Genomic DNA, 144,179 nt, shown 5'->3' with positions numbered 1-144,179 from the left:
TTGCCATCACGCAAACTCCTTCTTCTAACTGCAATAAACTAATGAAGCTTTCTGGATGTCTTTTACAATGTTGTTATTTTCAATGCGACTTAATTGACAGGGTTGTCGTCACTGATTTTGTAACGTCTTCTTGAGTAAACATTAGCCGTTACATTGGACCCTTTCTCAAGATAAACACTGGAAAGTAGGGCGAAGTTGTACCGTAGAAAACTTGGCGTATCCGCTCCTAACAGCCAAATGCTTCGATTCCAGTTTACGTCATCTATGAATAGTCACGCTTCGTTGTTGGCGCTCAGACGGAACGCAACGATACAGGTAATGCCGCTGAAAAGATGAAAACCACGTGTTTTCTTCAGAACTTGAAATGCAGCTTCTTGTGTGGAATGAGAGGAAGGCCGGGTTAATTCTTCGGTCAAAACCCGGTGAAATTCTTGACGTCGTCCGTCGACAATGCGCATGGTCAGGCAGCCGTGAGCACCGTAATGATGTCAATATGACGTGATCACATTGTCACCGACGCTCCGCGCCCTTGTAACCTTGTTTGTAGAGGAAGTGAATTCTAGCAATCAGTCACAGAAAAAGTATAACTACATTACACGAAATGTTAGTATTTGAAAACATAATCCATAAAATTACTAAATTAGACAGAAATATAACTAATTAGGAAAAATATATTACAAATGACAAATTCCCTACAACTCTGGTCAAGCTGAACATCAAGGTGTCCTCGGGTCAACAAGTCCAGTTTCTTGTAGTAACGCTTGAACGGCACAGTCATACAGAGAGGGACTCCCTCACAGACGGTTGTTTTCGAGAAGCAGTGTTCAAGCACAATGAAGTATTATTTGTTTTTTTACTTCGAAAGCAATACTATGCTAGGTAGAACCGTTCTTCGCGGTAGCCCGTGGCCCGTCGCGCCGCGCCACACGCCGCGCTTAACAGATGGCGCGCCGTCGCCATGGCAACACTGTTGTCGTAGGAACGCGATGATGTTCTCTCGCGCTCTCTTCTATGTTGTCTCCTCTGCGGGCATAGGAGAGGAGGTGACGCTTCGCGGATATAAGCGCGCTTCGCCTGGGTGGAGAGAGAGAGACCCTTTAATGAACAACCGAGATTTTAGCCGGCGTTTAAATTTCGCTGACATGCTACTCTGTGTAGGAAGGGGAATTCGGGAGGAAAAGATGGAAAAAGAATCGTGAGGAGATTAAAAGAAATGAAGGGGAGATAAAATGCGGCCATTAAGCGTGTTCTAAGGTGCATCGTGGAGTAATGGTATAAAATGAAATGATGAAGTGCATAGTCCGATAAATGTGCTTATAGAATTCACAGCGTGAAAAATGCCGAAGGGCAAGATTCAAGGTGAACTTAAAGTTTGTCTAAAAGTCTAATACCTGCCATGACATTTGAACTGTGCCACGGGCAGGAGCTGTCAATTTGGGTTGCTCTTTTCATATGGGAGGATATCAGAATCAACCAGCCAGAATCGTTTGCATTCTTGTTACCCCTACGACACGTAGGCACGTCCATACGGCTTGGTTGAAGCGTGACTTTATATGTGGGCTGGCAGCTTACGCTCTCGCGTCATGCCTTTAAAGGACGATCTTAAGTTTCATCATAAGAAAGCACCTTACACTGATAGCGCGTGATAGGGCAATAATCTATCAGGCAAAAGAAGCTCTCGCCGTTGCTTTTGCAATTTAACTAGGTTAGCCAGAGCTAAACCAAACTAATTTTTGTATTGAGTTGTGATCCTATAAAAAGAAGGGATGTGCGCATGTTTAGTAAGAATCCCGATTAATTTCTTCAGTATTATTACAGATTCAAGAAAAAAGAAATATTACGAAATGGAACATGCTCGTTAATATCACGTACTGTGATAATCCAAAGGTCACTTCTGCTAACTCTCAGAAAGGCGTTATAATAAGACATCTTTTTTGGTTGCTATAGGCGACCAATGAAATTAAGATACCACCGATTCCAATAACAAACAATCGACTTGTGGTGGCAGAGAAGCAGATCTCATTTTGACACTTTCCAGCAAACCATCAGTTTTAAAGCCACAGCTTTAGGGCTCCGCGAAAAACACGACGTTCTGCCGTCGGCGTCCAGCGTTCTGTCGCGGAAATGCTGATTAGTTGAGGGGCTTACGCGGCATGAGCTCCCATGTCATTTGAAAAAAACACCATTATGCTTCCATGAAAGTTGAGCGAGATTGCAATGAAAACTATAATAAAGATCCCGTACATGTGCGGCTGTATATTTCGGGAATTTTTAAGCAAAAAAAAAAAAAAATGTGACGCATTACTTTCTCAACACCCCTTATTTCATCGATTCAGTGCAATACATTTGCAGCTGAATGATTGTGTGTTCTGCGATCTATGTACATGAACTGAAACTCGTGCCATTTTCTTTTTCAATTCACTGTTTATTCTTAAAACAGCATTATTATTTCAATTCGCAACGCTGAAATCCCACATTTATCTATAGCATTTGTTCATACGCATTTATGTGAAAAAATGCGACAATTCTTTTTCTTTTATTTGGACCTCGTTCTTTACTTCCGTAGCTTTCTGACGTACAGTTGTTTGAAATAGTTGGTTGGATTTGGCTTCTGTTTTATGACAGACAAGTAAGTATGCAAAAAAAATCAAAAATTAAAATGCTATACCGCCACTTATCTTGCGCCGCGGAGAGATGAATGCCTCGTATCTTGGTTTAGAAATCTCAGAAATGAACAACAAGAAGTATTCAAAATCGTTGCCCATGATAATTACGAAATTCATTCATAACGCCAAGAACAGAAGCATAAAAATAGACGTGAACATCTGCCGTGTGTAGCCTGATACTCAACGTGAGAAAAACTTCTCCGCCATGCAGCCGAAGCTCAATGTGGGGAAGACTACACCCAGCCGCAGCTCCGTCCTCCGAAACGGAGCCTCCGCTGCAGCACGCCAGAGAAACTTCCGCGTGGATCTATCGAGGTGAAAACTGAGGGCTGCCACCACCCAAATGGTTGTAGGGGCAACATATATGGGTGTGCGACGTTGCTCAGTCTATTTGTTCAGGCCGCTTGTATGGAGATGGGCAAAATACGTCAGATCCATGCTTTCCTTTTTGTACATGTGAGCTCTCTATACTTAAACTTTGCAAGTGAAAGCAGAAGGCATACCAACTGTTTCTTGATTTCCAGCTCAGGTATTTATGCCCTCCTGGACGTGCCATAACAGTTAGCTTAGAAATGAACTACTCTGCTGCTTCCCATATATCATTATTTCTCGCAGACTGTTAAAATTTACTAACTTGGTTTTGTCATACTTCTTTGCGTCCATCGTTTTTTAGTCATTGCATGTGCTAGCGGTTTCGCGCCTTCATATGGTGGTTGCTAAATTAGTCACTTATTTTTGCAGTGTGCCCAGATTAAGACTCTTAACATGTTTTAGAGACAGCCGTCCGCCAGCCTTTGTACATTTGAAACATTATTTTGCCAAATAGGTTCACTTTTACGTATCAACAGCACCTGCAGGCAATTCGCGGTATAAGATTTGACGTAACATCGCTTGAGCGAAGCATAAAAGGGGCGTAAATGATATAACAGCAGCAGTTACTCTCATTCTAACAGCTATCCAAAGTGGTCAGCGGAAAACAATATTTTACAAATAATTATTCAGATACTATAAAGATACACATCTTGTGCCCAGAAACACCAGTAACGTTGTTTAAAAAAAGCAAATATTGTTGATTGTGATAGCTGTTAACAAAATACAACATCTTGGCCAAAGTGTCAAATATTTATTGCGTAGAGACTGCTACCCTCTCACTGATGTTGTGGACAAGGCCTAGTCTTAAAGCATTACATGAGTCGGGTTGAGTAACTAGCCATGAAATGTTTGGTGCGGGTAGAGGCGTAGGGCACGTGTCTGCCGTCGGAAGAGCGGAGAGTGAAGGTGGTGTGTGCAGTGGGGGTGGGGGGGGTGGGGGGGGGGGGGCGTTGGCAGTGCTAGAAGACTTAAGTGCACAGCCACACTGTAACAAAACGTGCTTCAGAAAGCGAGGCATATTGCAGAAAAACAGCAGGTAGCATGCGATATTAAGTTCTTTTTTTCTTCGGCGGTGGTGGCGGCATCCATGCAAACCGCGCACCAAAGGCCAGAGACCGTACGTCTTTGATGTGAGATGTGCGGAGCCACCCCCCCCCCCCTCTCTCCCCCACAATGCTTCAATGAACGGCACTTCACGTTCAGCTAGTTTTCTCAGAGGAAAAGTAAACAGAAAATGCGAACCAGCCGTGAATAAAAGATAAAATAGAAGAAGTTATACGCTTAAAGAAACTGACGCACAATTTAAGAAAGTTGGTAAAATAAAACGATCATTCTTTAATTTACTGAAAAATAAATGCAGAGTTAGGAAGAAAAAATCGGTAGAGACGCTTAGGACCGCCAACAAGTGCGAATGCGAAAACATTTCTCTTTGCGGCCGCAATATATCTGTAGACGTTTTCTAAATGATAATTTTCCCGCCCATATTCGTCGTCCTCAGCTCGCTTTTGACGTTTGGCCTCCGGTTCTCTTTAATGGTATTGCTCGTCCTCGGCTCGCTTTTGCCACATGCCTCGACTGCCTGATGAGCACGTCGAGTTCGCCTTTCGATAGGAGATGAGATCGCTTTGTAAGCAGTAAGCGCTGCTGTCTTCGAACGTTTGGCTGCGTTCTTCCGGTATTATGGTGGAAGCCTTTACCTATAGGTTCGGTGCCCGTCCGTGAGGGTGTGCGTTAGCGAGAAATGTTGCACTATTTCGCGAGATTTTGTGGGATACCGTGATATTGTCACTTATTCACCAAGTGACGTCATCGACCATCACCGTACGTGACGTCATGATGGGGTGGGACGTCATCATGACGTCACGTGGGGTCATGATCGGTGACTTCTGGGTAATCAGGCATATACGAAGCTGACCTCGCCGGGCGCCCGATCCAGGCGTCCGTGCTGCGCAATTCATTTGCCGCTTCTTTGAACGCCGAACCACACAGCCTACAGAATCAGACACAGCAATGAGGAATCAGCAGTGGTTCAAACAAAGGCTTTCGCTTCATCGCACTCTAGTGGTCTAAATAGCCACTGGAAGTTTTTCCCTTGTGCCTCTTCGGATTCGAAGTATTGCGAGGTCTGCCTCGTGGAGTCTTACTTGTACGCGGTTCTCCGCCATCCTGCTTCGGGGTGCCGACCTGTCATCGTCCATCGCTCCTCTGCCACGCTCCATCACGTACATACATCCCCTCCCCCCCCTTGATGTGCCGTCTATCGGGAACTAGAACAGAATACTAGAACTAGAGTACTGGAATAAATGTGAAGCCCTTCAGTGCCGGCTGTCTGTGTGAAGACGCCATCCTTTTCGAGTACCATCTATTGTTCACAACCAAAGATGGATTTTCACGTAATGGAGCAACTAAAACTTTCAATTTAAAATACTGCAGCTCCGAGCGCCGAAGAGCGTTGTCAAACATTAAAACATGGCATCAAAATTCTTGCCTTTCGGTAAGTAAAAAGGACACATGAGAGATTTTCATTTGCATGATTATTTTCTGTTGACGTAAATTTTAGTTAAACAGAGGTTTAATTATATGAGCACTTTCTGGCCCTTTAAACAGTTTTAGCAGCTCATTCCCCCGATAAGGGCGCCGTCGCAGCAGATTGCTCTCGGTTTCAGCTTGGGGTTGTTTTTTGCCGTTTTGCCTCTGTTGACAAGGTGACAAGCATTCCTTGGCGTTATCGTGTGTCATCTTGGCGATAAAGGCTGGCTAGGATGACGAAGGCAAGTTTCTGCAGAAACCAATACACGATGGAAAACACACGAGAGTAATCATGCAGCGCACCTAATGCGATCATTGTCATGGTATAGCTAGAACGGAAGCATCTGTAAAAGGAATTATGTGGCACTTTTGACAAAAGTGGCCACATTACTACTGTGATAAAAGAATTCTATCCAGTTATTTAAGCTTCATTGCCACCTATGCTTCTGAACGTGTCTTTATTCAAGGATATAGCATCAGTACGTGAGTTAACCCACATTTTGGACGTGCTAGTCCAAAACATTATTCGCGAGGGACTTTGCCAAGATTGCTACTTGTGATGCCACTGATTAATAGCCAAAAGAATATCTAAACGCTGTTTTAAAATTACCCTTGCACTACTTTTTGTGTATCCTACGAAACATCTCCCAGACATGTTGCTGAGCTGCGTGTTGAGAGGCACAAATGCAGCACGTCATCCGAAAGCAAAGAATGGCGCCAAAACATTAAAATGGTGAGAAACGCTGTGAGAACAGCACCAAGTACCAATTATAGAACGACATATATAGAAAGTTAGATTTCTCAAAAGGACAGTTTTTGAATATCCGTGACTTTCATGCACACCCTGTGTTTAAAGGTTAGAGACCATGACCTTTGCATGTAGCCCATGTAGTGGTCTCCTGCAGCATCCGTGGAAGCCCCAAGACCACAAATCTTACGTTCAACAGATTTACATGCGTTGCAAACCATGAGGTAGGGCTCAGGAAAGCAAACTCCTGGGTCCCAAACTTTGGCAAAGATGTACATTTCGCCCATCCTATTCACACAGTTAGGCTCAAATATTCCCAGTCCTTGTTTCACTGTGTTGAAAGTAGTCTGAACCTATTTTCTTTTTATGCATAAAACCTTTTATTACTTCACATGTGTCTGATACGGTTAGGGATGAGCTGATAATATTTTTTGTATGATTCCAGCAGAAACGATTCTTAGGTTCAATTGAAATCTTTATTACGTGGTATATGCGTACGAAGTTCATTGTGGGCTATATTTGATAGCGCAGGTAATGCACATTTATTTTTGTAATGTAGCCTTAATTTTCTCCTTTGATTACTAAATATTTAAAAAGCTGCACTGAATTTATTACACAATATTAATACCACGCGTACTACTAATCAACATCAAAGTCTGCGTAATAATATATGCTGTAGTTGTACAGGTCATGCCCAGAAATTTTGGACATTTTCTTGAAAAAAGTCCTGTAATCTTTTAACACACACATACAGGCACATTATTTGCATGCCACGGGAGTTCTCTCTTAGCAGCCAGGTGCCTCTGCGTATGAAACGCGATACGTCCCGTGTTTGCTTTTTCCAAGTCCACTGCGAAGGAAGGGGTGATGGCATTACGTTTCTGACTGCTCAGTTACTGCCCGCTTCTCCATCAGGTCAAAAAAAAAAAGAAACTCAAACGAGCGTAATTCGACCTTAGAGTACACCTTTAAATATTACAGGTGCAGACCAAACTGTCTAATGAAGCGGACTCCTTGCTGATGGTTGAGAATCTGCATGCGTCAGTGCACACATAAATAGAACATACATATTTGCCGGCTTCTCAAATTATGTGTAAAAGTAACACCCCTCCTATCATGGTCACAGCAGACACAACTATGGCTGACGCATAAATGTGAGCGCAGTCACACTGATACAAGGTGTTGCACAATTAGACGCGCGCTGTAGAATGCTTCTCCCAGCTAAACCGCGGAATCCTTGCAGTTCAGATTTTGCACAGAAATCGCATTTTGTCGCTAGTATTTTTTAAAACTAAATTTATTTGGGGTACTTGCCTGATTCGATCAGAAGAAGTCAGATGTTCCCATCGCCTGCGGCGGCGGCGACGCCAGACGAACCGCTGCCCCAGCGATGGGACTGGTGGCGCCATCTCATGCTGCTTACAACAACTCAAACCTTCTGCCAGAAACGTTCGCCCCCTCTTTTCCTGCTACAAAGTTGTTGTAAGCAGCATGAGGTGGCGCCACCAGTCCCATCGCTGGGGCAGCGGTTTGTCTGGCGTCGCCGCCGCCGCAGCCGTTGGGAACATCTGACTTCTTCTGATCGAATCAGGCAAGTACCCTAAACAAATTTAGTATTCTGAACTGCAAATCTGAACTGCAAGGATTCCGCGGTTTAGCTGGGAGAAGCATTCTACAGCGCGCGTCTAATTGTGCAACACCCTGTAGAAACACATGTGTTTATATGTGTTTCTTCTTCCTACTCGCACTCTCGTGTGTTTCGCGTGTTTTAACGATGCTGCGCCTCTGAAATGGCATTTCATGTTCTCATAATCTGTTCTAGGACGCTCATGGTTGCTCTGTACCAAAAACATAAACAAGAAAAATAACAGCATGATAGGTGCCCTGTAAAATCAGAAAGCTGCTCTGAAATCTTTCGCTTTCGTGTATTCCTACAGGCGCTAAGCCTACTTTTCACCTCCAATCTGCTGCGGCGGCACGAGCACCCCTTTTCTTTGCAAACACTGTGCGACCAACCACGATCTCTGACGTAAGCAAGATACGGTGATGCTGCGGTCAACAGGTGGGCTTAGCGCCCGCAGGAAACCTTGGAGGCGAAGATTTCAAAACAGTTATCAAATTTCACAGCTCGCCTATGATGTTGTCATTCGGAGCACAGTAACCATGAATATTAGGAACAGTATGTGAAAGTATGAAATCGCATTACTGAGGCGGAAGTTTTTTATGAAACTTTGAAACATAGGGTATAAGTCGGGAGTACAACCTATAGAAACACATGCAAGAAAAGCTTCGCAAAATAAATCTCCGGTTTCGGAGAACTTCAAAGTGAGGACGGTGGTTAAAAGGTAGCGAGTGGTTTGAAGAAAAATGTGACAAAGTATGCTACGTCGTTTTTGAGTAAATCTACTTTTAAAATCCCTCGACGAATGTGAATTTTAAAGATCGACATTCCCCTGAACACCTCACTATCCGTTGGGTGCTTGTTGCAATCGCGACAGCTTCTTGTGTTGTCTGACAAGCTCCAGCGCCAGCTACAACCTTTTCATCGGGCGAGAAGGTTGTCGAAACGCCTCCTTCTCTGGACTGTTGCAAACCGGTTCCGCTGCCGCCTCCACCGTGTTAACGTTCGGCGAACCAAGCAGCCCAGCAAGCAATATGGTGACGCCCAGGAGGCCCTCGTTGCAAAGGTCTATACTGCCGTCTAAATGAAAGAAGGAACACGTGTGCGGTAACCCTCCCCAGCGGTATTACCCGCGCAGAAGAGGTTGCGCTAGGAAGGATCCGTGTCGGGGTTGCTCTTACACTTGCTGTAACACGAACATGGCCGGCCTCAATACCGATATCTTAATCGACGTCCAGGATGTCCTGCCAGCAAATAAAAAATATTGAAGCAGGTATTCACCACTTGTGGGTTTGCCCAGCACTGAAGGCGACGAGAATTCGGCACCTGATGGCAGTGGGCCTTTCCCCGAACAATGCAACTTCGTACATTCCTTAGGCGCAAGGGCTTTATCATCGATCTCTCTTGAACTTCATTAGAACAGCCAACCTTTTTTCTTTCATATACAACCCCTTTTAAATTTCTTTTTACATGTTCCTCTGTGCCCTGATGCAATAAACAACGTTACTAAAAGTATGATCGAAAGTTTTAAGCCGAAGGCAGTCCTCACTCAGACCCATAAACGAATTGCGCACATCAGCAGATGACCAAAACCCTCGTCTTGTCACACAAGTTCCGTTCACTGAAGCCGGCGCCGCCTGCCATTCAATAGAGCGTCATCTGCAGCGCCTTCTGCTTCAATGGTTCGTCCTCTTTCGTGCCCTTGTCACGAGGTTTGAGGAGTGGTTTTTGAGTATGGCTTTGTCGAGGCTACATACCTTGAACGATTCGCAATACTAAGCAGATTAAGCGCATGTTGCAGCGCATCAGGGTACACGAGAAGCTCGTGTGATTTGGAGAGACAACTAGCGGAGAGCCAGCCCGTAGGCAGTATGTATGGCTTCACAATCCTTTTCTTGCGTAAGCAATACTGCGCGAGGGTTCGAGCCGTCGCGTTTTCCCGGTGAACTCCAAGCTTGACCTTGAGCCGCAGCTGCGTCGACACCTGAACCGCGCCGTAAGGGAAGGGAGGAAGGGGGGAGCGTTAGCATTCGAACAAAAAAAAAAAAAGAGATGTGAAAGAAAAGACTGGACACAAAAATAAAATACGAAAAAGTACAATAGGTATATTAACAATTAACAACTGAATTACAATTACACTTCCTTGTTTCGCACACGCACATTCACCCAGTTTTCAAGCGTCCGCTTTCCGTGCTAACGCACCGCTCACTCCCGTCCTCACGCACTTCTCACTCCTGGCGTTCCCGGATCGCACTCTCTCGCCGTATGTGATGGGAGCAAGGTCCGACGTTACATGCGCGCGTCGAAATCTAGGCACGTGCGCCAAAGCGGTGGTCGGGACGCACCACTCAGGGTTCAAGGGGCGGACGGCCGCGGCGCAGGGTAAGGAATTGCGCAGTAGTGAAAAGACGATCGCTAACAGGAGTGAAAGTGGAAAGAGAGAAATAGGGGTTTGCGTCGGGGTAAATCAGTTGCTATGCATTCTTACAAGAAGCATTGCCGAAGCTAGAAAACGCAACGGGCTCAAGAGACTGCTGAAGAACGTGAACAATGGCACAAACTGTCTCCTACAGTTGAGCCACTTACAACCAAAGAATACAACGCAGTGACCGCCAATATGTTTTCATCGGTGTAAATAAAGCGAATGAAGAACACTAGTCCTTCAATGTGCATCGTGTCTTTAATCGTGCCTAAGCACGTCAAGCCACACGCAGCTACATCACATGCCGAACCTAAGCGCAACCATTGCAGTATTGGTTGCGCTACTTACCAGGTTTAACCAGAGCTAAACTACTGCCAATTGTTTTAGCGGTTTTTTAAAAATAGATTGCCTTCGGAAAGACGTAGCATACTTTGCATACCTTCTTCGAAGCGCTCGCCAAAGTGTAAAGACCGGCCGCCCATGTGGGTGGTCTGCGAAACGAGAAAAATGTTGCCGTAAGTTGCGTTTATATAGAGCGCGTTGCACAATTAGCGGCGCGCTGTAGAATGCTTCCCGCAGGTAAACCGCGGAATCCTCGTAGCTCGCATTTCGCACAGAAATGGCATTTTGTAGCTAGCATTTTTTAATATCAAGTTTGCTTGGGGTACTTGCCTGATTCAATCAGAAGTTGGATATGTTCTCATGTATGCGGCGGCGGCAAAGGAAACCAAACCACTGCCCCAGGATGGATGGATGGATGGATGGATGGATGGATGGATGGATGGATGGATGGATGGATGGATGGATGGATGGACGGATGGACGGATGGATGGATGGATGGATGGATGGATGGATGGATGGATGGATGGACGGATGGACGGATGGACGGATGGACGGATGGATGGATGGATGGATGGATGGATGGATGGATGGATGGATGGATGGATGGATGGATGAATGGATGGATGGATGGATTAATGGATGGATGGATGGATGGATGGATGGATGGATGGATGGATGGATGGATGGAATATAGGAGCGTCCCCTTTGAAACGGGGTGGTAGCAGTTGCTATCCTGCTCTCCTAGCTCTAACACTAGAGGCGTCATCTTGTGCTATTTTCCCCAACTCTATCAGAAAAGTGATGAAAGGTTGCTGCAAAAGATGGCGCCACTGGTGTTAGCGTTGGGGCAGTGGTTGTTTTGTTTGGCCGCCTCCACATAAAATAAGAACATCTGGATTTTTCTGACTGAAACAAGCAAGTGCCCCGAAAAAATTTGGTATGAAATATTCACGAGCACATGCCATTTCCGTGCGAAATTTGAGCTGCGTGGATTCCGCTCTTCACTTGGGACAAGTACCCTACAGCGCGCCGGTAATTGTGTAACGCACTGGGCCGCCCTCCCATCTCGCACCCCTATCTGTTTCGTGATGTTTTAAAAAATACTGCGCCTTTGAAATGGCATTTCACACTCTATTCTTAGGTGTTCATGGTTGCCCTGAAGCGAAAAATGAAATAATTGGTGACACGTGAAATCAGACAAAGGAATTGAAAATATTCGCTTCCATGTATTCTCATGGGCGCTAAGCCTACTTTTCACCCAAGGCCGCTGCAGCGTCGCGAGCGCTCCCTTTGTTCATAAACTCGGTATGCACGTCCCCGTTATTTTATTTGTATGCTCCTCTCATATGACGAATATTTAGCTTAAGTTTTATAATGCAGATGCACTCTCGACGATCATCTGCATAATAAGCTAGTCACATTTCTTTTCGAGAAGAGGCACCGACAGCTGACTTCATCATTGCTTGCGAGACATGGTCACTTTGGCGCTTGCCACTTAATGTGCACGCGTCACGCGAAGTAATCAGTTATCGATTTGTGGTGACGATCTCGAGAACTGCACTTTGGCCCCACACGACCGCTAAAACTTGATTGCTGTCTCCGCTATCGTCGAAATGTCCAGGCTCGAACATTGCAGACATCCTTAGGCTAATATGTCGCGGAAGGGGTCGGCGTCGACTGATATTTCTGGGAAAGCGTGTTGCTGATATAAAATGTATACATCTGAAGTGTAATTGCTTGTTTCGCTTTTTCCTATACCGTTGAGGTACTGGCAAACACTGCTATTCAGGTTGTTGGCTCAATGGGTTTCATGTTATCGCTCGACTTCAGTCGGTCAATGACGAATCGGGTGACCGTCCCGTTATAGGTTTTGTTTACGTCGCGGGAAAGAAAAGCTCAAACTGACGAATCACGATCGTTGCTGACGCTGGCGTCGTCGATGCGACAGATCAGCAGAGACCACTGCAATTGAACCCACGGAGTGTGACCGTGTCTTAACTATGGCAACAAAACCTGACAATATTTTATCGGTCTTGAGCATTTCTAGCCCTCCCGCCTTGGAGACGACTGCTACTTATCGACCGCGGAAGAAAAGGGGTTATTTCATTTCACACTGCAGTCTGCCTTGCAGACGACGTCCCGTCGTGTATGCGTCTATGACGGAGCATGAGCATTTCCTTATGAAGATATCACGCTTTGGTAGTTTTGTAATACGAATTGTTATCACGTTTTTGTTTTCAATAAGAGCGCTTCCTAGGAGCAAAAATTTTGGAATAGCATCACAAATATTCATATTATTCTCAGAAGCGCAAAAGTGCCATACGTCGAACGACACTGTCATGAGCTCTTTAAAAGTTTGCACATGCTGAATGGTGAAGCATCGCCAGATACGACCGACTGCTTTGTTTTGTTCGTCTTGGACTACGACAGTATGCCTGAGAAGCTGAGCGTTTCCCCCTTCGAAGCAGATGCTAATCTGTAGTAACTATGTCTATGGCAGTAAAAGTTATCCGATCAATATTTATTCCTACACCAAGTATCTTGACTGGAGAGAGATTCATGCCGTTTCGGGGATAGTATGGGAAATATAGCTAGAACGTCCACTACGTTGAAGGAAAAAAAAGCCTTTTTGAGCCGGGAGATATGACACTAGAAAAAAAAAGAATGGAATACATATAAAATGGGAATTGCTTGGCTGGTGACTGCAACAGCGAAGAGGGCAAGTGAGTAGGGTATATACCTACATTCTAGTTGCTTCCAGGATTTCGCTTTTAATGTGCTCTAGCCACTGATAGTTGCGCACAGTCGACGGCACTGAAGAGGATGTAATTGGGAATTGCGAAAATTATTTGCTGAGTTAACATGTTCGCCGCTAGCGGAGCACAGAGCTCGTTAGAGTGAAATGGAAAATGCCTTTCCTTTTTCGTTGAGATCACTAGAATGAGAACCACATTGAAGAATGTGACTTTTGTCTCTAGTAGGGGGACTTTTTGCAGTCGAGAAGCGGGTGGTTGTAATAAGTGGTGCTTCTAACTAAACACATTAAATTTTTAGCAGTGCAACAATTCCTATCATATAAATAAGCATGATCGATAAATTCTGCATTGATACTGCTTCCACTTCTCTCAGGTGTCTGACTGCATCGCCGTATTCACCTGGAGCTACATCCTAGGCTACTTCTTCGTCGCCTATGGGGCTGTTTGGGCAGTCTGGACAAGCTGTATTTTGCGCGGTTGACCCGAAGGCGAGCTGCTTAGCGAAGTAAACGAAGAACGGATAGTGGTACAGCAACACCGGCACTAAAGCCACCAAAGGATGACCCTCAGGAATCATAGAAGGCTACGTTATCAAGGACTGTCTCAAAAAATGCTGACTTCCGCTTGGAAAAGGCGCTCACAATTGCAAACGTTGTGGCCCCAGGTGGTGGCGTTAGTGTGCTCAGGCGTTGTCGTTTTCTCCGACTTCTCCTTTAAAGATGGTCAGTTTAATCGAGCCTCGCTGAGGTGGTTCTAGCGCAGTAAGCGGGTAAAAAGCAAAAAAGAAAAATGTAGCCGAATCATACAGGTAGTATTCAAAGCTTCACAGTACTCTGCGTTTTAGGTGTTTCGTTGGCGCTCATTGCTGTCACTGTCCAACTATTTGCCTTTCATTCAAAGCAATTTATAATTGCATAATAAATGTTTTATTTAATTTTCTCATATGCTGACCTATAATTGTGTCTACAACTTGGACAGATACTGCAGCGGAACTTTGGCGAAAGCCTATGAAGGTTTCTTCAGTGTGCCTGTTTATGCTTCGGACTGATACAGTTACACACGGCTTCATATGGTATTTAAGCGGATTATGACATACCGGATGCGCAGCACCGGCGTTTTAAAGGCTGTCTAGTGCAAACTGCTCACTTGTCTCAGTGGCAGGTGTTGTATGAAAGGAAAGTATATTATTTTATTTTTTTTATTTACAACATATAGCAGGCTGAGAGCCCCAGCAGGAGTGGCGTACAGATCCCAGACAGCATTGGACGACTGCCGACCTATGGCCCATCATCGGCAGCCGACTTAGCCGGAATTCGATGCTCGACCGAAATACGGCCCATGGTTGGTCTTTTACCAGGTTGGACGGAAGGCGGCCATCAACCAAGGTCCAAGCTCGAGCACCCGATTGAACGCCGACCAATCCGGACATGGTAGCTCGGTTATTGGGCGGCCCATAGTCGGCCACGTACTAGGTTGGGCAGAAGTCAACCAGCATCCATCACCCGAGCTTGTAACCCCAACTAAACGCCGACCTATTTCGCAACGGTTGCTTGGGGATTTGGCGGCCCTTGGTTGGCCGCGTGCCATGTTGGCCGGGAAGCCTGCTAGCACTCATGGCCCAATTTGCCTGTATTGGATGCCGTTTACATCCATAACGATAACCATTTAAAGCCCCTGGATTCACTTAACCTCTAGTACAAATCCAGTTGTCAGTAAGAACGCGCATACAATACGAAACCATGTGGTCATAGCACAATGATGTGAAAAGTGATTTTACAAGGCATCATTTCCAGCCTGTTCATTGCCAAGAAGGAAGACGCCTCAAGGGATGTTGATCGAACAAAAGACCATGTTCCTAATCACTTTTTTGTTCAAGTGCTATTGCTATATCCATAAGGCCCTTCGCGCTGCGCCGTCTGTTTACCTGGGGAAAGGACTAAATACGCTGTGTGTACTTTCTGGACATAAGCCCTGGAAATTGAAACGCAGGAAGACTCCTGAGGTTACCATTTCAGTTCTTGGGATTCACACGGTGGTAAAAAAAAGAAAGAAAACGGCAGTTTCTTGCGCAGACTGCGAGCGTGACATCTCGGTACATTTATATGACGCAAAACACATATAATGGCAAAAAAAAAACAAATTAGTTTGTTCCGCTTATAGAGTTCGAACTTTCCATCCATGCTGCGCGGTGGAATAAGAATAGAGTTTTTCCACATAAGATCGAAAAAAGGAAGGTCGGCCTAACTTTTATATTCATTTCAAAATTTTATATAATATTGTCTGATGACTAGAAAGGAGAGATCTGCAATTGGGTTTGCTGCTAAAATTTTTTTCGAGCCACACTCCTTGACTGTCTCTCTATGAATATATCTTTAATCTTCTTTTGTAAATATATTTCTCCCTGTTACAACAATATGCCAAAATTTAAAAACCTTGAACGAGCCACAAATTCCGTAGAATCTTCAGATCTGCGTGGTGCACTATGAATTGGACATGGACCCTATTGAAGTGGCCATAATTTCAAGTGAAACAAAATTATGAATATGTTTTAATGATTTTGAAAACCGAAGTAGAGGAGAATAGGGGGCAAAGTTTAAAAATATAAAAAAGGTTTTTTTTTTCTTAATGGTCCACAAAAATTTTCATTCCTCCCTGTTTACTTGAAATTAGCGCTATCGCAACTCTGTATTGAAATGTCATAAAAATATAACCTTTAGCTGTTTGCGGATAACTATGCTGAGAACATTGTGTGGACTTATTGCTGCTCTACCAAGAACTTTTACTGAAATAAAGGCCTCCAAATTAGGAAAATTTTGTTTCCTGGGTTGATTTTGAGAATTCTTATAAAAACATCTACACATACTCAAAAACCGAAAATTAACTGAATGCAAATAAAAACATGTATATATTTAGTCAGATAATTTTCAGCTAGCTAACTTGAACATATTTTTTTGTAATCTATAACCAAAGTTGTCCAGAACAACAGAGAAGCACGGAACTTCGCCTCTTCGTCAGTATTAATCAGTCATCAGGCAACAATATATAAAATTTTGAAGTAAATATGAAAGGTCGACCGACCATTGTCTTTTCGATTTTAGGTGGAAATGCCTAGTAGGAGCGTTTCTTATAAGTGGGAAGCGAAAGGGAGGGGACAGACGACGCACGCGTTTGTCGATGCACCAATGGATTTACGCAAGGTTGTTGCGTTGACAGAAACTATAACATGATTGATGACAGGGTGAAACCTTTTGGCCATGACAAGATCGAAAAATTGTCCTTTCAAGCTACTGCAGGAGTTATATTACTCGCAGATGTGCGGATGCCTTTTGTGTGAAGCGCTGCCGGCCACACCAGTTCGTTGAAAATGGGGGAGAGAGTCAGGATTGGCGTGTAGAGTGCGCGCTGTGCGCCGAAGAGAGATAGGCATCTCTGTGCAGCCTAGGCTCGGCTCGCTCGCGCCCCCTCTCTCCCGTCCATTGTTGCAGTCTGCCTCTGTGCCGTCGTCACCTTGGTTTTCTCGGAAGACAACACTTAACGCGGGGGACCGGGGTAGAAGCACAAAGAGTAAACGTTCGGTTTGCGATGCTCAAGCTGGAGGACCGGAAGCCAAAAAAAGAAAACAAAATTAGGTCTCTTAAATGTCTCTTGAGAGGAGAACGGCGAAAGCCTAGCCTTGCTCTCCTATCGTTTGCCTCATTGTTTGCCTTTCATCGGCATTCGTTGCAGTGGTACATATAATTATAATTTGTTTACAGGAAAGGAAAGCCACAGTATCTGTCACACTATCCGACTAGTGTGCGTTTAGACGGTAAACGTCATAGCTCCTGTCGCGTGGCGTTCCTTGGCGCGCGTTCAAGTATGGCATCGCAAATGGCAGGGACGCATCTCGCCTCGGCCAATCAGAACGCCGCAAAAGCGGGACACACTTTGTCCACGACAACATAAGCCATTTAGGACTTTCGCCTTAAAAAAAAAAAATACCTTGGACAGTGGATGGGGAGGCTTTCTATTTTTTTAGAAAGCATCCCCTGCTGTGCGGCTGCGCGGCCGCCTCCGGAAGCGTTCCCTTCAGATTGCTGACGACGCTACAAGACCTGTGACAGCTTCTTATGTCTTTCTTTAATTCCTTCCTTTGTTTATTTTATTTTACATTGTGCTGTATATAATTTCTCGTGCGCTTAATATATGTTCCATGTGCTCCGGTTCGTGCTTGCTACATATTTGGGAATAGCAGAGCTCTGAAACTTCGCCAGAGTACGGAGTACAGAAACGGCGGGAAACCATCGCCATTTTCAAACTCAGTGAACGTCGTTCCTTAGACCGTGAGTGTATATCTCTGCAGCATGCCATTACTCTATAAGGGGTCCTATAATCTCATACCAGTCCCAAATGTGCTATTTTTGTATTCTGCTCGAAACAACTGCGCGAAGCATCACTTCAAGAACTAAGAGATTTTTCGTCAGGATTACATGCAAACGAGCGCGTGGACATATTTGCTGGCTGCGATATGGACAGCAGCATTTGCGTCGAAAATTGAGCAGCCGTACATAACAGGTGTGTGAGTGAGCCACCACCGCGCGACCGAACACTGCAGGCAGCCATTTGCGCAAAGTGTCTTGACTGCACGGCGCGCCGCAACCAATTAGTAACAAGATACTACACGTCTGGCTTTGTACATATATTTCGGATAGCGTCTGTTCTGCGCGCAGGAACTCATGCTCACTCATTTTTTGTGTTTTGTGAAGAGTTAATGGAGGTTTTTTTGTTTTCACATGTACAAACAATGTTTTGAAAACTGTCCGTGCGGTCTGTGCAAGCGAATTTTGCAGTGGGGCGGACATAATGTGCGTAATGCCGCTTGATGATTAGGCTATATTTAATCATAATGGACCCCCACTTTTGTAATGAGTAATATCATATTGAGGAATTGAACACCGCGAAAAGTGCAAATGAGCCCCTGTTTGAAATTTTCTTAATCAACGCCCCCTTGCTCCCCCTCCCCCTCCCCCCCCCCCCCTCACACGCACACACCCTCCTTCTGAGGTAGCTCTGCGTCTGAGCACGCACCTTCAGGGGAAGGCGTTGTCAGGGAGCGGCTACAGTAGGAGAGTGGGAGAGCGCGGCGGAAGGGCACGGGCTGTACCGGATCGGTTTCGTCACCTGGAGCAGCCGCGCTTCGAAGGCGGAAGAAAATAACAAAAGAAGCAAAAAGGCGCACAAGCTATGTGTGCACTTCGTCTCTGTCGCTGCAAATTAAACAACGTGCACGCGGGGCACATTGCACAAAATATTGACGGCCGGTGTGAGGTGACCATTTCGTGCGAGATATATCACTCGCGAAGCGCTTGATTACAGCGCGCACCTTCTGGCGGAATGGGACAGGACGTCAGGTCCGCCTGTTTGGCAGTTATAGCTCTTTGTGCCTCATGTACCGTATGCATGAAGTGCACGTCATAGCCATCGTACAGAAGTGTTGAATCCGAAGCAGAGATCCACGTATTCTAAATGTGTAGGAAATCATTTGGGAGTAGAAAAGAGCAACTTAATCAGGTGTGCTTGGTTCTTTAATAAGTAATATGTATAAATAGACGGTTGAATAGTTACTGTAATGTAGTGTTGTGCTAGAAATATTTATTGTCGTGACCGCAATAAATATTACTCATATTGCTCAGAGCTTTAGCCTCTGGCATTGACAATCCTATCCGAAGAACCGACTGGCAGTGACAAGTTGTTTACAGCTGTTGATGAAAAGATAGGCCATCATGCTATTATTGCAGGCATATTTGCTCCTTTTTGTACCTGTTTCTTGCAAGCAAAACTTAATTTTGTTCCCTATTCCTAGGGAGGCTGCAGATCTTACAACACCTACTTTTCAGTCTTCAGTCAAGGTACAAAAAGGAGGCAATGCGCATGCACTTAAAGGAGAAATATTATGGTGAGGCTACCCAAAAGTAATAGAAAATAAGGACAGCCTGTCTTTCCTATAACAGCTGCAAATAACACGTCACTGCCGCTTGGTACCTTGCATGGGGTTTTCAATGGGGGTATCTGAGTTGCCGAGCAACTGCCGTAATATTTAGAGCAACTGCTGCAGTGAAAAAAAAAAAAAAAAAAAACATGTAACACTGCATCACTGTAACTGCTGCATGCACCTTTATATGTGCCTTAATTTTATTGTCTATTCTTATAGACGCTGGGCCTCTTGCTATTGGCTTTGTTCGGTAAGCAACGGCTTCAATCTTCAATTATTATCTCTCCATCACTTTATTGTTGCTTTGAGTGTGACCATTGAATTTTATTGTCCACAACATATTTTTTGGTCGCGTGTGAGTGATTTCGCCTAAACATACAAAATGCCCTCATTTTTTTTTTTTAGATGCGCATCGGGAGTGTTTTCAACGTATAAATGTATCGATTGAGTTTTATCCCTGGTGCGAAAACCGACAGTTCGGCACCCCCAGAAGATCTGTTTCCAGTAGTTGGAAGGGGAATATAGGAGATTATAATCAGTGGAAAAGCCTACCTAAAAACTTGCAAAGATGGCGCAAAAGCGAAATGCTATTCAGGGTAAGAGTTTAATTTCTTCTGGTTGGTTTGTGGGGTTTAACGTCCCAAAGCGACTCAGGCTATGAGAGACGCCGTAGTGGAGGACTCCGGAAATTTAGATCACCTATGGTTCTTTAACGTGCACTGACATCGCACAGCACACGGACACCACTCCGTTTCGCCTCCATCGAAACGCAGCCGCCGAGGCCGGGATTCGATCCAGCTTCCTTGGGCAGAGTAGTCGAGCGCCGTAACCACTGTGCCACCCCGGCGGGGCAGTTTAATTTCGTCTGTCATCCCGCTTCACTTGCTAGGTGATGCGGCTATATATAAAGCACCTTAGTGTAATTTTGGGGCATACTCGCGGAAAATTGTGTAGATACTAATTTTTTTCTGGTTCATTTATTTTGAGTGACGCACGAATTGGAATAAAACAATGTCATCCACATATCTAATGCCCATAGACATATAGATGCTGGATGACCGCATTAATTGTGTTCATATGTGAACATGCAATAGTTTGTCGAATATGTTACCATGTTAAACATTGACTTTTTTTACTGTTAAGCGGAGTAATATACACGCTCTATATCATAGCATTAATTTGCCTATAGTTAAAAACTGCTCTTTTTTTAAATTGTATACATTCAACTATAGTATACGTGTGTCATCTCGTACGTCTACTTGTGAACAATTTGCAATCGATTTCCTTTACTGATCTTGTTTCAGCTACAAAATAGGTGGCTTTAGGCATAAATTAAAGCGCGAAAAAACCTTTAATACATGCGACGATATTTTTATTTACCGCATTGCCTAAACTAGCATGTTTGAAGAGACGAAATGAAAACAAATAGGGATGTCTTCAGACAGGAAGAGTAATCGTGGTGCCGAGACCATTGTCTTTTTTTTTTTCAATTAAATTTTCCTATATCGTGGGCTAATGTCTCGACACAAAGGAATGACCCCTAGGTTTGCAAGCTAGACCAGGCGTAGTTTTCTCGAAAAAAAAAAAAAAAAAACGTATATCACTAAACGTGAAAGACGCCGTTTTTGTCATTTCAAAAAGTGTCAAGTTCAGAGACCTGCCGCTTGCGCTCTAATATTTTCTCATCCATTGTTTTTTACTCGCATCGTCTACGTAACTTTTACTTGAATATGAAGTTTAAAAGCTTGTTTCATTGATGCAGTTTATTTAGTAAAAAATCGAAAACTTGGCTTCAGGAGCAACGCGCTGCAAAAATGTTCATTTTCAACCTTATATACTGGCATGATGCGTTACGTTGTTCACATTAAAACATTTCGTATTTATTGCGCAGGTTATCTTGTTAATTTAAGGCAGAATCTGGAGTTCTAAGCTGATAGTTGTGTTCTCCGCAACGCAACTAAAATTACCATCCTGCGGAACAATTTGCTTATGATAGTACTTAAAAACATTTCATGGAATAAAAAAATTATCTTAATACCAATTTAAGCTATATTAAGCCCTTGCCAACAAGCAGAAGACATTATAAGCACTGAAAAGGCTTTAAATATCACATATGCTAAAATGAAACTAAACTCAGCAAATACTAATTCGAAGTTTTGATGGCTACTTCATAAGGGGACGCCATATCAGCACATCTATAGAATAAAAACACGCATTTTGATATTTTTGTTATTATTTTGCAAAATTCAATATATTTACTGAGTCATATTAGCTATGTACTTAGCATTGTTTACAGAGATTTTGATAAAAATTGAAGCTGTGGTAGTTTTTAAATTTTAATCTATTTTTCTTCTTTTGCCTTTTTCTTAATTTTGACCGATTTCAAAATAATATGCAGAAAAAAACGTACATATCTAGAACATCAAGTTTTTTAAAAATAAACAACAGAACTTGGATAGTGTAGAGAAACAGTTTCAGTCCCAACATATTATTGAATCATGACAGAAAAAACGCTGAATTTGGCCCTTATCAGGACAAGCACTCAGTTTTATATTTAATGTTATATTTTTAAACAGTATAACGCAGCACGTTTTAGTCCGTAATATTTTTGAGGTACTCAGGATTCTTGAGAGGGATTTGAATGAAAATCTAAGGTGATCTATTTTTTTTGCAGCAAACTTGCCATTTACTGCGTTTTCGAATGTAGGTTATTTTGATGCATTGTAGAGAACACACCTAGCGGTCTGGAGATCTAAATATTGCCTGGAATTAAGAACATGCGTAAGGAAACGAAAAACAATTTTGTGCAACCAACATAACGCATCATATGCCAGTATGTAAGATTAAAAATGGATATTTTTGCAGCGCGTCGCTTCTGACGCAAAGTTTACGATTTTTACTAACTCAACTGTAAAAAAAAAACGGTTTTCTACTAGTGTTCGTAAATGTAAAACCTGCATATATGTCGTGAGTAAAAAATAATAGATGACAAAATCAGGGTCTCCAAAGTTGCAAATTTTTGAAATTGCTAGAATAGCGTTTTTTACCTTAAAGATATACAATATTGTTTCGAGGAAACTATGCCATATCTTGCAAAACCAAAATTCATTCGTTTGTGTCTAGATATTTTCCCACCACATATAATATTTCATTGGAAACGAAAAATGGACATGAGATCTCGATTACGTTTCTTCTCTGAAGACACCCATATATGATCAAGCGCGTATTTTGAAATTCCATATTTCGAATGGCTGTGCCATCTGAGAAAATTTGAATGATAGGCACACCTTCGGTCCCGCTAGCCCTGACTTCCTCTTTCTCCGACGTCAAACCCCCGTCGTAACAAATTGGGGGTCAGGTGCTGGGTACGACTACCCTCGCGACGCATCCTCAACCCCTAGAGCTTCGTCGGAGCCGTCGCCTCGCTGGTCTCCCGCCCATTTTAGTAAAAATGCAGCAGACTACCAAGCAGTCCCAAACATCAACACGGGACGTTCTGCCCTTGTCTGGCGATGTGCCGCCGACCACCACAAATGCGACGCTTCAGTTTCGTGAGTCTCGTTCCTTTTTCGGTCAAGCAGGGGAAGATGTTGATGACTGGTTCACTTATTATGAGCGTGTGAGCCGCTATAACCGCTGGAATTTGGTGTTTGAACTAGCGAATGTTGCTTTCTTCTTGACGCAAACCGCCCTGATGTGGTATGAAACCCACGAGAACTTCCTGGCCACTTGGGAGAGTTTGGTCGAAGCAGTCAAGGAAAGTTTCAGTGGCCTAGCTGCAAAGAAGAAACAAGCTGAGTAGGCATTTGCTCAGAGGGCCCAGGCAGGATAGAAAACTTGCAACACCTACATCGAGATCATTCTCAAGTTGTGCAGGATCGTCAACAGCAGGATGACTGAGGAAGATAAAGTAGGCCATCTGCTCAAGGGCATTGCGGAAGACGTCTACCACTTCCTTATTACCAAGGACAACTTGCGTTCGGTCTCTGACGTTATCCAATACTGCCGAATATTCGAGACCCTCAAGACTCGCCGCATTACACCGGATTTTGGACGGGTCGCAAATGTCACTACAGTGGCTAGTATCGAAGAATCGCCATCTAAAATCCTGCTGTGCCCCATCCGTGAAAATGTTCGCGATGAGATGTCACGACGTGAGCTACTTGCCCGGCCCAATGGCTTCGCAGGTGACGTATATGGTGTTCCAACCTATGGGGATGCGTGCCCGCCGATGTCAGTGAACGTCACCGACTTTGCCTGCCAAGACGACCTGTACACTCCGCGACCATAACACGACGAGAGTTGCCAACAATTATCTTACCATCGGCGAAGAGATCCTCGCTCTTACTACAATCGTACGTCGCGCCGACTGCCGGACAGCTACATTGTCCCGGAGTCCCCATTGGATATTCGTCGCGTCCTACCACGCAGGAACTAGCTGACACGACCCTTTTTGATCGGCCTATTTCGGTGTGCTACCGATGTGATGTCGCGGGTCACATTTTCCACTACTGCAATCGGCGCGTACCGCTCAGGCATCGTCCGAAGGCTTCGAACCGACGCACCGTGCAGTCCTACACCTACATCGGCCAGATCATCCTACCCGGAGGAGTCATTTGCAAAGCGAAGGATTGCGAAGCCATTCTCCCGCGTCCGACCGTAGCGTGACACCACCTCTTTCGTTTCGTGTGCGCCGTTCCCCGTCACCACGGCGCTCATCTCCGCTACCCTTGCAGGAAAACTAGCCAGCGCTGACAATAGAGGTGAGGTCGCTGGACAATGTGCTCTGCTACCTAGTATTCCTCCGTCTGTGTACATTCTAAAGAACAAGGTTAATGTGGTTGTTGACGGTTTGTCTACAATGGCGTTGGTAGACACAAGTGCTATTGTTTCGGTTATGAGCTTAGATTTTAAGAATCTTTTGAAGAAGAAAGTTGTGTTTATTTGGGACAAAACTGCTTATTTTTATAGAGTCGAGAGCTATTGTATGCGGTTGGGGGTGCAGCGTTAAAGTTAAAGTGCAGTACTGCCTCGATCTACACATGACGCAATCTTGGGAATTGATTTCCTACGTACGTGCGGTGCTACAGTTGACTGCCGGACTGGAGCGCTAAGTGTTAGTGGCTCTCTTCGTGAACTTTTGGAAAAGTCGTCAAATTATGAAGACGCTTTGTGCGTAAGTGGTTAATTCGTCTTACCGCCACACTCTGCAGTGCGCGTCCAGATGTCCTGCTCCCATGCCATTAACGATTCATTTGAGGCTACTGCGGCGCCTCTTCATTCGCAGTGCGTAAAGAAAAAAGTGTTAGGGCCGCATTGTGGGGTTTGTGTGAAAGAGGACCGTACTATACTGTGGACTATAAATGGCTCACCAGAACTGGCTGTTTTTCCAGCGGGCTTGAAACTAGCTTCATGTAGCGCAGCTATCCCGAATTGTGTAGCTCTCGTTACTCCTCCTCCGAAGATCCCGCTTCTCACTCGCCCCCTGACCACAAGCTTGTTCTGATGATCAGCGCATCTTTGAACACCTCGCAACGCCAGATCTTGCCGAACCTATTGTCTCAGCGCATCTCCGTCTTTGATTTCGTGCAGTCCGACGGCGCGCAATGGTTTCCTCTGTCCCGTGCACGCCATAGGATTGACATGGGTCCTGCCCATCCGATCCGGCAAAAACCGTGCCGTATGTGGCCATCAGAGCGTAAGATCACCACCGCGCAAATCCAAGAAATGTTGAAAGGGGCGTAATACAGTAGTCCACCAGTACTGGACTGCTACAATAGGATTGCCACCGACTGCCACTATCTCCAAGATTTCAATGTAAGCATGCATAGTACCAGCAATGAATAAAAAGTTAAGTATTGATCTAATATTTAGGCGAATCCTCCCACCCAGGTTGAGATTTGTAATAAGGGAAACCCCTGTGCTTAGGATCCAAACATCACTCCGGTTCTGTGTAGTGTTGGTGCATACCAACATTCCTTCTGAATCACCAACGCACCGACACACGTGAACCCTACAAGGGCAGACCGGCCTAATAAACTCTGTTGTCAAGCGCTGACCCTGAGGTCAGGTGCTGGCGTAAAGCAGCCCCTGTGCCTCCACGGCTTGCGCCTGGCATCCGTTGGCCAGAGCAGTGACACTGAAATAAGTGTTTTCCTGTCATTATCAGCTCTCTACCACTCTTCGCTTCTTCTTCACTGTGTACTCTTGCTGATGCTTCTTACTTCATGCTGCTTGTGAGCCAACTTATTCGCTGTATTATATAATGGAAAGTGGCGCTTTTAAACTGAGTCAGCTTCTTGAAATGTTATGTCCAACCTAAAAGCAATCTCATTTCGCACATCCTGCCAACTCATCTATGTCATTTGGTCTAGTGACGCCACATAATTCACCGACCAGTCAGTGCCTCGCCACGTCACCTGCGATTCCCACCTGCAGTAGACATCCTCGTGAGTTTTTACTCAACGCCGACACTAGATATTTTTGGAGAATTGTACCTCTAACTCGATCGGGTTATACAAAACATTCCCGGAAGTCAGAACGTATTTTCTCTCTTGTGCTAAGAGACCGGCCTGAAGGTCAATCTGTGCGTACCACAAAAAATTGTTTGGTGAGGAGAAATTTAGGTTAAACAATCAGCGTGAGCAGGTGCCTGGGCACCGAAAGCTGCTTCCGATGACGCTTTCCTCATCCGCTTTACCGCAGCCTTGCTAGCATGCGCTTTATCCGGGATGGCAGTTTCGAAGAATGAAGGACCTATCCTGTAGACGCCTTCACCGGCGTCGTTCTGGGCCACGGAGGAAGGAAAGAACTTAGGAGAGGCCCTGACGTCATTTTTTTGAAGCCGCCGCGGTCTCCTCCTTTACCCTCCGCATTTTGTTTCTCCGCGACGCTCACGTACCTAGGGCCCTTAGCAACGCTGTTGCTAGTGGCCCGAGTTTTCATAGCAACAGCGTCGCCGTTGCTATTGGTCCGTCTTGGCTAACCCTAAATTTTGACATCACTTCAGCCACACATTTTCCAATGCATTGGGAATGGTAAGGGCCTCTCCTAAGTTGTTTCCTTCCTCCATGTTCTAGGCGCTGCGCGTTTTTACCACTCGTGGCACCTCCGTGTTGTTATGCTGCAGATCGCTTTTCTCCGGCGTGGGGGCAAATTCTGTTACGACGTTGACGCTGACGGGCGGCAAGTGCAGCTTCCGTATCACCCGTCGTTCGGCAGCACAGCAGAAGCATCGGTGTCCACAGGGCTGATTTTATTTTTGCTTTATTTTTTGGGCCGCTCATAGAGTAAATATTCGCTTAGCGCCCCCTCCCTATTTGACTGCTCGATGAAGGGGCGGAATCGGAGCAACACTATATCTGCTGCACTTTATAGCTGTCTCGTCGCTTTGTCCGTGTGTACAGGCGCATTCATACTGGCGAGTCGCGGCGCTCACGCGAATAGTGGCATAATTATTTATTGGCTCCTAGCTACAGCTACTGTATTATCCAAGGGAATTTAAAATCTTGTTCCATTAAGCTGTCATCGAGTGGGAGCCCACAGAACCCAAAAAGCAGCTAGCGGAAGCACTGGGTTCCTCAGAACCACATTTGAGAGCCTCTGGGACAAACCATCATCTATTTTATTAAAGAGTAGCTCGCAGATATCGGTACCAGATTGGGGGTGAAAACAACGTTGAGCCCCAATTGGAACATATAGACACGGTTTTGAAGAGCTTTTCTGATTTACTGGTTGTTTTGCGACGTCGCCCTAAGGTGAAAAGGAACCATGGTTTTCCTGAAAACGATTGTGAAAGCACGGAACTTCATTTCCAACGTGTAGTATTTTTATAGCTAACACAGCAAAATCTAAGGCTGTACAACTCGGGAGGGTGACTATGGACACGCATGTGAACAAAAATTGTCGAAGTCGTTTTTTCCGTTTTACACTGCAACTAACGATGGCGCTGCTGATCACAAAACTCCCAGTGTATAGAAAAAGTATATACCTTCCAAAATAATCTATAGTAACCCCCCCCCCCCCCTCTCGCGCGCTCCTCCTTAACGCCTTCGCGAGAAGGTACGCCCAAAATTCACACCGAACAATAGCTAGATGCTTTTACGACTAGCGTGAGCAACACCCTTAGTCAGATGTGTTGTCGGATGCGGTAACATAATTATTAAAACTAATGTCATTTAAACAGAACAACCTAATCAGCCTTTCACTCAAAAGCCAGTTCTTTGCAGTGATTGCGAAGAAACAAAAATAAACGCGCACAAGCAGACGAGGGGTGTAGACGATATATCGTCTACACCGTCGTCTGCTTGTGCGCGGAGCCTCCGGCTCTCTCGTTCACGAGACTCGTCTGTTTTAACGTGAGGTTTGCCATCTGCTAAGCCGGCGATTCGTTAACGCTTAACATGCTGTTTTAAGTATTTTCATTGGCTCTGCAACTATTTGTATCGTCGGAACGGAAGTGTTAGTGAGGAAATGCAATGTGCACTGCAGAATGTCGGCTTGCATTAGAATTGAATTGCATTGAATTGAAGTTTATTTGAATCATATCACATCATATCACATACAATGTGTATATGACACTGGAAGCGCGAGGCAAACGGTATCTCAAGGACACCTTGACAAAGCCCCACGCTCAAATAGTGGCAGAGCAGCTCTGTGACAAAAAAAAACACAATAAAAATACAACAATAAAACAGCAATAACCGTATTAATGCATTACTGCGCAACAGGGTCAAACGAAAACGATGAGGCGAAACTGGCCAAATAACTGAAAACATAGACAAGCAATTTACAGAAAGTGCGCACAACACGGCTAATAAAAAAAGCAGTAAGGCAGACAAAGTAACACATTGTCTTTAATTATCATTGTTGAAGGAGTTACTGATAATGGTACGTATTGATTTGAAGCTAACTGTATTAAGGCGAATGTTTTGGCTGTGAAGCCAATTAAGTAGCCTTGGTAATCTGTTTTCGATCATTTGTTGTCCATATGTCGTTCTATATGTTTTTACTCGCCATGGTTCGCTATGTCGAGTTGTGTGGATATATTCACTTAATTTCATATTGGCCAGAGTTGCCAAAAAACCAGACTCAATATTCAAATCTTGTTTCAGTCTGCTACAAATGTGATAGTCACATAGCTTTGCGACTGGCATTACTGCGTATTTGATGAACAGTTCCTGGGTATGAAAGGAGGCTGGAACGTTCTCAACAATTCTTAAAAACCTTTTTTGTAACAAAAATCTTTTTTTGGAGATTTCCTTGAGTTGCGGACCCCCGGAATAAATGGCAGTAGTTGATTCTAAGAAAAATAAGGTATTGTAAATTTACATCATAATATTTTGAGGCAATATGTAGCGATGATGGTAAACGGGTCCTATTATCTGAGATAGAGAGGACAGATTCCCTTCAAAGATGACACCTAGCGCCTTGAACTTAGGCACGAGTTCGATCGGCATTGAGCTTGATAGAATTGGTTGATCGACTACAACAGTTTTATTTTTGCTTCTGAATAAAATTGCTTTTGTTTTGACAGTGTTTATTTTTAAACCGTTTACACGAGCCCATTGAATTATTTATCTGGCATATGGTTTGCTTTGTGAACAAACTCATTGCCTGTACTACCGATTGCAAATATGCTTATATCCACTGCATAGATAATATAGTCTGTGTCAGAGCTTATAGTTAAAATGTTATTTACATATATATATATATATATATATATATATATATATATATATATATATATATATATATATATATATATAGCCTGTGCCATTCAGAGATGCATCGAGCTCACAGTGAGACGTGTATATGGTACATCCAGCTTTGCAAACTTTATTATGGCACTTTAAGAAAAGATTGCCCCCGAACTTTGTTACGCTGTTCCTCAATCGCTCAAAGCAAACGCCTATGACACACACACACACACACACACACACACACACACACACACACACACACACACACACACACACACACACACACACACACACACACACACACACACACACACACACACACACACACACACACACACACACACACACACACACACACACACACACACACACACACACACACACACACACACACACACACACACACACACACACACACACACACACACACACACACACACACACACACACACACACACACACACACACACACACACACACACACACACACACACACACACACACACACACACACACACACACACACACACACACACACACACACACACACACACACACACACACACACACACACACACACACACACACACACACACACACACACACACACACACACACACACACACACACACACACACACACACACACACACACACACACACACACACACACACACACACACACACACACACACACACACACACACACACACACACACACACACACACACACACACACACACACACACACACACACACACACACACACACACACACACACACACACACACACACACACACACACACACACACACACACACACACACACACACACACACACACACACACACACACACACACACACACACACACACACACACACACACACACACACACACACACACACACACACACACACACACACACACACACACACACACACACATATATATATACATATATATATATATATATATATATATCGTCCCTTCCTCACTTTTGTCTTTGCCCTCCATGGTGGCCTTTATTCCTTTTTGTGTGTGTGTGTGTGTGCGTGTAAGGGGCAATGTAACCACAGTCTTAAAGGTTTGAAAATAGTACGGATGCAAGAAAGAAGGAACAACCCCGCCCCTTACACACACACACACACACACACACAAAAAGGAATAAAGACCACCATGGAGGGCAAAGACAAAAATGAGGAAGGGCGCGCGGACGAACCAAGAAAATCCGGGGAGCTATGAAAAAAAAATGAAAAAAAAGAAAGGGGCGGGCGATGGCCAAAGGTTTCACCTTCGTCCGGGAAAAATGGGGCAAGCAGATTAGCAGACGAAGCAAAAAAGGGGGGAAGAAAAAGAAGAAAAGCGGGGAGGGGGATAACGGGAGAGAAGGATTGGAGAGACAAGTGGACAAAACACTTTGGGTATGACCTGACGGCGCCGACGATGTCTCTTTGTGAGTTTAGTTAAGTGAACACAGGTGCACAGGTCTAAGGCCATCTTGGCATTAGGGCCATCAACCATACAGGAAATTCCAGTATCAGAGCACCGCGCGGTTTCATTTTGGACTTTCCTGTGCAGTACTGGAAATTCTTGAAATAGCCCACAATCCTGCATACCATATCCTGTACAATAAACCTTTATACGATTTGCAGTAGGGATATTATACAGTATTTTTTAGTAGGGGAAGACACGAAACGGGTTGAATAAGAAAATTAGGAAAGCCGTAGATTAAAAAAAAAGCAATAGAGCGACAGAAGAAGGCACAGCTCTCTCGAGAGTAAATGGGCCAGAAAGAATAATCGCATCGACAAAAGAAACTGGTTGCGCAGGCTTTTGTCCAGAGTAAAAAAAAAGCAGTCCACCGATCGCTGGACGGCTGAAATCCGCGATGCAACTAAAGCGGACCAATAAAAGTCTGGACCCTATAAGCTGGTCAGGTAAAAAGAATTCGAGAAATCAGGAACGAATGCCAGATACAGAGGGAAAATGTTTAGAGGGAGATCACGCGGTCAACCACATTCCATCCGCTCTAGTTGGGTCATTTAGCCATGATGATACAATAATCTCCCCATGGAAAGAGAAACGCCGGACAACAAGATAGAAAGCGGCTTAGAACTTACCAGAGTGAACTGTAAAAAGGCAGAAGCAAATATTCATAAATGCACTTTAATAGGGATTGAAGAAATTCCAGTGAAGCTGATTAATTCACTTGGTGCAAGAAGCAGCGAAGCATAGTTAAAAGCTTTGAAAGCCGTCATAATGAATAAGCTAATTTCGGACAGCTGGTGGATTTTTATTTTTGAAGGGAAAGAATATAGGTTGCAAATTAAAGCCTAGTGGTTGATTTGTTGATTTGGATCACATCTGTTATATACTGGCCGGCAACTCAGCTGTAAAATTGAAATCCACTCAGGGGTAGAAGGTGATAGGATACTCAGAGAACTGCAGAACAAGGTTACGAATGGTAGGCGATTAGATGATAGCCGGTTTGTTCTTGCCCAATGCAGAAATATTTAAATCAGAAAACAAACCTTTGTATTTTGGCTCTCTAAACATAAACGAGGCATACGACAACGTAAAGAGGGAACTCCTGTTGAACATGATAAATAATGAAGACATAGATATGGCGTAAAAGATTTGATACAGGACATATACTGGGATAATGAAGTAGATATAATATAGCAATTGGTATAAGAAGTACGGAAACTATCGAGATATACAAGGTATTAGGACATGGGTGTCCTCCATCAATACTACTGATACGCTGCTACCTAAATAAATCAAATAGCTGCTGGATGATTAGCACTATGTGCCTACGGCCACGGCAAAACTTATAGGAGGAGCTACAAGGTGATATGGGCTTAATATGGGCTTGCCATGTTTTGAAGCGCGGGAAGCGTTTAGTAAAATATTATATGAGGAACGATTGAGAAAAATCGACAGTAACCGGCGGGCAGCCTGAGTATTTAAATATCATCCCCTAAAATGAATTGACTCAAAATGGTGAAAATAACCAGCAAACTGACCAGTAAGTATGCATGTTAAAAGGTCGGAGAAATAAAGAATGTTAAACACAAAGTAAAAGACACAGAAGGTAAAAATTGGATAAATTTTACGCAAAAGAAGAAGAGGGTAGACCTATATCGAAACTGTAAAAAAGCAGATATGGAAGGAATCCTTTTTTTGATAATTAAATTGACCATGCCCTACTCCTTGATGCTATAGCTCTGGGCGCCTCACAACACGCAGCTACAAAAGGGAATTAAATCATAATGATAACACACGCGCACTGTGATGTAAATCCTTAGAAACGACTGAACATATCACGCGCAGTGACTCCCAAATACGCCGAGCTGCCGCAGAGACCAACAAAGTTATTTTGGAAAAGCTATGTCTTACGTGTATCCTTCTACACCGCGGTCACAGCGACTTCTCGACCATGCCTGATATAGTTTCATGTCCAACTCCATTCTGATAAAAGCGTTATGTTTGTATCGCGAAGCAGCTTTTTAGTCGTTAGAACCCAGTATGAACACCTATCTCAACAAGTTATCCATGATATCTAGTGCCGTGTTTGTGGGCGGTGCTATCAGTTTTAAATGGCATAAGTTTTTTCGGCTGACGTTTCAAATATAGGATACATTAGTGTTAAAATTGCGCATTTTACATGCGAAGTAATTTTTCTAACAAATTTGTGAAGCAGGCAACAAAAATAACTGAGCGCCACTGAGATTTATTTGCATCACATATATTGCTGCGAAACCTTCAAAACTGTATTTGTTGTTTCTATAAAAGCCGCCGGCATGCGGCCTTATCACCAATTCTGGCATGCGTATCAATTTTGTGTTCTTTGTTTGTTAATGCTCGATGGTTGCGGGGCGCACCTTTATCAGTTTCGTTGTTACGCAAGATGCACCAAGATCTGTCTCGAAGATTCCGACAAGCGTGTATGTTTCTACAATGTTCTCAGTTGTGCTAGTAAAAGTTTGTGACGTTATCTAGTCTGTTCGGAGCCACCTTTGAATTGAGCCTTGCTGTGTGCGACAGGCATTCTTTGTACGACGATCGACGAGCACGTTTGTTGTTATCGCCGCCGCCGAGTTGTTAAGTTCTTTTGCGGGCGCAAGTCAGGCCAATAAAGAGCTTATTCCAGTGAAGTTCAAGCCTCCTAATTTGTTTCCAATGGCATTGTCACCGCTACGTGATATCTGGTGGAGGTGCTGCCTTTCATCCTTCAAGCGAAGACCCCAGCCTTGTTCCTGTTACCCTGGAGGACCAGCCAGAAGGCCACCAACCAGTCGCTGGCTTCAAAGGCTCCATCCTGAAAACGGTCTGCTGCCGGACTCCATTCGATCTCGGAAAGCATTGACGCTGACAATGGCCCAGCCTACAGCACCGGTTGTTTTCGTCCAACCCCGTGAGCCCCCCTGCTGCCATGGACGACCGGAGGAAGATGCGGAAGACTGGATGAACCTTTTCGACCGTGTGGCAGAATTCAACGGCTGGAAAGACGCTGCGAAACTCAGACAAGTCTACTTTGTCCTTCAAGGACACGCCCGAGTTTGGTTCGAAAATCACGAGACTTCTTTAAAGGATTAGGAGATATTCAAAGCAGAGTTTTCGATGGCCTTTGCAAGTTCTGTCCGAAAGGAAAGAACTCAGGCCCTCCTCCAATCAAGACTTCAACTCTCAAATGAGCCCGTCCTGGACTACGTAGAGGAGATGAAGCGCCTGTTTCGCCGCGCCGACCCTAACATGACCGAAGGTGAGAGAGCGAGGTTTTTAATACGAAGTGTTAAAGAGTCGCTTTTTGCTGGACATGTCCGGAACCCGCCGAAAATTGTGGGCGAATTTGAAAGTGAAGCATCGACTGTCGAGAGGATGTTGGACACCCGGATGCGCCACTACGAGCGACCACTTCAACCGGGCTACTACCCCAGCACATTTGCAAGCGGAGAGAACCTTCGGGACCTCATCCGGGAGATCGTGCGAGAGGTGCTCCGCCGATTGCTGCCATCATCGCAACAACCCCAGGTGGCGACGCTCGCGGTCGTCGTCCGTGAATAAGTCCAGCAGGCGCTGGGCGTTCCTCAAGTAACAGCTGCGACAGTTCCAGAGCAAGAGGCAACAGCGATGAACTACGCTGCTGCATTACGTTGCCCCGCGCCCCGACGTGATGACTTTCCAAGCCCTAGCCATGACCGTCCTGTCCCTGAAAGCCGCCCTTGGCCCCCGCCCTACAAGCCTACCAACAACCCCAAGCCCCAGGAAGTGGGACGCCTGGAGGACAGCGAATAACCGGTCATTATGCTTCCACTGCAGTGAGGCCGGCCGCATCCTACGCTACTGCCCTTACAGACGTATCGACCTGTGCGGTTTCGCCATCGACGCCCCACGACCTCGTCCTGGCGAGCGACCACAAGAAATGGACAACTTCCTGCAGAGAGGAGAGCACCCGTCGCCAATTCGTCTGTCACGCTCACCCTCGCAACACAGGGCCCGCTTTGCGTCGCCAGGCCGTACCTACGATGACTGTGTGCACGAAAGGTCCCCAAGCCCGCGCAGGGGAAACTAAATAGAGCAACCTTTGGAGGTGAGTTTGCTCAACGGCGAAAAGACGAAGATTCTCAGCCGCCGACAACCCTTAACGATAACGCAGCCTTTTCAATGCCGCTCCACACGACGACATCGACGATAACACAACCAGAGGGCAAGCCGACATCGCCGCCCAGCGAAGTGATGACGGTGTGCCCCGGCCGCGACCTCAGCACGAGACGAAGCAGAGATCGAACACAGAAGCCAACGTTTAATACGAGGACGCGAACAAGCGACCTTGAGGTTGCTGTTGATGGTCGCCCAGTCACGGCTCTAGTCGACACCGGAGCTAACTATTCAGTCATCAGTGGACCGTCTGCCTCAAAACTCAAGAAAGTAACGACCGCTTGGGATGGCTCGCTAATCCGCACCGCTGGTGGTAACTTTATTACGCCGTCCGGGCGATGCACCGCAAAATTGACAGTGAATGGACGCATTTGCCCTACGAGCTTCTTGGTCTTGCAGCAGTGTTCCCGCGACGTGATTTTAGGCATGGACTTCCTAAATGAACATAGGGCTATCACCGACCTGCGATCTAAGCTCATCAAGCTCTCTGCCGATAAAGTCATTCCTACTACGACAACTTCGACGCAACACGTCGCTCTTAACGTCCTCGACGCAGAATTGACCGTGCCGCCCCGATCAAGCGTCGTAGTCTGCGTGGGTAGCGCAGGCATCGAAACCGCTGAAGGCATTGTCGAAGGAATTATCCAATTGCTCTTGGAACGAGGTATCGGTGTCGCAAAAGGCATCATAAACTTCCAGAGAGGACATGCTCAGGTGCTGATAACAAACTTCACTGAAGAATACCGGCATCTCAACAGGGACACGATGACCGCTTTTCTCGATGAATTAGCGGACCTCCAAGATGTATCGGCCCTCCACGGACAGCCCCTGGAAGACGCACCTGATATGTTTCGTGAGCGCACATTTCATATCAACCCGGCATTAACCCACAGCAGAAAAGACTAGATTCGAAGTCTTCTTAGAAGCGATAGTGAGTGCTTTCATCAGCATCGAAGGTACGTCAAACACCACTGACCAAGCACGGCATTTTAACGGACGAAGACGCCCGACCTCGGCGCCAAAGCCCCTACCGCGTATCGCCGCGAGAACGCCAAGCATTCCGCGAGCAAGTCAATTAAATGCTCCGTGACGATGTTATCCAGCCACCAAAAAGCCCCTGGGCAGCGCCAGTCGTTCTGGTGAAAAAGAAAGACGGGACACTTCGCTTCTGCGTCAATTACCGCCGCCTAAACAACATAACGAAGAAAGACATTTACCCTCTTCCTCACATCGACGACACACTCGACCGGCTCTGCAATGCAAGGTACTTCTCATCGATGGACCTGAAGAGCGGATATTGGCAAATTGAGTTCGACGAAAGAGATCGCGAGAATACCGCATTCATCACACCGGACGGCCTTTTCGAGTTCAAGGTGATGCCATTTTGTCTCTGCTCTGCATCAGCGACGTTTCAACGAGTAATGGACACTGTGCTAACGGGCTTGAAGTGGCAGATTTGTCTGGTATACTTGGATGATATCGTTGTCTTCTCCTCTAGCTTTGAAGACCACCTAAAAAGTCTTCGGACCGTGCTAGAAACTACCAAGCCATCAGAGCTAACTTTAAAAGCAGAGAAATGTCGCTTTGCCTACGAGGAACTGCAATTCCTGGGTCATATCGTTAGCAAGGATGGTGTTCGCCCTGACCCTGAAACAACGGCTGCGATTGCGCACTTTCCACCGCCCCCCCCCCCCCCCCCCCCCCCGACAAGAAAGCCGTGCGCAGGTTCCTTGGGCTGCGCGCTTTTTATCGACGATTTGTCAGGAACATTTTGCACATTGCCGAGCCGTTGACGCAGCTTACAAAGAGTGCCGTAGGTTTTCGATGTGAAGCGCCGCAAGAAGAAGCCTTCGCCGAACTTAAGTGCCGCCTACAGTCTCCTCCTGCCCTTGGCTACTTTGACAGAAACGCCGAGACCGAAATTCACACCGACGCAAGCAGTTAGGGCCTAGGCGCTGTTCTCGTTCGCAAGAGTGCCGGACAGGAGAAAGTTATCGCCTACGCTAGCCGTTCCCTGTCGAAAGCTGAATCCAATTACTTGACGACGGAGAAAAGATGTCTCGACATTATTTGGGCCGCATCAAAATTTCGCCCATATTTGTACGGACGACCATTAAGGGTTGTGAGCGATGATCACGCTCTCTGCGGGCTCGCCAACTTAAAAGATCCCTCCGGCCGCCTTGCGCAATGGAGCTTGCGTCTTCAAGAATTCGACATCACAGTCGTCTACAAGTCCGGCCGCAAGCACTGCGATTCCGACTGCTGGTCACGAGCCCCCGTTGATGCGCCGCCGAGAGAAGACGACGAAGATGCCTTCTTGGGACTGGTAAGCGCCAGCAGTTTTGCAGAGAAAACAGCGATCAGACCCTGAGCTGAAAGCGCTAGCAGATTACTTAGAAGGAAAGACCGCTTCCTCTTCCCCTGTATCAAGCGTCAGCTGTCATCCCTAAATAATAAATAATTGGTTCACAGGAAGGGAAAGGCACAGTATCTGTCACACTTGCTATGTGGACACCTGAACCGCGCCGTAAGGGAAAGGATGAAGGTGGGTTTGAAAGTGAAAAGAGAGAAAGGGGAGCCGTAGTGGAGGGCTACGGAGTAATTTCGCCCACCTGAGGATCTTTAACGTGCGCTTACATTAAAGATCCCCAGGTGGTCGAAATTACTCCGTGTTAGAAAATGACGTCCTTGTGAAGGACTTTGCATCAAACAGGACGGCACAGCTTCGTGTTGTACCTATAAACCTCAGAGACAACATTCCACAAGCGTGTCACAATGAGCTAACGGCAGGACATCTCGGCCTTGCACGCTCATTGCACCGAATCCAGAAGTATTATTGGCCTCTATTAGCTGCCGATGTCGCCCGTTACTTTAAAACGTGCCGTCAGTGCCAGCGACGCAAGACACCTCCGACGAGACCTACTTGTCTACTGAACCCAATATCATCCCCAATTAAGCCTTTTCAACAAATAGGAATGGACCTCCCGGACCCTTCCCAACTTCATCGACGGGAAACAAGTGGATCAGCGTGGCTACTGATTACATGACCCGTTACGCTGAAGCCAAAGCCCTGCCTAACGGTTAATTCCGCCGTGGAAGTCAGCAAGATTTTTTGTCGACCAAATCCTCTTACGACACGGCGGCCCAGAAGTTCTCATTACGGATAGGGGAACAGCATTTACGGCAGAGCTTACTCAAGCCATCCTGAAATACAGCCAGACAAGTCACCGGAGGACAACTGCCTACCATCCCCAGACCGACGGACTTACGGAGCGCCTCAACAAAACTATCGCAGACATAATCGCTATGTACGTGGACGCCGAACACAAGATCTGGGGCGCCATCTTGCCGTACGTGATCTTCGCGTATAACATGGCAGTCCAGGAGACGATCAGAGCTACCCCTTTCAAGCTTGTGTACGGCAGGAAGCCCACGACGACGCTCGACGCAATGATTCCGTACTTAACCAACGAGGACAACCTTGACGTCGTCGCCTACCTCTAGCGTGCAGAGGAAGCCCGACGACTCACACGGCTACGTATTAAAGACTAACAGCGCACCGGCAGCCGACGATACAACTCACGACGACGCCACGCAGAGTACAATTCAGGAGACCAGATGTGGGTTTGGACACCAATTTGCCGTCGCGGGCTAAGTGAAAAGTTATTGCGTCGATATTTTGGGCCGTACAAAATCATTCTCCGCGTCGGACCACTGGACTATGAAGGCATTCCCGACGGTACTTCAGCATCACAACGGCGACGCGCATGCCCAGGAATCGTACATGTTGTGCGAATGAAGCCATTGAAAGGTAAACATTTCGACAGATTTGCCTTTCCGGTTGGGATAATAACTAAGTAAAACTTTAAATTTCTCCAACCAACCAAAAAATGTTGGTTGGAGAAATTTCAACTTTTACTTAATGAAGCTATATTACGCCCGTTAAAGAATCTGTGGTGTTTAAACTTTGTGGGGTTTAGGTTGCTTTGTTTTGAAACATCGAGGCGATGTTTTTTTAAGGGGGGAATAATGCCGCGAAACCTTCAAAACTGTATTTGTTGTTCTTTTAACAGCCGCCGGCATGCTACCTTATCACTGTGATTATGGCACGCGCATCAATTCTGTATTGTTTGTTTGTTAATCCTCGATGCCGAGAGACGCACCTTTATCAGTTTCTTTGTTGCGCAAGATGCGCCGAGATCTGTCTTGAAGATTCCGTCCAGTCGCGTATATTTCTACAATGTTCCAGGTTGTGCAAGAACACAATTTGTGACGTTATCTAGATGCTTCGGAGCCGCCTTTAAATTTAGTGTTGATGTGTGCGACAGGCATTCATTGTTCGACGATCGACGAGCACGTTTGTTGCTATCGCTGCCGCCGAGTTGCTTAGTTATTTTGCCGGCGCAAGTCAGCCCTATAAAGAATTTATTCCAGTCAAGCTCGAGCCTCCTAATTTGTTGCCAGTGGTATTGTCACCGCTACGTGACATTATTCTAAAGCGGTCCTTGTCTTGATCGGGCTGTTTAATTTTTCATATGCTCGATATCCAAAATATACCAGTTGGTCGGTTTTTTTTGCTCTGTTTAGAGTGTGTTTGCAAACCTCGTCAATGCTTTCAGCGATACACTTCCGGCAGTCGCAGTTATGCTGCTCGATATGATCACCAAATATTCTCCCGCAATCCACGTTTGCTGGCGTAACTACTCTGAAGCCGTTGGTAGGTTGTTTCGCAGGCTAAAATTTGTTTGAATTTACAACGCAGTTTACAACGCAACCGGTATCGCTCAAGAGGAAAGTATACAACAGTTGCATCTTGCCTGTACTCACCTATGGGGCTGAAAAGTGGAGGCTAACCAAGAGAGTTCTACTTAAGTTGAGGACAACCCAGAGGGCTATTGGACAAAAAATGGTAGGGGTAACATTAAGAGATAGGAAGCGTGCACAGTGGGTCAGAGAAATAACTCGCTACCAACATTCTAGTGGAAATTGAGAAGAAATGGGCATGGGCAGGGCATGTAGTGCGAAGAGAGGATAAGCGATGGTCGCTTAGGGTAATAAACTGGATTCCAAGAGAAGGAAAGCATAGCAGGGGGCGGCAGAAAGTTAGGTGGGCGGATGAGGTTAAGATATTCGCGGGGGTCAAGTGGCTGCAGCTAGCACAGAACCGCGTTAAGTGGCGAAATATGGGAGAGGCCTTCGCCCTGCAGTGGGTATAGTCAGGCTAATGATGATGATGATGACAACGCAGTTATCATATACGAACGTATGTGACGCCTGCTGTCTTTGCACGTGCAGCGTGTGTATGTCTGCAGTGGCATACGAGAGACTTGAACGATCATTAAATATGCTGCCCTTGCGTTATTCTAACGATAAGATGTTTTATGCCTTACTATATATTTATAGTAATTACCAAAAATGCAAATACTAGGTGTGTTGAGGGAGCACGTATATAAATGACAATAGATAAGATTTTCAAAGAGAGTGCTGCGAAATAAATGCTGCAGGTGCTGTATATGCATCTATCTACGCATCACTTACTGTAAATACCATAAGGGATTCGTACGCGCCATTAATTAACTGCAGTTGCGTACGATGTCGCAAGCCTCAGGTACAGTTACGGTCAGGGTGTAATATTTCCAGGAAAGCGAGTCATTGAAATTGCGACCTTCACTTGCTTGATAAAAGAGATTGCGCCATCATTTAGTTCAACAGAAGCAGGTTTTGTATTGCTGCAAGCTCTTGCATGTTCGTATTACGCAGGTCTGGTACTAGTCTTGTGGTGAGTTAGCTTCTCTAGTCACGTGCAGCTAAGTGAAAAGAAAAAAGTTTCACCGTGGTGCACAAAAACAGCCGGGCAGGTTATTGTCCATTTGAAGGCCGTTGCAGCCCGTCCTCGCAGCGTGTCTGTAGATGCATGGAATGTCTGCACGAGGCAGTTAAGCAAGGTCACAGAAAGAGACGGAGCTTCATTTTTACGAACAGCTGCCGATGGGACGTTCGTTTAGGATAAAGAACCACTTTGGAAACACATTTCCCTCCTCAGGGCACTGAATGGATGTACGCTAGCGGAGGGCAGCTGGGATCGAATTCATGCGTATTTGTTTGCTCAAGGAGTATTTGGAAATAACTAATTACGTGCTTGTGGATTCACCGGGTGCGATTGTGAATGCGTCAACATTTGAGTAGAAGATGGGTTCCCGAATGGCTGCGATATTTCGTCTGGTATTTTATGGTCTTCTTCCGTCGGTGCTCAAGTGCCATGCCCTAACTACAACGACACGCTCTGCTAGCTTTGTCACTACTAATGCTACAATCATACAGGATGTGCATACCAGCAGTGCCGACTTTTCTACGCTCGCACAAAAAGCTGTCTACCATGAAATGGTGGAGTTGCGGCCGCAGGTCCCCTCTAATTACCCAAGAAGCCCTTCTTACGGTACAGACGAACCCCACGTGACGACAGTGGAAGCAATAACGGAAGTTGAGCGAGATGCAGTTCCGTCGCTGTCTTCGAGCTCGACCATGTCATCGAAATCAGATTTCGTGTACGATGGGGATTCTCTGGCCACAGAAGCTGCTGACAACGTTACCAGCAGCGAGGCAGGGGCAAGCTTAACCGATTCTAGTGAAGACTCTGCTACTACAGTGGAAATGGTGCCAACGACCACAGGACCAGCCAAGTTCAGTCTTGACAACCTGCGGGCTTCGATAAAGAAATTCATGTCAAGTGAAGGGAGGGGATTAATGAGGAATGTTCTACAGGCCGATATATCACCTGAATGCAGCATCGGCTTGCTCAAGTTTGCACGTGCCATTCAAGAGCTCGAGCCATGGGCCTTAAGACGTAAGTCAATTAGGCCTTGCTTTTTTGTATTTAACATGTGCTTACTGTTTATCGCAACCTGCTTGGTTTAAGAGACTGAATATTTTACTGAGTAGCGGGACAGTAAGCCGACGTTCATTTGAAGACTCGAGGCTGGATTTTGAGCATGTAAAACTCAACAGGCAGCGTACCGGTGAGCGGACTCCTCATGTGTCATTTGCAAAATATTTTCTTTAATCGAAGGGCGGAGTTATTTGTCTTGTTCATGTCACCACCACATTCTCAGGTGAGGATCATTTGTTTAGTCTGAGCATCTAGTGGTGACATAGAATCTGAAAGCGTCGAGCGGCAGTGCTACTGCTCCTAGTGTTACTATATAGACTAGAGTTATATATAGAGTTATATATGCTCCTAGAGTTGCTATATAGGCTGATGTTCTATATAGCCTATACAGTAAATTTGGCTGCTCCTGTCGATGAGCGATATATAGGACATAAACATATAAGATGGAAATACAGGGGCTGGGCGTACTCCTTGCACCGCTCCATTCAGTGCACGTGCAGAGCTCTCTTCCTGCAAATCTGGCACATTGCAGTGTACTGTCTGCAGCGCGGCTCAGGAGAGATCTGCTTGCTAGAATTTAATTTTGCGTATATCGAGATTGAATAAGGTTGAAAAGCTCGTTGACAATGTGTACTCTCTGAGGCAGATGATTGCAACTACTATAATCGATTGGACGCGAAGTGCGCTTCAGGAGTAAGCGATCACATCGGATACGTTGCGTGCGTAGTACTAGCGATTTTGTTAAATGATCGAAATACCGAACGCTCCATAAGCAATATGAAACGAAGCACTCGACGGCGCGCTTGATCGATGTTCTGCGCTTTCGAATGTGAAGAAAATGATTTACTTCCATTGATATGGGATCCTTGCAGAAGTAATCGTGTTCTCTTACGTATGAAAGTTCCCGGCGTGCAAACATATTTTCCGATGGCAGTGGTATCTATACACTGAAGATCCTTGGAATGTAGGCGATAAGCGTTATCCGTCCATTGAAATATCACCAACGCACCTGTTTGTGAGGCAGCGCATTTTTTAAGCCCTGAAAAGCTGAATGGACTATAAGCTTGGCTGGTAAGCTAACTCTGAAGAAGCTAGCCTTCGACTCTGACTCCATATAAGAACTTAGTTTTGTGCATATTTGCTCTACAGACGCATAACTGGCTGTGCAAACACAGTGTTGAGTGCCAGTTGTGCCAAATCAGCGCACAAAACGCGCAATAACTAAATAGGGCACAAACACACACAAAACTATTTTAAATAACTTTGAAAGAAGTTTTAATGCTTTATTTTTGCTTTGTGTCCGCTCCCGGATTATTAGGAAGGTATGAAAACAAGGTTAGTATTTCCTGAAGAAAGTTTTGGACGTTAACTGTACTTTTAAGACAGCGGTAAAAGTCTATGCTATCTCACATTTGTTTCTTTCATAGCAAGGAAAAATGAGAGCGTTTTGTTCGAGATGGAAGATACCTTCGCCAAATCAGAACTTGCGCTCACTGAAAAAACGAAGCTATGATGACCTTCATGTAAATTATCGCTAAATAAGCCCTTGTACTAGTAGGTCAATAGCTTATGTTTCGATCTATTCGCCAGCGAGTGTGAAAACCATTTATGCAATATGATGCAGTGCTTCAGAAAAATACATGGATAACTTATGAACTTAGAATAAATGCTCTCCGGCGAGCAACAATTGATTTTTAAGGGCAGCTTCCAAATTTTAGATAAATTATTAACCTAATAACTTGGTTCAAGACAACCTAATAACTTGATTCAAGACAGCGACACCAGCATTCTTGAACGAAAACCTACTCAATCAAATCTCTTTAACTTTGCGGACAAAGGAATACATATAGAGAGAGAGCATGCCAGGCGCTTTTCCCCTCCTACTCCCAGCTCGGACATTTCTGAAAATACACACGCGGGTGCTACTGGGGCTACTGTCGCCGTCTGATCGGCAGCGTCCGCTGCGCTTCTCCCGTGGCCAAGGTAGATCCCATGGTAGTAAAACTCGCATAGTGCCCCATGGTGATGAATGAGCGAGGCACTGGTTTCTTGGCACCGCCACGCTGCCCAGAGAAATGTTCTAAGGACTAGCGCAAATAACAAACAAACAGTATGACGTCATAGAAACGTACTCTTGGCGCGGATTTTGAATCCTTTTTATTGAGACAAAGCCAACGAAGAGGAAGACGTAAGGGCGCTCGGCCAAGTCTGCGAAAAATTCGCTGCGCAAGTATTGAAGCAATTTCACTCTACAGGAAGTTTGACTGCCAAGTTATGCCAACTATGATTTTGAACAGGCTCAATTCTTAGTCGACTTGTCCAAGCGTCGTTCCGTTTTCGCTGTCGTTGACTGTTTCTAGGTCGGCGTCATAAAAAGCACGGTGCGTTATACCACTACTTAGATCCACCTTCATTCTTCAGGGTGTATAGGGCTAAAATTGCATGCGCTGGCCTAATGAATGACAAATGCGTGGTAGTGCTTTCACACCCCGAAAAACACAAAAGCAGGATGGAGTGTCTTAAAAGGAACAGCAGCTAATATCAGCTCTCAGACATGATAAAGCAGCAACTTGGCGCAGTAAATGGTACAGTAGGCACTGAAATAACATCGAATAGGCCACTCCAATAATAACACAAAGTAGAATGTTGCAGCAGTAGGGCGAAGCTTGAATTGGAAAAAATGCACATAAATATACGGATACTATTACACACATCTTTTTCCGCGTGTATAGTTATTTACTAGATAGATACATTACAGTATTATATCACTAAGGCTTGGCATCCAGCTGCAAGTAATGTGGCCTATCACCATCACAGCCAATATGAAGAATGTTACAAAAAGGTTGATTAACTCTAAGTAATGCCGAAAGTTGGGTGAGTTGGTTAACATTCATGATGGAAAATAGCGCGAAAGTACACGAAGGTCTTACTTCCGTGTCTTACTTCATTCCGTCCTTCGTGTACTTTCGCGCTGTTTTCCATCATGTTGATTAACTCCATTTATAAAGAAGTTACTATTTTATAACCATGACGAAAATTGACCGCGTACAGCTATCAGCTAAGTGTCTATAGACTACGGTTCACAGGGCACAGAAGTGAAAAAGAACCCGCACGGAAACAAAGCAGTCACTTCAACAATTACTGACAGTACTCTGTGCACGCAATACTACATGAAAGCGTATTATACTTGATGGAATGATTTGTTTACAAATAGCAGTCAGCTTGCAGGCATCATGCTGAGGCAGTAGGATTCCCATAAACCTAAGTATTAAGCAACAGAATATTGTGCATGCCCCAAAACTATGCTTCACTACCCACAGCAACAAAACTTCGGACATCTGAATAGACTCAAGCACTTGACTTTGAACCTGTGTCCTGCCCTTTGTATAAACACCCACATAACAAAATTCGGCCTTTCTTTTCCTTGCAAACCAACGAAACGTAACTAGTGTGAACAAGGAAAACAGTTCTTCATATACAGCCTCGCTGCACACTACCAATCATTTTTCTACTTTCTCATCAAGGAGGGCGCAATGGGCATCACCGATATTGTCTCGAGACGTAAGTCTCACAACAGAAGCCCTAAAAAAGTATTCCAAGGCAGAAAAACTAAGAGTCTGTTTACCGGTCATTTCAGTGCCTCTGGTCCTGAACCCCAGCGCCTTATCGCAGAGGTTCCCACTCTGTCTGCCAAAGTATTTCCACAAAGCCTTAAAACCTATCGAAATATGTGTTGTAGGACACCTCTTTCTCTACGTACAGTCGTGAGCAAAAGTGGTATACAACACTCAGCCGGTGGCGGAGCTCGAAAAAACTGCATGACAACTTTATCTAGCAACAGCTATCTAAGATCGCGACAATAGTGGCGGTGCCCCATTTTGTCCCCATGCATGTGTCGATGTCGCTGTCCTTTACCCTGTCGCTAGATAACATTTCTATGCAGTTTTCCCGAGACCTGTCACTGGCTGAGTGTTATATACCACTTTTGCTCACGACTGTACATCTCATCAAACATTATGCCGCATACTCGCTCAGGCTCTGAAAACGAAACTCCTTGCTCTTTATTAGTTATAATATTTAAATGAAAACCTCTTTTGAAGGGGACATTGATCTGACTGATGTTAACGGAACTACCTAAAACATATGTAGCTGTTTGGGCGATGAAGTTGAAGTCCGAGAGAAAATGCTTTGTTGAAGCTACAGCAGAGGCAACCCCAGCATTTACTATTTTGAACTTGAACTCGCCTTCAACCATTGTACCAGCTGATGACATCTTTCCAACAAGTTCGTTTATTGCAACCGCGAAAATAATTTAAAGCTATCTCTCCCACGCCAACCCTTCAGTAACGACATCTCCAGTGAATTCATGCCACTAAGGCTGGTTAAGGCGACACAGTAACCGAAACGCGCCGCGAAGGTAACAGGAGGAAGGCTGTAACAGGAGGAAGGCTGTGCAGAATGCCACGCGCGCCGGGAAAGTATTAAAGCTCGCTCGCTCACTTTCGGAGTTCAAAATCGAAAGTGACGCATTCAGACGCTTTCAAGCAGCGCATGCCTCCACTTGACGCGATGGGACGTCACTTTGGAGGAGCGCCAACGCAACAACGTCCGAGAACCTTTGCAAGCCACAAGTTTTACAGTAACCAACCCAACGACGTGCGACTACGTCCGACACATTACGAACCACGTTCACGTTCTGTGCACACGCTCGCAAATGCAAAGACGACTTCATGACGATAGAAAGAAATTACCACTGAACCACCGTCTACCCGCACGCAAGCGCGTCGCGGTCTGGAAGATTCCACTGGGTTTAGAAGAGCCAAAAAGGGCGTTAAAAATAAGGTGCACTATGGTTACAGCACAATAAGTTAACCACGTTCATTTTAAGAACTAAAAAGAATGGCCTCATCAGCATAAAAACGTGATTGGTATTTTGTTTGATTTTTTGCTCAGTAGTTCCAATTATTACAAATCAATGCGCCCTTCAAGGCGATTGATGGCGCTAAGGCGATTGATGACGCACCCCTTTGGTCTAAGTAATGCAACCATGCGACGGGCATTGCTGTGGCCGCCACGATCGACTCCGGCGGTTCCGCTCAGCCTCGACGGCTCGCCGACAGGGGTGGCTGCGCTGGCGTCGCGCAACGAAAGCAGAGCTTGGGTTCCCTATAACGTCACTTGTGCCCTTGTTCTGTTCCACGGCCGAGATAGTGCTTTAATTTACAGAAGCGTCTCTCCAGAGTACAGCGGAAGGCTGAACTTAACATCAATCTCTTCTGGTTTACGGAGCGAACTTTCTGGAAGTACAAATTACAGACGAGGAGAAACGTTTTCAGGAGCGAACTTTCAATCGAGGCTCAAGTTATTTACTGCAAAGAAACTATACTATTTAATTAGAAAATTAACTATAATTAACTTAGCAACTCTTCATTTAACCAAGATGTGTGATGACTGCCATAGCCAGTTCCAAGCCATGGCCAAGACAATCCAGTAACAGCTTTAAAACGAACAAAAAATTCTCTTTAAACTTCCTGCAGCGCGAGGAAACCAGCTAAGTATTTTGCACAAAACCAAGGTCATGAGGTGCGCAGGAAGCTGATTTGAAATTGTATATGCTGCTGATGTGTTGCAGTGCGCGCGGCGCCTCTTTGCGCTGCGTGCTCTAATTTACAGTGTTCCCTCTGCTTCTACAAAATGTAGTGACCACCTAGCTGGTAATGAGTGTTCTCGTTATTGCGTATAGCGGTGAAGGAAACATTTTTTTTTTTTGACGCGGAAAATTCGGCATAAAATTTGAATTGCGTGCTATAATAAGCGTTACACTTCTTCGGAGGTCGAGCCGCTGCCACCAATGGTTTTATTTTGGGGGTTGAATGACACACCAGACGCACAAAATGAAAAGATGACAGAGGAATTAAACATCTTTCTCGGCGAAGCGAGCCTTTAATAGAGTGCGAATTTGAGCGGAAAACAGTTTTGCGGCTAATGTTTCCTTTCCCCGCTTTGCAGTTGTCGATTCGACCTTTTTTTTTTTTTTTCGCGAGAATTCCTACCTCCTTCGCTGTCAGTTCCATCATAGTACCAGCAGCACTCGAGAAAGAGGTGTCAGAAAAACGGACTCTAAGAATTTGAATAGGACGGCACCAGCAGACGACAGAACCCTGATCAAGACGACACGCACGGGGCCTCGTCTGCTTGCTCTGTGTCTGTGCTGGAATCGCCAATTATAATCTTCATTGTGATACACGTCCTGCGATCTCAGGAAGGCGTAAAACCTTCTCCACTCGGCTGACTGCGGCGTCGAATTGTGTTTCGATTCAACCGATGGAAGGACGAGGGTGAACTAGAAAGTTGTTCTGACAGTGCTGGTTGATTTCAGCGCCTGCACGTTATCGTTTGACTAGATTTTTTACCCGATGCAGGATGCAGTGGACTAAGAACATCTCTTTTATTCCATTATTAATTTTATCTGTAGTGCTATGCACCTGATCAACAGCGAAATATTTTAGCGCACTGCATTGGAGTGCAGATGCACAAATATGACCCGGAAAATATGGTTAGATTTAAGCACCTATTGGGCTGGTAAATGATGCAATAAAGCAATAATCATCCCCGCCAGCCATGAACGCACCGAGACTTATCGGCTGCCTGTTACTCGCACCGCTAGGGCCGTTCGAGGAACCGCAGGGTGAGCGGTTTTCAGACCACACATTTCTGGACAAACGAGCACTATTCGCTATTATCTGCATTTACGGCTTCATATATGATAGCTTAGATTTCGAACATTAATGACAGCGATGTTAACGCGATAGCTTTTAAAGCCCCCGCTCAACAGGGAAACCTGGCTGCGGCATTTTGAGCGAAAAATCATGGAGATAAATCTAACACTGATTGTTCTGTGGATTTTGAGATGTTACGAGACCATTTGAAATGGTAAATTTGGCAGGAGCTCAAACACGAACTTTTCCTTCGGTATGGAAGGGTGAGATGAAAATATAGCCTTCCAGTACACTTTGACCCCAAGCATACACAATGATTTTAATCGGTAACTGCAAGAGACGGTAATCCTTGGCGATGCGCCGCGCGACGATGACGGCAGTGATTATCGCTGCCGCTGATGCACTCCGCAAGAAGCGACGGGACTCGGCGACAGAGCGGCGCAATTTCAGTGTTGCTCTGTTACTGCCGCCTAATTGTTCAGTCAAAGGCAGTATTGCTACGCTAGTATCCCGTTTATAGCACTAAACAGCATACGTACGAAAAACCAACACTTATGAAAATTTACTAACAAATCGTATTTCTATGGGACACAGCGCAGTGGTGCCAAACTGCACTCTGCGATGCAGATAACTGCAAGATGTGGCTTTCTATCGCTCGTTTCGGCAATTACCAACATGTAGACACACTAGCTTTTCTTGCCTTTATTGCCCTATTAAGCTTTCATTGAACTATCTGAATGTGCACATCCGAACTGAGCATCTGCAGGTTCTTGGCGCGAAACGGCAAGGAAGACAAGCATCACTTGCAAGAAAGGCAAAACTAAATGGCGCAATCTCAACCTCTTCAGCGATCGGCGGCCTCACGAGCTGTTTTCTTGAGACAGACGAAATTGTCTAACCCAGAGCCTGAGCGACGCGACGAGCGGCAATGTTTTGGCAGCTCTCAATCCACCGCATGACGCTGCCGCTAGGCGAATTGCCGAGAATTGTCGCTTCACGCGGTATAGTGTCTTAGGCCACGCAGTGCTATGTATACACCTTGTATAAAGTGGGACTTCATGCCTTGGTTGATTGCTCTTATAACGAGGTACTTTACGAATGTATACGCAAATACGTGTCATATAATAGATGTGAAATTTATTAATTTATAGATTGATTGATTGATTGATAGGTTGAGTGAGTGAGTGACTGAGAAAAAAGGCGCATGTGCGCGGACGAGAATCCACCTTTGGAGCAGCAGTCATTGGCCTTTATATCACTACTCTCATCATACCCTTATAGGCGGAGTTTAACTATGCCCTGAAAAGGTATGGCGTCTGCCTCTGTGGCTGTCATGCTGGGTTCAGCACGAGTTTGTGGGCTTGATGTCGGCCGCCGGAAGGGTTTTATTGAGAGCGAGATGGAACAGAATCATGTACTGCCAGAAAACATGCTACTCTACAAGAGCCGCTCTCAGTGGCTGCAGTGAGTGCCTTTCAATACCACACTATGACAGAGATGCTTCGGTATTTACTCCAGCTGAAACGACTGGCAACTCCAGTACATGCATTACAGGCCAATCGAGACGTGCAGCCGATTGTCCGGATGTTTCACTGAGGCCAATCGTGCTCACGGTAAACCTGCATAAAGGAAGTGAAAGTGCAGCGCACTGCACTAATTCACGACAGTTTAAGCACTTGGTGCTTCCATATCCATTGTACCCGAATTACAACTTTACAGAAAACTCCTTATGCTTGTGATCTCGACGGTGGTGAATTGAGTACAGCGCGCTTTGTTCTCAGTAGATTGAAAGCGTCAATTTCGCTGAAGCAAAACACCGCTCTGCCATTTGTATTTTTCCTGTCTTGGTTCGCGGAAAACCTACCCTATAGAGCACGGTCTGCGGTGTCATGTACGCAAATTCCAGTGATGTTGTCTACAATTGGTCTTCAGTCTCTCCTCACTGCCTCGGAGATACAGAACGCACAGCGAGGAGGAGTGTAGACGAAGCTTTAGTCAGTAATTTCCCTTATTGTAATAATAAAACCTAAAAAAATGCTTTTTTTATGTAGTGGATAGCAAGGCACGCAACGTCCGTGAGCTCGTTGCTTTAAAAATTTGTTTCTGAATGATTGTTATTGTCACGGACAACAGGGCTAGACTTGACTAAAACGACGGGATGAAGCTGTACCAGCAGGCAAAGTTCGGCGCACAGCACGCGAGAGTCAACTTCAGAGTCCTCTTCTTCCAGGCGCAGCAAGAACATTGGGACACCAGGTGGCATTATTAATAAAGGGTGCACAAAAAAAAAGAAACTACGAGCTTTGCGACTGAGTGCTTTCTGAAAATTATTTCGTGCTATAATCGTACTACTCTTCCTACACTTGACACGCAGAATAATATGTGGCCCGTGGCATCGATTGATTACGAAATTCAGTAAAGAAGCACGACGAGTGTCTTTATGCTATTCTCTAAAAATTTTGTCCTTCAAGACACACAAGCCGCAGTCTTCGTGATGTGTCTTTTCATTTTCCGTCCGCTAATTCTCGCAGTGATCGACGCCACTGGAAAGTACCCAACGGGCATATTGCAAGGGACCTCTGCAGACCTCGGCGCCTACGACGAGTGCATCGAGACAGTGGTAAGGGACGAGGAAGGCATCGTAAAAGTGCGCGGCCAGTACTGCAGTGTGCACGTGCTCCCAAACGGCGATGACAGCGCCATCATGAACCACATTATGCCAGCCCTGATCATGTCTTTCAAAAGGGTGAGCCTGCGTTTGCCTTATGTTCCTTCACTAGGTGTCCGAAAAATGCCAGTGCAATAACAGTTTTGGCGCATATAAAATAAAAGCCTCATGATATAGCTCGCACGTTTTCTCCCGTAGTCCCGTCGGTATCGTATGCTTTAGGCTTCTTTTTAAAAATAAACTTGTCTAATCACCAAAATAATTATTGATTACATGACGTTAGGAGTATTCATCTTATTTTTTCGCTCTAAAAAAAAGAAAGCGTCAAGCCACACAAAACCTCCTCGTTTAAATTTCTCTAATGTTTGCTGCTAATTTTATCTCTGTAGAAGAAAAGGAAACTGTTCGAGTTGTTTGTTGACATCATCAGAAGAAAACTAAGAAATAAAAAATAAAAACGCACAGCGCAGTCAAGATTTTCTAAAGTATATCAACGGCAGCTCTCGATGTAGTTTTATTTCATGCTGTTTACAGGAAAGAGATTCGACGGCTGCATGTATACATCTATAGTTGAGACAACCTTGAAAAATACCCTTTCGACTAACGTTCCAATATAATCCGCAGTATGACGGCGCGCGACGCCGCTCCCGATAAGCCTGTCTATGAACAGCTTGCCTTGTAGCTGCCAACGCAGACAGACCGTCCTGCATTATCCGCTCTTACCATGCTCTCCCTCAACCCTCCGCCATATTACCGCCTCAAGCAGATCTCGAGGTAACCGTTCTCTGGTCACCCATTCCTGCCGCTCGAATTTGCCTAACACTAACGACACTAACTCCTGGCCTCATCCTTTACCAATAGCTACAATCGCTTGCAGCTTCCTGTGGCTGTGTTGTTGAGATTAGGCAAGGAATAGAAAGCGTTGGGAACGTGTACCCATGCCATGGAGAGTGAGTTGTTCGCATTGGGGTTCGTAGCGATCAAACGGAAGACAGGGCTCGGTCATTAGTGGTGAGGTAGGCCAATTCACAAGGACGAGAACAAAAGCTCGTCTCCTACTCTAACCCGCCTTGCTTCTGCTACCGTCACAGAAATGTGTCCGAGAGAAAGGCCTCCACGTGCTTTCCGGGTAGCCATTCTCCGGTTGAAAATTCCTACGCTGTCGTCATATTCTTCTCAATCCACTGTAACCCTCATTCGCTTCCTGTGACGGTGCCCAACCTGTCACACTAGCATGACACGACGTCGACGCAGTCCCGGCGATTACACCGTCAGTGACACCGCTCGTCGGCGGACCGTGTCTGCGGCACATCAAACTGTCGCACTGGGCCGAAAACAACATCAACAGGACAGAAAACCAGATGTCTTCCCTGTCTGACAGGCTTTGAGGCCGGAGACACCGACAAAACCCGTCTGCCGACTATAGGTGGCCGAGTCTTCGCGAGATCGGCCACCGAGCAAAAAACATTCGCAAAAGGCGAAGCCGACTCTATACACCACGTCTACTGTGCATATCTTTCAGCACTAATATATATAAAAAAGTACAATTGTTGCATAATCCCTCACCTACATGAAGCTTGAGGTGCCAAAATACGTAGGGTCGTTGAATCCGTGCGGAATGTCAACGCCAGCATTTCCAGTCGTGGTTAGAAAATTCGGGGAGTGTAGATTCTTAGTTCGCGTCGAAGCCGCGACCAGCGCGAGCGATCTTCCGCATTTACAAAGTGCACAGAGCAGTGCAAAATGAACTAAGGGCGTCCTAAAGAAATGCAAAGAAGCGATTATTTTCCTGAAGCAAACCTAGAGCGCCGATCCTCCTGCACTTCGTTAGTAGTAAGTTCATAGTCTTAAGCCAATTAGAACGGTACGTAAGAAATGTTTGTGGCATAATTCAATGCTTTTCAAGAATTATGTGCGCGAAAAGAGCAGAACTTGCATTCATAGGAGAACCAAGATGAGGTCTCGCGGCCGGCCCTGTGAAATCTGCGGAAGCTTTTACCTGCTACTACACTGCACAACATGGTTCAAAATATCAGCAGTTTGCTCTCGGGAAGCTTGACAGTCTAAAGTTCAGCAGTAAATTCCTATCGCTCCTACTGCATTCTCGATTTTTACACGGCAACAAAAAAAAAGAAAAAAAAAGGTGACAGCATATCAGCTGAAACCATATCTCACCGTCTAAAAACAGCAGTTCATAGTTGGATCGTGTTGGAGAAAGACGAATACACTATTCCAAGCGGTTGCGTTCCTCCATGCTCTCTGGAACAAGGCTTCAATCGGCCACTGGCCGAAATACTAGCACCAGCCGTAATGGCTACCGTATTGTCTTTCCCCGTCTCCCACACCAACTGGTAAGCTGGTCGCTGATTCCATTTGGTTGGATGCAGACCTTGCCAGGCGCCCATACCAGGCACAGGACTTCAGAGACTCCCTTCGGCATGTTGTAGACCTCAAGGAAATTAGTTCAATTGACCAATTTCAAACGTCTCTTATATAGATAGTCACCTACAAATTGGCACAATCGAAAGAGCAGCTGGTGCCATGCGGTGATCTCGTCGCTGTGTCGTCGCTGGCCGTGGGCCGTCCCTTTGTTTTCGTGGGCGCAGAACCAAAAGTGGTCAAATTTAGGCTTCTGTTGTTTCCGAAGCGCTTGGACGACGTCTTCATACGTGAGGCACTCCAGGAAGCCGTGGAGACTGATCAATATTTATGCGTCTATTGCAGCTGAGAGTGTTGATATGTTTGATGGCATGGCTATCCTCCTTGACTGTGATAGGAATGTTGTGCTAATGGGAGATGTTAATTGGATACCCCACCTGAATAATTGTGCCGTGCCTAGTGCATATAGAGAAAGAAGCGGTGAAGTGTTGTTGAATTGTTACAGATGACGTAGGACTCATTGACACAGAGTCCTCATGTCATGCAACTACACTATTCACGTTCATTTCGAAAGCAGCAAAAAACGGGACAACTTTGATTCCAAATTAAGGAAAAAACACCATCATCGATTTTTATTCAAATCTTCCTGAAGAACTCTCAGTGCCAAACAATCATGAGGGACTAAAAAAGCGTTGCATCATGTTGCTTAAAATTATAAAGAACAATGTAAAACTGAGAGCTCGTTCTTAAAATTGTCAATGTTTACTTCTTAATTTTAGCACCATGTAATAAATTGTTCGAATTGAAAATTTTTACATATTACAGAGGTATTGTTCTTGATTCCTGGTGCAAAAATTGATGCTCTGGAAATGTCTGTTTGTTCTCTATATTTCTTTGAAATTGTCCAAAACCCATAAAAAAGCGGAGAACTGATTCCATATAAAAATCATCACCATCATCGATTTTCATTTCAATCACCTAAAATATTGCTCATTCATCATAAATATCAGGTACTGAAACTTTCTGAAATTGTAGAATAAAAATATCAAAATAAATATCAAACTGAGGGCATGGTTTTATTGAATAGAATTGCATTTCCTGAATATAGTCGCATTTTATCTCATGCAATATCCAAAGCTTTCTCAGTGATTATTGAGACCTTTTCTGCTTGTTTGCAGAGTTGATGATAGCTTAAGTTAGAGTAAATTTGTTCTTGCAATTTTATGGGAAAAGAGAAATGGCGGTTTCGCCTTTGTTGTATTTTGTAACGTTTTTTTATTGTGCGGTCCAGTAATATTCAATCCAGCTCTTAATTGTATTATTTGTTTTCTCGTTTATGGTATACTATATATTTTTGAAGACGAACAATATATTTTTGAAGACAAATTTCCTCAAGTGTACTTACGTAATATCATAGGCATAATGCTTTTCAGCATGAGAGCTTCACTGGAACTATATACGTCTTAATGCTTGCGGCACAGTGAGCCGAGAAGGCGTGTTCTTGTGAACATAGCTATCTAAGACAAGCATGGCGAGAGAACACTAAGCAAACTCGCCACCCACCTAACCTGCAAGGTCTCAAGTTAAAAGTGATAACCGTGGCTTTCCAGTTTAAGTGGATTGTGAGTTCGCTTTATGTATTCTCGCATCGCTTAGCCGAGATAGCTCTGTCGACAAGAACACTCTCCTTTAATAATTCCACCGAAGCTATCATGATGCAGCGCATTGTGATCATGATAGTAGGTACGTTCACTTGAGGAAAATGATCCTAAAATGTATTGCTAATTTTTGCCATAACAGAGATAAGAAGTGATAAAATAAATAGCTGGATTGGGTATCACTGCACCGTACAATAAAAAAAAAATTACAGGGTAGAGTAAAAGAGAAACCGCCACTTGCGTTGTCCAATGAAATAGCAAGAAATAGCTAATTTTATTCCCTTTTAAGCTATCATCCACATGGCAAAGAAGCAGAAAGCGATTTTATAAGCACTGAGAAGGCTTTGAATATTGCATGAGAAAGAATGCAGCTAAATTCAGCAAAAAATGAATCGAATTTCTGACTCCTGCTCGTTAAAGGGAAGGCCTAAGCAATTGTATAGAATAAAACCATGCCTCAGTTTTGTATTTATTTTTATTTTTGTTCTACATAATGCAATACCTTTTGGTGCCTGATATTCAAGAAGAACTAAGCACTGCTTTTAGGTAAGATGATATCTTAAATTCGAATCAAAGTTGTCCATTACTTTATATTTTTGAATTTTGGAGAATTACCAGTAATATGGAGAATGAGCAGGCAATTCCAGAAATACAAAATTTTTGCAGGAAGAAAGAGCAAAGCCTGCGTAATATCCAGGAAAAGTTTCAACGGCGAACCTTATTGAATGGTGTCAGAATTTAGAAGTAAACATTGACAGTTTTAAATACAAGCTATCAGTGTTATACTACGTTTCATAGCTTTACACAATTTAATGCACCACCTTTTTAGTACCTAATGATTCTTATGTACTGAGGGTTTTCCAAGAGGATTTGAATAAAAATCTAAGATGGCGTATTTTTTTAAAATTCGAATCAATGTTGTCCCATTGTTGCTGCTTTCGGAATTTGACGAATCTAATGCGTTGTTGATAAAACACCTAGCAATCGAGAGCCTAAAATTTTGCCTGAGGTTAATTAAATCGGCTTCATAATCCACATAATATGTTTTAAGACAAACAAGGTAATTCGTCGTGCAAGAATGTATAACTGAAAATCGACTTTTTTTTTTTTTGCAGCGTGTAGCCCCTAGAGAAAAGTTTGGGCTTTTTGACAAAAATATGTTCGAAAAGGAAAGGCGTTTTAATACATTTTCTTCCAGCAAACGTTGCATAGATTCATTGAGTAGAAAACAGTGCACAAGAAAGCTTTAGTGTGCAAGCAGGAGGGCTTCAAACTTGCAACTTTTTAAAATGTCAAAAACGGCGTTTTCCACCGTTAGTGATGTATGGTTTTTTTTTTTTTTCGAGGAAATTACTGCATGTCTTGCAAAAGTAAGGTTCATTCATTTCTGTCGAGACATTTTCTCACCACATATAAAAATTTTATTGAAAACAAAAATGTTCATGAGACCTCGATTACCAGTTTACCGTTCTTATCTGAACACATCCATAATATATATATAACCTGTGTGTTCAGATAACATTAGTAATCGAGGTCGATGACCATTTTGGTTTTCAATTAAATTTTTATATTTGATGGGAAAATGTCTTGCACTATGGAATGACCCTATTTTTGCAAGATATGGCATAGTGTTTTCGGAAAATGTCGTATATCACTAGAGGTGGAAAATGCCGTTTTGCCATTTCAAGAAGTTGCAAGTTTGGAGACCTGCTGCTTCCGCACTGAGACCTTGTGGTTTATTATTTTTCACTCACTAAATCTATGCAGGTTTTACTTTTGGAAACCTTTATATTGTTACGTGCTTAGTACGCGCAGAGGGGTTTATTTACAGAGTGATTGATGGAAGTAGGACCCAGACTACAAACGTCCTTCTGACCCTCGTTCTACTTCTTCCTCTACCGATCATCCGACGGTACATCTTCTTCTTCCGTCGATGTGTTATGGCGCGTGACATTTCCTTCCTCGCAGAAGAAGCCTGTAGGGCGGGTTAAATAGATCATCAGGAATGAAACCGCTTTAGGCGGGCGACATGCACCACTTGAGACTGGCGTGATCGTCGACCACTTGCAGTTAGGCGTGCTATAACGTTGTTCAAGTCACTGATGCACTCTAACACAACAAATGGTCCAGTGTAGTGTGACAGCAGTTTCTGACACTGTCCAAGCTTACGTAGAGGTGTCCACAACCATACAATGTCACCAGGAACATAAAAAACGTGTTGGTGTCGCTCGCGTTAGCGGCTCTTAGAACACTCTTGCATAGATAAAATTCGAACGCGTTCAAGCCTGCGAGCTTATTCAGCTCTACAGAGCGTGGTAGCAAGAGAAGGTTCTTCATGTATGAAATATGACAGTATGGTGTCGAGATCACAGCGAGGCAAGTGAGCATAGATAAGGTAGAAGGGGCTGTAGCCTGTTGTCCCATGTTGCGCTCTGTTGTATGCATGAGTACAGTAGAACGCCATCCCAGTCCTTACGATCTGCAGCGACGTACATAGCTAACATGGTGGTAAGCGTCCAATTAGTGCGTTCTACCACACCGTTCGTTTGTAGATGATATGGTGCGGAGTGGGGAAAACAGCAGGCTCTGAGGCGAAGAAGTTCTTCGGCAATGTCTGCTGTGAATTCGCGTCTACGGTCACTAATGATGACTGCAGAAGGGCCATGCCGAAGAATGATGAATCGAAGTAAGAAATGAGATACTTCACACGCAGTAGCGGATGGTATCGCGGCTGTCTCACAAAAGCGGGTTAAATTATCTACGCACACAATAATCCATCGCTTTTCTTTAGAAGACCGTGAGAAAAGTCCAAGCAGGTCAATGCCAAATTGCTCAAATTGGGCTGTTGGAGGTGTGACTGGTCGCAGTTTGCCCCGTGGACTTGAAGTCAGCAGCTTAAAACGCTGACATTGCATACAGCTGGCTACATATCGCTCGATCATTGAAAGCATCTTCGGCCAGTAAAACCGCTGCTGTGTGCGGTGGAGTGTTCAGGCCACTTTTAAGTGATTAGACGTGGTGTCATCATGCGTCATTTCTAAAACTGTGATGCGTAGGCTTTCTGGAACGACAAGAAGCATACGTGCTCCCCCAGAGGCGAAGTTCCTCTGGTAAAGGAATCCTTCGCGAATGCTAAATGTGTTCTTCATAGGATCGTTGGCAGAATCAAACAGAGAAGTTAATGTTTGGTCTTTGTGTTGCTCGGTTCGGAAAACTCGGAAATCGGGGAAGGTTTGCGAAAGTGGAGCCAAATACCCATCGAAGTTGTGAGCGTCGTCATAAGCCGTTTGAAGCGGCAAACGTGAGAGGCAATCAGCATCTCATTGTTTATGGCCCCTTTTATGCACTCAGTAAAATTAAACTCTTGTAGGCGTAAAGCCCACCGAGCGAGCCGCCCACATGGGTCCCGAAGACTAACGAGCCAGCAAAGTGAAAGGTGGTCGGTCACGACGGTGAAAGCAATCCCGTACAGATAGGAGCGGAAGCGCTGTAGAGCGAAAACAACGGCAGACATTCTTGCTCAGTAACCGTGTAATTTATTTCGCTCTTACTCAACGAGCAGCTGACATATGCTATGACGTGCTGTGCACGGCCATGGCGTTGTATAAGTACAGCGTCGATAACGATACCACTTGCGTCAGTGTGTACTTCAATTTGAGCTGATGGGAAGAAGTGGCGTAGGATGGGGCCCGATGTCAAAAGAAATTTGAGATGACAGAAAGCTGCGTCACATTCGGTGGTCCAATTGAATGGTGCATCTTTGTGCAGCAGATACGTGAGTGGGTAAGCGATATCTGCAAACCTTGGTATAAAGCGTCGAAAGCACGAGCTTAGACCTAAAATGCTCTGGAGCTCTTTTACTAATGGGGGGGTCTTAACACTTTTGACAGCTTCAGTTTTCTTTGGATCTGGTCGAACACCTTCCTTGTCAACTAAGTGACAAGAAGAATTGTTTCACGATCCCCAAAATGACACTTTCAAAGTCAACAAAAATCCAGCTCGTTAGATGCAATCAAGCACAATATCCAGACGACTGTTGTGCTCACGAAATGTTTTGCCAAAATTACTACGTCGTCTAAATGACATAAACAAATTTGCCACTTATGTCCACGCAGGATTGTATCCATGAACCGCTCGAATGTGGCATGCGTATTGCATCATGCAAAAGACATAACATTGAATTCAGAGACCGTCTGGTGTTACGAATGCCGTTTTCTCTTTATCTGCAGTGTGCATGGGAATTTGCCAGTAGTCTGATTACAAGTTAATAGAAGAAAAGTATGAAGCTGATTGCAGACAGTCTATTGCGTCATCTATACGTGGAAGTGGTAGACATTTTTCTTCGTTACTGTATTTAAGCGACGGTAGTCAACACAAAACCTGCATGTGCCATCTTTTTTTCTAACAAGGATGACTGGAGCTGCCCAAGGACTAGAAGAATCTCGAATAATTCCGCGCATTATCATCTCTTAAACTTGATCATTGATTATCTTACGTTCAGCTGCTGAGACTCGATAGGACTTCTGGCGCATCGGAGGTGCGGACTCAGTGTTGATCGTGGGATATAATACGACTGGTATAGGCAGTGGTGTTGAGTCGTCCTTAGCAAAGTCGAACACTGTCGCGTGCTTCTGAAGTTGTTCCATTAGAATGCGACGCTCGGATGTTAATCTTTGTTTAAACTTCGGTCTCCATAACTGGCTGCACGTGCTGCTCTGTGACAGAGCTGTTTAACGCCGCTACGGAACCAGAGACGTTTAGGACTCGAGGCAACAAAGCTGGCTCTTCAGAGTGATTGACTGTGCACAGCTCAGTGCGGCCTTTACTCACGGGAACGAGGCAACGAGGCATGAGGATATTCTTCTTAGAGCAGGTGAGTGTCGGTTCTACTACAGCTTCAAACGATTCACGTTGATTTCGGATAGAGAAAACCCGCACGAATGATGCTGATAAAGCTGGTAAAATTGTGTCTTCTTCCACCGCAAATGCTCCGAACTGAGGTATACACAAGAGCCGAAAGTAGTGAAGAATTCTAATTTTTCTCTCCCGTACGACAGTCTAAAGTTGTGCCACACCCTTGCAGAAAATCAATCCCCAGAATCACATCATGCGTCGACCGAGGCAGCACTGCGAATTCTGTTCTACATTTTAGACCACTAGTAGCAATATCTGAAGCACACACACCAACTGGAATCAAAGGTTCACCACCGACATCGCGGAATAACACTTCGCGGTCACCACTAAACACTACTTTCCTACCTAAATGGTTCTTAAAACTCAAGCTCATAACAGATACTGTAGCTCCAGTGTCCACAACAGCCACTGTTCTCACACCATCAATAAACACTTCCAATTTGTTCTTTAGCATAAACAAGGACAGAGGTATGGACGACATCGACTCGCCGGCGGCCTCACCTCTATCGGCCGCGCCTCCTAGTTTCCCGAAGGTGGAGGGGATGAACAACGTCGCGGGGAAGGTGTCACACTGCGATCAGATGCAGGTGATGAACTACGCAAAGAGTCGAATGGTATGTGTCCCAAGCGGACATAGTCGGGAATCGCTGCTGTTCGGTGTGCAGTCGTCTGTGAATATTCGCCGGGGGTCGATAGTCTTGAGCAGGGAAGCGGCGGCGGCAATACCTAGCGATGTGCCCTGCAATGCCACACCTGTAACATACAGGTTGAGGGCGCCAGCGATCAGCATAAAAGTACTGACTAACAAAGTCGCGACGTTGGTTGTAGCCAGGCTCTCGCTGCTGACGAATCGGGTCTCTGGGTAGGCGGACCTCCTTCCCGTAGGCTGATGGACATAACTTTGGGCAGAGTTGTTACGATCGTCCATATCCGAAGCGCCTTTAGGTTGTACCCATGGAGTGGAAAGGGCGGCGACATCTGCCTGCGGTGCACTACTGTGCCGCATTGTTGGATTGGTAAAACGTTTATTCGGGGACTGCAGTAGAACGCGCGCTCGCGCGCCCGCGCTCCGGACGGGGCCTACGTCGTCCGCTGGGCACCGGCCGCGCGGCCTGGGTCCCCGCTCGCCGTGGCCGGCTCGCTGGTTCCCTGCCGGGCCAGCGCCTTGATGACCTGCTGGACGGCCCAGAGTTGCTCCTCTTGATTGTCGCTCCCTGCGGCTGCTTCCAGTCGCGGCGGGATCCTCCCAGACTTAGCTTCTTCCATGGTACTTGGTAAAATTCCACAGCATGTGTGCGAAGCCGGCCGTCTCCGTTCGGCAGACTGCATTTGTCTGTCACGTGCGTCTCGGGATACATTCTATGCGTCAGCGACGGACTGGGGAGTGAGCCCCTCTGTAGCTGTCTGAATAAAACGGCTTGCTCTCGACTGAGCCCCGAGCAAGGGGGTGGAAAAGTTCTGCGAGCTAGGCGGAACACCTTGGTTATTTCGTTGTAGTCGGTCATTCGGTCTTTGGTGCTGAACCACAGCGGCCAGTCGACCGAGGCGCGGTCCGTTAGCGCGCGCGCGCCTCGGCGTGTGCCGTCTCGTTGTGGTTGGCGTTGCGGTCTGACGCCTCGCCCGCGTGTGCTGGGAACCACTTGATTCTCACTTGTCTGCTGCCATTGTCGTTTTTGGTGCCTGCAGTATGCGCACAGCTTCTTTCGCTATCCTGCCTTTGGCGTAATTTCTCACCGCCTGCCTGGAGTCGCATAGCACTGTGTGGCAGTCGCGGTCGGCGATGGCCAGGGCGATGGACACCTCTTCCGCTTGCTCTGCCTTGGTACATCTCGTGCTGGCGGTCGTGCGAACGGTGCCGGTGGCGTCGACGACGACCGTCGTGAACCCGTGTATCTTGGCATACGCAGCCGCGTCAACGTAGCGTGCGTGTGTGTCGGCCGCGTGCTGGTCTATCAGCGCCTTGGCTCTCGCTGCTCTCCTCCCTTTGTAATACTCCGGGTGCATGTTCTTCGGTACCGAGTCCACTCTGATGTTGAGCCTGATCTCATCGGGGACGAGGAGCTGCGTCTGTTCCCTGCCTTGATATCCAATTCCCAGGTTGTCCAGGATTTTCCGGCCGGCCTTGGTAGTAGACAGTCTTTCGAGCTGGGCGGCACGTTGGGCCTCCGCTATCTCCTCCAGCGTGTTGTGCACCCCTAGCTGCAGGAGGCGTTTGGTGCTCGTTGTTAAGAACAGTCCCAGTGCCGTCTTGCAGGCTCTGCGGATGTATATCTATCTTGTTTCTCTCGCTCTTGTTCCACTTGTGGTAGGCCGCCGCGTAAGCTACGTGACATGTGACGAACCAGTGGATCAGTCTGGTCAGGCTCTCTTCCCTCATTCCACTTTTCTTGTTCGTGACTCGTTTGAGTAGTCTCGTGGCGTTCGCCGCTTTCGCAAGAGCCGGGTGACGGTCTCGCCGTTTCTGCCGTGCGTCTCGATCGTCATCCCCAACACTCTGATCTTGTTGACTCTTGGTATCGCGTTTCCCTCTCTGGTCTTGACTTTAATGGCCTCGTACTCTCTCGGGCTGCTCTTGGGTTTGCGGTGCTTGACGGGCGGGTAGGCGAGGAGCTCCGACTTGCTCGGCGATCATCTGAGCCCCGTTCCGTCGAGTTGGTCTTCGATCGCATCGATCGTAGGGTGGATTCGATGTGGGCATCGCTGCCCCCTTCCACCCACAGCGTTATGTCGTCCGCGTATATTGTATGTCGGACTTCCTTGATGTTCCTGAGCCTTTCGGCCACTCCTATCATCACGAGATTGAAAAGCACCGGCGAGATGACCGATCCCTGAGGTGTGCCTGTGCTTCCCAGCTTCTTCTCTTGTGCTTGGAGGTCCCCCGCTCTGAGCTCGGCCGTTCTGTCCGTGAGGAAGTCTTTGATGTAATTGTATGATCTCTCTCCCATGTTGAGTTTCGAGACTTGGGATAGGATCGCTGAGCGCTTCACCTTGTCGAAGGCGCTCTGCAGGTCGAGTCCCAGTACTGCTTTGTTGTCGCCAGTGTTGCCGTCGATGATCTGGTGCTTGAGTTGTATCATGGCGTCTTGAGTACTTAGATGCTGCCTGAAGCCAATCATCGTTTCCGGGCAGAGATCTTCTTTCTCGAGGTATTCTTGCCACCTGTTGAGCAGGACGTGCTCCAACACCTTGCCCGCGCAAGATGTGAGCGATATGGGTCGGAGGTTACCCGCGTCGGATGGCTTGCCCGGCTTGAGGATCAGGATAATCTTGGCCTTCTTCCACTGCGTCGGCAGCGTTCCCGTTTTTCAGCATTTGTTGTAATAGCTCGTGAGGCTTTCTATGGATTTGTCGTCGAGGTTCTTAAGCGCCTTGTTGGTGATGCGGTTCAGCCCGGCCGCCGACCTGCTGTTGAGATCCTGCAGTGCCGTGCGAACTTCTTCTACGTCTATATCTCTGTCGAGACGGGCGTTGGGCAGCCCCCCGTACAGCCCATGGCACTCCGTGGGCGTAGTCGGCAGGTATCTGTCGCTGATGCGTTTCGTCACCTTATCGGCGGCGTGTTTAGTGACTTCTCGATGGATGAGTTTCGCCAGTCGGTTCCTTTGGTGTGACTTAGTCTTCGTTTCGTCGAGCAGATGCTTCAGCAAGTTCCATGTTTTCCCGTTTTGCATCTGGCCGTCGGCAGCGTTGCATATCTCGTTCCACTGTTGCGCACATAGCGTGCGACAGTGTTCCTCGATTGTTCTGTTGAGTTCCGCGACTTTCTTTCATAGCCTACGTTTAAGGCGTTGTTGTTTCCATCTGTTGAGAATAGACTGCTTGGCCTCGATAAGGTGGGCCAGTCGGCTATCCATTCTGTTCGTTTCGAGGTCTGTTACTATGTCTTTGGTTGAGTTCCGAACATCTTGGAGGATCTTGGTCCACGCGTCGATGTCGTCGATTTCGGTCTGTTCCGCTTCCTGATTTCTGTTATCTCTGAAAGCGGACCAATCGATCCACGTATGTTTCCTGACTTTGGTGCTGCTCTGCTCCGATATGATGATTTCCAATATCATGTGGTCGCTACCGAGGTCCACCCCCTTGTTCCTCCACGTGATCATGATCGGTTCGTTGTTCTTGACGAACGTGAGGTCGGGGCTGGTATCTCAGGACACGGAGTTGCCAATTCTCGTTGGGTAAGCCGGGTCGGTTATGAGGGTATAGTCGAGTTCCGCCGCGTCTTGGGATAGGTTTCTGCCTTTCGCATTGCTCTTGACGTAGCCCCACGCTGGATCCATCGCATTAAAGTCGCCGCAAGCGATCAGTGTGCTCTGGCCGGCCGTCGTGCTTGCCTTGTTAAGAATGGCTTTTAACCCTTGGAGTCTCCGCGATGGGTTACTGTAGATGTTCAAAATGAAGATGCTGTTTTTTCTTTGCTTGGTCGGTATGAGTTCAGTGAGCGTGTGTTCAATCCTGACATTGCTTAGCCGGTGTTCGACGAAGGTGAGTCCCTTCCTGACCAGGGTGCACAGGCCTCTGCCGTCGGGCGGGCCCGCGTGCACCCTGCAGCCGGGGAGGGACGGCTTAAAATAACGGCTTGAGAGGCTAGTTGGTGCATCATCGTATTCAGATATGTGGCGCAAACAAAGACAAACACAGGAGAAGATCCACAACACACGCGCACACTACCAACTGTAAGAAGAACCGGAAAACACTTCCTCTTCTACACTCAGGCACGTCTCAACTTCTTCTTCTCATCTTCCTCGTCTTTGCCAAGGGGAAAATGTCACACTCTTCCTCGCAGACCATAACCTTGTCCAAACATGGCGGTGACCAATCTCTTCTTTCTTTTCTTCTATTCTTCCTCTTCTTTACCAAGGGGATAGTGACACGTTCTTCCTCTCAGCCCAAAAAACATCGACAAAACATGACAGTCACAAATTCTATACTGTCTTGTAAATCCACACCACTGCATTGCCCAGTAACTCCTACCACACTGGACAGGTAAATATCACCACATAGTCACAAATCATGCACTAAAAACACCACCACACAAATACAGCAAATACAGTAGGACATGTCCATCTACACACCATAACTTAAGTAGTCCCTATCTATTGAGAAACTATATCTTGCCAACATCTAAGAAGCCACGAGGCCCATGTACATAAGGGAAAAAAAAAAAAAAGTTCAAAGACTGGATTCGTATTATATGCTACACAATACACCCTGTGTGGGTTGCGGAAAGAAAATTGAAGGAAACATGGCGTCTAGTGACCCAGACAACAGAGTTTTTGTGGCTACGATATGTGGCCTTGCTGCCAAGAAAAATGGAAAAGCATACTGGAAAGCCAAGGCAGTTTGTTGTTTTGGGGGATATCGCTATTCCAGAAAAAGTCGCTGATACCCTAAAGAAGGGCCCGAAATATAGTGTGGCGCCCAAGATTCCAGCTTGTGAGCTTCTGTCCTTGAACAGAAAGATAGCGGATAAAGCTGGTGAAGATCGGGACCGATGCTTACTGGATGGGCTTGATAGTATTATGAGGACGTCTTGGAACAAGGACAAGGTACCAAAGGAATGTACTGCAGAAGTGGTGAAGTTTTTTGAAAAGAATAACCTTCGATTACTTCAAACGGACAAAGAAGGGGGTTTTGCTGTGATACCGGCTGGACTCTTTGAAGAGAAGGCGACAATTGCAATTGAGAAAAATTTTGTTAAAGTGAAGAAGAAAGTTTGTAGAACAAGAGCTATTGCGTTATGTAATGATATGAAGCTAACCAGGTTGGCAAAAGGGATCAGTGAATGCAAGAAGGCCTGTTTGGATGTGTTCTTTACTGTTAAGACTCATAAACCGGACTCGCCTTTCAGATGTATTGTGTCTGAACGTGATGCGTGGCAGCATCAGATCAGCCGGTATCTTCTTAAACATTTAAAAGGTTTGGAGGTTCATGATCCCTTTGCTACTAAGAATTCTTTTGAAGTGATCAATTTTTTAAAAGATCAAACCAATCTTGGGTACTTTTTTTCTATTGATGTAGAGGATTTGTTTTATTCGGTGCCACATTTAGAATTGTTTGATTCGGTGCGGGAATGCATTGAAAGTAATGGGACTATAGACTTTCAGAACTCTTCTGGTGTCAATGTGGACAATTTTCTAGCCCTACTTGAGTTTTACCTTAAGTCCACTGTTGTATCGCTTGGGTCTGATTTGTATGTGCAGAGAAGGGGCATTTGTATAGGGTCATGTGTTGCTCCAGTTCTATGTAACATCTTTTTATTCTGTGTTGACAGAGCAATTTATACAGCCCTTAATGGATCAGGTTTTAAAATATTTAGATATGTTGACGATTTCTTAGTCATTGTGGATAAGGGCGCTGCAGTGAGTCAAAGTGTGGAAAGTGTGCTTTCTATTTTTAAGATACAAGGAAAAGGGCTTACGTTTACTCATGAGCTACCGGTGGACAACAAATTGCAGTTTCTTGATTTAAATATAAAAATTTGTAATGGCGAAGTGTGTTGGAAATATTTTCCCAGGGCTAAAAAAGAGCTACTTCCATATGGATCAGCCCATTCAAAGACTATAAAAAGAGGGATAGCTTCCCTTTGTTTGGAGTCGGCCTTGTTAAAATCATGTGTACATATGGCACAGGAAAGCTTTAATAATCAATTACAAAGACTTGATGCGGCTGGTTTCCCGGGTATGATTATATGTGGGGTGGCAGAGTCTTTGCTTCAAAAAATGAAAGGGAAAAAAAGATCGCCAGATATGTTGAGGAATAAACGACCACAAGTGATCCCTTATATACATAGAGTTTCACACGGCCTGAAAAAGGTGGCTAGTAGGTTTGAGGTGCCAGTTGTGTTTTCTGCCCCCAATAAACTGGGTGGGTTATGTGCAATAATAGGGAGAAAAAACAAAGGGCAATGCGATAAGAAGCATGTTAAGAGTTTTATTGGATGTCGGGTGGGGGTGATTTATGAGGTTCCTCTGACGTGCGGTAATCTATATATTGGGCAAACAGGAAGATGTATTAATGATAGAATGAGGGAACATGAGAAGACCATAGAAAATGGCAAAGGGTCAAATTTAGCCTTGCACTGCCAAAAGTGCAAGTGTGAGCCGTTGTTTAGTAGGTTAAACATATTAGGCAAGAGTCGGGATAAGATGGCACGCGAAATTTTAGAGGCATATTGGATACAGAAGAAAAATGAAAGATGCATTAGTGAAGCTTCGTTGAGTTTACGTAGAAAAGAACTAAATTTTATTGAGCAATTCTCTTGAGTTATGCAAAGAACGAGATTATTATCGGGCCTCAAGCTGTTATTCTTGGCCTAAAGTTGTTATTCTTGGACTCATCTTACGTTTTTTGGGGCCATGGGAGTTTGCAAAATTTTTTATTTTTTTTTCCCTTAAGTACATGGGCCTCGTGGCTTCTTAGATGTTGGCAAGATATAGTTTCTCAATAGATAGGGACTACTTAAGTTATGGTGTGTAGATGGACATGTCCTACTGTATTTGCTGTATTTGTGTGGTGGTGTTTTTAGTGCATGATTTGTGACTATGTGGTGATATTTACCTGTCCAGTGTGGTAGGAGTTACTGGGCAATGCAGTGGTGTGGATTTACAAGACAGTATAGAATTTGTGACTGTCATGTTTTGTCGATGTTTTTTGGGCTGAGAGGAAGAAAGTGTCACTATCCCCTTGGTAAAGAAGAGGAAGAATAGAAGAAAAGAAAGAAGAGATTGGTCACCGCCATGTTTGGACAAGGTTATGGTCTGCGAGGAAGAGTGTGACATTTTCCCCTTGGCAAAGACGAGGAAGATGAGAAGAAGAAGAAGTTGAGACGTGCCTGAGTGTAGAAGAGGAAGTGTTTTCCGGTTCTTCTTACAGTTGGTAGTGTGCGCGTGTGTTGTGGATCTTCTCCTGTGTTTGTCTTTGTTTGCGCCACATATCTGAATACGAGGGACGGCTTGTCCGTTAGTGTTTCTTGGAGGAGGAGCACGTCGGGCTTGCGAGCCGCGTTCTCGATGTACTGCTGGACGACTGCCCTCTTCTTGACGAAGCCGCGGCAGTTCCACTGCCACACTGTTATGCCTGTGGAGTTGGAGGCCATGATTGTCCTATTCGGAATTCTCCGTGTTGCTGCGCTTGGTTGACTAGATGCTGTACTGGCGCAAACGTTGGGTTGCTTAGTATTAGTTGCACGCTTCTTTCCAGATTGTTGAGTCTATTGACGTTCTCCGTTTGGAAGGCTTCGACGGCTTGCTTCATCGATTTGATCATATCTTCGAGGCAGTTGAGTTTGGCCTCGACGTTGTTGTTGCTGCTGTCGCTGCTGCAGTTGCTCATGTTGTTCTTGGTCTTGCGTGATTCGACGGCCCTCTTCTTCGTTGCCGGCTCCTTGTGTGCGTCGGCCGTAGTTTCTTCGGCCTTGTTGTTGCCGCTCGGGCTGGATCTTTGCTGTTCGACGTTGCGGAGGGTGTTGCGGATCTCCGCGATTTCCTTGGTGAGGTTGTTGATGGTGGCTAGCAGGGTCGCGTTCTCCTTTTTTAGGGCCTCGTTGATCTCTCGTCCCTTGGTTTAAGCGTTGTCTTCTGTCTTGGCGTTGTAGCTCGGATTGGTCTTCATGATACCTCGTGCTGCGTTGCCCCAACCGACTCTCTCACGCGACGGTGATCCTTGAGTTTTCGTTTTTCGAGCGTCTCTGCTCTTGCTCCTGCAGCTGCTATTTCTCGACTGCGCGCGGTCTCTCGATGGCGTTCTTGACTTATGGGCAGCTGGCTTGTCAAGGGGTGGGAAATCGCTCTCCGACGGCAGCTGATGGCTGACCTTTCGGCGCTCCCACTGACGCTTGTGAACGACGTAGGGAACCTTGTATCTGGCTTTACATTCTCTGTCGGCAGTCGGGTGAGCGCCGCCGCAAAGTTTGCATTTGGGTGCACATTTGTGGTCTTCTTTTGGGTTCGCTTGGCCGCAGCCCCTGCAGATCCGGTTGGTTGGCGTCGGGCACACGTCCTTGCGATGCCCGACCCGACCACACTGGTGGCAGACGTCAATTTTTTTTCTGTACAGGTGGCACGGTATAAGCGTGACACCATATCGGACAAAGTTCGGTACCTTGGGTCCTCTGAAGGCTACTATGATCGTGGTCGTGTTGCCGATTCTTTTGGCGCCTACGGCGAGTGGGTTTCTGTCGTTTACAATGTTGCTGTCGAGATCTTCGGCTTTCTCGTCGACAGGGATGCCTCGGATGATGCCCTTCACGGTGTCGTACGGCGCCGTGCGGTACACGCTGACTTCGAAGGTCTTGTCTTGGATGTTATAGCTTGAATTCTTGCGTAGCGGACGGCGTTTTCTTCCTTGGGCGTGCAGATTACCATTATATTTTGTTGCGCGTTCGGGCAGATCGTGTTCGATGCGTTCTCTTCGTTCGTGATCTTGGCCGCGGCGAGAATGGCCGCAGTGATGGTCGTAGTGCCGATCTTGGTGATGTCGAGTCCCCCTCGCGGTCTGATTACGATCTTGTTTTCCTCCAGCGGCATGGCTGGCATTCTCGCTGCCTTGATGGCCGAGGCTCTAACGTTCTTATTTCCTTTCGCTTTCTTGCTTACTTGGTTGTCGGTGCCGGCGAGCTTCGCGTCGAGGTCTCTTTGACGGAGTCTTGACATGCGTTCCCCCGCGAGCGTCCATCCATGGCCGCGGTGGAATTCCTCGGGCGAAATGTCTTCGCCTTGAACTTGAATGGTCATCGGAGAGTCGGATATCGTTGCCAGAACGGACGTTTCCTCCATCTCGGGGCTGAGTGGCTGCAGCCGAGGCGGCGAGCCGCGGCAGCCGCGACAGCGACGAGGCCTATCGCTCGCGGAACACACCTAGCGGGACGCCCCCAGCACGGCGGTGATGAAAATTGTCCGGTAAATCGAAGAAAAGGCGTACCTTTAGGAACTTTCAATATCCGTCGGTGCTTTTCGACTTCACGAACACATCGAGATAGAGAAAACTTCGATTCGCGCAAATTAGCACTGCGAAATTAATCATAAATGACGGAGCCGACGTGAACGCGTCCGTTCGCTTCGGCGATCGCAGCGCCAATCTCACTGTGCCGCAGATATTCTTCATGGCAGATGGTGTCCCTGAACCTGGACAATTTTTTACGCACAATTTCCTGTATCATATCAGCAATTGGAAGTGGAGAACAGGCTTCAACACTGGCTAAAGAGGTTACATTGGCCAGTCTTCCGAATTTAGGGGTGATTCGACACACGTTTAGAGCTTCAAATGTTCTGCAGTGTTTTATAACGTCGGCGGTGGTGTTCAGGCTCTGTTTGCTAATCAGGAAATTGTAAACATCTTCTGCTATTCCATTTAAGAGATGGCCGACTTTATCTTCCTCGTGCATGCTGGAATTCGCTAGCTTGCATAGCTTTAAAATAGCCTCGATGTATGCAGCGCAAGTTTCTCAGTGTACTTGCGCTCGGTGAAGAAATGTCTGTTCCGCACGCTTCTTCTTGGCAGGTTCGTCCCAAAAATTTTTCTTTATCTTACTTGTAAAGGTAGCCCATGTAGTTAGTGAATCCTCATGATTGTCGAACCAGTCGAAGGCAGTTGCAGCAAGGAAGAACACCCCATTAGCCAGTTTAGTAGCCGCGTTCCGGCGATTGTGTTTGCTCACCCTTTCCATGTACTATGGTGTGTGACACTATAAACCCGTCTTGTTATTGCAGTTGATTTAATAAAAAGAGCAAACTTTGCTTCAGGAGAGGCGCGACTGCAAAAATGTTAATATTCAACCTTACAGACTGGCATGATGCCTTCAGTTGTTTGTACTAAAACTTGTTCTGTTTATTATGCGGGTTACGCTCTTAGTTCCACACAAACTTTGGAGCTCCAAATATCTAGGTGCATTCTCCACAAAGCCACAAAATCGCCCGAAATTTGAAAACAGCAAAAAATGGGGTAACTTTGAGTCCAGTTAAAAAAAAATCTTCAATATTTATTAAAATCTATCTCAGGTATCCTCACTACATAAGAAATAATACGGACTGTAAGAGCGTCGCATTATTGTTTAAAGCTATCTAAAATAAATATAAACCTCACTTGTCTTGAAAATTGCCGATATTCATCATTAAATTCCGGCAGGAATCAACAAAGTGTTGCCGCTGAAACGTTTTGTCTGTATTATCCAGGCTTTGTTTTTTATTTCTAAAAAAAATTGAAACTCTAGATTTGTCCGTTCTTTCTCCATGTTATATTTAAAATAGGCCAAAATTATAATGAAATGTAAAACATTGGACAACTGAGATCTTTATTTATAAAACTACCCCAACATCGGTTTTTACCGAAATCTCCTAAAAGAATTCCTAAGTACTTAAAAATATCAGGCACTAAAAAGGTGTGCATATGTAAAATAATATATATAAATAAATGTAGAACTGAACGCATTTTTCAATCTACAGAAGTGCTTATAGCTACACTTAAACCAGTAGGTGTCAATACTTCAATATATTATTTGCTAAATTTAGCTACATTTAATCCAATATCCAAAGTCTTTTCGATGCTTAGAAAGCTTTTTTGTGTTGGTAGGGTCGAAGGAAGTTTAACATGGAATAAATTCGCAATTTCTGGCAATTTCTTAGGATAACGCAAGGGACGTCTAAACTTTAATCTTTATTTTCTTTTTATTGCGAGGTGCAATGGTATTCAATTGAAATGCTAATTATAATATTTCATTTTCGGTTATGAAAAAAAATCAGCAATACTCTATTTTTTTAATACCATTTTTCTAATCTACAGAAAATTACAATCATAAGCAAAGTGCGTTAGGGCATGATAGTTTTGGTGGAGTTCTTTTGTAACAGCACGAATGAGTCTAGATGATGAGGATTCTTATTGATATAGCTATATAGCTCAGAAAAAACACGAGCCAACAAGGAGCGAACCCGCCCTTCACCTAAACTGCAGGTTACGCTTTGCATGTTAGGTGGACGGTAGGCTCGCTCCCAGCTGGCACGCCTTTTTTTCATTGCTAGATTGCCCTGTTGACAAGAATACTCATCATCTTGACTCATTCGGGCTGCTTTTATATATCAATATCTATTTCTATCGAAACTATCATGCTGCCAAGCTTTCTGCTTATGATTTTGCTTAATGTGCACATTATAAAAATTGTCTTCAAAAATATTGTATTGCAAATTTTTGTCATAACCGAGAAAGGAAATAATATTAATAAGAATTGGATTGAACAGCACTGCACACCGCAATAAAAGAAAAAAAAAAGCTCTTTTTATTGTTCTTTGGTGCGCTACAGGAAAATAGGGCGACACATCTTGGACCTTTAGCCAGCGGCTAGTAAAGGGTCCAATAGAAAAAGTACACAAGTTGCAGGCACCCATTTCTCAAAGTTAGAGACATCAGAAGAAGGAACTTTACAATAAAAGTGAAGAAAGTTAGTTATCGTTTATACAGTTGTAAAACTACCAATGAAGAGAAGAAAATATAAACTAAAACCTAACAAATCAAACAAAAGTGCGTAGAACTTATACAAGAATTAAAGCAACGAAAGATCAATGCATAATGTCACCCCACTATTACAATACATAATGTTACATGTCGCGAAGAAATATCGCATCAGATAAAATACAGGTATGTGTAGGGACGGGATTACATGGGTAATACCAGGCGAACGATTTAAAGTTACAGTAGGCGAATGCAAGTTTGGACCCAAGTGTTTCATTCATTTTAAGGCAGTTATCTTTCATTGCAGTGGAAAAGTTCTTGGCAAGCTTTATGTCATAGGTTAGAGAATTCCAGATTTTGACGCCCGTAAACTGCAGCATACGCTCACCATAAACGTTTCTTTTTATGGATAAATTAAAATTTCCGTAAGTGTTGCACGGGTTGCACGTGACGGGATGTTTAATATAGATATATCAAAGGGGAGGTTGATACAATTTTTTAGATACATTCAGCAGTGTTTTTCTGACGAAGCAGGTGAACAGGCAGCACGCGTAGTTTAATAAATAGTGGCTTGCTGGATGTAGAGTAGTCAGAAAACCAGATTATTCTAAGTGCTCGCTTTTGTGGACGTCTAATGGGTTCTAGGTAAGTATTAAATGTCCAACCCCATGACTCAATGCAATATGATAGGTGAGTGTGTAGTAATGTGAAGTAAAGGACTCTCAGAATATGGACATCAAAATATTGGCTAATTTGATGCAGAGCATAGCAACCCGATGCAATCTTCGTGCAAATCGAGTCAATCTGATGTTGCCAATGTAAGTGCTTATCTAGGGTCACTCTAAGGTACGTAAAGACAGTGGTTGGTTCAAGCTGGGTCTGACTAATAGTTAATCCAATATCACTCGAGTCCAGTGATTTTTTCAATGAATGGAACAGTATGTATTTAGTTTTCTTAGTGTTCAATGTTAATTTGTTCATGAGATACACCAGTCAGACATTTTTTTTTTCAGTTCTGTGTTGACGATGCTTTCTAGTTCGGCAGTATAACAAGCAGCAACGGTAATGGTAGTGTCATCAGCATGCATGAGAGCACTGGCTGAGGATAATATCTGAGAAAACTCGTTGACGTAAAGTGAGAAAAGTAACAACGGACCGAGTGTTGACCTTTGCGGTACTCCTGTGTATACGCACCGCACATTTGATGTTAGGTTGTTCATTTAGACAACTTGCTTGCGATCATTAAGGTAACTAGAAAGGAAGTCGAGCTCCCTATCGCAAAATCCATATATTTCTAATTTATTAAGCATAATGCCATGGTTCACTGTGTCGAAGGCTTTTTTTTATGCCCAGAAATATAACAGCGGTCAGCTCATTATTGTCTAATACACTGTTAATTGCCTGATTGAGTGTAATGACTGCTGAGCTAGTAGAGTGCTTTGGGCGAAATCAATGTTGCTGGGGGCAGATAATATTATATTTTGCATAAAAAAGGAGAATACGTTTGGATAGAATTTTTTTCAGATATGTTTATTAATAACACTAAGTACGGAAATAGGCCTGTAACTAGAGGGGTCAGAAGGGTCACCATCTTTAAATACAGGGGTAACTCGGGCTAACTTTAAGGGTGACGGGTATGGGTAATTCAGCAGGGAATGGTTGAACAGTCGGCATAGTATGGGCCCTAAGATACACAACATTTTCCTTAATAAGCTTTGCAGGAATGCCGTCCAAGCCTGCTGCCTGGTTTGTTTTCAACTCCATGACAACCGTCAACACCTCATTGATTTCAACTTCGTGCAGAGCGAAAGAATTAACAACTGACGCAGGAAGATTATTGTTTGCACTGGCATCAGGAAGCTTTGCAGCTAGATCTGGACCGACACTTGTGAAAAATGTAATTCATCAACAGTTTTTTCAGTAATATCAGAGGGAAGTGTGGGACATCTTTGCAAGTTTTGCGTGACCTCATTGATAACTTCCCACATTTTTTTTTGGATTTCCAGCATAACCTTGAATTCGGCTAGTAAAATATTCTTTTTTTCGGGCTCTCATTAAGGACACTGATTTATTACGCACACTTGTGTACTGATACAGATAATCAAACGTCACTGGCATTCTCCCATGAAATGGGAAGAAAAAGCAAATTTATTCCAATTTAAGCTATCATCAACCCTGCCAACATACAAAAAAGAACTTTATAAGCAATAAGACGGCTTTGGATATTGCATAAGATAAAACGTAACTAAATTCAGCGCGTACTAAGTCCAAAGTTTGACGCCTACTTCTTAAGGGGACGCCCTGAATAATTATATAGCGTAAAACAAATGAAGTGGGCTTTATATTTATTAATTTTATATTTTTAGTTGTTATAGCGCAATAATTTAATTGCCTGATATTTATAAAGCACCTAAAATTTTATTGCGAAAGCAATACTACAACAGCCAAAATGGGACCTCGTGTGGCCGCAGCTACACCGTAAAGAGGCGTAGCTACGGTCTTCTCACAAAAATTCAGCCTGCCATTACATTTGAATTCACGCTATCCCTATGCCACAGGCAGGAGCTGCCAACTCGGGTCGCTCCTTTCATATCATATGGGAGGGTGATATCAGAGTCAGCCTGCCAGAATCGTTTGCATTCTCCTTACCCCTACGACACGCAGGCACGTCCATACGACTTGGTTGAAGCGTAACTTTATAAGTGTGCTGCTTGCTTAAGCTCTCGCGTCGTATCCTTAAATCATGAGCTTAAGTATCCCCAATAATGTAGCACCTTACACTGATAGGGCATGATAGGGGAAAAATATAGCAGGCAAAAGAACCTTCCGCCGTTGCTTTCGCAATTCAACTAGGGTTAATCAGAACTGAACCACAATTTTTTTTAATTTGATTTCGATCAAAATTGAAGTCGGAGTAGTTCTTTTTAATTCGAATAAAACTCCATTAACTATATGAATTTTTGCTGGTTTCAAGACAATATGGAGACAGAAAGGTCAGCTGTAGAGCTTCAAATTTTTCCAGAAGTAAACAAGGCCTTGATAATACAGACAAAAGTTTTATTGGCAACGGATGAGTCAGTCTTGCCATAATAATAAAAATCGAAGGTGGTGTTTTTTTTTTTTACTGGAATCAAAGTTGCACCTTTCTTGCTGTTTGCAAAAATCTGGAGAATATGATGACTTGTGAAGAACATACCTAGCAATGTAGAGCTCCAAATAAGGTGTGAAAGTATGAAGGTAATCGTGTAAATACAAAGGAAAGGTTTCAGTACAACAAACTTAAGCGGTTATCCAGTATGTAAGGTTGAAAATGAACATTTTTGCAGCGCGTCGCTCCGGAAGCCGAGTTTTCAATTTTTTACTAAATCAACTGTAACAACAAAACAGGCGATAATAGTGCCGCGAAGCGTTAAAAACTGTATTTGTTGTTTTTTAACAGCCGCCGGCATGCGGCCTTATCACTCTGATTCTGGATCGCGTATCAGTTTTGCATTCTGTGTTTGTTCATGCTCGTTGTCGCGATACGACGCGTTATCATTTTCTTTGTCGCGAACATTGCGCCGAGATCTGTATCGAAGATTCCGATCACTTGCGTATGTTTCTACAATGTTCCAGGTTGTACTAGCTGCAGTTTGCGACGTTATCTAGATTGCTCTGAGCAGCCTTTATATTGAGCGTTGAACGAGTGTGACGGGCATTCTTTGTTCGAAGATCGACGAGCACTATGTCGCCGCCGCCGAGTTGCTTAGTTCTTTTGTGGGCGCAAGTCAGCCCAATAGAGAGTTAATTTCAGTACCATCAATCCTGTGTCTTCTTTTGGTGTCAACGGCCTTGTCACCACTAGGTGACAATAGTTTTTATAAAAGCAAACGTTGCATAGATTTTTTAAGTAACATATAATAGATGACAAAGTTCTAGTACCAAAGCAGCTGGTGTCTAAACTTGAAATATTTTGAAATGGCAAAAACGGCGCTTTCTACCTGTAGTCATATAAGATTTTTTTCCGAGAAAACCACACCGTATCTTGGAAAACTTAACTTCATTTCTTTGTACCGAGACATTTGCTCCCCACATATAAAGATTTCATTGAAAGTGATAAATAGTCAAGGAACCTCGATTTCTGTTCTTATCTGAGCACACCCATTAGACACACATATGAAATTCAAAAAGGATGTCAGTCAAATTTCCCGATCGTCCGACTGTCACTATTTTATTTTACCGGTAGTTGCGGATAGTGACACGTCCTTCTTCCGGGTACAATTGAGAATCACGCTGAAGAAGGACCGTGCAGCGTCCGAAATTATGGGTAAAATTAAATAGGATAATCGGGAATGTGGTGTGACAGTGACGCACGCACGCACGCACACGCACACACACACACACACACATTATAAGTTTATATATATATATATATATATATATATATATATATATATATATATATATATATATAGGTTTTCAATGACGGTCTTGTGACACCTTTCGTGACCACCTTGTATAGAGTCTTTGATGGTACTGTAGCCTCTGCGTCTTGTCGGTTTTCGCGCGTATTCCTTTGCATCGCCTCGGTTTCTCTTTGCGGCTTCTCTGCGTCTTGCTGGCGCTTTGGTCGCATCGGCTCTGCCTCCCGTTGTGTAAATTCTTCGTCGACATGTCTTCGGGAACATTGAAGACTCTCGCGACGAGTACGGCGCTTGGAAGACAAAACCCAACCTGTTCCACTGCCCCAAGCTGCTTTCGATGCTGCTTTCGTAGGGTGCGACTGATTCGCTGGCACGCCTCGTTGGTGTCTGTATACATGCGGGGACGCCCGCCGCCGGGCACAATTGATCTGGGTGACCCGCTTTCCATGTGTGTAATTACTCGTGCATGCCAGGAGAAATCAACAGACACGCGCGTAGAGGATGTCCTTGGCGCGAGCTGCAGACAATTACCGTATAATCTCGCCACTTCTCTCGCACGCATGCTTTGGTGAACCACATCTGTCTTTTTCTACATGCGCCCGCTGGCTTTGTTCTGCCAACGATGATGGCAGAGTTTTGGTACTTCGCCTTGCCTCAATAAACGCCGACGGTTTTCTTGGTCAGTAGGGCTGGTAAACTGTACGTTTCTGAACAACCTTCTGCATGATGCTGTTGCGCCGCTCAACGCTTTATTATTTGATATTGCTTGTGAATCAAAACTTGATTCAGAAAAAAGCTACAGAATCTGTATGATAGTGCACCACTTGTTACCCTTATAGATACTATGTAACATTTATATTACCTTTATATGAAGACTAGTTTCGTAAAGCGGCACATGCTGAAAAGAAAGAATTGTACCGACTTTGCATAAACTGATGGAGCAGCCTTCAAGCAGCCGGAGTGGGCTGGAACCAAGCTGTGGCGCTGTGTTCGCTGGCGCTGTATTCTTCTCTCAGTCTGCGCCCCCTCTCTCCTTCCTTGGATGCCGAAAGAAAGCGCCAAGCATGCGCTGCGTCCGATTCGTTCTTTCTGAAACCTAAAGGGGCAACTCAAGAGGTTTTACCATTTAATAAATGTAAACCAGTGTAATGGGTAACAGCTATCTGAAAACGATGTGAAGTAATTTAGGCTAACGTTTAAAACTATGATATAATCACACTAATCATGCTGTTTTGCTATTCGACCTTCTCCGCAGCTCACAGCTACGAGTAGAAGCCCGAAGGTGACGTTAGCTATAAATTAGGTACATTTCACACGCATATACCTTTGCCCGAAGGAAGCAAATCAACGCAAGGTGACGGTAATTCCGCGAGGCGTTGTTGGGCGGCATGGGCTACGCACAGAAGAGTTTAGAAGAATCCAATTGGAATTTGAATCTTCACAGATAATGACGTAATTCTTTAGTTTATCGCAGTGTTTAGTGGTAGAAGAAGAAAGCTTAAGATTGTAGCCAATATAAATGTCGAAAAGCAACATATCGTAAAATGGGAGCGCAAAAGCACTTATATTATTATACAACACATGGGTTTCAGCTTTCCTTTAAACATTGCTTGTAGCTCTGCGTGCATCACAATTTACACTATGATTCTTGTCTTGGCGTCCTGAAGCCACGCCTTTTACTGGAAAACCGCGGGGCGCTTAGAACACCACTGTTTTAGAAGAAAGGGCAAACTGTGGCAGTTTTTTATGTCATTTCAAGGTATTATGGTTGCTTTCAGCGTCTAAGCACTTAAAAGTTTTACACGTAACCAGAAAATATATTCCAAAGAGACAAAAGAAAAGTGAGCACGACATTGAAATCGTGAAGCGGAAACTATAGAGGCTGGTATAAGACATCGGGTAGGACATTTTGGTTTGGTTTGTGAAGCTGCGTGGGACTTACGGTCATCTGAACTGCCCGGAGCACCGCCACTGCTCTCCTGGCCTTCTTCCGGATATCTGAAAGAGTAGAAATTCACTTTTCAGAGAAAAATGAATCGTCACAATGGAATTCATTAAGCGGTTTTCGACCAGACGAGTCGAACGCCATTTACGACGCAACTCCGCGACAGCTAGCCGAATCGCACGACGGGCCCGTCCTCTGCAATGTAGAGACAGCCTGTTAAACTCGATGTGTAAGTACTGAAATCATTTTCTGCTCAAGAATTTCTTATACGACTGGCTCAGCGAAAGCTAGCTTGTGGGGATACAGCATACATCTGTTCCTGCTGCCTTCAAGCTATTCATCGGGATGAAGTACTTCTATCAGGGCTTACTTGACCTGCTGTTTAAGAAACCGAACTTAGACAACGTCCACAGTATGCAGACTAGAACAGTCTGCACTCAAATATATTGCTAAACACGACAAAGATAAATTGAACCTCAGCTTCAATAAATGGTGTCATCGGATACAATTGCGGGACTTACATATCTAATTTTTGTTCGTTGGTGCGTAATTGAAAGCCACATATTTCGAAGCCCAAAAACTACACCATGTTCAGGTAAGAAATCTGACATCCGAGATTGGAATACCGTAAAACTATAGATTCAAAAGTGGTTTTAGTGGTTGGAACCGCGCGAAAAGACGAAATACACAAGAAGAGACGCACAGCTGACGAGCGCTGACTCGCAACTAATTTTTTATTAGGAAGAAAGCGGATTCTTATACAAAAAATAATGTCACATGATGTTGCAATGAACGAAACCCTTCACCAGGCAAAATTCAAGAGATATCTTCTTCCTTCATCAGCCACGTGGAAAATCCTATCAAGCAAGACCAAACATACAAGCCCCCCTCCCCTTCTCCCCAACGGCCCTTTTACAAATAATAAATTATCACCAAACATTATCCAGAAAAGAAACCTCTTTTTCGATAAGCACCAATGAAGGCTGGCTGACACACTGCGACTGCTTCTTACTGATGTAATATGCCTCTTCTTGTGTGTTTCGTCTTTTCGCCCTGTTCCATCCTCTATGCAATTGCACCAACGCGCCAAACTGCCCATCCTACTTCAGTGGTTTTAGACCTGTGAACGTCAAAAAAAAAAAAAAAAACGGGATTTTCTGGATGTTCACATTGCGGGAAAGGCAAGGTTGATAACAGATTTTGAAAATAGAGCTCATTTGTTTCGTTTTCGTCATGTCGAGTCATGCCACTTTATGCTGTCTGAAGAGAAAAAATTAAGCCGGATATCCAGCTTTTTTGATTCGCCTATCGCTACGTATTTTATTTTATGTGGCTTGGTTAATACTTTTTAATCCTCGCCGCGACATCATTTTTTTGCACTGGCTTGCAGGTAACCTTTTCGTTTCAGCGTCAACTTGTGTGAAAGAGTCGCACTCTCAAAAACAAACAGCGATGACACTTCGAAGAATGCTGTTCTTGAAAATTTCCTCTTTGCCACCTCTTTGCCTCCTTGCAATAGAGCATCCGCCTCCAATTCAGAAGACGCTAGGTTCGATCCCCTCTGAAAGCTGGTTTTCTAATGGCCCCAAGGTTATCTTCCGGCCTCCTGCTCGTCCCCTGTGAGGTGAAATACTTGGCAGTAAAGAGCCTAATCTGAGCCCGCCCGAAATCCACCCTGTGTGGTAAATTAATGTAGCCCTTTTTATAAATCCTTCCGATTAAGCTGTGTGTCAGCTAATCAAGGTTTGCAAACAGTTACGCTTCGCGTCTCAGAGCTGCAGGCGACGGTGTGTATAAGCCTCGCATAAGGCGAGCGTTGTAGCAGAGACACGCGTTATAACACAATGGCACAGACGAAAGTTGGGCGGCTAACGCCGTGGTCTCTACCTTCTCTCCACAAATGCAAAACTGCTGCTTAATTATCTTCATTGGAAGAGGAGGGGCAGTTGAACTAGGCCGCGTGGGATCGAGGCTTTGGTCGCATTCTAACCGCGCTGGCTTAACTGTACCCACCTTTAGCCAGCCGCGAGGTCATTCGGAACCGGGCTTGGCACGCGACACACTTAGCGTGATTTATTCAAGCAAAGTGCCCAACTCAGAATAGAGCCAGGCGACACTCAGGAAATGCGGATAAGGGTGACTAGAGCCACACTCGAGAATGCGCCGTCGGAAACCGTGAGTTCCAAATGGCCCTGATTGTGGAGTACAGTCATCGCTCTCATTTCACTCGCACCGGCTTACACGGTGATAGTTGGTAGTGTAGCGCTTTGGTAGCTAGCTGGGTAGCTTTTTAGCACAGAAAATTGGTGGAAAATTTGCGCATACTATTTGTGATACAAGATCCATTTCGGCTGATTCCATTTCACTGATGTTATCTTTTTCTGTGCATTCCACTTTGCTCTCAGGCACCAAAGTTCAGGAGCTATACAAGAGATGGACCAACACCTGGTCTACGTTTTGGCCTTTGTGTTATTGATGCCTGCAACGAGAAAGACCTGGCCAGTATTGCCCGTAGCCGTGAGTTGACGTCAGTATTTTTTTCTAGGGGGGAGCGTTAGTGACGTTTATTGCATGCAAATTTTAGTTCATTCAATCTGCGGGAATTCTGACCAGAGCGTTGGGACACTTTCGTCAGCCCTACCAGGGTCACTTCTAGTCGAAGGGGTTGAAGCAAGTGCGTCAACAAAGAAGGAAATGCCAGAGCTAATGGTTTGCATATTTGCAAGCGGAAGTGGTGTTAGATTTTAGGTGTATTCAACCGCATATATTTCTCCCAAGCAACCATTCTCTCACTAAGAAGAGAGCTTTAATTGGGAACGTTAAAATGCAAAGTAAGACGGAACGGCATTGGGCGCTTGTTCACTGCTTTCTTCCCTCTCCTTTGTGCTCGTCATCACGTAAAGTTGGCCAAATGCCCACAGTGGCCCTCAGGTGGGTCGTTCCCGTAGCGATCACTGTCAGTTTGAGCAGTTCGTCGGCTGCGCCAGAACATATAACACTCCGCGCATGGTAGCCACGTTTTCGTTTCTTCCCGCGGCAACCACTTTGTGACCTCTCCCTCATTTCCTTTGTGCATACAGAGGGAGATTTCTGTGTCGCCTATTTTCCACCTGCCGAACGTGGAATGTAGGTTGCTTTTAATTCGTTGGAGATTTAAATTGACTTTGAGAGGATTTGTTTACTTCTCGTAAATAATTGGCATATTTAAATTAATATGTCATTAAGGTCGTACAGAAGACAGTAGATCCAGGGTGAAGTGCAAAGGCGTATGGCTCTATGCGTCGTGCAGCAGTTACAGCAGTAAGTGCAAATACTTTTTACAAAACTTGCAGTTGTCAAATATCTGTATGCAAAAGGAAGCTCAAGCGATGAGAGAAATAGTGTACCTCGAGCTAAATAAGTATCACTAATACCGGTTGGTATTCTTTAATGTGCCCAAGTGCAAAGGGGGTCTAATCCAATAATGGCCGACGTCTTAAGAGGATGGTACAGAGTAAACAGCGTCCCGGCCATTGTCTGGACCTTGTGGATCCCACGTGCAGCCAAGGGGTTAAGGTGCTCGACTGCTCCGCCCCCGAGGACTCGGCTTCGATCCCGGCCAGGGCGACCACCCTTCGATGCAGTGGAAAAGCCCACGCGTCCATGCACAATAAAAAGAACTCCGGATGGTCAAAACTATCGAAGTCAGTATCACTTCAGAACGCTAAAACTGATACAAAATTATGCAGACCTCTACGGAGGTGCGGTTTAGCTACGCCCGCCACGCAGTGGATACCCGATTGTCATGCTGAACGCGGCCTTAATGCGGATTTATTCAGACTGTGGTTCTGATGATGCGTAATCACTGATTTTTTTGCTCGATCACTGAGGCAGATATCTGTGCTGTGTTCATCCAGCGTTCTCGCACAGATGAAAAACAGTTATTCTGGCAGTACTTTCTACATCTTACAGCTTAGACTTTTTAAAGAAAATTACTGTGATCATTGATCAATGATTTGATTTTAAGATTTAAGACGTCCAGTTCCTTGTGCGCTACCTATTTGATTGGCAGCGCAATAACGCTTAAAATATTGCTTTCATGGCATAATTTAGGTTACATGAAAGCTTGCGAGCGTCTCTTTTATGTGATATAAAGGATACAAAAAAATCAGGAGGAGAAATTAGTCATTCTTGCTCATTGTTAATTACCTCGAGCAAATAAAAACAACAATAAATTCACCATGAGGACAGATTACAGAATTGGGTAATAAACCTGATCATTGTGAAACCGTGCAGTATTCCTTCTCACTAGCGCCTGCTGTTTGGCAACAGCACCAACTATTATCGTTATCAGCACCTAATCTATTCGCAGCTGAATCTCTTGGTATAGAAAATACTGCTGGTTGTGCTGCTGATGTTGACGCTGTCATTTTTCGGCATTCAGCGCCTTCCTGTTTTCAAATACCCCTTGATGCGATTCGCCTCATGATGCGATGATTGCCACGGGGGAAAGCAGCGCTTTGAGCTGTGTATGCAACTGTATAAATATATGGAGATAAATCAGATGTCATGCAGCGGCAAATATCGCCCTGTTGTCTTTACTTAGTCTTATCACTGGACCCCTACATGGTCCAGGGTCTTCATAGGCATTCAGCTCTGCAGTGTGCCGTATGTTATTTCTTCTTTCAGACATAAATGAAATCATAATAAGGGCTTTGTTACCTGGAATCGCTGAAATAAAACTTTCTGTTCCGTATTCGGCTTTGCGCGGCGGTTTTGTTTCCATCTGCCCAAACAGTCAGTCGTCGTGGCTCACCATTTGGATGCGTGTCTGTTTTTGTGCTCTTTCGCTTGTAGCCGTTGGATCCATTCATTCACTAAAATCATTTCGATGAGGCCCCGCGTGCCAAATACACACACATGTGGGTAGTGGTAGGGTCCACCTAGTGGTATGTATACCAGGCAGGCCGGTCCGAAGCCCGAGATACAGCAAAGTTTTTGACACGTACAAGCGCCCCGCTAATTATTCTCCCCGCGTCCTTTTCCATCAGCCGATATTTTATTCTCACGATGTGTGAATGTGGTTCATACGAAAATACAAAAATTCCGACTTGGAGGTTTCACCTTCTTATACGTTACCACCAAATGTGGCTACAATCATATGATCATAACGCTGAATGTTTTTTAGACTCCGATATCAGCATGAATGAACAGGCAAAAGTGCACCGGCTGCTCTAGCCCGGTTGCTTAGCCTTTCCCGCTGCGCCGTAGACGAAGATTGAGGCTGACACGGCAGTTCGGCATTACAGATTCTTTTACTCAGTTTGTAGCCGTTACGTGCTGCACCGTGTAGGTTTTTAGGCAGGTTTGCATAATTTCATGAAATAGAATGTCCCTTTTTTCACCTTTTGTATTTGGTTTATGTTGTAGGGCGTTTGAAACGTTGCAACCTTTAGTTATATTTCGAAAGGTGGCTCTTTATCAGAATGCATGCTTTCAATGATCAGTAAAAGCAACCACTCTTTAACTGAAGTACCCGGCTTGGTTTCGACTATTCCATTGCTTTATAAGTAGTGTAACTTATTATCTGCTCCCTTTTACCACGCAGTGGTTGGGACTACAGTAACGATTACTGTCAAGGACTGCGTAACCAGCCAGAGGGAAAGCATCAATCGCACCCAGGCCTCAATAATGTAAGTATAAGCAACCTACCAACCTCCACTAAGTGCGCCTTATATTCGACTAAAACAAGTGTTACACAATCTGTTCAAATCTACAGAATTTACGAGAATGAGCTACTGGGGGGAGATTTGACATTAATTCGTTGAATGACCGACTCATTGAAAATCTAGCTGAGCCTAAATGTACCAAAAAATAAAATTGAAACACGCTCCCGAACAAAATTTGGTTTCGCGGCGCGCCTTGCAGGCGGGTGCGCATATATATAGTGTGGGTGTGAGTGGGCCACCCGAATGTTCAACTTAATGTTCGCCTCATCAGCAGCCCGGACGAACGAGAACACTTTTCCACAGGCTTATGCTCCGTTTTATTTTTATTTTGGGACACTAGTGCATCCATCTATTTTTGCCTCATGACTACAAGTGTGTTATCTTTGAAGACAAAAAATGTACGCGGACCAAAAGCGTTTGTTGCCAAGCAAGCGGACTCCCACTTTGACGAAAAGTGTTGTTATTGGTAAGCTATCAAAAACAAAGTCAAGATATACTGTGACAAGAGACACGTGGTAAATTTTAGAGGGTACTTGTAATATTGCCAGAGAACCTAGCTCTAATTTTGGACACTCTTTATTTATTGCTTTTTATTTGTGATATTTCTCAAATGCCGTTGAATTTCAGTTTTTCTGCAAACATTCAAGCTTATTAGGGTAAAAAAAAAGGAGCAACTATCAGCCCAAATGTATAACCGTACAGGGTATAAAATGCACGGAATTTTGGGATATCAGAGTAATCAGCATCACGTTGGAAGACTAAGGAGGATTAATATGCGAACTGCATGAAAGCACTAGTTCACCAAAAGCTTAAGGGGGAAAATAAATACGAAGCATTTTTGACAGCTTTTAAGTTCCATATGGGCATTTTAATTTACATCAATATTCAGCAGCACAAAAGAATGCATATAATGTATGGCTGTTATAAAATATACAACACCGCTAAAGTGGCGACTGTTCAGTAAGACTATTACTGTTCTGCCCACTATGCTTTTTTTATTTTGCACCTTACAGCACTTTCATTAGAATTGTATGATTTCGGTGCTTACGTGCGATTTATGAAATCTATTCTTTCATATAAAACATGGGCAACGTGGCAGAGAGAAATTTTTTTCTCTAACTTTAGAGATAGCTATGTTAATGTTGAAATAAGCCATGTTCGCTTATATTCGCGAAAAATACTCTAAGAACAACCCAATGAATTGCAAAATTCTACAAAATACCAACACATTCCCCACACAACACACAATGTGGAAGCACTTGACCTTATTAATTCCTTCCTGACGAGAATGTAACAAGATTTATCTGGAATGTTTTGAGCCGCTCACAACTTGTTCTGCATTTCTAGCAAATTTCGTAGAGGTTTTGCCGCGCCTTCTCCTGAAAATTCATCGTCGGTGGCGTTTCCGATATCTGAACCTCAGGACCGCCTTCCTTCCTCGAGTGTTGTAGCGGTAGTAGTCTTTCTCCATATAAAACGATGCCCTCGTGGAAAAGAACTTCGTACTAAACAGAACCGAAATTTTTCATTGCTATAAGCCTTTGAGAAGAATTACATCCGGCAGGCTTTACACGATGGGACGGCAATAGTACACCTAGGAGTCACAAATGCGTTCAACCGATCCCGGAAAACAGTGTATTAGTGGCTGTGGCAAGGCAGCAAGGCCGCACAGTTCCTCAAAACTGGCCGTGAATGTCGGCGAAGAAACACGGTACCCAGCTCGGCTATTCAGCTGCACACCGTTATAGTAAGTAATATTTTAAAGCAGATTGGCTGGGTCGTGTCGTCCGCATCGCTAATTTCGGATTACAAGCGGATCATCTTAACGACATACTTCTTTACCCGTTACGACGAAGCAAAACCCTGATATTCGACACTGCTGCTAATGTCGCGGCAGCAGCGTCATGATTATTTATCACCATTACTGATTATAAATACTTCTGAATAGCCTGCTAATGCTTTCTAATTTATTTAGCCAGAAATATGTCACCCTACTACCGCAGTAATTCTAGATCTAATACAGGCGCCTTGTTTTTGCAAGTGCCGTTTGTTGTCGAGACTGACAAAGGTTTACTATATATAAAAATTGAGAATGTATAAAGAACACCTGCTAACGTCCATTCCGCATGTGTTCTCAAACTTGGCTACCCCAAGCGGTCAGTTCTAAGGCGTGATTTCTGCGGTGACGGCAAGAAATAGCCTCGGTCCTACACATCGCAACAAAAAGCGCTTGCATGAGGTGGTAATTGATCCTGAAGGAAGTCCGAATCCGCTTCGGGCCTCTTGATGAGGAACTGGTCGTTTACATCCAGGTGAGGAAGACATTTCTGCAAGAACAGAGTAATTTCACGCAGCCACGTACCTTTTTATGGAAAGAGAACTCATATTTTGTGTTACTTGACCCGGAAGAACACTGATAGGCTTTTCCGTTCGATATCTTAAAGGATGAATCTAGTTTCGAGAGGCCGGCTTGATCAAAAAGCTGAACAGATTACCGTTACAGTTTTGAAGTTTTGACGGAGCTATCTTCTCGGAAGGAAGCATACTGTGCTTCGTCAATATCTTTTTTTATAAATATCGTCAGGCACAATGACGAACCCGCCCTTCTCATCGGACTGAAGCGGCTTCAAGAAGGCATGCTTTTGATGAGGTGGCGCGTGCTTCCTTTGTTGATGTCTTAGTGAAAGGACTCCATGACCTCTTCGATGCTTCGTTTGTTTTCGTTTATGGTGTTTAACATTCCAAAGCGACTGAGGCTATGAGAAATGACGTAACGCAGGGCTCCGGAAATTTTAATCACTTATAGTTCATAACATGCACTGACATCGCACAGCTCCCGGGCACCCTGTCTTTCGCCTCCATGAAAAGCGGCTGCCGGGGCAGGGATTTATCCCGCATACTTGGGCACCGCACTCGAGCTCCCTAACTAATGCGCCATCACGCCAGGGCCTCTTAGAATCACCGGTTGGCGTGAACCGTTTTTTTTTTCTGCCCCTGTCTGAAGAAGTCGTGGTTCGAGAATCTTTCAGGACTTTCAGAACGATTCGCAAATCCTTGCAGAATTTTGGCCCTAACAGGCTTTCCACTTTAGGGGGAATTCTGGTGTTGCCTATGAAAACAATTTCTGGTTGGACTGCAGCTGGAGTTCATCGGAGGCGTAGGAATCAATAAAAAATCTGGAGGTGCAAGAAGTCTGCTATGCTGAACGCCAAGCGCAGGTCTTGCTCAAATCCTTTGTTCCCTATTTCCGTAGGCACCTCCGTTATCTTCCAGGTCTCTATTCGAAAAATACGGTACATTCCCTTGACGTGACGTGATGTGACGTGACAAAGTATATCGCTGCGAATCAAGCTTGATGGCTTTGTTTTTTATTGCTATCCTCTGAGCCCAAATATTTTCTGCACCACCTGACCAACCTTTGACACTTTACTCTTTCTTCCAGTGCGGTTTTGGGGGTCCTGGTCACTGTCATTGCTGCTGCAACGGCATTTGAGGTGTTCACTAGAAGGTGGAGCAAGAATCGCAAAACAGGTAAGACATACGTTCTGCGCGATGCTTCATTCGGCGAACTACACTCAGTACTCCGAAGGCGCGTACGCTCCTTGTTAATGAACTTTGATAGCGGCGTACTATAGTTAAAAAAATTGGAGGGAACGTTTTCAGCAACTATTTAATGTGAATATAACAAAAAGGTTTAAAATTAGCACGACGTTTTGTTACCTATGTTCCATCATGAACTCTATTACAATTCCTCCATTTTAAAACGCATATTTGTGCGATCAGGAGAGTGATTTCGGCGCACCAGACCATTCGTTTCAAAGCTTAGATATTCAAAAAGTACTAGACATGTATTATTCTTCTTGTAACGAACTAATAAAAGTAGCTGCAAAGCTATTTGCTTCATTGGTATAAACGCATGATCGCGATAGATGAATTTTTGCCCCATTATGACGAACACTTGAGCTTGCTCTCACGCTGCACTCCGTGGTAATTTCGGAATAAAAATGTCCGTTTGAGCGGTGCCTCTCGAAGTTGTCACTTGACAGCGTAGATAGAAAAAGCGCGCACATAAAAATAAATAAAACGGCAGAAGGGGCACTGAACTTCAGCCAAGTTTACTTTCGTGAATCAGCGACAAAGAAAACGTGTTGCACGCGTGCGAAAAATTCTGCAAATTAAGGTATACCGAAGCCCTCTCGTTCTCATGACTAGCACAGAAATCTGGCATTGAAGTAAAGAGCTAGGTTGTCGGATCAAGTAGGCTGAATTCGCCAACGAAAAGATATACCAAGGAGTATCTTGTGTCAGCGGACCAACACTTAAGGCAAAAGGTTCCCCAAAAATTAGCGGGCTTGAGCGCGCTCAATTTAACGAAGCCTGAACTACAGACAGACAGAGACGTCAGAGTGGGATACAGGACACAGTGTTCTGTGTCACCCTCACGTACCCGTCTTTTTCTACGCATCAGGCTTCTCCAAAATGAGCGAACTCTGCCGATAGGCCCAAGAAAGTTCCTTGCAGTGCTAGAATACCTCTTCTATCGCTAAGCATTTTTATTTTTGTGACACTTTGCTGACGCTTTCGCTTAGATTCACAAGATCGGCAGTGGATGGAGAGATGGAAGTTTTCGTTAGTGCTTACAACGCTTTCTTCATTATTCCTTTAAAAAAGCAAAGCTATTTCAAATACAACGACCCTCTTGCCCGAATTCAACCAATCCCTTTCGCGTTATAAACGTTTACTTGCTAGTAGCATTAACAGCGTATTTACAACTGCTTTCGACGCTGTTGTTTTCTCCATGGCTTACTTGAGACGATTTTTATAAATCTAATACGTGCATTTCAGCCTTTTCTCGTAATGGCTTCATTGTTCCCCTTGTTTTTCTAGATTGAATTTTCCGGCTAAATTTGGACGGCGATGTTTCGGCTTAGGTAAATCGCTATCATAGTTTCGTAAGCGCACGGGAAAGACTTCAATAAGGCGGATACATTTATCCAAACCTGCTTAGAGTATTAGCAGTGGTGTCTTTCCAAAGGTCCCAGTTATAGGACATTCGCCATTGAGTTTTGCACTGTGCAAAAGCGAGAAGAGATGTTTCTTTCGGTTCTTTCTCTTTTTCTAGCCGCTTTCTACCAATGCATGGTGGCGTTTTCAGCGTTGGCAAACACCAGACTACTTCTGGCCACCAACAAAGATAAGAACTCGGAAACTGCCTGCTACCAATTTATACACGGCCTCCGTTTCTTGAGCATATTCTGGATTTGCCTCGGACATGCTTACCTCTCTACCTTCGATAGCACATGTAAGCCAACTGAGTGCATCTTGTTTTGATCTTCGATTGTTGCATTAAACAGCGAATGAAATTTGCACAGAAAGTTACGTGCATGGAATAGTGAACTTTCAGAAATTCAATATAAACTTAATTTTCCCACTGACTTATCAAAGATAGGAATTTTAGTCTGACACCGATTTTCTTCTCATTGCGCAGAAATGTCTAGAGATATCTGAGGTCATGATAATAATTGGTTCACAGGAAAGGAAAGGCACAGTGTCTGTCACACTTGTTTTTGTGGACACCTGAACCACATCGTAAGGGAAGGGAGGAAGGTGGGAGTGAAAGTGGAAAGAGAAAAAGAGGAGCCGCATTAGAGGCCAACTAAATAATTTCGACCATGCCCTTTTTGGTATTTTTTCAAAGGCAAATATACAGGATGCTTTGCTGCATAGTCATAATTTACAGAATGAGTGCCGAGCCGTAACAGGTACCCTACTTTCTTTCTACGAAACAAGCCCACTGCTTGAGAAATGTGAGAAACGAAATTCGGGAGAGGCGAGCAGAGGCTCACAATAATTGCTCACAGTCTCAACTTGAGGGCAGCCAGAGCTGCTCATCACACAAAAGGGCATCGAAGCGGCGTCAGCGGCAAAGCGACCACGCTTCACATATCGGCGAATGTTTCGGCTTGAACATTGGGACAAAGTTTGATCTTAAAACAATATGAAACCTGTACGTCATCATTCACGTTGCACTTTTCTTGGTTTTGAATTTGGCTTTAAAGAAAGTGAATTTTATGAGGGTGTTGTTCCAAGCTAGTTGGCTTAACATTGCCTGAAAGGAAACAGCGAAAAGGCAGGACAACAAACAGCGCCGCTGGTCTTTCCGCTCTTTGTCGCTTTTCCCTTTTAAGCCCTGAAAAAAGTGAGAGTTTACGAAAGCTTATGAAAATTGAGGGTAAATATGGAAGGGTACCAATAAAAAAATGATCTACGTCGCGCAAGAGAAATATATGTGTGTGTAATATTATTATACATTTTGTTTCAGCGAGACTCTTTAACGCGCCCATACTCTTCGAGCGCTGGGATAGCGCTATTATATCATCGGCAGCCTTCATTTCTGTGGACACCTTTTTCTTTTTAAGGCAAGTTAAGTACACGTTAAACATTGAACGTATTTATGCAGAGGCTATCGAATATAATTATTTAAACAAGCCAAACACCTGTAGCTGAATTTTTCTTGCAATATCCTTCATTTCTAATGTCGAAGCACATACCAGAAAAATAACTTAGGAGATCATGGTTAAGACTTTCAAGACTTTTGATGATACATGCATGACTTCCTTGTGTGTTTTAATTCGACAAGTATCGAAAATAGATTTTGGCGAGACATTGCGGTTTGTCGAATTCATTTCCTCAAATGCTGTTCTCTTTGCTCAGCGCTAGTTACGACGATGCTCTTGTAGTTATGGTTGAGTGGAGATGCGATGTTATAACATCCCTGAGAACATTTCGTTTACTGCAGACGACCGCTACGTAAACACTACTTACTGGCTCTAATGTGACACTAGAAATACTCTGAGTTCATGCGAGATATCAATCCTTGATTCCTGATCACTCGGCGCTAAACTATGTGAACTAGCTGGGTCCACCGGTACGCACTCTTTATCGAAACCCTTTATCCTCGGCACTCTCCGTTGCCGCTTAGTGACGCTGTACTCTCAGTCACCTCTGAACCCTTTGATTTCGCTGCTTTTATGGATAATGCTGTGAAACGTTGTAATCTTCAAATATGGCTACTGGCAACTACTGGCAAGCAGCTTTATCACTCTGTCTGCTTGTACTGCGTGGAATTGTCTTGTGCTCTTCCTTTGGTGGCACTCAGGGTCGCCGAAATGTGGTTTTATCATTTTTGGTGTGGCGAAAGATGTGGCCAGGTGTGTCTCGAACGGCTTAGCCATTTGGATCTCTTTCCAGATTGTTATAGTGTGCTCTAGGCACCATTGGTGCTTCATCTAGATGTTACTGCGCCGACTTCGAATCGAGCGCTGATAAACATAATGGGCATTTATAGTTCGTCGACTTCCGAGCACGATTGCTGTGATCGCCGCAGCTAAATTGCTTATTTTTTTTCGCGGCCGCAGGTCAGCCAAATGAAAATAGAAAAAAGAGCCTCCGCGTTCGACGAGGAGAGGTGCTCGCTTAAAAAAAAATACAACGCTGTTAAAACCAGTCGAACTGTTTAGGGTGGAAAAGCTGCAGTGGCCTTTAAATTCCGCTGATGTCGACGTAAAGGGAGCGAGCGGAGGTTGAGTTTGTGGTTCCTTTTTAACTGACGGAGTATTTCTCCTTTGGTTCCCAGTCTACTCTGAGTCACCTCTATATATCGAACAGCTTAGCCAAACAGCAATATCGCGATCAGGGGAGGTTGCCTCCGCATCGGCAAGCTGGGTTTAGATAGGCAAAAAGGGCAAGCTTTTCAGAATGCGTGCTGCTAAATCCTACCTCTCCTTGAACTCCACTGCTAATATAATTAGAAAACTGCACACGTTTGCAAAACTTGAGATATTTAACTTTCGGTAATCTCCACAACAAAGTTTTTTTATTGATATAGCACGCAATCGATGTACTTGGCGGCTTCTTCAAGAAAGTGTTAGCGGCCCGATGGACAAAAATTTGTAAAAACATTTAACATTTTTTTTGCTGTATCCTTGTAAATTTTCCACATATTCCAGTAATCATATACGTTGCGCGTCATTCTTTAATATATATTTCAGTGGTAAATATTTCAGTGTGTCTCATGCGTTTTTTTTTTTTTCTTTTGCAGTGGCTACTTACTCTATGAAGCGCTGAACAAGCAGAACATGAACCGCGTTGTCGTGACGGTTGTCGCGCTCTTCAGACGGCATATTAGGTAAGGTCACTTTGAGAGCGATGTCGATATTTTCTATGCCTTCTTTCGAATCCTATATAAAATCGCTGATTTTACTCGCCCGTTCCTTGCTTAAACGCCGTCCCCGTCTCATTAAGCGGTTGGTAGCTATAGGGTCGTCCAGGGGACCAACCTATTACAGTTGGCACTGCCTAACTTGGGACGCAAGATTCTGCTCAGTCTTGCACAACCCACTATGGTGTTTCGGAAGACAGACAACTCGGGCAGTCTAGCGAATGGCAACGTAGGGATACTGAAGTATCCCTTAACGTTATGACGTCTTACACTTTTACTTCAGTGCACCCATTATAGGGTGCCCCTGGTGGCCACCGTATATTAAATGGTGAAGACCAAAGTGGACCACGAGAGTGTGCTCGGCCTCAGGCAACCCTCCCTTTTAATATGGAATATTGACAACTCGGAAAGCAATTGGATGGACCGCAGCGCACACAACCTTAGGTATGCCCCTTAACGCAGTCCTGTCCCTCCGGTAAAAGCGAGGAATAAGTGTTCCCCAATTGTTTTGGTTGCTAGTGAAAAAAAATATCTTTGAAAGTAAGATGATAAATGATCTGTACAAAAGCACCATTTGCATTGGAACTACCGCATTTCGTGTCCAAAAACGCACCGCGAATATACGGCGCACACTGGCACTCAATGGAAAGAGATAGCGTGTTTACTTTCTTTTTCATTCGGTTTCATATTTCGCAAAATTTTCTAGATTAGCCGATAGCTACCGCTACGAACCCAGGAGAAGTAAGCAACATTCTATATATAATTCGCAATCATACATATTCTCCAGTTGTCCGAAAAGGTAACACTGCTCAACCAGATTTCACTCGCTCAATGACGATGCGCTGGGGCCCCTATCGAAATAACCAAACACGTCACTAAACGGGGTGGAAGATGGATTCTGCTGGTTTCATGGAAGCTGTAACAAGATTTGTTAAAGTTTACGAGCTCTTTTCTGTGGCTAAGACGCGTGGGCGCCTCCCCTAAAACGGACTGAGGAACAGAGAGACCGGGAGCAGGCAGGGGTCGGAGACAATCTTTTGCACAATGGACCCCCAATTACAGTGATTTTCTCGTGAACCCGCTCCTCTACCGCCTCTTTCTCTCTATCCGGCGACATCCCACAATATCTAGGAGGGACTGGCGGGGTCATTCCATTATTCCTTGCTTAACTTTGACTGCGTAAGTAGCTGTCTAGGTGTATAGATCGTGAAAGTTTGATGCAAAGTACTTACCCTTAAAAAAACGTGCTGTGCTAAAATGCATTTCAAATGTATTGCATTTTTCATATTTATTTCATGTTATTTTGTGCCAATACTTAAAATGTAGAATGAATAGATTATAACTATACTAGGAGTACAACAGTGCATACTTTCTGCATTATGTTAGAGATGCATTTTTTTTTGCCCGCTTAGAGCATTTCAACATGTTAAAAATGAACTCTATAATGTGCGGCTTGTTGTGCAGGGATGAAATATGGTCCAACATTATACTGAAGATATACAGCCTGTTTGAAAACTGCAGAGCCCAAGAGGTACGCTTCGCAGCAGTGCAGTGGCGCTGATTTAGCCTTAGTGGAACTCCTTCGCATTGGAAAGGGTACGACAAAATATCTTCTTACCATCAGGAGATTCAGAACACTGGAAATGCAATACAAACTGCGCGAAGTAGCTCAGAAGCAGACCCCTTGGGTTCTACACTTTTTACAAAGACTGGACCTTCAAAGCATTACTAATGCACTCAACGCCTTTTATTTTCATGCTAGCAACAAGTATACAATTACTGTGCCAAAACTATACTTCAAGCATGCTTCGAATACATTTAAAATGCACCAGAAATAGAATGCACTTTTCCAAACGTAGAAAAGATATACGAAAAATGCGTCAAAAGCATACTTAATAATTCTGTGATGAAATAAAAAAGAAACACGAAGCATTTTTAGAGGCTGCTAAAAAGAAACAAAAAGATATTATTCACTATTGTCCCAATAAGCGAACCTTGTTTTCGTTTTCATGCCGCTTGCCTTGCAGCTTTGCGAAGTTCACGCGAGTTGACATTATATTGTTATGGGGATGTACTTAATGTAACAGCACTGCGATGCGCTGAACTCGACGCTGAGACTTCAGTAGCCGTGCAGTGTCCACTCTGTGAGCGTCGTCCTCAATCTCAACGCTTTATCGTGCCCGTGTTCCTCGGTCGTCGTCTTCGTCAGTGAGCACATCACTTTGGTCCCGCGTTTCCAGGTAATACTACCCCCGTCGGCAAAAGGCAACGTCCCGGTGCGTATTAGGCGTGCGACGTGGAGGGGGAGTAATATGGCTTTAGGCGGGCGACATGTACGATTTCGGAAGCGGGTGTAGCAGTCGGTGACTTTGAGTGGAGCGGTGAAATCTAATAGGTCACGTCGGTCACTGGGCGTAGTACACGGTAAGGACCTGTGTAGTGGGGCAGAAGTTTTTGGCACAACCCCACACGACGGCACGGAAGCCACAGCAACACCAGAGATCCGGGAGGATTGTGCACATCGCGGTGGTGAGCGTCGTAGCGGCTTTTTTGAGCTTCTTGAGAGATGGTGAGATTGTGACGAGCAATCTGGCGAGCAGCGTCGGCTCGGGCGATGGTATCGCGGGCATAGGTTGTGACGGGGCCAGCGGCGGGAAGCAAAATGTCGAAGGGCAGTAAAGGGTCTCTTCCAAAGAGAAAATAGAATGGAGAGTACCCAGCAGTGTCATGACGCGAAGAGTTATATGCAAAGGTGACAAATGGCAGACTAATATCCCAGTCGCGATGACTGTCGGATACGTACATTGCGAGCATGTCGGTGAGTGTGCGGTTAAGACGCTCCGTAAGGCCGTTCGTCTGAGGGTGATACGCAGTGGTGAACTTGTGCCGAACGGAGAAAGAACGAAGTACTTCCTCAACAACTCGGAAAAGGAAACAGCGGCCACGGTCGGTAAGTATTTGACGGGGAGCACCATGGTGTAGTAGGACGTCTTACAAAAGGAAGTCAGCAACGTCTGTGGCGCAGCTGGTTAGAATCGCGCGAGTGATCACGTACCGCGTGGCATAATCGGTGGCCACAGCGATCCATTTGTTTCCTGATAAGGACTCGAGGAAGGGCCCTAGGAGGTCAAGGCCAACACGAGAAAATGGCTCAGTCGGGATAGCAATTGGCTGCAGCTGTCCAGGTGGTAGCACAGGGGATTTCTTCCGGCGTTGACAGAGATCGCAAGCGGCTACATAACGTTGGACAGAGCGGTAGAGACCAGACCAGAAGAAACGCCGGCGCACGCGGTCGTATGTGCGTGAGAGGCCAAGATGAGCAGCTGTAGGGGCGTCGTGCATTTGTTCGAGAACGGCAGAGCGTAGGTGTTGGGGAACGACCAGCAAGTGCTCAGCGCCATCAGGTCGCATGTTGCGGCGGTATAGCGTATTCCCATGAAGGAAGAACAGGGCGAGGGAATAGTCATGGCTGTGTGTGCGGAGGCGGTCGATAAGAGAACTGAGAGTTGGGTGCAACCGCTGTTCGTCGGCTATGTGGGAAAAGTCCGATATAGAGAAGACACAGGGGTCCGACTCATGGTCAGTAGAGGAAGGGGGATCGACGGGATAACGGGACAGACAGTCTGCATCCTGGTGAAGCCGACCGGATTTGTATACAACGGAAAAGGTATATTCCTGCAAGCGCAGTGCCCAGCGGCCAAGGCGGCCAGCAGGATCCTTGAGGGAAGAGATCCAACATAAGGCGTGGTGATCGGTAATTACAGTCAAGGGTCGGCCAAATAAGTAGGGTCTGAATTTTCCAACGGCCCAAACGAGAGCCAGGCACTCCCGTTCCGCAATAGAATAGTTCTGTTCTGCTGATGACAGGAGACGACTGGCGTAGGCAATAACGCAATGTTGACCGCGTTGTCGCTGTGCAAGAATGGCACCAATCCCGTGGCCACTGGCGTCGGTGCGAAGTTCCGTTGGGGCAGACGGGTTGAAATGGGCCAACACAGGAGGATTGGTGAGAATAGCGATGAGGGTGGAGAATGCGTTAGCCTACTATGGTCCCCATGAGAAAGGAACGCCTTTCTTCAGCAGATTGGTGAGAGGACGAGCGACAGCGGCAAAATTTTGGACGAACAGGCGAAAATAAGAACACAGTCCTGTAAAGCTGCGGACATCACGGGGTGAACGGGGACATGGAAACGCACTGACAGCGCGAACTTTGTCGGGATCGCGTTGCACGCCGGTGGCATTCACCAAATGGCCAAGCACTTTAAGTTCGCGGCGACCAAAACTGCACTTCTTTGAGTTCAGTTGAAGTCCGGCACGGCGGAAAAGTGCCAAGATGGAAGAAAGGCGACGAAGATGGCTTTTGAACGAGGGCGAGAAGACAATCACGTCATCCAAGTAACATAGACAAGTCGTCCATTTGAAGCCGCGGAGTAAGGAGTTCATCATTCGCTCAAACGTAGCAGGGGCGTTGCAAAGTCCAAAAGGCATAACCTTAAATTGGTAAAGTCCATCGGGTGTGACAAAAGCTGTCTTCTCGCGGTCTTGTTCGTAAACAGAGATCTGCCAGTAGCCGCTACGAAGGTCGATGGAGGAAAAGAAGCGGGCTCCATGTAAACAGTCCAAGGCATCGTCTATTCGCGGCAGCGGGTAAAAATCTTTCCTTGTAATCTTGTTCAGATGTCGATAGTCGACACAAAAGCGCCAACTGTTGTCTTTCTTTCTAACGAGCACGACAGGAGATGCCCAGGGGCTGTTCGAAGGTTCGATGATATCGTTGCCCAACATCTTGTCGACCCCCTGCTGGATGACTTGGCGCTCAGAAAGGGACACACGATAAGGCCTCCGATGTACAGACTTTGCATCGCCGGTGTCAGTGCGGTGAGTCACAACTGATGTTTGGCCCAGAGAACCGGCAGCAAAGTCAAAAATGTCGGAGAAGGATAACAAAAGGTTGTGCAGGTCCTGAGCGTGTTCGGGGCTGAGGTCAGAGGCAATCATTGCGGAAACAGGGTCGGTAATTGTGGTGGAGAGTACGGGTGTTGGAAGGACGCTTGAATGTGGGCCAGGAGTGAGTGCACAAATGGTGCAGTCTGTGAGAGGGGATCAAGGTAGCAAGGGATATTCCTTCGGGGGAGAACTTGGGGTGACAGACTGAAGTTCAGGATAGAAAGGTAGGTGCTGTTCTGTGTAACGCGTACGATGAGATGAGGAAGAATGACGTTGCGGTCAAGAAAGACCTCGGCGATTGGGCAAGCAAGATAGTCACCGTCAGGCACAGGCGGGAAAGGTGACAGAGGTAGGTAAACAGCAGAGTCAGGGGGCAGGCGAGCGAACTCAGTGGAGCGAAGGCAGGGTGCAGATGGAGGATGTTCTGAGTAGACAGGTAGGTCCAAACGAAGAAGGCCGCTGGAGCAGTCGATAAGGGCAGAGTGGGCTGTTAAAAAGTCAAGGCCGAGGATCACATTGTGAGGGCACTGGTTGAGGACGGTGAACAAAACAGGGATGTGATGACCGGCAAGGGTCACTCGGGCAGTGCACTGCCCAGTGACGGCAGCAGTACTGCCATCGGCAACACGAACGGTGGGCGAAGCGGCGGGGTTCTGTACTTTCTTGAGGCGGCGGCAAAACGATGAGCTCATGATCGAGACTTGGGCACCAGTGTCAATGAGGGCAGAGACGGGAACAGCATTCACGAACAGGGAAAGGAGGTTACAGGGCGAAGAAATGGGCAGTAGAGGATTTCCAGGTCGGGGTACCAATGCAGCGTCACCTCCGGGAGCTACATTGGCTAGTTTCCCGTGAAGCGGCCGGCAGAGGACGGCGAGGAACGGCGGCTAGGAAGAGGTGAACGGGAATGGCGGGCTGGCGGGGAAGGAGACCGACTGGACACAGGAGGAGGCGGAGTAGTATCGGTGCAGGGCGGCTCATAACTAGGCGTGAAACGGGGGTGACCGTAATTGGAGTAGCGGTCAACGTAAGGAAAACGTCGAGGTGGTGATGTCCAGCGGCTGCGGCAGTGGCGAGCGATGTAGCCAATACGCGAGCACGTGAAACAGATCGGCCTGTCGTCAGGGGTGCACCACTCATCAGGATTGCGGTATCGGTAGTGTTGCGCGTAGGTGTTGCGGGGTGTAGCGGTGGCGACCATGGGATGGACGGGGCTCGAACTGCGGTGTTCCACGGTGTGGCTATAGGGGACGCCCAAGTTGGCAACCTCTTGACGAATGACGGCTTGAATGAGGGATATCGTCGCTAGGTTGCTGTCCGAGGAGGGCGGGTTGGATGCAGCAGGAGCGAGCGCTTCCAGTTCACGACGCACGATGCGTGTCACATTTTCAGTGTTGGAAGGTTGCCTTAGGGTCGGCAGATCCTCGCACGTGGAGGTAGGGGCAGTGTTGGGGAACAGATCGAAGCGATGTGCAATGCATCTGTGTTTGGCCTGCTCGAAATGTCGGCAAACCTGCAAAACGGAGTCAACCGTCGCACATTCCCGGCAGAGTAAAAGATTGAAGGCATCGTCGGCTATGCCATTGAGGATGTGCCCCACCTTATCAGGTTCTGGCATGTCTATATCAACCTTTCGGCAGAGGGCCATAACGTCTTGTATATACGTAATATAAGGCTCGGTAGATGTCTGGGCACGTGTGGCGAGGTCCCTCTTGGCGGCGAGTTGACGGCCAACCGGTTTTCCGAACAGGTCACGGAGTTTTTGTTTACAAATATCCCAGGAGGGTATTTCTGCTTCATGCTTTTCGAACCAAACGCGTGCCGTGCCAGTAAGGTAGAAGATGACATTGACCATCATCAGCGTGGCGTCCCACCTGTTGTGCTGGCTAACACGCTCATAAAGCGAAAGCCAGTCCACGACATCGACCTTATCTGTACCGCAGAATGGGCCAGGGTCACGGGGGTGGGCTACGACAACAGTTGGAGTTGCGGAGGTAGATGGAGCCGCGTCAGTTGTCATCGTGACGGTTCCGAGGTGACGGCCACTGCGGAGATCCAGCGTCAGATTGTGTCGAACCCGCGACCTCCACCAAGATGTTACGGGGATGTACTTAATGTAACAGCACTGCGATGGGCTGAACTCGACGCTGAGACTTCAGTAGCCGTGCAGTGTCCACTCTGTCAGCGTCGTCCTCTTTCTCAACGTTTTGTCGTGCCCGTGTTCCTCGGTCGTCGTCTTCGTCAGTGAGCACATCACTTTGGTCCCGCGTTTCCAGGTAACAATATGAACGCGTCACTCTGATCATCTTGGATTCATCCGGCTTCACATTTCTCTGCTAGCCATGACCACCAACACAATGTTCACGTATCGCCTTGCAAGCCTGTTATCTTCAATCATTTATTTCAAAAGCTTTATAATAATGAAATATTTTGCCTGTATATATAGGATATATTTAAGAAATATTTAAGATATTCAAAAATATCTTAAATATCTCGGTATGCTACTCTTGAATGACGTTATTGCTATTCACTTTCTTCCTTGTTGTTATAGCCCTATTGCGCAAATTTTTGTTAGTTTCCTTTTGTTACCATTGCTCCTTTAGGTCTCAAGTCATCTTTCTATTAACGACTTTATACAATGCTTTACACTTCCTGTAGTTTGGCACATTTCTTAACCCATCTATCAATTGTATTCCCGGTGTTATTACTATATCGCTTTATGATTTCTGTTTTTCCCGATGTCTTATGATCGCCTCTCCCATATAAATGTATTTACCCTTGAGGGTACTACAAATAAATAACTAAATATGCGATGAGAAAAAAAATATTACTTACGATGTGTGAGACACTGGTTATTTCGATATTGTTGGCCGGCGCCTAAGATATCGATCGATGATCAGGAGCACCGCTGTTTCCTAGCTGGAGAAATGCAGTTAATTTGGTGCAGTGCAATCAGTGGGGCACACGTGGTCACTAGAGGAGCCGCCGCCCAGTTTCGGAGGTGTCACTCTAACCTCCTCGCAGATCCCCCTGTGGAGAGGGTCAACTCTTCTGGTGGCGATGATGAGCTTGTGCTTCTAGGTGACGGCCCAATTTTGATACCTAGGGAAGACAGGTCGTCAGCTGTGATTTCCAGGAAGTTCGAAGCACTTCCCTGGGCATTTCACGAGCGGGGTTAGCGTCCTTGATTCTCAGTTCGGGGTATAGGCTTTGTTCCACCCTCGGCTCCCTCCGCGAAGGGGGTGCTCGGCGTTCCTTGTCAAGCAGACCAAAAAAAAAGATGAGCCCCTTGCTGGCATCGCTGTGTCTCACTGCGAGATAAAGACATGAATGGGTGGCTCCTTGCCGGAATGACGAGGTTGCTCGCCACTGCAACCGCAGGTGAATGGCCCCGCCGCCACTGTCGTCTCCGCGCCGGTGCGCCAAGGCAAGAAAGCGGTGGGGGCATGAAAGGACCACTCGTACTCGTATATCTACCAACCTGTGGAACATAAAATTACTTGAAATAAGGTAGTCACTAACACGGTGAACGTACAAAAGTAGGGGATTACTTGACGCATCACAAAGACGAAAAAGCCTTCAAGTTGTAGGCCAAAAAACCCATCTCTCCTCATGATGGCCGGGAAACGGACATTCGGGAAAGGTGTGCAGAGGCTTTTGGAGACCGGAGCAGTCGCCCCCCCTCCCCCCGCCCTTAGGACCCTCACTGGCTCCTAGGGTGTCATAACCCAGCGCTTTTGAGGGTGACTTCATAGTCATGCACATTAGATTTCCGGTCTGACTGACTTATGACTAATGACTATGAGTATGGCTAAACTATAATGACTCATATGACATGACTCGGCATGGCAGTACATTCATACACCATGTGTCATTACACACGTTCATGACCACAAGCCTCATCTTAATGTTACGTCATATCCCACGTTATATTTTGCTTCCACATTTTGCGCATACGTTTTCGCAAACATAGCCAATTAAGACTTTTGCCTTAACAAGAAATGAAAAATTCAGCGGACAGTGAAGCTCCGTTCTACAACTAAACGCGACAGTGTTGATGCATCTGTTTACCGGCTGCAATTGTGGATCCTCGTTCCCGTCTATTTGCTTTCCGACGCGCTTTATCATTGGTTTTTCATCTGTGCTTCTATCATGCCACACATTTTGCTTATTTGTAGTCGTAGTTATGAAATACACCCGTCATGTGAAAAACTACACAATATCAAGCCAATAGGAATGTGTTGCTTAGCTAGGGCCCGAGTCTCAATTGATATCATTGGACACTGTTAAGTTGGATTCTGATCTCACCCTCCCATCCGGAAGGTGAAGGTCTTTTGGCGCAACACCACCGGACGACTAATCAGTGGACGCTTTGTAATCGGCAAACTGACGACTGCCAGAGCCATGCTCGCAATATTTGTTCTTCATAACGCTGACATTAACAACGCCGAAGCTGTAGTTTCTAGATAAATATTCATTTATTGCTGCTACTTTAAAATTATAAGTGTACATAGGCTGTGTTTGGATAGCCTTAATGACTCCAGTCTAATGGCTCCCTTGCGCTTTGCCATTTGCGTGCATGCACTTCGTTGCTCGCCTAACAATGATTACCTAATCTCGGGCCTCTGCAACCTCACACATACTAATTAGCATAAGCTGCCACAACATATATGTCACATTACCCCCCCCCCCCCCCCCCCACGAAAAGCACAGTCCCGGTGCGCACTAGGACGAACTACTGCAGGGGTAGTACGGCTTCATTCTGGCGACATGAACAATCTCGGTGCGTGGAGTAGAGTACTGTCGCGGCGGATGTACAGGAAGGACCTCGTATGTCGCAGGAGTGACTGGCCGTAAAACACGGTAGGGTCCTGCGTAGCGTGGCAAGATCTTTTCACACAGCCCAACTTTACGAGTGAGAGTCCAGAGCAAGACGAGAGAGTAGTGGACATCCCGGTGGCGAGAATCATGGCGCCGTTTTTGAGAATTTTGGGAGGAGGCTAGTCGGCGGCGAGCAATAACACGGGCGGCATCCACTCGGGAGATGGCGTCACGAAAGTAACAACTGGCGTTAGCGGTTGGAGGCAGTACGCTGTCAAAAGGAAGGGGAGGGTCGCGGCCGTATAGAAGATAAAACGGTGAGTAGCCTATTGTGTCGTGACGAGAGGAATTGTACGCGAACGTTACAAACGGCAAAGTATATATCCCAGTCACGGTGATCATCCGAGACATACATTGACAGCATGTCCGTGAGCGTGCGGTTGAGGCGTTCGGTGAGGCTGTTCGTTTGTGGATAGTAAGCGGTGGTAAAATAGTGCTTAATGTAGCAGTACCGAAGAATTTCGTCGACTACTCGAGCAAGAAAGCAACGGCCACGGTCAGTGAGCAGCTGGCGTAGAGCACCATGGAGCAGGATGACGTCGTGGAGAAGAAACGCAGCCACATCAGTTGCACAGCTGGTGTGTATCGCTCGGGTGACAGCGTAGCACGTAGTATAATCCATGGCCACTGCAATCTATTTATTCCCCGACGCAGAAAGTGAGAAAGGCCCGAGGAGGTCAAGGCCAACTCGGGAAAACGGGTCTACTGGGATGTCGATCGGCTGCAGGGATCCAGCAAGCATAACCGAGGGCTTCTTCCGTCGCTGACACCGGTCACAAGAAACAACGTAACGACGAACAGAGCGATAGAGGCCTGGCCAAAAGAAGCGGCGGCGGACGCTATCGTACGTACGAGATACGCCAAGATGACCCGCTGTGAGTGCGTCGTGCAGCTGTTGAAGAACGGTGGTACGCAGGTGTTCGGGGACTACGGGCAGAAGCTCGGCGCCATCTGGGCGCATATTCCGTCAGTATAAGATGCCGTTGTGAAGCACAAACAGAGCAAGGGTAGCATCAAGGAGATCAGTGCTGAGGCGATTGATTATGCTGCAAAGCTTGGAATCGCTCTTGGCGAATGTTTGATAGGTCAGAGATGGCCAACACATATGTGTCATCGTCGCACTCGCTCGCAGGTGGGGGATCTACCGTGTTGCGGGACAGGCAATCGGTGTCAGCGTGCAGCCGGCCAGACTTGTGGACGACAGAAAAAGTGTATTCCTGAAGGCGGAGGGCCCAACGACCCAGGCGACCAGTAGGGTCCTTCAGCGTAGAAAGCCAGCATAAGGCATGATGGTCGGTTATGACGGAGAACGGACGGCCAAACAAGTAAGGGCGAAACTTTGTAATGGCTCACACGAGGGCTAAGCACTCACGTTCTGTGTTCGAGCAATTTCGTTCAGCCGCAGAAAGGAGGCGACTGGCATAAGCAATGACGCGAGTGCAACCCATCTGCTCCTGGGCGAGTATGGCACCAATACCGTGACCACTAGCGTCGGTGCGTGCCTCCGTTCGTGCCGAAGGATTGAAGCGTGCCAGGAGGGGCGGGTTGGTGAGGGCTGCAATGAGAGCTGAAAAGGCTTGAAATTGTTCGTGGTCCCAGCAAAATGGAGCATCGTTCTTCAAAAAATTGGTGAGTGGACGAGCCGTCTCCGCAAAGTTAGGTACAAACCGCCGAAAATAGGAGCAAAGCCCAAGAAAACTACGCACGTCACTGGTACAACGGTGTGTAGGAAATGGACTTACAGCACGTATTTTGTCTGGATCGGGTTCAACGCCACGGGCGTCGACCACGTGACCGAGCACCTTGAGTTCACGTCGGCCGAAGCTACATTTCTTCGAGTTCAGCTGAGGCCAGCTCTTCGGAAGACGCCAAGAATGTCATCAAGGCGATGGAGATGGCTCTCGAATGTAGAATAAAATACAATGACGTCAACGAGATAGCACAAGCACGTCGTACATTTCAAGCCGCGCAGGAGAGAGTCCATCATGCGCTCGAATGTTGCGGGCGCATTACACAAGCCGAGAGGCATCACCTTGAATTGATACAGGCCATCGGGAGTGACGAAGGCGGTCTTCTCCCGGTCCCGTTCGTCGACTGCGATCTGCCAATAACCGGAACGAAGATCAATGGAAGAGAAATAGCTGGTACCGTGCAACAGTCGAGGGCATCATCTGTCCTGGGGAGCGGGTAAACTTCTTTCTTTGTAATTTTGTTGAGGTGTTGGTAATCAACGCAGAATCTCCAGGTGTTGTCCATTTTACAAAGCACGACAGGCGACGCCCTGGGACTGCTCGAAGGCTCTATAATGTTTTTTGCTAACATCTTGTCCACTTGATCTTGTAAGACGCGTCGTTCAGAAATGGCGACTTGATTGGGCGGGCGTCTCCGGTGTCGATACAATGTGTAACGAGGGACGTTTGTCCTAAGGCGCGGTCTCCAAAATCGAAAATATCGCTGTACGAATTCAGAAGACTCGTAAGTGCTGTAGTTCGGTCAGGGCGCAAATTAGGTGCAACCATTCCTGATAGGCGGGCCTCCGGAGATGGGGACGGTGCAGGTTGTGTCGACACTTTAGCAGTAGGGTCAGGCAAAAGAGCGGCAACTGTGACGTCAGAAATTGGGTTCAGTTCGGCGAGAGCAATTCCCTCAGGAAGAACATGCACAAAAAGGCCGAAGTTCAAGACTGGAATATAAGAGTTGTTATTTTCTACGTGCACGATGTTATGAAGGAGAGCGATTCTACGCGGCAGTGTCACGTCGGTTATGGGGCAAACAATGTAGTCGCCATCAGGAACGGAGGGGAAAGGCGACATGAGCACATCCACTGCAGCTTCTGGTGGCAGACGAGTAAATGTAGAGGAGCGGAGACGGAGCGCTGAAGTATCAGAGGCCTGTTTGTCAGGACAGAGTGGCAGGTCCAGATGAAGCAGTCCAGAACAACAGTCAACGAGCGCGGAATGTGCAGTTAAAAAGTCGAGTCCTAATATAACGTCGTAAGGGCAACTGGTGAGGACTGTAAATAGGACAGGGATATGACGGTCGGCAATGGTAATTCTCGCAGTACACATACCAATCACAGTAGCTATATTGCCATCAGCAACACGAACGGTAGATGAGGAAGCGGGTGTGAGGACTTTGTTGAGGCGTTGACGGAGCGAGGTACTAAGGACGGAACTGTAGGCGCCAGTGTCAATAAGGGCAGAAACTGAGACTTCGTCCACAAAAATGTCAATGAGCTTGCGTCTGGGTGCTAGGGTCAGTTCCGAGTTGACAGTCCGAGTCGGTAATGCAGCGTCACTCCCGGGCGCTGCACTCCCTAGTTTCCCGAGTGGGCGCCGGCGTATGATGGGGAAGAGTTGCGACGAGGCAGCGGTGAACGAGATCAAGGAGACCGTGGAGATGGAGATCGGCTGGAGGGACGAACACTTGAGACGGCTTCGGTGTGAGGTTCATGTGGGTGTGCAGAGAAGTGTCCAGGTACGTCATATGCGGGGCGGAGCTGTTCAGGTTGGGCAGGGAAGCGTCGAGGTCCATAGTAGTACCGATGGTCAGCGTTGTAATAGGAACGAGGTGTGGGGAAGGTGTGACTGCGGCAATAACGGAAGTGTGGCCGGCTCGACAGCAAATAAAACAAATTGGCCTGTCATCAGAGGTGCGCCACTCTGCAGGATTGCGATTAACGTAGCGACGTGGGGGAGCTTAGCTAGTGGTTGCAGCTGCCACTACAGGAACAGGATGCGATGGTGACGAGTGCTTTACGGGGTTGGAGGAAAGACCGACGTTGGCAACTTCCTGTCGGACAACAACCTGTATCATGGCCACGGTGTCAGGCACTGGAGATGGGAATGGTGCAGGAGCTAATGCCTCGAGTTCTCGCCTGACGATCCGAGTCATTGTTGCGGACTGAGAAGGCTGTTGCAGAGGAGCCAGATCATCGCGGGATGATGTGGCTGCCGTGTTCGGAAGGCGCTCAAAGCGATGTACCAGGCGTCGTTGTTTAGCCTGCTCGAATCTTCGGCAAACGTGAAGCACCGACTCGACTGTCGAGCAATCCATGCAGAAGAGGATGTTGAACGCGTGATCTGCGATGCCCTTGAGAATGTGCCCTACCTTTTCAATTTCCAGCATAGAGCTGTTCGCCTTGCGACACAACGCGAGCACGTCTTGAAAGTAGGCCAGGTAGGACTCCGTGGTGGATTGGGCGCGAGACGAAAGTTCGGATTTGGCTGCGAGAGCCCGTCCAATGGGCTTCCCGAACAAGTCGTGAAGCTTTTGCTTGCAAATTTCCCAGATCACCAGGTCGTGTTCGTGATTTTGAAACCATGTGCGAGCGGTTCCCGCCAAATAGAATATCAGATTGGCCAGCATGATGGTCGCGTCCCAATGATTGCTCCGGCTGCATCGCTCGTATTCATCCAGCCAGTCGTCAACATCTGTCTTGTCTTCGCCATTCAAGATGGAAGGGTGGCCGATTTTTTTGAGGACGAGTGGTTGCGCCGATGTTGTTGCGGTGGTAGGAGCTTCCTCAGAGGTAATAGTGGCCGTTGTTGACGTTGTGATCCCAGGTAGGTGGCGGCCACTGCGCAAATCCAGCTTTCGGCTGCTTAAATGGATTTATGTGTGCACACGGGGATCTTTAGTCACCTCTACCAAGATGATATGTGGCAAGGTTAGTGCACGAAGGTTAGTCAAGGATGACGCAGCACACAAAGCACAGAATCACAGCAGCGTTAAGCTTCTTCTAGTACTAAACGTTGCTACCACTTTGTCGTCTTCTGTGTCACTGTTTCTGATCGTTGTCTTCTTTAACGCCCAGCAATGCAGGGCATATATGTCACAATATAATTCTATATATAGGATAGTGCCGAATTTAATCATTGCGGCTTATAAGACCTATAACCGACATACACAAGGCGTCCAGCTAAATGAATCAAGAATGAAAATGAAAACTTGAGCGTTCTTCCCGACAAAAATCAATCGACTGTTTTAGGAGTCCAGTAAAGTACGCGCTGGTGTTTTTCCGTTTTGTTCATCCTATATAAAAAAGTTAGTCGACATTAACTAAATTTTTAATACCGCGCTGTAAACGCTGAAGTGTAAATTAGAACGTTTTCTCGTGCCACAAGTATAACTCAAGTCAGGTGTTTTCAACGAGGTGTCCTTAGCGTATAGCCATTATTGTTGGTAAAAAAAGAAAGCCCCGCGAATTTAAAAAAAACACCACTTGACAGCCCGCATGCTCGAAGGATTACGGTAGTGAAAGTATCATAGACGCCTTCGTGACGAGTGAGCGAGGCTTGAGTTTCGTGACGCCCCCTGCGGGCTGTGATGCCACAGATCATATGACGTTATAGGAGATGTCACTGAAAAACCTGACGTCCCAGTGATGTATATTTGGCGGAGAATTTCTTTTTCTTTTTAATTTTGGTCGAAATGCAATACCATGAAAGACGCAGGAAGAGCGATGCTCAGATAAGGCGGCAAAATGGACGGCGTACCTGTTCAGCTAACTTGACACGAATATCGATTGTCAGGTTTTACGCTAACTGAAATATTACGGCGTCCTCAAACCGCCTCATCGTAGCATTGTTTTTGCTCTGTCGTCGTTTGCTTGTCTTTTCTGGCGCGTCATGTAAACGGATTCTGTGGCCTATTTCTGCTGGCACCTCTCTAAATAAAAGGGGTCTTTAAGTGAATTCTGCAAGCATATGAATATGAATCACATGGCTTAAGCGAGTTCACTTAGAGGTACAAATAAGTGCACCCGTGTGAAATTTATATTAACACACGACCACGAACATAGATGCGGCACAACAATGCAAACCTATCTGCAGGAAGGCGACTCCTTTTTGTTCGTCTATCATGGTCTTCATGTAATCCTCGCGCTAATAAAATGACGAGTGTAGCTTGTGAAACCTATACGCGGCGAGATTGTAAAAGGGCGAGACACTTGCAAAGAAGCTAATTGTCAATAATGTAAAAAAAAACGATAACGGGATAACTGTAACGCTAGCGTTACTAGGCATAGCTCTATAGAAGAGCATATGTAAGAAATTCAAAACAAGGATAGTTACTTCTAAGAAGGTAATGCGTCTGTGGAGTGAAAATTGACTGTGATACAGCTTTGTTTCCCAAAACTTAAATGTTGTCTTGCTGTGTGCGATTCCATTGTTTTTTTCGCGCGTCACCTTTGCCGCTAAGGGGAGTCAATCTGAGGCTACAAATTTATAGCAACCTCATCATTTGAAACATCTACCGAAAATATGCCGCTCACATTGTGAACCTACTTGGGAGAACTGCGAAAGCACATTCAGCTGACGTTAAAGCGATAATGCAACGCAGTAATCAAAACACGCAGCAAAGGAGCAGAGCGAACGAAGGCTTTGCGGAATGCGACCTTGCTTCACAGATAAATAAAAAAGCGATGCAGCCAGACGCTGTTCGTGCAGACGTGTATCCGCACAACAAGCAACCACTCTTGCGACGTGTCCGGGAAGCCGAGCGATGACGCAACATTGTCGCATTGTCCAAAAGCGAGCGGACGCACCGGCAAAACGTTTCTCAGCGTGCACGCACTGTTTTCGCCTTGCCCTTGCTATAAAGCTTTATTACGACCAGAACAACGTAATATGGATAGCCTAACGCCGGTAATCACCACTGCACGCAGACGCTTGCTAAAAGCAACCCTCAACGTTGTAACGGCGCCGCTGTCGCACCCATTCCGCGTGATAAAACACTTCGCCCTCGACCTTGGCTACCAGCGCAGCAGACACTAAATGACCGAGGGAGGTCGCTAAAAGCAACTTAGAATGAAAGGCACTTGATAATTTGAAAACAGCGACATTCTCCTCCACTCCGGCACTTTCCTCCTCGAATATTCTCGCCCGCGGGCTGCACGCGCTGCACACGGCATGCTTTTGGGGGCAGCGCTCCTTCGCCGTCCGGGAAATTGGCTGGCACTCGCGCGCGCTCCTACTTTGCGTTTTTTCCACGCTCTGTTATCGAATAAAGACACAAGAAAGACATGCGACTCGCTTGACTGTACCGCGAGCCCCATAAGTTAGCGTCTCGTACGCGCAATCAAAGTGCAAATTACAAACGCTTGCCGCTTGAACAAAAACCGCTTGCTGCATACACCTCACATTCTTTTTGACTTTTCAATACCGTGTCTCTCAACACGGCATAATATATTAATAATATTATTTACTATATATGCAAACATTGCTGAATATTCTCAACATACCGATGCTCAGTTAAATGTAGATTCACATCAAACTAATTTTGGCGGAAATAAAGTTTCTGCAGTTGTTAACGAGCGGAGTTTCATTAATGTGATGGTTGCTAGCAACAAGCTGGAACAAATGCTTTGATGGTCATCCTAAAAATTTTCAATAACGTTTAGACTGAGTTTGGTGCTGCGCAGTGAACATGAAGCTTGTTAGTTGTTTGCGTAGTTAAGAATTTTCGCGGCTGCTTCAAAACGATCGAATATCAACTTTTTTCTGTTAAGCATGAAACGGATCTAGCTCCTGTTGTCGGCGGCCTTGAAGTGACGTCGAGCCAAAACCGAGAGCAAAGATCAGGGCACCGATTTCCCGTCATCCGTACCCCAAAATTTGGCCCTGTGGACCACCGATACTTGACCTGGTCGGAAGTTCATCGACATTGCTGTCAACCCTAATTTTAGTATGATCAATATTTTTTTCTTTTCTTTGACTAGACTAAATGACGTGACTCAGAACGCTTTCAACTCTTTCAGTGGCAAAATGTGGAACTACAGGCCTGCGACAAGGTGTGCACATACAAAATACTCCTATATCAGCTCAAGACCAGACAGCATTGTTTTCTTTGTACACACTAGACCTCTCGGGTCCAAGGACGACGGCTGCTCTACGCTACGAAAATGGACATGACGCCCGTTAACTAGGCAAATAATTAAGGAGGCCCACCTAAATTTGAAAGTCAAGACTGAGTTGGCCATACCCAAATTAGGTTATAGGCCCCAATTGTCGGTCAGACACAGACCAGGTCAAATTTTGGGGATTCAGAGGGCTACATTTCGGGGGTGGCCCTCCTAAATTTACAGATTACCACTGAATTCCCCATACTCAAATAGGTCGGACACCAATTTTGGTCAAATTCGGACGAGGACAAATTTCGGGGGTCCAGAGAGCTAAATTTTGGGAATAGGCCACCTAGGTGTGGAGGTCACCACTAAATTCGCCTTACGCAAATTGGATTGCACACCAATTTTCGTCAAATTTAGATGAGGTCAAACTTCGGGGGTCCAGAGAGCTAAATTTTGGCAATGGCCCACCTAGGTTTAGAGGTAACCCCTGAATTCGCCATACGCGAATGAGGTTGGTCACCAATTTTGCCACCTTTGGATGAGGTCAAATTTAAGGGTTTCCTGGGGCTACGTTCTGAGGGCTGCCCACCGAAATTTGGACGTAACCAGTAAATTCGCCATATTAAAATTAGGTTGGACACCAATTTTCGCCAGATTAGGAAGAGGTCTGATTTCGAGGGTCTAAAGACACAAAAACTTGATGTGCGGATATATATATACACTCTGTAGACAAGTTCTGCGAAAGAGTCCTCTACACGCTCTTGCGACATGAGCCTATGAATGAATTAACAATATTCCTCATTGCACGCGTTAGCGTTGAAAAGCGAGACCTTAAGCCCAGAAATTGAAGCGGCTACTGTATGCGCATTGTATGCATCAGCAGTCGCTATTATATAGCACATTGAGCGGAACCATGAAGTGAAAACAATAACGCGCATAACGGTGCAAAATGGTCAGTGAATTAAATGAGATTATTGGCTTTGTGATGCGCTTGCAAGAAGTTTCATGTCGCTTGGAACAAATGCACAGTACATGGCAGAGGCAGCAGGGGTGACTAGTCTTCGTCGGGGTGAAGTTCTTGCGGCCGATGTTGTTGAACCACGTTTTTATTCGAATGGTGTCCTCCTTCCCGCTCGGAAGCCTTTTTCCAGACAGCTTGTGCAATTAAATATGCAGCAGCTCGGCATAGCGCTGCATTAAAACAGCGCGAATAGCGCGAAGTGCAAGCGCGGAATGCCAGGGAGCTCGCTCCTACAAACGGCGGCTGCCTAAAAAATGGCGCCGGCTAAAAATGAAAACACAGAAAGAGCGAACTTTTAGCGCTTTTCCCGGCGATGGCCCGTGGAGCCAATCACCGTTGAGAAGAGCGCCGATGGAAGAGTTGAGAGAGGAGGATCTGCGAGGGGGCGCGGAGCGGCGGCAAAGTTCACAGAAAGTCGCTACTTTCGTATTTTCAAGGGACTTTACTTCGAATATCATCACGAATGTGAAATTTTTTTCTTCGGCCAAAAGCTTAAACTACTTTGTACGCATCACAGCTCGCAGGGCCCTTTGTGTTATGCATCCTCATCAGCGAGCTGATGTCATGGCAGTAGGCTTCTGCACGCGCTTTGATCCTAGTATGGCAAACTTATACATCGGCCCTGCAAACCGCTTCATGTTACTGAATGCACAGTGTTTACAGCGCTCTCATAAACGAATGGATAAAGCTGTCAGATTTGCGTCTGTAATGCCCACAACGCCGTTTCCTCGGAGATAAGCGCCAGTGGTGCAGGCGACGCGCCGGAAAGCCTCGCGGTCAGCAGTCCTTGGCGCGTTTCTCGCGACAAGTGTCAGAGCGCTCTGTCATGAAAAGTGCAAAGAGGTGAATTCAAGCGCATTCAAGCGCATGGAGCCCGTTCTCAGGTGGCAGTTTTTGAACTTCGCAGGCTTCCTTTTTTAATAAAATAGGGTATGCCCTTAGCTCGTCGAAAGCACTTGGCTTGGAGTATTTTTATGACGTTAAACCAATATATCACTTGCATTTGAGTGTATAGAGCCATATTTAGAAAATAATTCATGTCGGCCAATTATTCAAGTAGACGGAACGAAAAAATACCAGTGGGTACCGTATACGACTCCCAGCAACATTCAATTTATTTCAGTTGCGAAGAACACGTAGGTTTTTATAAAGCTCGGTGCAACTTAGCTGGGGGTATACCCTGTAAATAAATCTATGCTTTACTCAGGCTACATTAACGTCACTGCTCGGTTTAGCCGTAGTGTGTCTGGTTCAGGATCTAATTGAGTGCCGAATGATTTGACTCCCATGTTACTCCTCCATCTGAAAGGAGAAGCATTGTCAACTCCCCCATTTGTCGTCATCTTGTGCCATTTTACGACCCGTCGACAATTCAGTGCCACAAGCATGCTTGGAAGTTTACGCTCACAACGCAGACACGAGCTCAATCGTTGGATTTTCTGGAGAATTCAGTATTAACGTTATCGTGTTCATTTTATTTCCGTTTCTTGTGGGCTCCTTGTGCACATCTCGGGAGTTTTCTTATCTTCTTTATTTAGTGAGGTGATTAGAACCGCCTCATTACGTGGCACGGTAGGCTCACACCACCGTCATCAGGCAATGTTTCGCACATCAGACCTGTCACAAGTACGTGCGTCGAAGTTTCTGTCGCACCTCTAATTCCTGTGCAGAGAGGGCTTTATACGGCCGGAGTACCGATTATGCCTCCGCGCCGCAGTACACAACAGGGCCTATACTGAATGATACTTAAACTCAAGCCGCACGCTCGCACCATTGTTCCCCGGACCCCTCAAGTTCGCCCGAGAGATATTTTCCTATATAAGTTCGCCCGAGAGATACTCAAATTTCCGTAAGAACCTACCAAATGTTGATATTCATACACAACTCCAGAATGGTTCATAGGCTTTTAAATATGAAACTTTTCAGTGGAGTCTGTGAATGCCACAAAAACGGCAATTGAGGTTGTTATTAACACCATGCGTCGTTCTCCAGAAACTCAGTCGTCGGTATCGAAGGCATCGGCGTTTTGAGCAAAATATGACAAGAACACATCAGGCGGGCAATTCTCATTTCAGATGGTAGAGTGAAAGGAAAATCATTTCACCAAGATCTGTGGATCCCATGTCACACAAGCTGCCTCTAGTCCACGCAATCGCTTTGGTTAGGATTGTTTAAAAAAAGAATTTGTAAACCTTTTGGGTATTCTTTCACATGATACCACAACTTAAAATATGTCAGTAAATATGTGCGAGATGATACAAAGTGATTGTTTGTTGCAAACCACGCAAGGTACAGTCATGAACAAGAGGGAACAAACTTTGCATACAAAATTGCGAATATTCTCGGCATTTCTCTTTCAAATAACGCAGGTCCTCTGGATAATACGCATACAGGCGAAAACTACTTACAAAACCGAAAGAACTGCGCTTTTGTCACATATAAGGATGGGGTAATGAATAAAGCAACGCTCAAACTTTGTACCTTCCATATCGGTAATGAATGCCCGTCTGTATTTCTGCGGAGGAGACTTTTACAGCAAGTTAGATATGAAGTGTGTGACAAAGCTTGGTACCTTGATCATTAGTCGATTATTTACCTGAAATAACCATTCAACGTTGAAGCTTTTAATTTTAAGAATAAATAATAAATTCTGAGACAATAGGTTGCAAACATCAAATGTGGGTCCCGTCATTCATGTTTCATACAGGAGCGGTGTGAAGAAAGAAATGGCAAAAATTCGTGTTTGCAAGAATGTTGAATTGGCCTTTTGCATTCTTAATTCTGCAATAGCTTCGTTAGGTGCGGTGATGTCTTCAAGCCTTTATGTCGCCTAAAACATTCCTAAAACGTGGCTCGCCTTCAATAGTGGCAATCTTCAATTTGTCAATATTGCTTTTAAAGTGAAAAATGAAAAGTTGATTAGGTACTTTTACCTATTTAGAAGCACAATTCTTAAGCTCTGTCATGAAAATTAGGTCACACTTCCTGTAAAGCCAATCTGCACATAGCGCACATATTTAGCTCTCGTAGTTTTTTAAATACAAATTCAATGACTTGTAAGATCAGGATGTATTTCAAAGTAATAGGACCCGATGAGCAAGAGCGAACACCATTCGTGGATAGCCAGGTAGAGCGCACGCAGAGATCGCAATGCACAGAGAAGAATGTTCCAAATGTTCTTTTTAACAGAGTATGGCTAAACGAGCAGCGAAGTGCTTCTACGCCCACGAATATCCGCAAGGAAAGCCTGAGATGGGAGCCATTAGGGTATCCCGAAATGTCCTTAAAGGCGGAGCTTAATTATACCCCGCAATATTTATTTCGATTTCTTCTGAGCTAATTGAGCGTAGCGCGTAATATTAGTTCGATTTGAGACATCAATCTGAAATAGTTTTAAACTGGCGGCACCCTTGATATACGTTGCATGAATCCAATATGATTCCCTTCTAAATGAGGTGCGCAATTGAAGGAAACAGAAGAATATTTGGTCCATCGAGAACCCCTTTTTGGTACGATGACCAACAGTGCCAGTCTCACCACTCACACATCGCGATAACGTGGAGGCGTAATAATCTGTTACGCAAATGAACAGTTCATGAGCGACACAGTCGGCCTACGTCCTAAAGGCACTTTCTCGGTGCACTGTCGAGGTGACAGCCCTTGGCTGCTTTAAATAAAAGATAGCTATGCAATTGGAAAGAACCTCCCGTTGCTTAGGGTGGCCTACAGCTACCAGAAAGCGGCTAATCGTCCGCGATGATCAGTACTGAATGACGTCCTCTATTTCGGCCCGAATAAAGCTAAAGACACATGGATTGAATAACTCTGTCTCCACAACTTCCGGTTTAAATGGCAGCCACATCATTTGCTTCTCAGTAAAATACGCTTGGACGCGTCGGTTCGCTTACTCGTCGCAGTATGGTGCCGATCGGTAGAGCAGCAACTTGCGCCGGAGTTAACCAATTAGTGTGCAATGCTCCTTGACAAATTGCTGCCTCAATCAAAAGAACGAGAAGAAAACGTTTTTCGGTCGTTTCTCGTGGTACATCACCAGTTATGGTGCGATCGCTCCGTCTTGTTGTCAACGCGCAGCAGACATAAATTTTAGAGAGAAGACATGATCTGACGAACCGTATCTTTGATTTGGTTGGCATTCAAATGACAGACGCGTTATTTTACATGGCAGTGTAAGGGATGACTTTCAGTAAAAAGGCGACGGTGATGGCAGCCTACTAATGGGGCACTCACGCCCTTATGGTTCATACTCCGCGGCGTTTGCTTTTTTGTTTTTGCCTTTCAGTGTACCCCGAAACATACAGTTCTCACGCCCGTATCGAGTGTGTAACCTGGTGAAAAAGCCGCCTAATCTATTTTCTCGCTGTGTTGCACCGTATTGAAAAACCTGGTACCGTACTTCCTCAAGGATCCCGAAACAATTGTTTAATCTTCGTTTTTTTTTTTTTTTTTCATATGGGTTTGCGGACGCGCTGTCGCTGTTTGCTTATGTCAAAGTCTTCATTAAGTAAATGGAAGGGCCACCGAAAATTTTGGCCGAAGCATTGTATTGTCGGTGCTATACACACTTCATTTCCCTGACAATACCTTATAAGGCAGCTTGCGCCTAGAGAAAATCACTCATATCAGGCTGATGCAAGAATAAACAACAGTGGAAACATTGAATAGTTGACAGTTCACTCTAAAACCCTCCTCCACGCCCTCCATCACAAGAGAGAAGAAATGAAGGGAGGGACGTCTATGCAGTATTGAAGTGTCTCACGATTAGCCTTCATGTGAATATTTTCTCTAAACAGTATACTATTCGAATGAGAATGAATGGTATCAGAAGGTTAGAATCCATGGTACTGAAACCGTTGCAGTGGGGGACGCTACGCAATACAAGAAGGAAGTTTTGAGTGAAGCAGACATAACTATCGAAGACAGAGTAATGTACGTTTGTAGGCGTCTCTTGCTCTACCATCGCCGTTAATGTCTCCTTCCCGTCTACAATGAGTCAAACTTACTAGGCAAGTTTTCGTGCAGGAGATCACGCACGCAGCGGAACGCCATGATGCGACAGTCAAAATTATTCGGCAGTAAGGAAAACGCCGAGCGTGGATGCCTAGAAATTAAAAGGAACTGACATACGTCCGAACTTACTTTAGCGGCTTATTCACAGCCCTTTTTTGCGCTATTCAAGAGAGATTGCAAAGCGAAGTAGTACCTGCTTACTTATGGACGCTTCGAGGCGTTGCCTAAAACTACACACGAAACACGGAGTTTGGTGTGGTATAAAAGCTTTTTGGTTATGTGGGTATCAGATTTTCGTTTAATGTCATACTGTGTTTTTTTTTTTTCAGGACTACCATTCCGCCTTTCTTCATGATCATGTGCATGTACCTGCTGCCTCTGATAGCATCTGGACCAAACTCGAAAGAGTTTTACGACAGATTCTACTACGAAGTACGAGAACACTGGTTGGACTTCGTTTTGCAGATTCGGAACTGGAGGATAGATGATGCACTAGTGGTTAGTATTCAGCTGTTCTTTTTTACGCGGCAGTTTGTGAATGCAGATAACCTTTAATAGCCAGTGTATATAAGCAGTTTTCTTTATTGCTACGGACATAAAGCAAAATATAACGTGGGAGCAGCATCGGCTACTCCTTTTCAGAAAACGAAGGAAATCACTGGCAATGAGCATATAAATAGCAGTAATGCAGAGTATATCTTCAACACAGACATAATACACAAAATACAGTTACAATGCTCATGAGGGTAATCATAAGGGTAGGTTTTGATATTAATCGTAATGAACGGTAAATAATAAATACGAACCAAAGAAGAAAGATATACTGCAGACCGTGAATATAGATCTCGCCATAAGGAAATACATTATTACCTTAAAATCAGCGAACCTAGGAACGTAAAATGAGCAAAGACACGCACACCTAATCGCTAACAAAAGGTTGCCAAACCCAGAAGTTCGTTTTCAGGTAGCCATCACACACATGAACTGGTGTGATGATTGCAGGAAAGCTCATGCCGAAAAGCCATCAGGCAGAGTACTGCAGACGCCGCGATGAAATTGAGATCAAGACCCCAAGTCAAGTCATCTTTACCTCACCATCGCAAAGATCTTAGGGGCGCAGCTAAAAAGCCTAATAAATTCTTGACGAGTGGCTGCGCACCCCTACAAACACTTGGCAACTTTCGCGCGATAGATAACGATACAGATAGGGTAGGACCTCTGACGAGTTTTATTTGAACTGTTATCTATTAGTGCTGTGTTGTATAAATGCGTTGAATGAGATCAAGGACGAAACGAGACAACGAATGTGGGTGCCACAATTATTAAGTGAAGCCGAATATCCAAAAGTAAAATATATAAAAGAAAATAACAGCCATCGCTGAGTATTCGCGCCATCTTTAATGCGCAATATTAGAAGACGCAGTGAGCCCTTAAACCGGGTTGTGTGTGTGGGTCCCCACCGGATGCTCCGCTCGGGGAGAGGAGGACAGCCGTCGCAAAATTAAATGCATCAGACCTAGAAACAAAAGAAAATAAACGCGGCCGCAACAGCACCTAGTCTGGGTTTCCATCCCACTGGAGCGAAAGCAGATCCACATAGCTCTCCATTGCACGAGAGCAGTATACTAACGGAGTAGCCGATCAGCCCCATGTTTACCTTTTTCTCTTGTTGAGATGGAATGCCTTGCAGCATAAAATGGTTTTTACAAATAGAGGTTCAGACCAAAATAACTAGAGAAATCTAGCAAGGGCCGGTCCTGATATCTAGTATTCCATATCCGGTAGTCGACCGTGGAGTGCTCGCATTGGCAGAGATGTTTCTGCTGGGCAGTGTGTGGCGAGGAGCACGTGCAGAGAAGCGCGGTGTCCGCTTCGAAAAGAAATGGCAGTAGTCGTATAATGGCGCATGGTTGTGTGTCGGCCCAAACCACATTACCACGGGGATGAGGGTGGCACGAAGATGTAGCCTTCGAAGAAAGACCTCTTCCCAGCGCAGCAGGCCGCCAGGAGGTTGGTACTACGGTGTGGGACAAGTGCTGACGGGGCGTGCAGAAGGTTCCCTTTTTTCTACAAGACGTAGAATCTCCAGAGAGGAGGGGGCCATTTCAAGGTGAAGAGGAGATGTTGGGTTGCGACTTGCTCCATGCACCAAGGCTTGAACAGGTTGCATATTACTAAGGATCCGCTGTACACGAAGTGTTGGGGAGAGTTTCTCAAGTAGGTCCTTAATATCCTGTTCCAAAGCATCGGAATTCAGAACACTCCGCAGACTGCGTATCCCACTTCGAGAATCTGTTACGATGCCAATGTTGCAGTTAAAACGCAAAATGACCGGGATGAGGAGGTGTACTGCTTCCCGAACGGCCTGCAGCTCCACCTTGGTTGTCGGCCAGGAAGAGGAGAAAGCTTACAAGCAGTTTTTTTCTGTCAGTATTTGCGGCCAAGCGATAGCTGCGGTCACGTGATCCTCGCTCGCACTAGCGGCAAAATATGCACATTTTTCGGAGAGTTTTGAATAGCGAATGACTTGTCATCCGCCGCTACACCAGTCTAATTGTGCTCACCAAGAAACTCAGTGGGTCTCGCATGTGTGAGTGTCAGTGGAAAATCTTCGTAACCTGTTGATAGCGCCACTATGGTTGAGGCGGGCATAAATTGAGACCCATCATAAAACAGTTTTTCATGTACTTTGCAAGAGGTGCGCCTTTACACATGCTGTGGATTTTAATGCATCGAGCTTGGCGGATTTGATGAACCAGTTGCTCAGCGTATTTATTTATGCCTCGCCCTGCAGAGAATAATATAGGTAATTCTTGAAATACACGTTATAACCCGGATCGCTGCTCTCTTGATAGATTCTAATCGGCACCACTCGGTATGTGCCATATCATGGAACATGGCTTAGTAGTTCAATTTTCGTTGTAGCACAAATCGTGTGACGAAGGGGGAAATGGTGGATATCCATAGCATCACCTGACTTTTATGAAATGCAACGGATGAGGTGCAACAGTTTTTCATGCATTCGAGCATGCCGTGCGAATCCAGGGAGTGGCGGAGCTGCCACCAGATAGGTCAAGGTCGAGATCCTGGAGTTAGCTGACAACGCAGATTTTGTTTACATAAAAAAAAAGAGGGATGGGAGTTGTATTCCATTCACAGCGGCCACGCGGATTCAGTATATGATGATGAGCAGCCTTTCGAGGCGACAGCGTGGGTCCAAAGAAAGGGCAGCATTATTGTGTAATTGTAAGAACAAATTGTAATCTTGTGGCTTGAGATTTCAGAGAAGGGTGAACGGACAATACTGCAGTGCAGTCCGCATAATGAGTGCGCGCAGGTCACCGATGCTTCCAAGGGAACTTTAGTGCGTTGACGTTTAAAAGCATAGGGCCTAGCAGTAACCCTTGAGGTCGATTACGAAGCCGCTGAAACCGTCCACATTTTATAACCTCAGTCAGAAAAAAACTACAGGCAATTTCCCGTTGGAATAACAAAATGTTTGTGCGGCTCTTGAATGTTAATCTATTGTGACAACAGGGCTTTCTGTGGCAACATCAGTTTTTTGTAGTTGAAACAGAAAAGTACTACAGAACTAGACTACGGAAACGTACTTCAGAAAAAGTCTGCAGTACTACTGGGGAGTACTACAGAAGCACAGAAAAATACTGACGTTTGCGACAGAAATTTTTAGCACTGTGCGTTGTATGTCGACATTATCATCACCATCAATCCGTGTAAAACGGATCCAGATACACCGCTTTGCATGACTCTTTTGAGAAGTCCCAAAAGTTTAGACTGTACTAAGATTCAGTTCACCAATCGCTAATTTGAGCGATGTTTACATGAAGTTTGACCTTCAACCTTTAGCTTCAAAATCGTTAGGAAAATGAAACGTGACGTGACAGCGCAAACACGTCTCATTTTGTCAACTTAGACAAATTGGTTGCAACATTTTTTTTTCATTATCAAGGCCTTAGTCTGGTTCCCTGTGAATGCTATTTCACTAGGCGATAACCGTATAGGATGCGTCCTGAGATATCCTTCGCATACGTTTCCGGTAAAGAAGGCCTCCCTCATCTAGCTGCCAATTGCCCCTTTGCATGCAGAAGTCTCTTAACTCTTTACTATGACTGCTAAATTATTCCACCTTGGATGCCTCCTGATCGGAAACTAGCTAAAGTGACCCCTCACCTAAACCTAACTTTAGCGGCAAAAATTTAGACAAAATTAGACATATATCAAAAATATCCAACGTGGTAAAGTTAATCGACAGGCTCATATTCGATTCATATACCGGCAGCGAAGAAGCACAAACAGTAAGAGAAAGAACATGCAATAACACGGACAAAGCAGCGTTCGTCCGTGTTATTACATGTTTCTTCTCTTTGTGTTTGTGCTTCTTCGCTGCTGGTATGAATCAAGAATATTACCTACTTGCTCAAAAACTTGTTTTACTCAGGCTCACACTCCTACGTGTTTCGGAGCTTGTGGTGCTCGAAAATATCCCTAGCCCTTGTTATGTCAGTTTTCGCACAAAAGGTCCGAAATGGAAGGTACAGTCGTGAGCAAAAGTGGTATACAACACAGAGCCGGTGGCGGAGCTCGGGAAAACTGCATTGCGACTTCATCTAGCAACAGCCATCTGGGATCTAAATAATCATGGCGGTGCCCCATTTTATCAAGATCCACGTGTCACTGTCGCTGTCCCTATCGCTACCGCTATATGGCATTTCTATGCAGATTTCCCGAGCTTGGTCACCGGCTGAGTCTTGTATACCTCTTTTGCTCACGACTGTACATGTCAACCTTGAAAGCCGAATTCTCCATGCGCAGCGCCAAGGAAAATGCCTGCTGCTTTCTTGACGTTACATATAGGCAAGGCTTGTGACAGTGTAGAACACAGCGTCTTATTTCAAAGATTTCAGACTCTGCAGAGTTTACATAGTTTGGTTGCGTGGCTGTCTGCATATCCTCAAAAGACAGTTTCTTGTGCCTCAAAAGGTTTCCACTATGGGAGACATCAAAAAGAGAGAGGGAATATACCTCTACTGAACATTCTACCTGGCTGGGTTCACAGGCATTGCCACTTTCGCGCTTATGTTTATGCGGATAACATATGGCTTTTTTACGGCTGCATCTGACATCCAATTCCTTTATGTGCGCTCCAATCGTACCTAAGTTCCCTTGAGTTGTTGGTGTGGCTTGGGATTCACGTCTAAAGTAAACAAGAACGCTGTCCTTGTTTTTCAAATAGAAGGTCCTGTAAAACTTTCACTGAAATTTCATCGAAAAATGGCTCTTCAAATTTAGCCTTTAGGATAGCTAAGTCAAGGAGAGAGGGTCCCTATTGGTTATTTGAAGAAGGCAATATCTGGGCGCCCTTGCGGATTCCCGGAATGAAAGTCGCCTCCCTTACCCATTCATCACAGCATTCGGTGCGTGCGCATTGTTACCCCGCTACTGCTCTATAATCTAACATGGCGGTCTCACACTGACCACGTTGGAGCGAAAGGTAACTGTGTTGTGTGTATTTTGTGTATGTTAATAATTCCCGGTCTGGAACCTGTAGAGATGCGCTTTTAATGATTTATCTCATGTATGGCTAACCAATTTTAGTATTCGAATTCGTGTTGTTCTCTGGTTCAACTGCTAAAACCCTCGTCTGTTTCTTGTTTTAGAAGTCCGGCGCTTGCTTGTGCTTTGGGCTTTCCTTGTTTATGGCTAACAACATGCTTTACCTTGAAGCCCGAATACCAACTTTTTTGTCAAGATTTCAGTTGCGAACAGCGCACACGTACGTGTAGATATATGAATCTCATTTCCACCATTCCCTATCAGTTTCCAGCTGCGAGGCGACCTCCTTTTTTTTTTTAAGTTCATTGGCCTATAAGTTTTATACTCCAAAGGTAGTTATAGGGCTAAACTTCCTTGAACCCTTAAAATAATACCTGCTAAGTTCCTTCCGACCACAAACAGTGGATTTCCCGTTGAGATTATCTGCGCATGATGACGTTTTCCCCAATAATGTTCAACATATATCCCTCACCGGCCCGAACTCTGAGTGAATTATTAGAAGATTATTTATGAAGCCTTCGTATTGACTTAGCAATGGCAACTGACCCCTCTAAATGTTTTAAAAGGTCAGGCATGAGAATATTTTGTCCGCTTCTACATTGGTCTTTTTCTCAGCGAATTTAGGATTTCTCACGAGTTTTCCAAGCAGATTATCGGGCGGCGGTGCTTCGTTTGCGTAAATTAAATGTATTTCTCTGCCGTCGCTGTCAGACAATTTTTCTTTGTGCTCGTGCCTCGCTTTGACTATGGCATTCCAAATTTAAATATCTTCCTATCATTTCTCCCATCGCAATTGAGCCTTGTAGTACATATATGTGTACCGGGTCACAGCAGTGTGACAGTTAATGAAGTTGCTGACAGCCGAACAAATCCGTCCCCCTATGGACCCTTGTTACCTATCCTCCGGGCTACAGCATACTAATCACATTAGCGAGGTTTCGCAGACTTACCTTGATAAGCACGCAAACTGGGTCTCTTTAAAGCTCTATTAATTACCTGCATCTAAGGTATTCGTGCAGAAGGAAGTCATGTCGATCACAGGAGCTTGAGGTCTCCCTAACGAAGCTGCGCTGTAATATCCCAGCCCTGAATTTTTATAGCAGAGGCCTGGCTTGGCGCTTTTTTCCGTTGACCATTTTGTGGTTAACAAGAATCAATAGAACACGTCTTGTTATTTTGCCGCTGCTTGACTAGGATGAGAAGGCGGTTTTTGGAGAAACCGTTCCAACACCATGGACTTAGTATGAGCAGCCCAATCTTAGCGTCCTTTGGCGTCACCGTACTCGGGCACAGCCACATACCTGTTTTTACCACCATTCAAAACTTCTTACTGGAATGTAAATGGACAAGTTGCAAACATTTTTTAAAAATCGGTTGGCTGCAAGTAACAAAGTGTCCATCCTCTACATGTGTTATGATTCCTGCTTTTTATTTCGTTGATTCATCTTTTTGTTTACTTCTCTCTTCCCCAGCAATAATTTTATTGCTTGCTAATGCACATGTTAAAAATCACTCTGCACTCCAATTCTTGGTCGATCCCCTTGTGTGAGTACGTGGGTATGAGGACAAAAACAACTAATCTCTTCGCACCACCACGGGGTAAAAAGCCAGTCTGGCTGCAGTTGCGGCCCTGTTTACTTAATGTCCTTCAAGGCCACAATCTTTTCTCTCCACAGCAGCTGTCCTCTGTCCGAGCGGCGTAGCTGGTGGTGACCAGAAACAAACGGTCTGGCTTGATTTTGGATGGGAAAACAGCGCAAAAGGACGAAGGACAAAGTAACAAGAGCACACAGACGAGCGCTGACTCGCAACTACAATTTTATTCAGAAACCAAAACGTATATATAGCATCACATAACATTTTATTCTCAGTGCACATGTCCAGAGCATACCTCAGAATGCCACATCATAGGAAAAAAGCACACCCCCACAAATCAATATCAGGAAAAGAACGCAACAAAATGCTCTGGACATGTGCGTTGGGAAGGACAGGTCATGTGATTCTATATATACATGTTTTTGGTTTGCGAATAAAAATGTTGCGAGTCAGCGCTCGTCTGTGTGTTCTTGCGACTTTGTCCTTCGTCCTTTTGAGCAGTTTTCACATTCAAAATGGACTTCGACCAACTCGCCCAACTCAGCATCCTACTGAAGTCTGGCTTGAGTCTCACAGCGGTATTTAGTGCTAATACATGTAATAAAAAAATGAAATGATTAGGCAGTGAGGAAACTTGTGTCTTCAAATGAGCTCTCTTTGCACAAGTCCTGATCAATTTTCCCATATTGTCGTAATTAGCCTACAAATCAAATTAAACGACGACGAGAAGGACCAGTTGTCCTCATGTATTATTTTTTTCCTGCACATGTACACAAAAATAAAGGAGGGGATGAAAGAAGCGCGAGGCCAGAATTTTTTTTTTAACAGAGACGATGAAAGAGACATTTGTCGAAAAGAAGCGCGCCTCACCGCCGCTCTATGGCATTGCCGTCAGGATGAAGACACACAGTGCCGATCTCTCAAACATGAGCATTTCCATATTTTCCACAGGTGACCATGGGGCACCTTTGGTACCTTTCTGCCGACTACCAGTTATTCGTCGCGTCTATCGTCGTGATCCAGGTTTTCAGAGCGTAAGTGACTTCAAGGCAGTCCCCCTTTCACTGCGGTGTTAGGCAGCACAGAACCCTTCGTCCGTTTTCAGGAAGAAATGGCTCGTTGCTGCCGTCTTCGTGACGCTGTCCCTTGTTTGCTGCGGTGTGTCTGCTTGGCGGATGTACGGAACCGACATGACGCCGTTTATTGTCATGGTGCGCCCGTCATTTCGGTAAGGCGACTGTCTATGCCTCGTGCTCTCGAAGACCTTTGTGTTCACCTTTCCATGAATTGGAGTAGATTCTTTCCGCTGAAGCATGATTTAGTTAAATATTACTTTCGGATAAGGGCATGATAGACGCCGTAGCTTACGGGTATGATAACATAATTTCCCCAAACACCTGCTCCTAGGTTGTCGAGAAATATCCAAGTATTGAGGGATTTAAAAGCAGACATATTTAATTTTCGCGATCTATGTCTAGTGCAAAAGTTTGACTTTACGTTCAAGTCCCTTACAAGACACAAAGGGGCTACTACAATGCGAATCAGGAATGTTTTTTTATTCCACCGCAAAATCAGCCTGATATCTTTTTCTTGCAGCAAACCTACTTCGCTGTGAACAATATACGAGCTGCGGCATATTAAGCAGCGCGTCTGTGTTATCGTTATGCTTCATAGTTTTGCCCAGTCCCTGTTGTTACCTGAATGCACTTCTCAACTTTCTCACTGTTAACTGCCTTCCCGTGTTCGCTTGCCATTCTTCGATAGATTGGGCGTCGAGACCCTGCTCTACTACTACTCCCGCCCCTACTACCATGGCGTCTGCTGCTTCTCCGGCTGCATTACATTTCTAATGGTGCAGAAATACCGAAAAGCTGAAATCTCGAAGGTACGTAATTCATGTTTCATTCTTCCTGATTTTCAGCACATTATTCGGCACTGTTTATGACAGGGTGTTATAACTTCAGGTTGAGATTATTCCGTGTTGCAAGAAATATAAACTTAGTGCAACTTTAGTTCACTAACGACCCTGTTACTTGTCAATCCACATTTAGAAGCTGCGACACAGCGGCTAACTCGGTCATATACTCATAAAACTAGCACACAGATTCAGTGCTCAATGGCTAGAGTTTAGGGATTTTGGCTCATGCCAAGTATTTTGGATCAGAGCGTGTGGGATGCATGCTCCAATTAGAGCAAGTGTACCGGGCATCATAAAGGCGTAGGAACTATCCACTGCACGCAGGCGGCGTCGCTTCAGTTTTCATGAGCGCTTAAATACCCCTGGCTTTTACCGCTAGGAGAGCGCTAATCTCGAGGCCTTATTCATGCAGAATTAGAGGCGTATCATTTGGCTGATGCATTTGTGGCCTTGGTGTCCTTGGTGTAGTATGACAACGCCTATACGAGAACAAGAGACAAATCTTGACTCGCTCACTTGATAGTTACTTACCTGTCGCAAAGAATACCATTCAAAGTTGCTAATTGGTCTTTGCATGTATATTCTATAAAGCAGCTACACCTTTTTGTGTTTAGGTTTTCGTTCTATCTTAACTCGTGTCGCATCCACCTGATAGAACAGAAGCGCTAAATATCGATTCTAATCTCAAAGAGAGGATGATAGTTTTAGCCTGGAAGCAGAGAAAGTCAGTTGCTGGTTCAAGGTTGTACTTCTGGACGCCGATAAAGTATATCCCGCTCTTACCCGAATGTTACGGCGCATATTTTACACCTGTAAAATACAAGTCTTGCCAACATCGCCAAAACTTCTAAGCACACTCCAGAGAATTTGTAATCGAAATACGACTGAAAACAAAATATTTTAATTGGTTAACATATCTAAAAAAAAAAAAAAAACATGAGAAATAATCGCAGTTAAGACTGCGGTTGCAACTGGGCAATTCAAGTTCGCGTGCACCTCCGCACTTACAAAGTCCACGCAACCCCAGCAGTGGCTTAGACCTGAGGTGGGGTGTCGCTGCGATGGCGATACCACTGGATATCCGCTACACAAGTGAATTAATTCTCAGCAAGCCTCGAGGTGACGCTTGTTTTCTTTATTGCCACGGAACTCATTTTTTACAATTGTCTTCTTACCTAGACAGTTTTTCAGCTTTTTTTTTTTTGGTGAACAATTATGCGGCTTAGTACGAATAGTAACACCCAAAACCTGCACTGTTATCACCCTAGCAGTGGATTATAATAATATATAAATGCATGAAGAAACCAGCAAATAAATAAAGGCTCATGTTACTCCCAACTAGCGCCACTTCTTTACCAATTAATCAAACTAATAAGTCCCAAACCTAACACAAACATTAAACGAAAAATAAAAACACGTTTTGGAAACATGTTTGCCTGACATTAGATTAGCTCAATATTTGTAATCTTCCAAGAGTAAATTCTAAAGAGGAACCTTATGTGCACTCTGTGGCGCTTATTGGCTACCCATGGAGAGCATCAGTAGTACTGATGCTCTCAACACTGACTGATTTGGGCCCTGAATTTTTGTAGGTCTCGGTTCCGGTCCACGTTCATCGTGTTTACAAAACCGACGTTTCAAATCATAGTACGTGTAAACAAGTTCGCGTTCATGTAATTAAGGGGAGGTAGCGCTAGTCTCTCTTTATGTGCCTGTTCTCATGCTGAACTTTATTTCTCTCGTAATGATGATTAGAAGCGTTTTGGCGTCCAGTCAGTCATGCAGAAAGCACTTCCAGCAGCCTTCCGATTCTATGTGCCTTCATTGCGAGACACCGTACATTGACAAAAGACCTCTCTCCCCTCCCGCCTCCCCTTTAGCACCTAGAGGCTGCAGGAATGTATAAAGAAATACATGAGATGAAAGCGCCTGAAGTCGAATTCTCGAAGCGAGGCTTGATTAAGAATACACAAAAAATTCGCCAACAGGCATGCTATCAGTACCGATCTCCATATGTCCCTGCTCATTCCTGATCACTGTCTGTGTCTTTTGTGCAGATTTTTCAGGCTTTGTTGTGGGGCGTCGCCCTGCTCTGCGGCCTGTACTGCATATTCGTGAAGCTCGAGTACTACCGCAGTGACGAGACTGGCCCCATAGCAAAACGGATGTTCTTCGCCTTCATCGACCGCATACTCTGGACAGTCTTTCTCGTATGGTTAACCTTCGCCTGCGTCACCGGTAGAGGAGGTAATGGATAACCATTCACTTATTTCGGCACAGTTCAATCGGCGAGTAGGATCGCTTGATAACGTGGTAATATTTTCCTCACAAAGCGAATGTTCTTCAGACTGCGGCCGTATGGAGAATGGCCAGAGTTTTGCTGAATTCGGCATCTCCCCGATGTCTGGCGACGCCTTTAAGTCATGAACTAATGCTATAAAGATATTACATGTATCCCTAAGTACCCGTTCGAGTTTAAATAGTTTCTCTACAGTCACGCTTGGTTTAACACCACTTGGCCGTCGTTCCATACGCTGCATGGGTAGTCGATAAAGTGTGACTCATGTGATGATGAAAGCTTTGGTGCATTTTTTCGCTTTATCGTCTTGCCACGTGCATAACTTGTGCACGTAAGTCGGTGTCACCCGCTAATTAATAATTCTATTTTATTAACGATGCGCCACTATTGGTGCGTATCGTTAGAATGTGTCGAGGTAGCTTTTCCGGTCTCAAAGGAGATACCCTCCACTTGCGGGGCAAGCTCAGCCGTTAGTCAACTACTTGTAGTGGCAGGCGGGGGTGGCCATTTGGTGTACAGCTTTCGCCGGTTCAACCTAGAGTAAGGTTTGGAGTCAGAATTAACAAGCAAAACAAACTTTATACACAGCAAGAGATGATGCGGAGGAATTCACACTAACACTTAAAATACACAGACAAGAGGCTCACAGAAAGGCAAATGCAAAGCATGCAACCAAAGAAGCTTTCAATAAGCACAGTGCCTTACAACAATGCACGACAGAGTCAGAACAAATAAACACCAAATTGTTCACCAGGAACTCTCTCAGACCGACGTCTGGAGAGTCACGATGTGGCTGTCCTGTAGACGAGCGCCGCTCCCTCGTAGAGTAGTGGGCCTGTTGAGCAGCAGGTTGACCCCAGAAGCCGAGCAGTAGCACTTGTTACCTGCAGTAATGCTTGCTAACTAGCTGGCTGGCTCAAGCGACGCGACCTCAATAAATAGGGTACGCCACGTCTGTATGTTGCAATGCACCAAGGCCGGCGCGCACAAAAACGTAACTTTCGCTCTTTAAGCGTTCTCTCTTCCTCCCTCCGAGACGCAAGTCGTCATTGGTTAGGCACGCCAGAACTTTCGGGAGATGACCAGAATCTTCTTGGCCGGCTGAGTCACCTTAACCGCCGAGTGATGAGGAGGGTGTGACTCTTATGCGCGCAAGGCTACGGGCTCTCCTCGCGCGGAAAAGGAGATGTTTTTACATGTTGTGGAACGCTCTACGCAGAAGCCATGCGTTCTTCCTTCCTGTTTCGCTGACCTCATGAAAATGTGCAACGATTTCGTGATAGTAGTAGACGTAATATATTTAGGGCACTTTTATCACGCACTTTTAAGGCACATTACTTGCATATTTTATTGTGCACGATGTAGACTGAATGCCGTTTGAAGCAACTTGTAATTGATTTTAATTGCTTTGTGAGCGAGAGAACGCTGCCACCGCATGATCGGCTGGGCCAGCTTTTATTTCATGCAAAAGTCCATCTGGAAACAGAGCCGTCCTTTGCCACGCAGCACTGTAGACTGCGCGCGTGATAGGGGACGAACCTAGAGACGAAGTGATGGCTCTAGAAATTGTTTGCGGAGTCATGTGCGAACAGCTCTACCCCGCCATGTGCGCCGGTGGCATAGGAGTGGTGAATACTTGACTGCTTCTGCACCTCAATAGCAAAGAGAGGTGAGTTAACTGACTTATTTGCCCCTATTTCAATTTTGCTGTTTTTAGCTCGCACTGGGTCTTAGCTCGCATTACTCCTTTGACCATGCAAGTGTTTCAATTCGAAGGAGCCTTTAGCTCAGTGTATACGCGCCGTCCAAATATCTCACAGAGCCCGCAAGGATGCTAAGAAAAATTTACTTAATATCAGACCGCGCGGCTTGTAGCTTGTAAGCTGCTCGAGCCATTTATTCTGCACAACCTAACCAAAAAAGAGCGTCGGAGATGTTACTTGCACTGCGCACCATAGCCGGCACGTGGAGTCCAATGCACCCGCACGTCTTTTGACAATCTAACTGCTGTAGAGAATCTGAAGCGCAGAGGACTTGATTTTCGACTCTGAGTGATTGAAGCCCACCACTCATTTTTCTCAAACAGTAGTCGCCATCGCACTGGCTGTAAAATAGAATTTTCAACAATGAGAATGACGCTCGAATTGTACGTCGATCACGTTGACGTTTGCAGCATCTCGAAGCGATGGTCCACGCTAAAATTGCCACTGCCATGCTGTTCTTTCTTTGAACACGGACGTTTTTAAATTTCACCAATTTCGCCCTGTTGTATTGCCAGTCAAACTATTACTGACGCCCCGGGCGTGGAATGTAAATGTTATATAGGTACATGTTACCGTCGTGCACGCTAACGTACTTGATATTAACTGAAGAAACTTGAAACGCGACGTGATGCGTGGTATCAAAAGGGATAAAATATGAGTGGCAATGCAGATTAAAAGTTGCCGCTTGTCACAGATGATTAGCTTACAAAACTAACAAATGTTGCTGGATAAATTTTCGGGTGGTTTTCGGCGAAGGTTTAACCACCGGCCTTTGAAATGCGAGCCGGTCACGCTAGCTACTCGACCGTGCAAGGGATGCTTTAGGCCCTGGGAAGAAGCGCGGGTTGATACTGTTACGGGGCAGCAAGCCGATCAAGACAGATGAACAGAGGAAAGATGGCCAATGACTGTGAGATGATTTAATGAATCACGATGAGCCTAGCGCGAGCGCTCCTGCCAACGCCATTGCCCGCTTCTTCCTCGTCCGTAACATTACTCGGGGCCACCGAGAGATTATCCCGATGGTGTACGAGGAAGTTTGCCGATGTCGATGAGATCCGTGGCATGACGATGGGCGTGACTGGGTGGAGAACAGGAACAAGGCAGAAGGCAACGGCTTGCCGCTATGATGATTCCCGACATGAATGCTGGTTCAGGACGCTTTCGGGCCACTGTTCCCTAAGAGCCGAGAGCCGAAGCCCATACACGCACCGCATGGCATGGGCAGGGGGATGTCCTCATATGTGATGTTGTCTTGAGTCGGTGGGGTTTTCTGGTCAGCATCTCGGCTGTGATGTCATCAGGTCAATCGGCTCTATCGTAGCGTCCTGCGATCATGTGGATGCCGTCTCTGGTCGGTGGGATCGTTTGGTCGCTCTTTCGACGTGCCTTGTGGTCAGGGCTGGGGACGGGGCGGAGGAACGGCAAGGTCGTGTCGGGTCCGGCAGGCTGAGGAACCGCCAGGCGATGCACTCAATGGAACCCGCTTCCGAAGATGCAGGCAGATAGAGGGCGCCGAAGTTCCGGGCCAGGATGACGAGTGATGATGACGTATTCTACACCTCCAACGAAAATGTTACGGGGCGGCAAGCCGATAAGCACAGAACAGTGAGAAGAAGGCCCATGACTGTGAGATGATTTAATTAATTGCGGCGGGCCTAGCACGAGCGCTCCTGCCCACGCCACGGCCCGCTTCTTCCTCGTCCGTAACAATATCTATATGGTGTGGTCTCTCCAATAGAGTAGAATTTCAAGACTGAATGCTGATGAGCATGTGCGGAAATAGAGGACTACTGGCCTCTATATCGCGGCATGCTCAAAAGACGGAGCTAAACCCAGTGCTTAATTATTATTAACCGCAGCAAAGATTTCGTACATTTTCTGCACAGCGAAAGTGGTTATTTTGTTTTCTGATAGTTTTTCCAAGCACCTGCAGAAACGTATTCGAATTTTTTATTCTCACAATCCCATTATAGCCATTTCTAGTGTGTGAGGAACACATCAAAATGCACATGAGTTTGTGGAGACACACATGCTGCACCGCTCTCCGCTCCGCAGGTTGCGTCACCTGGAATGGTGCGGAGAATTGGAAAGCTCTCAAACTACAAACAAAATGCTTGATGTCTTTGAATCCTTGTATGCATTTTCACTTGAGTTACCAAAAATGTGTATAGAGGCTATGTTCACAGTCGTCTATGCCCTACCATAGCCTCAGTCGACAGCATCATGATCTTTGCATATTTCAAAGGTCTTACAGAGTAGTAAAACAAATGAGACTAAGTGAAGAGCAGCTGACACTGAATAAAGTGGCTGGTCAATATCGCAATGTTTCGATAGCATCATTGCGAATGCGACTTCATGTGGCGAACGTCTTATAAGGTCCTCAGCAAACTAGGAACATGTAAATACATTTTCCTAGACATGCATGTTTGCAGCGTACCGTTCGCGACCATCTCCCTCATCATCTTGCCTTCCTAACGTTATCTCATTCCGTACACGATGTGCAGCCACCAAAGGCTCTTCCTCACCACTATGTGTCTAAACCTCAGGCATAACACAGGGATGCGTCTCTTACTATTTCGATATACGTAAATAACTCAATAATATTTGATCCCGTTTACGTTTTTTCGCGGACGATCATGTTGGCCGTAAGATGCCTTCTGAAATTGACGACCTCCGCTTTCAAAATGATCGTACAGTAATGTTTATTGGAGTAAAAACAGGCGCATACCGCTAACCATTACGAACAGTATATTTTTTAGTGGGAATGTATTCAGTACCAATATTCAGGAAAGAAGCAGCAAAGCACGCAGGCGAAAAATAATGAAAAAGAACAAACCACTATAACAATAAATAAAGGGTTCAGTGAAGCAGTACAACCTTCGAGTAGTTATCGAATACACTAAGGCCTAAGCTATATTAACAGTAAGACATGAAACAAAAGAAAAGTTAATGCTAATCACAAAACGCACCCAGGATATAAAAAAAAATTTCATTACAAAAGGAAGAACCTGGAATGTGACACAATGGAAGCCTTATTGAACACTGAGGCTGCCGGTGAATGATGTCAGATTTTGCTTCAGAACTTTGTCATTAGTAATTATATTCCATTCATTTCATCTTCGAGGGAGAAATGAGTACTTTAAGCAGTTATTTCGCTGGATAAAAGGGCTAATTTTAGGATTATGTCGTTGCCGCGTAGTATCACCTGTAGAGAAACATAAGTTCGTCCAGGTTAATTTTTAAATGTCCTTTGAATTATTGTTATAAGAATTCAAGTGGAGAAATGCAATTTATTTCTGCTATGGATACTAAGCCAGTCCTCTTTAAAAGGTCACACAGATGTAGCAGGGCCGACAAAAGTAAACAGAGCATGGCATTTCTTTCTAAAATCTTGCACGTGTTGCGTAATTGAAACTGGGAGTCATATTATGTTTAGGCTGGTAGTTGACCTCAGAGCGCATTTACACGGACAAATACTGTTTCTTCATGTGAGCACAGAAGGCGTGATAGTAATTTGAACTGCAAAGCGTACTTCGTTTACGTATGTCCGCATCTGTACTTAGCTGTGTGGGCAAAACGAAGTGCTCTTTTTTTGTATTTTTGCTATTTTATTTATGTTTGTGTTTGCGCATGGATCCTGAATGATCGCTGCATAATTTAATATCGGCAGGACAATCAATTTTTACGCTAGGACCGGATTCGAGGTGTGCAGAGTTTTAAGGCGCGCTTAAAAAAAACCAAAGAGTTTACTATTTGCATTCATTACAGCGGTGGCGTAGCGGTAGAAAATCCGCCTCGCATGCAAGAGGACCGGGGCTCGAAACTCGGTGCCGCGCAATTCTCCGCCAGATAAAAAAAAAAAGAATCCGTGTGTCGATGGAATTGCATGAACAGGATCGGGATGCGAACTGATGCCGGTGAACACCTCCGGCAGCGCACTCCATCACCAGAACAGGAGTTGGCCACCCTGGTGCAGTAATTGGCCGCAACCTCCCATGATTAGTCCTACCAAACCCCGGCCCTCAGTCACCAGCGGCTGCGGAACAACTGACCACGGCGGCGGTCGGACCTGTGACGCAGCAGGGGGTGCTAAGAATTCCTGGCTCCACTGAACAGGCCGCCATTGGAAACTGACCCTGACAACGTTAACGCTAGAACCCTAGAACCCTCTCTAGCGAAGCTAGTTTAGCAGTGCTGTTAGAGGAACTAGAGGGTATGAAATGGGATGTCATAGGGCTTAGTGAGGTTAGGGGGCCGAATGAGGCATATACTGAACTGAAGGATGAGCATGTACTGTGTTATCGACGTTTACCGGAGAGGCGAGAACTAGGGGTAGGTTTCATTGTCAATACCTTTATAGCGGGTATGTAGATGAATTCTATAGTATTCGGTCGGATAGTCAGAGAGGATTCCGGTAAGCTGTCTAAGAAGACGAAAAATTTGATTAAGAAACGCCAGAGTATGAAAGCTTCCAATCGAACAGACAAGACAGAATTGGCAGAGATATCAAAACTAATCAATGTGCGTAAAGTGGCCGATATAAGTAAGTATAACATGGAGGAAATTGAGCATGCTGTAAAGAACGGGGGAAGCCTTAAAGCGGTGGAGAAAAAATTGGGCATAGTCAAAAATTAGATGTATGCGCTAAGGAACAAGGCGGGCAACGTCATCACGAATATGGACAAGGTAGTCAAAGTAGCTAAGGAGTTCTTTACTGATCTCTACAGTAGCCAAAGTAATGAGAACCGTGATGAGATTGGCGGCAGGGAAAAACAGTGAGACGTTCCACCAGTGACGAAGGAGGAGGCCAAGAAAGCATAAGAAACTATGAAAAGAGGGAAAGCAGCTGGAGAGGATCAGATAACTATAGATTTGTTGAAGGACGGGGGGATATCGTGCTAGAAAAACGGGCCACCCTGTATACGCAGTGTCTGGTGTAATCGACGGCACCGGAACCATGGTAGAGCGCAAACATTATCCCCATTCATAAGAAAGGAGACGCTAAGGACCTTAATAATTATAGACCAATCAGTTTACTGTCTGTTACGTAATAGGTATTTACTAAGGTAATCGCTAATAGAATCAGAACAACCTTAGACTGCAATGAAGCAAAGGATCAAGAAGGTCTTTGGAAATGGTACTCTACAATCGATCTTATCCATAGTATCAACCAGGTGATAGAAACATTCTTCGGAATATAACCGGCCCTTACACATAGCATTCATTGATTACGAAAAAGCATTTGACTCAGTAGAAACCTCGGCGGTGATGCAGGCATTGCAAAATCAGGGGGTAGACGAGGCGTACGTAAAAGTGCTGGAAGATGTATATAGTGGCTGCATGGCAGCCATAGTGCTGCATAAAGAAAGCAACAAACTTACCATAAAGAAAGGTGTTACGCAAGGAGACACGATCTCCCCAGTACTATTCAGAGCTTGGTTAGAGGAAGTATTCAGAGACTTGGAATGGGAGCAGTTAGGAATAAGGGTTGGTGGAGAATACCTCAGTAATTTGTGATTTGCTTATGACATTTCCTTGCTAAGTAACTCAAGAGATGAACTGCAAAGAATGATTCGTGACCTAGACAGGAAAAGTAGAAAGGTAGGTTTTAAAATCAATATGCTGGAGACTAGCGCCATTTTCAACAGCTTTGGGAAGGAACAGCAATTTAAGTTTGGTAGCGAAGCACTGGAAGTAGTAGGCGAATATGCCTACTTAGGACGAGTAGTAACCGCAGATCCGAACCATGAAAAGTAAAGAACAAGTAGAATAAGATTGGGATGAAGCGCATTTGGCAAGCACTCACAGAATATAACTAGCAGCTTACCGGTATCGCTCAAGAGGAAAGTATACAAAAGTTGCATCTTACCTGTACTTACCTATGGGGCTGAAACGTGGAGGCTGACCAAGAGGGTTCTACTTAAGTTGAGGACACCGCACGGGCAATGGAACGAAATATGGTAGGGGTAACATTAGGAGATAGGAAGCGTGCAGATTGGGTTAGATGAATAACTCTAGTTACTGACATTCTAGTGGAAATCAAGAAGAATACATAGGCTTGGGCAGGACATGTAATACTAAGAGAGGATAACCGATGGTCGCTTAGGGTAACAAACTGGATTCCAAGGGAAGGAAAGCCTACCAGGGGGAGGCAGAAAGTTAGGTGGACGGATGAGGTTAAGAAGTTCGCAGGGGTCAAGTGGATGCAGCTAGCGCAGAACCGGGTTAATTGGAGAAATATGGAAGAGGCCTTCGCCCTGCAGTGGGTATAGTCAGGCTGATGGTGATGATGATAACTTGATCAATGTATTTAGTTCAGTGAAGGTTGCTCGTAATCCATAATCTTAGATATTTGCAGTGTGAAACTTTGGTAGTGTCAGTTTAGCTGCAAGCATTATGATTATAACTTCAAATACTGCATAAATAGCACCCCCTATCTCAATTCAGGTCGTGCATATATCGCGGTGTGCACTTAGCGGCAATCCATTCGTGGTCCGGTCATGTTCGTGATCATATTTTAGTATTCGGTACCAAAGCCTCGTACACATCAGGTATTATACGCTGAAGTTCGTGAAAATAAGATCTAATCACCTATACTAGCGTATCAAGATTTGCTGCCCGCAGTCGCAACCCGGCTCACCAAGAAGGATTAATCATTACAACTGATTCATTTCAATGTTAAATATTTTGCAAACATAGTTGCCCAGTACATTTGTGCCTCTTATAGCCTCCTCGCCAGGCTCCTCCTGCCTATATACCGCACTGTAGGTACCGCTTCGGTTTATGGCGTTTAACGCCCCAAAGCTTCTGAGGCTGTGAGAGGCACAGTGGTGTAGGACTAAAGAAATTTTGACCACCTGGGGTTCATTATCATTCCCTGACATAGCACAGAAGATGGGCGTCTTGTTTTCCGCCTCCATCGAAAAGCAGCCGATGTGACCGGGATTAGATCCCGCATATTTGGGCATAGTAGTCGAGCGCCCCTAACCACTGCACCACCGTGGCGGGTGATATACCGGGCACTAGTGAATCTGTTTCAGTTTTGTTTATTTCGTTATGTCTACACACGCATTTAGTTTATACCTCAGGAATCACAACTCACCATTCATAACGCTTACATAATGATCACTGCTTCAACCATATATATGGAAACACTCAGTCATTTAATTCGTCTGCATTACCTAGAGAAATCAGCATTAAGAAATACCTTTTTGAGGCCACAATTTTCTTTTTTTTGAGGCTTTGGATTTCTTAAAGCACCTGTGTGCTTTTACCCCCATAGCATTGATTTAAATAAAAATCGCGTCTGTATAGCTATTTTGTTTGTACTTCGGTAATCTTCTTTCGCATCGTCCCAGTTGAGTTTTGCTGACTTTTACTCGTATTTCTAGTTTGTCTCCAAATGTATTTAATTACATTTTGGTAAACTTCGTGTTATGACCGTGTTACTTCTACCATATCTGTTTTACTGTCAGTGTAGTCGTTAAATTTCTGTGCGTAGCTTAAATTTCCTTTCTAATACGCTCCTCACCAATGCTTTTCGGAATCTGTCGGTGCAGCAAAGTAAATAAAAAACACAATTAAGCCGCTGTTTAATGTACCTAAAAGCATGTATTCGGGCAAAACCTCGGAGGAGCATTGTTTTCGTTAGAAGGATCTAAAATTCTTAATGCTTTACTCTTTTTACAAGGCACCGCTTAACGTCAACCCCCTTTCAGGCGTTAATGAGCCCAAGCCCCGCTAAAACCACAGCCTTTCGCACACTTTCCTACACACTTGCGCAAAGAGATTGTTCAGAAGACGGAGAAGCAGACACCACTACTGGCGCTCTGAGCCGACACCATGCCTCGCATCTGTGCTGCTTAGTCAGTGGCGTTACTGTTGAGCGCGTGTCTTACCAGCGTCGACTGGTCTCTTACCAGCGTCGTAGGCATTGCGCTTGCTTACTACGAAGCCACCTGACATGAGATAAGTTTGTCTCATCTTGTCGCTCATGCTGCAGGCTTCGTTCTAATACACTAAAATTGCGAGACACAATAATAAAGGAAGCCTATTCTTTTTTTTTTTTTTAAAACAGAAATGTAGACAAAGGCCGTCCACATATTTATGTGGAACGTCGTAAATGTCAAAGAAGTGCTTGGAGAAGCATCCGCGTCAGTCACAGGGCGCACCGCCAGGACCGCAACTGTATATAGGCGCTGCATGTAGCGGTATGGGCCGGGAAACCGTAACCCATGTCATTAGTCTGGCCCTGGGTCACCGCGTAACACACCTGGTCATCGCCATTCAGTCTGCAGGCCTGAGTGCCCATACACTTGGTATTTCCGCGATACAGCAGCCTTGAGTCTCGTAGGTATAGAGAAAGACATCTTATGTCTCAGTGGCTGCCCGGGAGGCTCAACCGCCCCTCCCCAGGGGTTATCTGCTCGCCCCACCTTACTTTACCTGAAGGAGTAGTACCATTACCAGAAGGACTCTTGACGATCTGTGGCTTATGGATGCCCTCCAGCCTTTACCAAAACAGGCAAAAATAGTCACACTCTGCTGCGACCTGTGCGAATGCAACGTTTTCGCGCCCTAATCGCACCCCCTGATGCCCCGCCACCAATAGCAGGCGAGGGTACAGGAGGCCCTTAACCAGGCCTTCACTCCAGGCGCGCTTAACATGCTTGCGCAGAGACTTATTCCTAGGGGCAGCATATGATCGTCGCGAAACTGAGGGCAGATAAGGGAGGCGGAAGTTAGACATCGGGATTCCGGCAGGAGCCCTGCTAGGGACAGACTGTGTCGTACTGCGCTACCGAGTAAGGGCAAGCGTGCGGCGGCGTTGCGGGTGTCTTCATGTTGAGGGAGTATTTTCAGGTGCTTTTTTGCCGTGGCATCTGTTCAATACTCATATTTTGCTGATATATTCACTGCAGGATTTCTGAACCAGTTCCTTTCGTGGAGCGTGTTCGCCCCACTGGCTAGACTTTCCTTCGGGGTGTACCTCATCCATTATCCCTTCTACCAACTGACGCGACGCCTCATGAGAGAGCGCATCTTCTATTCTCATTATACTCTGGTAAGTGCTTCTGGCTGTCGGCAGTAATTGGTAGATATATTACCAGTGTAGCCTGCCTAATACAGAGGAAATGAGTGACTCTGTAATCGTTGATGTACTCTGAATACAATCTGTCTCTAAATTTGATGTTTCCAAAAGAACATAACTGTTGGCTTTTGTAACGCTGCGTTATTATTATTACATCTATGCTTCACTCTGATATATTTATCTGCAGCAATCAATGCAATTTCAAGACCTTGCATATTATGGCGATGTCGAGACACGAAGCCTTTTAGACGTAGAGTTGTTTAAAGCAACTGGGTAGATTATCCCTTCCCACGGATCAAAGGTAGGAATAGAGCTGAATACCGAAATTTTATATCTGTACTTACCCTGGGCAGGGAAGGAACGCGTACCTTGTACCATGCTACGAAAAGCTAAGAAATCAAAATAGTAGTGGTTGTCAACTATATGGAAGGGCACCTGAGTCGAAGCCGAAAACTTCGCTTTGATACCGAAAAATAGAGCTAAAATAACACTATAAAAAGGGACTGTCTCTTATGATTATCCCTTCTACTCGAAGCGGAAAACAAACAGTGTGACTTTTTCTTCCTAGTCGGAGTTGCAGCAGTATGTATGTAATAATGTAATGTGTGCACAATAAACTTGAATATTAGTTCACCCCTCGGTGAATCTGCAACGTGGATCTGTTGAAGTGATTAGTCCGAGAGCTTCCAACGCTTCAAGTTTCAATAGAAGCACAGCATAACTATCCAATTTCAATAGAAGCACAGCATAACTATATCCAATTTCAATACAAGCACAGCAAAGCTCTATCTAGGTAGTCGGTTACCTGGATTCGTTCATATATGTGAAGACAACAGGTGCATTGTGTCCATTCCATATAGGCGGTATGCACTATTCCTCGTATCTTGCAAGTGAAATCCGAGTGCAGAACAAATTATTCCTGTTTGCCGAATAAGTTATTTCGGCCATCTGGACAAGCCATAATTATTTAGTCTAGACCACTGTACTCCTCTGCATTATTCATAGCAAATTACTTAGTTATAAAATGTTCGAAATAATTCTCCCTTTATACTCTTTCATGTCTTACCATAGCTATCTTAATATGTGACACTGCAATAGTGATATTTAGTAGTTTCGCATATTCGATCATTTCTTCTCATTCAACCACTTCAGTGCTCACAGGAATTGGGTTGTAGGAAACATTGGTGGTGGATGCAGTAGTCAGCCTTAATTTTTGCATTCTCACCGCTTGTAACGCGAAAGAGTTAAAGTTCATTAGAAAATCCAACGTGCGCGTTGTTGGTGTCGGCGTTGACATATTATTGAAACATCATGGGCATGCAGCTAGCTGGCAACTGACATGACCGCACACTGAATGGGCGTATAGGGTTGCCTGATGTTACGTTTGGCAGGAGTTGAACCTGGGGCCTTTCCTTTCATGTTGGAGGGTTGCATCATAATTAGCCTGCCAGGATCCTTGCATTCACATTACCCTTAGGCTACGCAGGCATGTTCATACAGCTTGGTTAAAGCTTGTCTTTAATTGTGGTGTGGTAGCCTACGCTACCGCGTCAGGCGGAGCTTAAATTTCTTCTGTAATTTTTAAAATCCTAAGTTGTGGAGACACCCATGAGGTACATATTTTTTCAGCATTTCTTTTCTGTTCATCAGGAGAAAAAACAATGCCGAATGAAGTTGATTTGATTTGATTTCTAACATATCCTTGGAAAATTTTCAGAACATCATTTCTTCACATAAAGTTTAGCATTGCAACAACGGTGAATCTAGCCGCAGATATTCACACGACAGAATTCCTGTTTTTCTTAGTTGCAGTAACGCGCTCCATTTATTTTTAAGGCAGCCTGACTTATTTATAATGAGCACAGGACAAACATCTGGAGCAAAATTTTATTGTTCATTTGAAGTTTAGACCCTTTCAAACAATATTTTTATGGGAGTATCTTGCAGTGTCCCACAGTTTTCTCATATGTACCTAAAAATAGACCTGCTCAAATGTCTATTAAAAGCCTAAATTGCTCATTAAGAGCAGAAAACAAACTTCAAAATCCAAACTTGCATCTAAAGCCGGTTATTTATATCAATGTGCTAATAAAAATTATATCACAATTTTCCACAATCACCTCACAATATTTTCAAACATAGCCGTTTCTATGCCAGTTCTAACTGTCGTATTTAATCGGAGGTATAACTTTAAAAACAGTTTTTTTGCAATGAACTGTAATCTTATACAATTCATATCAACATGCGCATTACAGTATTATGCAATATCCCCCCGCTTCCTCTCAATTAAATAAGTGTTCGAGTATTTTGAATCTGTATAGACCTTTAACCAAGATGTCCCATTCACCCTACCGTATATTTTGAAAGGATTGTCTCTTCCGTAAAGTGAAGCATCTCCTGATAGTAGCCGCTACTTCCTTTCGTCGTATTGACCTTCTAAAGTTTTCTTGACAATCCAGATTTCCAGGTCAGAAACCAAATGCGAATTACACTCAGTCTATTTCCGTCGGTACGGGGACAGAAGGAGGGATGAACATTTACAGAAAACCGTAAACGTTTTCATGATGTGACAAGTTTCGAATCTAAAATATAGTTGGGCAGTCTAAACTAAGTGATGACAGTTTAGCTGTAAGGCGACAGTCCGCGAGGAGTTCAGCTTTTTCGGAAAAACCCATGAATAGGCGTTCAGTTTCGTAATTTTATTTCATGGTTTTAAATAGGCCAGTAGCAGATTCATGACTGTGATACAGGACAACACTTCTCGGAAACCGTGTGGACGTGGAAAAACCTTTTCCCTCTTGGTAGCAGGAAAATTTCGATACAATGATGTGTGGTAGTAATTTGGATCGGAATGTGGGGAGGTAATTACTGGCTGGGTTGTCGTTACCATGTAAATAGACTGGGATTATTTTATGAAAATAAAGTTTTCACCACCACCACCACCAACGTACCAAAAATACAGAATTTCCCCCGTTCATATTGACTGTTTGAAAATGCGCCAGAGGTTGATACTAGAGCTGTCCAGAGTGTGCTTGAGGATTTTGGTATTTATTCCATGTAACCTGGAAGAAGAAGGTAGTTTAGGTCTTTTGAGACCGGGGGGCTTCTTTGCAGGCAAGAATCGCTAGTTTTTGGGTAGTTCCGATCCTCGTGAAACAATTTAGCTGTGCAATAACTCGTTTCAGATTGGGAAGCGTGGGCAATAATGTATAAATTGACTAAATTATTCCGTACTGCCCAGGTGTCCGAGTGCTTCGCCGTATTCATCTGGAGCTACATCCTCAGCTACGTCATGTTCATCGCCTGTGAGGCACCGGTGGGCAGGCTGGACAAGCTGGCATTTGTGCGGTTGACCCGAAGGCGAGTTCCTCAGGCTACGTCTACAGAGAATGGAGAGCAGTACGACAACACCGGAACGAAATCCAGTGACGACAGGCTCGCAAGAACCACAGAAGCCGACACTACCAAAGGCTGCCCCAAGAAGGATTGTCTTCCACTCGAAAAAGGCGCTCACTTTAGCGAGAGCGATGACAACAGGAAGTGGCGCTTTTGATGCTAGCAGATGTATAATTATTTCTATCGTGTTCTCCCTCTGAGGTGGCGGGTGTATTTTACTCTTGTTGAGGGGGTTCTAGCTCACTCAACTTGCAAATAAGGAAAGGGTCAAATATAGCGGAATTCTAAGGAAAGTATTTAAAGGTGTATAGACGCGTACATTTTTTGTTTCGGTATTTTTGCTTTAAACGATCCACGATGGTTCAAAATAGAGGGACTGCGAGCCAGAAAGCCCCAACGCGCCTCAAATAATTAATTATCAGGGCATTTATCAGGGCCATTTTTGGTTTCAAGCTCTTCGAGCACGAGCGCGCGATGACGGCAAAGATGCGAGAGCGCCACACGAGCACCTCCTGCTGGCAAGACTGGAGACACGTACACAGATAGTCTAATGACGCTTACGGGTTGCGTTTTTCGTCTTCTCGCGATCGCACGTGCAAGATAATATCATCGTCGAGCAGTGCTTGAGCATAGCATAATTAGTTCTCCGACGCTGTTTCGACCGTAGGTGCAGATGCTATTGACATGGCCGAGCACATTGATTTCGCCCCGCGCCCAGCGACTCAAGAGAAGCAGCAGGAACCAACAGCAGCTACGAAATCTTGGCGGTTGGCGTGCAGGAAATATCAGCTGGTTACACAGGTTGAACAGAGGTACTGATTACTGTGAAGATGCTGCTCTCTCAGCGCGGTTCGCCGGCGCTGTGAGCTCCAAGCTGGCGTCCAAAAAATTGTTTCAGCTGTAAAAAAAAAGCATGGCCCGAACACACATCGTCAGCCACCGCGACCTGCTACCAAGCCAAACCTGCCATGCTCACGCCTGTTCACGCTCTGATTGGTCTCGACGCGGCAGGCCTGAGTGGGGCCGTCCAAACATGTGGACGTCGTTGCCGCCGCGATCGGCTCCGATAGCCTCCGCTATCGGTAATCTATCGCGGATCACTGTTTATTCGCGTGCATAAGAACTCCGTACAAAGGACCATGAATAACGAATAAATTGAGAGGGTTGTTTGACTAATACTGAGGTGCTGGTAGAGCGATTACAGTGATAAAAGCGAGCTTTGTTTTTTCAACATCCCCTTTGCTGCTGCTGCCCGGTACGACTCGCCCGGCGTCTGCTAGCTCCGCTGCGGAAGCATTCTTGCGAATTAAGAATGTGTTTTTTATGCAATAGGCTTCCCAGTAAAGCGGCGCGAAAGTCCCACGTTTATTACAGCGTTAGCCCACTCTGAAGCACCGTCCGCTGCCGCTTCGATGTGAGACCAGCTAGGCCCGACGACGTCTAGGGTAGGCAGGGAGCGGCGGCACAGTTCACGTCTCCCGGCGCGCCTGCGGCGGGCGCCTTGACGAAAGCTGTGCACTTGTGCAGGAATCCTCTTGGGACCCGAGTACAGCAGGCAGCCCAACTGTACACTAGGTTTAAGCTGCACGAGTGCGGCGTCAATGAAACGAGTCGCGACAATACTGTCAAGCCTACCCCTCATGTAAAACCCCGCACTCCTAGGGGTATTTGAGGTATTCGAATTAAGTAAATAAATAAATAAATAAATTGTGCTTCTCTTTTTTTGGAGTCCTATCTGTGTCCGCGCGCGTGCACAAAGTATACAAAAGCACTGCGCTTAAAAAACACGCCGACCGCGAAATCGACGCCAGGTGAAGTAACTGTAACATGCAGCAACGAAGACACTGTGGAAAGCCATCGAATCAAGAGAGCCGAAGATCAGAGCTTTTCGTGGGGTGCCCAGTCGGTACAGACTGGGCAGACACGGTGAGCCATCCTGTATCGTCACTGCTCTTTGCTCTGCTGACTCCACGTCACAGTTGTTTAATGAAGTCATGTTGTTTGCCTATGAACACGTTTTCGCCACAGAGATGTCACTGTCGATGGGTTTTGAAGAACGGAGACTTTGCCTGGCCTGCATTTAA

At 45.4% G+C, this 144,179-nt stretch overlaps 1 protein-coding gene and 1 pseudogene across 1 annotated transcript; one reads left to right on the top strand and one right to left on the bottom strand.

The window, feature by feature from the left end:
- The first annotated feature begins 41,510 nt into the window (after positions 1–41,510).
- On the top strand, positions 41,511–142,568 carry LOC146172553 (nose resistant to fluoxetine protein 6-like). The gene is made up of 15 exons (XM_084585972.1): positions 41,511–41,634; positions 50,927–51,141; positions 81,206–81,317; positions 84,388–84,472; positions 87,951–88,039; positions 89,631–89,810; positions 90,831–90,927; positions 92,610–92,696; positions 116,785–116,953; positions 124,577–124,659; positions 124,731–124,853; positions 125,390–125,510; positions 127,601–127,790; positions 138,530–138,672; positions 141,941–142,568. Exons 1-15 carry the CDS (start codon positions 41,511–41,513, stop codon positions 142,250–142,252), a joined length of 2,130 nt encoding a protein of 709 aa, XP_084442098.1. The 3' UTR covers positions 142,253–142,568.
- LOC146172554 (uncharacterized) lies at positions 68,085–69,787 on the bottom strand (annotated as a pseudogene).
- Positions 142,569–144,179: the final 1,611 nt, after the last annotated feature.

Source organism: Amblyomma maculatum, unplaced genomic scaffold (assembly GCF_055883805.1).
Source record: "Amblyomma maculatum isolate TAMU_Amacu unplaced genomic scaffold, ASM5588380v1 scaffold_13, whole genome shotgun sequence".
Lineage (NCBI taxonomy): Eukaryota > Metazoa > Arthropoda > Arachnida > Ixodida > Ixodidae > Amblyomma > Amblyomma maculatum.
This window is presented reverse-complemented; position numbering and strand designations above follow the sequence as displayed.

Coding starts and splice junctions, on each gene's coding strand:
- LOC146172553 (XM_084585972.1), top strand. CDS start 41,511: ATGTCAAGTGAAGGGAGGGGATTAATGAGGAATGTTCTACAGGCCGAT. Junction 92,697..116,784: donor CTCTTCAGACGGCATATTAG/GTAAGGTCACTT, acceptor TTTTTTTTTCAG/GACTACCATTCCGCCTTTCT. Junction 138,673..141,940: donor TCTATTCTCATTATACTCTG/GTAAGTGCTTCT, acceptor CGTACTGCCCAG/GTGTCCGAGTGCTTCGCCGT.